Source organism: Ciconia boyciana, chromosome 8 (genome assembly GCF_034638445.1).
Source record: "Ciconia boyciana chromosome 8, ASM3463844v1, whole genome shotgun sequence".
NCBI classification, from domain to species: domain Eukaryota; kingdom Metazoa; phylum Chordata; class Aves; order Ciconiiformes; family Ciconiidae; genus Ciconia; species Ciconia boyciana.
Genome location: NC_132941.1, coordinates 20,241,727 through 20,355,081, shown reverse-complemented (window position 1 = coordinate 20,355,081; position 113,355 = coordinate 20,241,727). Strand labels below are relative to the sequence as shown.

Sequence of the window (113,355 nt, the reverse complement as noted above, 5' to 3'; positions counted from 1 at the left end):
AGATAACAAGCCTGCCTCCCTCCATACCTGGTAAGTTAGAGTTAGGGACTGTGAAGAGTAAAAAATGTTTCAGTAATGTTAAGAGAACTTTGACGGAACTCAAATGGCTTGGAACTGAAGAAAACTGTTAACATGCTTCCATCCTTACATAATACCCTAAGTAAAATGTAATCATTATATAGTCAATTTTCAAATTGGATTGCTAAGTAAGAAAATTTATTATTGATGCTGAAAAAAATTTATCAACACAACTGTGTTCAAATATTACCATGTCATGAACAAATACCCCATTCAAGGAGAGGAAGAGAAAATTGCGTTTGTACACAAATAGGCAAAGAAACCAAGTAGGAGAGTGTTCCAAGGCCCTTTTTCTCCGTAAAGTAAAAAAAACCACAAAAAACACAACACCACTGCCCCCCCTCCAAAAAAACCCAAACCCCAACCCCCACACACCCAGAAAGAGTCCTGATAGAAAACTGGCAAAAAGGCATAATTAATACATAGACAGATGCAAACCCGCTTTCGTATTTTGTAGCTACTTGAGAATCTGTTAGGTGTTACATCTATAGAGATGTGTCTTTCATCACAGAGTGCTTAGAGAGCTGGCATCAAGAAAAAGTCTTTGGTTACTAATGTGACTATATAGAATTCCTACCTTGTTTTGGCTTGTCAGCAGTATGTGAAACTGGTGTGTTTTTACCAGTTGTGTATCCAAGGTAAGAATTGCGTCAACATCCCAATTTCCAATTCACAATAAGCTTGTTCAGCCCAGCAATCTCCTTTCCAAGTTGTAAATGCTGTTTTAGGATTGCTGTTTGTCCTTCCTGTCTGTGCTTCCAGTTTTGTTCCTTACTTTGTAGTGTGTAAAGGTCCTACTTAAATTTTAGGAATGAGTTAATGAAATACCAGAATATTACAGTGTCATGCCATTAAATATCTCTTAAGTTGTGAAGATGCAATAATGAAATTGTTTTCTTTATTTGTCTTCTGGGTGAGTGTTTCTTAAGGATACTCATACTGATCAAGTATTTCTCTAGAATTTCAGCTCTGTTTGACTAAGTGTCTGTACTGCTGTGAGTTATTTCTTAGCTCAGCCAAATTAGTACCTACCAAAGGATATCTGTGGATCAATTAACCAGGATGGAAAGTAGGAGTAAGTATATTCACTTATGTTGAGAGCTGTAAAGTCCTCTTTCCATTTTTCACGCACCACATAAAGAATGTTTTCAGGAGCTCATAGCTATCTCATCAGTTCTTGCAGAGGAAAGAATAAGCCTGAGGAATGTAGTCTATTAAAATATTTCTGCTGAGATTGTTTGAAACTTACCTTCCTAGAGAAACTGATTGGAAATAAAATTTTACAGTACTACTCTTGTAGTAAAAATTGGCTTCAAGTGGAATTTTGATAGCATGTTTCCTTTCTTTCTGTTCAGACATGAACGAAAGACAATGTATCAGTTGAAATAAATCTTTCTTTCAAGACTACCTGAGGCACCAGAGACAAGTTCTCCGTTATGACACCCTAAGCATTTTCTCCACATAGCTTTAATAAAAGGAGCAACAGTATTGTAAAAAGAATACAGCAAGAAATTGGAAAATCAAACCAGTTATTCTTAAGTCATTGAGGCCTAACTTCAGAACTTTCTTCTACAGTTTACGTGCCAATGAGAGGGGGAAAAGGTCTGCTTTACTTCAATAGTAGGTTTTCACACATTCTTTTTGTTTTAGAGAGGTACTACAGTCATGCTGTTCTCTAAAGAAAAACATGTATCATGTTAGATATTTGTGACAGCCTTTAATAATTTGTTAAATAGCAATTTAAGAAGTCACGAATTCTGTTCCTTAGAGGAAAAGCTAGCTCTTGTAGTCTTCCAGTTACATAAAAGATTAAAATGCAGACAAGTAAAGTCCACAAAGCTATACCTGTAGATACAACTCTTAAAATGCAACAAAGCCATCAGATTACTTTAAACCATGATAGTCTTGATATACTTGAATTCCAGCGATGCAAGTTCCAGTTCATGTGTTTTTAACTAGCAGATTTCATCAGTGTTCTGTTACCAGTGCAGTGAGATTAATTATCAAAAATTACAGAGCCCCTCATGTAAATGAGAAGCAGGCTTGCTATGGTATATGCGCATAGATTGCTGTAGTGACGAAGTCTTGAATAATTGTTACGTAATGGAACAGAAATGTTGACTCTCTTTATGGGACAGAACAGTATTTCCAAACGCTAGTATTTCTAAATTAGCTTTAATTTTAAGGACACACACACTCAGGTATTCCTACTCTGTGTAAGGTTTTAATTCAAAGTGAAATCTTAACTGCTGTAGACTTCATTGTGATTTAAGTTGGAACTGATCAGGACCCATAGAGTTTGTGAAACTGGTCTGTATGCAGCCTTCTGTTTGACGTCTAAGCTGAACTGACATTTAACCATCTGTCATTCTTCATAAGTGTGAAGTTCTTCAGTGGATTGTATTGAATGGGAGAGAGATTTATACAAGTTCAGCTGCAGAGTCAGCAAGAATGGGAAGGATTATATACTATGGTGTGCTCTCTAGGAGTCAGAATTCTGAATTCATGTCAGAATTGCTTAACAAAATGGAAAATAACAGCAGAATTTGAGGACATGCTCCCACATAGAGTAAAGCACAGGGTTTGAGACAGGGTGCTTTTTTAAAAAAGCATGCTGTAGTCCAAACAAAAACCTGAATAATTCCAAGTAGATGATCACAAAGATTTTTCTGTATTGTTATACTGAGGCAGACTCAACAAGTAAAACTTTTGACAGGTAACTGCAGTACAGTTGACACAGTAAGGTGGCACTCAGAAATGTTTACTGTTCCTTAGACGTGATGTTACCAGTCCCGAGTACTCAATACCATGACCAAATCCCAGTGTGTTGTATCAAGGCAAATTTTATACAGCAGAATAAAACTCTGCCAACCTTTGGTGTCAAATTTTGTAGACAATGCCATAGCAACCCTTCATAAAAAAAAAAGTTTCACTTCCATGTAGCAGAGCAGCATGCAGTTAAGTGACAGCCTTGTGGTTTGGGATGAAAATAGCTATTTGTTTTTTACTTTGCAGTGAGAAACAGGTGTTTATCAGGAAACAGGAACACTGTAGTATGTTCCTAATGTAGCATTTAAAGCTACAGGTTGTAAGTCACAGTCTTTTCCTGTAGGTTAGTTATATAAACTAGCATTTGTTGATACTGCGCTTCCTTTAAGGTCAACTCTAAAAAATAACTTGGTGTATTTTGTCGAAGTACATTATGCAAAGGGTCAAACAGTGTTAAGCACGCATTGCCTTGCATCCCTCATTTAATAAATAAGCCAGACAAATCAGATACAAATGTTAATGACTGAGGAAGTGATGGTTGTCAGGTACTCTGCTCTTGCTAGAAAGATCTTACTTACATGGCGTCACCCTTAGCGGATGGAATGACCGTATGGATATATCCTTTAAGAGAAATTTGTTAATCACTCTTTCCCTGAAATTTGTGTAAATCATACAATTACCCAAGCTCTATCTGCTGCAGCTTTATGCCCCTTCCCATTACACAGGGAGTTTAGAAAGCAAGGGGGTCCACTCTGAACCTCATGACTCAACGGGAGGGTCCTACTTACTCTTTGTGTCTCTTCCTTTAGACATAAACTGTTAACCAAGTCTTGAGACAAAGATTGGATCCAGCTGCACCTAGGCTCCATAAGGAGTTTAGAAAGCAAGGGGGTCCACTCTGAACCTCGTGACTCAACGGGAGGGTCTTCCTTACTCTTTGCATCTCCGGTTTCTGTGCGAATCAGTCTAATTCGATTCTAAACTCAATTTTCCTTTGTATGTTTCTTCCATGCACTGATTAATAAGGTGAACCTTGCCATCAAACTTCCTGAACCTTGTCAAACCACTGTTACACTTTGTTAAATTCCATCAAATTTATTGGAACTCTGGCAAATTATTATTGTACCTCAATAAAACATGTTGCTGCTCCTCTCTTCTGAGTGAGGTGCGTTCTGCTCATCTGTGACAAGAGGGTATCAAAATTGCAGTTTTCAGCCTTAATCAGGTCTAACATTTTGTGACAGCAGTGCAGGGTTTTCCCGTTTCAAGGAACAACAGAAAGCAAACAGGTTTTTTTTTACTTAAGACTGTCCTCGTGGAGAAGCATGCCTTTTCCCAGTGCAGCCTTTACAAAACATATCAACCATTTGTTTGGACTTAAACCAGAATGCAGGAAGGTAGCCACCGTTCATCGAAGCAATGCTACCCAAGAGGAGAGTGGAAGTAAAGTAAAATACCCACATTGATGTGAGTTTATACAATTTGTTGCACTTAAAGCTGAACCAGTTTTCTTGACGCTTTTTCAAGCATCAACTTTTTTTCTGGCTTATTGTCTGGAATCATGTTAGCACTTCTCTCTGCTCTCAGCATTACGGAAGGACATTTTTCCCTGACTCTCTCTAGACCAGTTTGTGTTATGTTCCGGCAGAAGTCCATGTGGAGCGTTTGCAGTGACCCCCCATAGAGGGTCACTGCTTCTAGTGTCTGGTCAGTGATCCGCACACAGTTTTCCAGTTTGAGTGTCTTGAGGTTTGGGCAGTTCTTGAGAAGAAGCAAGATGCAATCATCTGTAACGTGGCCGCATCCAGAGAGGGTCAGAGATAACAGGTTTGGACATCTGAAAACATGATTGTTAAGGTGAGATGAGGGGAAAAATAAATAATAGAGCTTGGCGAAGCTAGTATCATCAAGAATAAACAGGAAAGTTAGAAATATACCTCTTCCATCAGGAGGGGTAAGAAAGCACGAGTAAGTGGGGACATATGTAGATCTTAATGCTCAGCTTTACTAATTGCAAAACTTACCTTCTTTGCTTTTTTGTTGGTAGCAACATCTATAGCTCAGCTGGCATAGTGGAGAAGGGCACATGGATGCCTATTTAAGCTACAGCTGCATTGCTTTTTCTTAAGGAGTTGCATGGTGCTGTGCTTCTCAAAGTGCAGCAAATGAAGACCCAGTAGAGATGAGATTCAAGTCAGGATAAATTTGAGGTCAGTTGAGTGAAGAGGCTGCTGTGTAGACATGCTGAGCATGGGCAAGTAAGACACTCCCACTCTTGATTTTATGGGGATTAATGGGTGTATTTCAGCTCCTTGGATTTACTGAATAGGTGCCAGCTACTACCAAAGTGTTGATATTTGAGCCCCTCACAACTGTTAAACCTTCCTTTAAATCACTGAAACTGGTAAGACTTCTACCATTAAACAATGATGCAGCAAATGAAAAAGGTTTCTTTTTTGTTGCTTGAGTAGACGTGGGAAAGTACAGGAAAGGCCTGTACCAAGTCAGTGTGCTGATGACTTACACTACCTGTCCTTGTGCAGAAAACCAGACCAGACCAGTTACTACTAGCTGTTGTGCTGACCAGGTATGTTTGCAAGGACCTGTGTGCACCACCCTGCAAAGCCTTTGTACAGAGTGTTTGGTTTCTGGCTTACACCTCCCTCCAGGGAGCAGCAGTTCAGCTGTCCCTCTATTTAGCTAAATGCAGCTTCATGTTTCTCTGTTAGCACAGGACTTCTTTAGGCTCTGTTGCAGGGAAAAATTATTACAGCAATGCTAATGTCAACCTTGTGAGACCTTTGGACAGAACTATTAGCCTGCCTCCATCCTGTAAGAACTGTAAAGTGTCTTTAAGCACTTCCATATAAAAATTTGTGCTTGCCGCCTGTATCAGGGTTTTGGGCGTACAACAGCAGTGGGGGCAAACAAGGGGCTCTGCCATCACTGCAGCATTGTATTTTGCCCTTAAAAACTGGTGCATAGTCGATTCCTCTTTCTCTATGCCCCACCCCATCCCTCTGCTGCTGCTTGACCTCACCTTTTGAGCAGAGGTAATAAAGTGAGATCATGTCAGCTGCATGATCTTTTTTTTTACTCTTTTCCTTTACACTTACAAACAGTTAGAAAACCAAATATTTTAAAGAAGGCAAGGTCAGGAAAGGCTCCGACCTGCTACCTCTTGTGGCTTCGTCAACAGAATCAAAGTACTCCAAACTCAGGGAGAAAAGCTGCATATTTGTTTAATTTGCATTTTTCTTTGTACAGAATGCTAGGAATTTTGTTCGGATGGAAATGCTTTCAATGGGTTGCTGCAAAGAAAGGCAGGAACTTGTCTTAGGAAGGCCAAAATGGATGAGGTGGGAGTTGACGTGAGTGTCAATATAAACTGTCATTTTTAAGAGTTCAGTTTAACTTGTGGAAACAAATCCATGTACAGCTGTAAGGCATTTGCTGAATTTTATGGACTTTGAGATTGCTTACTACCTAGGCTTTGCTTTGAATTTTGTCCAGCAACCAGTTTGGGGTTACGGGTTCTGCAGCGGAGAAAGGCACTTAAATGTTAAACCATTTCTGCAGAGCTGTGGTCTTGTGTCCTCCTTCTGAATCCTAATTTGTGATGGCAGAAAAATTGCAATAGTGAAGCGTGGCCTCATATGGTAGACATTCCAGTGCCAAAAAGAGAAATGCTTCCTCCTATGCCCTCCTTTGTAGGCACAGATGTGCTTCCTAATGATACTTTGCTAATTAATCCAAATTTTTTATCAGTTGTTCTAGAACAATTACTTCTGAAATTTTGTACTTGCAATTTAATGTTCTGTTTTGAATCTATAGTTCAGTCCTTGTTTTGAGGCTGCACTGTTGCTGGTTCTTACCAAGACAGTGTGTCCTGGCAGTATCCTGTAATTTGTTGGGGTTTTTAAATTGTTACTTCCAAACAGAACTTTTTGCCTTCCATGTTGTGGCACAAAGCTGTGCCATTTCAGGATAGGCACTGACATGCCCCTTTCAGCTCTAATCTAGGATCACAGCCATCCTCGGTGTTACTAAAATGCTAGGACTGGCTCTACCCTGTTTGCTCCTCCTAATGTAATTCAACTTTTTTTTTCTTAGAGCTGCTTTGTGGCGGTAAAGCTGTTATAAGAAATGCTGTGCACCCAGAGCTGCTTTTCCATAGTGGTATTTCTTTATCTAAGCTTTTTATAAACTACAGTAAAGGAAGAGTTAAAATTCAGTATAAAAGCAATACTTATTTCTAAGAATGAAACCAATTTGGTGTTTAGTTACACATTTAATGCACTTGGTTTTGTTATGACACAGTCACTATTTGAAATCAAGGCATTCCTCTAGCCCCTCACCCCAGGACAATGCTTTGCACTGCCAGAATGGTACATTTCAGTTAAGCAGCAATTTAGTAGGCAGTAGTGCACTTTCCTATATTAATTATTCATTATTAAAAAAAAAAAAGGGAAAAATAGGCTTAAGGAAAGTCAACATGAAGTATACGCTATTGCCACTATAAACCCAACTTAACACTGTATTAAAACTGTAAAGTCAAAGCACTCACATACTTAATGCTCCATTTCAGGTAGGATGTATGGAGTAAATAGCTCGCAATTGTCTCATTTCAAGGCAGTTAGTTAACCTTTACAGTAGAGGTAGAGTTTCACACCCAAAGAACGTACCTGTTGCAAACTTCTAGTAAAAAATCATTGACAGTGTTTTCATGCCTGTTACAGAAGTCTTTCTGGAAATTGTTTTTCATCCAGTCCTCAATGTTACACACCTTGACTCTCTCTGAATACCAGCAGATGGATAAGTATTTTAAAGCAGGTCCCAGGAGAAAATTATCCTTCTTCAGTTCCGCTGGAGAATGAAAGTTCAACAAAGGCCACAGTAAAGGATCCTGAAACACTTCTAGCAACTTGTGACATGTTTTTGCTAAACTTTTCCTACTATTTTTGTCCAGAAAAGAAAATAGATGTAAAAGGCATTCCCGATTCAGCTGGGTTATATGCATAGCCTGGCAGAATGTGTTAGAAAGAGAGTCTCCTGGCCTTGTGGAATAACGGCAGTGCTGGAGGGGGCGCAGAATCACCAGAAGGCTGTTGCACATATATGGGGTTGTAGAATGGTGTTTATTTTTGGCGAACAACTGGTGCAGAAGCTAAGAACAGGGAAAGGAAAAGAAACGTGCACGCATGAAACTCTTGTTTCTACAGGGAATGGAATGGGCATGTAGACTAGCAGCACTTGACCTTCATGAAATACTTCCTTAAAAGGGATTTCTTTCCTTTTAAGCACTTCTGAAATTCAGCAAAGTTCTTGTGCTGAGTTGCTGAACTGGGGGGCGGGGCATGTAGCTACAGCTGCAAGGAGTAGCTTTGCCAGCCTCTCCGGTTTGGAGGATTTGGCTTTCTAAGAGGAAGTCTGTTTTTGCAGTGTTCAACAATTTTAGCCTTGATTTGTTCACTCATTTTTTCTAAGGTCGTGCTTTTGCTTTGTGTTCAAGGACTGGTTATACTGGGTAATGAACTTCCACAAAGAGCTTGTAAAATGAGCGGAAAAATTCCCTGGGTGCTTTAAAGTGCACACAGGCAAAGTCTGCAGCTTCAATTTACAAGCCTCAGTGTTATGGGCAGTTTCCTGCACACAGTTATTTAAATAAACAAAGCTAGCTGTTTCCCCACTTTTTGCATGAGGAAAGGAATGATATGCAGGAAGACATGCATGGGAACAGCAAGTCTATGCTCAGCTGCTTGTAGGCTTGTGCTTTTAATAGATGTCTTCTATTAGCTTGAGTTTTACAAGCTTTCTTGTGTTATGTTTTTGCAGTTTTAGCTCTGTTACCATAGACTTGGCTGTTTTGGTGGGAAAAGGATATATGGAACTGGGTTTAGGAATAAAAGTGTTTGTTTTCCAGTAATGAGAGAAGATGTAGCAGAAAGTCTCTCCTAGAAGAAAAATAAAGCTACAGCAAATGGCAGGTTGGAATTAAAAGCAACAATAGACAGCCCTATAACTCATGTTTGTGAAATAAAAATGCTTGAGATTAAAGGTAGCATGTCCATCCTCTGTCTGGTGTTAATACAGGAAAATAATACATTCAACTAATTAGTAGATATTAACAGCAAAACACCCCTGCAGGAATTTCTGAAGTGGCCTGCAGGCACATTTTTAGTAGCTGGGAGGTTTTATGTACCTATGCATTTTAATTGGGTTTGTTTCAATATATGACAGGGTTGGCTGGGACCAAAGTTCATCTTTTCTTTCTTACCCTGAGAATGCAGTTTGAAATTCAGCTCTGAAAAACAAGATTGGAACTTCATTTGCAGTCTGCAACGATTATTTTAGCTGCTTTTCTCTGCCTGAGTAATGTGTATGCCTACAGGGTGACTCAAAAAATGGCAAAAGTTAGTAATTTTCTATTATAAACAGTAAGCTGTGCTTAAACAGTTGCCAGGCTTTTTTGGTTTCATGTCCTTTGTTATTTAATATTTTCCTTGAAATGAGGAGGAGGTTCCTGCTCCACACCCACCCTCAGAAACAGGCTACGAACAGTGGCATGAGTACTTCATGAAGCTATGAAAGGGACCAGAAGAGTACATGATTTCACATACCAGGTAAGCCACTCACTGGAAAACAGCAGCTTAAATGGTGTGCCAGCAGTTGTTGTTCCTCGTTCTCATACTAGCATTTTCAATTCACTCTGTCCCCTCATCCTTTTCAGAATTTACCTTCATTTTTGAGCAGGTTTAAACAGTCGAGACTGCTCAGAGGTGTAATAAACACAGGAATATTATTTATAAAAAAACCCAACAAACAAGGAAACTTGAACAACAAGGTTACCGTTGTGAGGATAGACTTTTTAACCACACAGAGGACACACACCACAGGCTGACATAAAAATTAACAGCTGTTGGGTGACGAGGCCCTTTAAAATTGAACACCAGGTCCTCTTTGGGTTTAGATGCTAAGTTTTGGTAGAGGTCTTAAATGGTGGGAACACTTCAGCAGTTTGCTTGATTTTGTTTTCCCCAGAACAAGTTAAAATACTCTGCTATCCAAGGTCAAAGGATTTACACTAAGGATATTCTGCCAGCCTGTAGAAGGACAAGAGGAGTTTCATTTTCTAAGGAAAGGAGACACTTTAATGGCACATTTTCCATAAACACACTGTGTGAATGAGAGAGAATTCACATTCAACCTGGAAATGCTCTAGAAACACAAGATGAGCACAGTCAGCAATCCTCGCTGAAAATTACACACTAGATTTTAATGGTAAACAATTACAACTATGGCACTACAGTACTTGAGGATATCCTAAAGCACAGTGGAATCAGTTTTCAAGGTGCTGATTACCTCATCAGTAAGACATAGACACATCAGTAATGAAATGCTGGGGAAACTTTTGAATACCACGTGTTATGCTTTCCATTGATTTACCAAGATCCTTAGAACTGGCCTCCTGCTTTTGATACAAGTCCACTGTCCCTGCCTGTCTGAAAGTTTTGAACTCTCCTCTCAGGCTGATACCTGTTACCACCTGGCAAGCACCTTCTGAGAAGGAGCTCCTCTTTTGTCAGTGCCTTAGAGTTTCACATAATGCTGCACTTAACAGCTCACTATACAACACACTAAAGCAGAAGTATTCTGAGAGCTGGATGTTTTTGCAGTTTTGTTTTACACACATCTCATCTCCAGTTGTATACGTGGCTAAACAATTACGAACAAAAGGACAACCTTTGATCAGACAAATTTTGGTGAAAAATAATGCAAGTCTTTGAACTGTAGAGAGCAGTTGTTGCTTGCAGAGGAGTCACAAGCAAGAAAAAAATTCTTGCCAGTTAGTGTGTACTATGATCAGCAGGAAGAAGAAAAGAAACATTTGGCTTAAATGAAATGAGATATCTCCCCCCCCACCCCCCAAGCTAGTAGATAAATATAGGATATACAAGTAAGGTTAAAAATGTAATACTAGGCCAGGTGCAGTATATGTTACTGGTTCAGTGCTCAGTTACTTTTTTTTTTTTTTTGACACCACACTGACTAGAATACAGTGGATAAGCAAAGTTCTCCACCAGGAAGAGAAATACTTGTGTTGCCACAACAAACTGTTCATACTGTCCATCTGGGTTTGCAGCGGGAGAAAGTTAAATTAGGAAAGGATTTACAATGTACTTGTTCCAGCAGAGCATATGGCTGAGTCCTTATCACCACCTGCTGCAAGAACAAGACTGACATGATTGCATTGTGTTCCCATGGCTGTGTCTCAAACGGACTATGCTGGATACCATTGCCCAAGACCTTAATGTTACAGAAAGGAAATACTGAAGTGAGAACATAACTCTGACCCAAAAAATGAACTGGAGAAGTAGAAGCTGCTTAAAGTAAGTGAATGTTGCTGAAGGTTACAAATTTAACTTTCTAAAAATACAAAAAAGGCACATTTACATCACTAGTTTGTGAGAACATGCATACACCTAAGTTAAAACTGCTGCTGGCCCATAGCTAGTTGTGCATTTTAAGCTTTGTATTCTCAAAACGAAAATTCTAAAGCAATCCAATCCAAGTAGCATGCAGACAAAACGCAGCTATAGATGGAATCTACTTAATTCCCCAACTAACTGCGAGCAGTAAGGCTGCCCTTCGGGTAATAATGTGGTAAGATACTTCACTTGCCCCACACACCAATGAAGTCTGTCAAATACCTTTTTCTACCTGTATAAATGATAACAGCTACCTGGTCTGATTAGAAGAAAGGCTCTGGCTGCAAGAAACAGAGAAATGGTAGGTGACAAACTATCTACAATTTAAAGCAAAGAATAGTTCTATTTATTGTTCAATGTAAGTAAAAGACATCCTTATATATGTCACTTAATGTATCAAATAATAATCACAATAGGTTTTAACAACTAGTGTACAGTTTACATATTCATACACCATTAGCAATGCTGAATGCTTTCTGCAGTTTTATATTAAGCCAACTTCTCTCTTTCCTGGTTTAAGATGCTGTGAAAAAGCTAAGAATGACATTTTAAAAAACATCAGATTGTGATGTTTCTTTATAGTTGTCAGTGTACAGCTAGCAGGTAACCCACAGCAAGGAAATCGATGCGTACTCCATGTGCAGCAGGTTGAGCTACGGTACAAGCTGTGGGGAAACTTTTACTGTGTACTACGATGTCTTTCAGAAGCATTAACTAAAAAGGGGATCGCATTTTACTGGAGTTCTTGTGTGTTTTCAGATGTCTATATTTTACTGTTACCACAACTAAAAGGCGGTGTTTGATTGTATGACTCTACATTAAGTAAATTCTGCTCTATGAGATTTTAGGAGTGTCCAGTTCCTTGCTAGGCACGTGGGAGGGCCAGCTAGAAAGGATGGGCGACGTGAAGAGAACTGAAATGTAGCATTTGTCAAGTTTCAGATTTTTGGGGGGGACTCCTGGCTTTTGCAATATTGGTTTTCCTGTCCACCTTTTTTAAACCTTATTAATTATTAGCTGACTTCCATTCAACTTTTTAACAGAAGTCTTTTTCTCCATTACATAGCCAAGTTTTAGAACTGTGTCATGCCTGCAGTGTTCTTCTAGAGACCATAAATAAAGATCCCACACTGGGCCAATGCATAAATACTACAGCAGTCAGCAAGCAGTCTTGGCTCATCCGCTCCTATCAGGCAGGCTATGCTGTGAAACGGAGCTTGCATTTGAACGGGTAAAACAATTGTCACGCAAAGCATCTGGAACACTATCCGCTTTCTTTCCGTTTTAAGTAAGTGAACTGCAGGCATTTAGTGGACGGGAACTGTATTTAGACCTAAGACTGTTCTCACAAACCCCAAAGTTTGGGGCTGTACTCCCAGTTCCCACCAGGAAGGAGGGCTGGGCTCCCACTGCAAGGAAGCCTCCATGTTTTCCAGCAAGTAAGTGTTCATGATCAAATTTAAGGCAATTCAGGTTCGGTTAAAAAACCATAAATCTCAACACAATTTAGACATGTATATATTTTAAGATAATTTTTTTAAATTTGAAGGGAGGGAGGGGGGAGGGCAGAACATATGTGAGGAATACTTGAGTTAAACTGCAGTATAGATACAATTGAACCAACTGTTTATTTACAATGATTCCTGAAAGTCAGCAGCCTGAATACACACCAATATAGCAGCAATTACCTGGTCTATTTAATGATGCCACACCTCCTCTCTTCTGCAGACAAAGAATGATTGTTCAGAGGTCACTGTTTAGTTTCTTGCACGAGGGAAAATAGTTCATGCAAACAATTCCTTGATTTAAAGAGATTAAATTGTATCTACATAACAGCTGTGAGATCAGCATGAAGTTGTATTGCTCATCATAATAAGAAGCACATTTTTCTTGCTTGTAAGGAGGATAGAAAGCTTCTCTGATGTAAATGTGCCTTTAGAAAGTGAAAACTGAAAACATTAATATAAAAAAGTCAAATAACTAAGTATTTCATGAAACTATATATAAAAAAATTGAGTTATCACAACTAAAGCAGCAAATCAAAATCTGCTGAGGTTTTCTGGTATAACTAAAAAAAAAAAAGTTAGTTTGTGTCCAAGTTCAGTAAGTCAAATGCTACCATTGACACAACAAAACTAAAACCCACAAGAGGAAATTGAAAAGTGCACAATGAAATTAATAGTCTTGGATCAAGTATTTATGGAAAAATGGAAATGTTTTGTCCGGTGAACTTGATAAGTGAGAATTAAAAGGAGGTATTAAAGTTTATCTGATCCAGATTTGGCTTGCCGTTCCACATAGAAGAGGATGTAGGCCTTGGCCTTTACCACAGTCTCCTCGTCGGTCAAAGTTACAGTACTGTCGTTGAAATGGAACCAACGGCCTTCGTGAGCTGCATATGCGGTGTAATGTCCAGAGCCAACGCTGTCAGCAGGGGGGAGGCAGGGAAAGAAAGGACAATCAGAAGGAGACAGACCACCTCATTCTCTGATGCATTTTCTATTAGGGCTAAGAGACTTCCAGGAACCAGAGGAAGAAAGGAACTGACAGTCTTCCACAACAGTTGGTAAGATGCTTCCCTTCTTAATCTGTTGGGCTCAAAGTTTTATGTTAAGTAAAATAATCACTTACAGGGATGAGCTGAAAGGCTTTTTTTATATGAACTTATTAGCATCCCATAGTTTTTGTGCAAGCAAGGCTTCTTGCAACACTGAACTTCCATGTTTGCCTACATAAAAATCAAGTCTATTATCTGTTATTATTCAAGCATTAGCTATAAAAATTTCAGTATGCTCTATTTTCAGAAATCTTCCCCATTTAGGTCTAGAGAGACTCACGTAATGTAAATATAATCAAAAGCACTCACAGCAAAACTAATCCCAGAATACCAAGAAGAAAATTTTTCAAGTTCATCTTAAACAGATCCATGTCTTGGAGCCATTATTTCTTGAATCTAACATACCAGAACTATAAACCCATCAACTTTCATTACCCTGCCACCCCAAGATAAGGCCTGCTTTCGCTTGCTTACGTGTCATAACACACACTCAATGTTCCCAACTATCTAATTCCATTCTAATCATGACCAGCTTTCCTTTGCTGTCAATAGAGTTCTCCTATGCCTTTGAAGCACCAGTCAGATGCAGTGCGGTGCTACAAAGGCTGCCTTTAGTAGTCAAATCTTTCTAAGAGTCCAGACCATTCCTCTAGAAAAACCAAAAGGAGGGGCTTTCTGGACAGAACTTTTTGTTTTGTATCTTTGAATTAAACTCGAGTATCAGCAAGGTTTTGATTAATGGGATTTACTTTCGTTAAGAAAACTCCTTTCACTGCTCACAGCCACAGAGTGATTGCCTAAACGACAAGAACACATTTCTCTCAGGATTAACAGTTGTCTTGTCCCTACTACTGTTACTCTCAACAGATCTGTCCAGGGCTAGGAAAAGGGAAAAACAAAATACATCCAGCAACTTTACTTCAAAAATAGGAACACTAGCCAGCCTTGGGGCATGCCTGTTTGTTAGCATTCACTTTGAAGTTCACTCCTGTAGGAGAAAAGGTAAATAAAGGATAATTGCTGTCACTGTGCCAATCAAGTCTACATTTGTTCCAAACATGCGCACACCCTCTTTTGGCATAAATGCACATGCGCCTTTCAAAGTGAATAAAGGAAGAAAGAATTTCAAAATGAAGCATTAACTTCTGGAAGGCCCCTCGATTCACGCAGTTTGTTTAGGGCTTTCCATTCCTAGATGAACTAGACTATTTCATTCTGTCTCACACTTTTAGTCATTACCTGCCCCCCCCCCCCCCCCGCCCCAAGACTGCCAGTGGGCATTCACAGGAATAACTGTATCTATCTGAAGTTAATGCAGCTTAGTTCCATGTAAGTTTATAAATTACTGCTTATTTCCACCAGTAAAAATACAGACATTCACTAGGGACAGAAAAACCTTCATTAACTCTGCACATACTTCAGTGGGGAGAAGGTCTCTGCCAACAAGCAGGCTTACTCCCCTGTACTCACCCTGAACCATGATGCACAACAACAGCCGCAAGGTCATACAGGCAGCTTTCTGGGCCACTGTTTTCAGGCTGTGCATAAAAAGACAGAAAACTCTTCAGATCTCAATAGCACCTGCTGTAATTTGTAATGAAGACATGTCATGGAACAAATTTCTACAGAAAGTATCGGTGAGTCTTCATACCTCTAACAAGTAGCATTTCATGTCTAGGCCTCGTAAGGGAAACTCAACATATGTATCAACCTTGTTTCTCAGATATGCTGTCCAGTGAAATCGTTTCAAGTGTAAGCATAGCACCTACAGGATTAAAAATAAATAAATAAATAATGGATGCATTAGAGGAAGAGGTCAAACTTTGTGCTAGACATCTGCAGTAGCCTATGGGGGGGTTAGGTGTTGGTCTACTAACAGTGGAGTCGTCATTCCCTTTGACATATTGTCACACTGTTACTTTTCATGCTTATACAAACCTTTGGTAGTTTCTGAATCCAGAATTTTTTGGTGGACTTCTGTTTCTTTTTGCATTTGTGACACATATACAGCTCTGTCTCATCAAGTTCTTCCAGGTCTGTAAAACTGCGAAGACAATCTAAAAAAGAACAAGATAGATACAAAAAAATAAAAACACCCACACAAAGAAATCTGATTCAAGATGACATTGAGTGATTTTTGTAACATGAAATACAACAGATACAGCAATAGAGGGAAGGCATGCCTATCTGCTGCAGTCATTCTAGTTAGTTATTATATACATTTGTGCAGCAAAAAGCTGTGTAATCACATGTTTTAATACAGTAACATGTGGTAACATGCAGCGTTCCCTGTTCCTGAAAACACAGCTATAAGCACTTCAAGGGCGGGGGGGGGAGGCATTCACAGAATCTCCATTTTTCAAACAGGATTCTATCCAGCATTCAGCACAACTGTTTTCAAAAGAAACTAAATTACTTTCTAACTAAGAATATTCAACTTGTAAAGGTGATTTGGTTTTAGGTACGAAGTCACCAGAGAAACTAATGGGGTTTTGATTAAAATTTCACAATCTGCAGCAAGCAGATGCACAAAAATTAAAACAAAGTCAATAACAGCACTACTGCCCAACTTTGCAGGATTGTATTTATCTTGTTTAAAAAGTCGAACACCCAAGAGCCATCCTTACTATGCGCAAGGGGCACATATTTCTAAGCACAGAGCCTTAGCAAATGCCAGTGGGCAACGATGCAGATGTGTGTTGGTTGGAAAGACTGTAATACATTAGAAAAACCTCTGCTGGAATCCTCATTGATATTTAGCTGACCTCCTGAAGCACTTCTCAGCCCCAGTTTATCATAGTAGCATGTCTATACACAGTGGTGATTGGGGTAAAACCTGCATGGACAATTATTTTGGCACCTTCTTCTACCACAGAATCTCGTAAAATTAGATGGCATGTGGCACCAAGTCACACCCGAGGTGAAAGCCTGGCTCCTATGAAATACATACTCTGGAGAGTATATATACTCTCATAGTCCTAGTAATGATTTCACTGTCCAAGCACTCTTACCTCGTAGTGTGCACATTGGTCCATTTTCTTGATTTTTAGTACGTTTATTTCTGAACTGACTTGGAATATCTAGCGAAAGGTCTAGAAAAACAAAGATTTTTTTAAAAGTTAGGGCTGAATAAAACAATGACTAATCTTTTCAGGCTAAAACTCTCGCTCAGTCCTGTGACATCTAAATATATCAAGCTTCAGATTTCTTTTTATGCTTTAAGTCACCTGGTATTTTAAAAGCAAGAGGCACCTTACCTAGGAATGGGTCAAACTTTCTAGATTCAGTCCCACATATTAGACAGTTGACTTCATTTTGAAGAATGCCTCCAAAAATCGCTGTGACAACAGTAGACGCTCCGTTTCTAGACAAACCACATCAGAGGTAAAATGAGAATGTCTGAGCTTAATTTTCAATACCTGTTACACATTTACCACTACTAGTTAGAGCAGTTTTGTCCATGTGTAACAAAACAGTGATCGAGTTCATCCACCGAGCATTTCATTCACCCCAGAATTGTACACTGCAAGTATTTAGCTGCTCTAATACTTCCGCTTTATCTGGTACCTGAAGAAAGTGTGAACACATATGCTCTAAGCAGATGCTTAAAATTTCAGTGTTGAAAGTATTCCGGTTGCTTGCATTTCTATAGTGGAGAGCTGATGCTCATGGGGTACAGTACTTTAACCCTGTAATTAAGGCTGTTTCTTAAACAAAAATTCTTCCCGTTTAGGGTAGGTTGAGCATATTTCTGCACTTCACTTCCAAAGACAGCTTAAGTTGCATTAAGATATGATAATATGCATCCTCATCGTTCTCTATGCTTTCATTATTCTCTTAATCTTCTCAGCAGATTATGTAACAGACTCACTTCTCATAGTCCAATAAAAAACCCCACACACATTTTAAAGTTACATTATTATAGAACTTCTAAACTTGCTAGTTTGTGCTTGCAGATCTGACACCACAAGCCTGCAGAAACCTGTGTTCCTTATCTGCACTCCACCTACATATCTTCACAGTTAAATGCTTCTTGTTGAGCAGAAGGAAATGGCTACCCAAATAAACCAGCACTCAAGAAGAGAGCATTCACAGCATATTCATTACTTTACTGTAGTCATTTAAGTGAATGTGACCTTAATTTGCCCTTGACAGAAGGCAGCTTACTCCACCTCACCAGGCTTTTGAACAGCCATTCTCAAGACAAATTTACAGCAGATATGTGAACGAAGTTTAAACTCTCCTTGGGTTTTGACTTTCAAAATGTTGACAAAACAAAATTGGTTTAGTTTTCAAATACACTTCAATTCTAAGAACATTTTAGGATTCTTCTGTGGGATTTTTAAGCATCAGCAAAGTAACATAAATGTGGTAAAGAGCACAGTCTGAACTCTAAGACTTTCCTGAATGAAGCATCTATAAAATCCTGCATCTCTCAGACCTGCTTTCTATGTCGTAATCAATCTAGGAATGGAAAACTCACTGAACTCTTACATAGGGAATCCAAGGACTTACTTAGGGACCAAATGTGCAGGCTGAACTGACTTGACTTAACATTCCTTCCTGAAGCAAATTAAAGCGAATAAATCTGTTTTCTCTCAGACTGAAACTGTCACAGAGAGAACACACACCTGGGGCAGAATTCAGCAACAATAGTATTTTGAGAGGTACAGAAAGAGGAGTGAGATACCTAGATTACCTCTGTTTCAAGACACACAGTAACATGAAAATCAAAATTACCAGGAAAAAAAGCAACAGCTTTAACTGTGTCAAGTGATACACAAATATAGCAAGATCATCTGCAGGAAAATTGACTTCAAACTGTAACTGCATTGCTCACTCATTAATCCAGGAGGTCCACTGACAATTTAGACCTACAAGTACTTGGCCATCTTTTTTGCTCCTGTATCATTCAGGCCACCTGTCACCCTAAGACAATGAGATTGTCTGAATGAAGAAGTCTATGAGTATAGAACAGAAAATACAAAGTTCTTTCTTTTTATTTCTGAAAGACTAATGAATTAAAATGTGTTTATAACTTAGCCTGTATGCTCACTCACACCTATGAAAAAAATGCTGATCCTTTTGAAAGGAAGCAGATCCTAGAGGATGCTAATCATCTTTTATAACCTGCAGCTGCTTTGTAATTCGTAACATTACAGAGGCACTACAGAGAAAATAAGGAACCATGAATTTGAAATTTCAGATCCACCACACACAGACCCATACAAAGGCATTATTAAGGTTTTGAAGAAATTAAAAAACACTTCTTACATGCAACATTTGTTGCTTGCAGACAGACTAGAATTTTCTTGCAAAATTACTGAACGTGAAACACCATTGAAGCCACCCTGGAGTTCCAGGTGTAGATGGTCCAAAAGGTAACGCATGAACTCATGGGCATCCTGTTGCTGGTATCCCCTTAAGAGAAAAGGAAACAACAGCAACAAAAATCACCAAATATACAGGTTGCTTTAGTGCCGACACACAGAGAGCACTAGGGGCACATGAAAGAACCTTTGCTTGTTTAATAATACTGAGCAGACTTTACAGAGACAGACATATTTTTGTACCAAAAAAGTTTTCCAAGTAGCCTTTGGAAACATACAGCTATGTCTAGACAAACTAAGCGATTTTGGTCCTTCACAGCTCGTCCACTCTCTCTGCACATCTCTTTTTGAGGCTGGAGAAACATTTAAGAATATACATTTTAGATAGGAAGAGACCTTTTAGAAAACAACAGGGAGCAGCAGAGACATAACACTTGCTCGTGTATTTGGTTAACACTAATTGGCCTCACCAAACTCAGTCTGTGCTAGTAACATCCTAGGACTCATATACATGTTAATTAAAAATACACAATGGTGGCAGTGACTTCCCCTCACTCATGCAAAGCATTTCTCCTTTTCCATTGTTATTGACTATATTTCCTTAGTACCTCCGCAGAATTGTTATGAATCAGGTTCAGGCAGCACACTATTCATCCCTACTTTGAAACTACTACAAATTATGGTCAATACATTGACATCTCAAACCTGCTAAGATTCAAAAGAAAGACACCACAAAATGTATTGTTCATGTGGGATTCAGAGTCGGTATTTCTGAGTGGTTTTAATTCAGCCACTGATCCCGCTCACTTTGGCAGTTCCACGTGTTTGCTTGCCTGTTTGTTCCCCTCCCCACCAAAGCCAGGAATTTAATCTTTGGGTTTGTTTTCTACACGCCTCTTTCGGCAACAACATGAAGTCTGAAATAATTAGGATGAACGAGAGATTTCTCTCCTCTTCTAGGCCTAGATCTATAGCCGTGCTCAGAATTGCACACGTTCCCTGCATAACCCACACACCATTTCTTGGGAGAGGGAGGTAATGGTGGGGTATCCAGAGCATCTCTTGAGCATTTGGATTTGGTAGGATAAGGCTCCAGTCTCAGATCTGTCATGCCGTCAGCAGCAATGCTGCTCAAAGAGTCACCATTATTATTTCACCACTAACAAACCTAATCGAAGGGAAGAGAGAAGCCATCAGAGTAAAATATGCCTTTAAAGTTGTTTCAGCCAAATCATGCATCAAATTTAACAAACAACTGCTATTCATTTGCCATAAGATGTATACTGAGATGAAGTCTGAAAGTATACATAGTGAAACAGTGAAAGCTTTGTGAACACTGACATAATTTTGTGTAAGTCTTTGTAGGCCTAGTTACAAAAAATCCCTACATAGTAGAGTTGGCTTTCCGTCTTCCTCTTGTCCATTCTTTTCAGCTGCTTTATCATGCCTCCCCTGCCCCTTTTCCTCCTCACTATTCCACGTAAGTTTTGGCGCTGTCACATAGGAATGTCTGGGAAAGAACAACAGAGATGTTTTTTATGCTCTGCTCAGGGGAGGGAAAAAGTCTGTAAGACTCATGGCACAGTACCCAGAGTTGGCAAAAAGGTGAACAGACTTGGTGCAACGGAAGTATGCAAGGTGAGGCTGATGTGCTCAGTGGAGAACATAGGTATGTCCTACAAAAGTATTGCTAGGACATAACAAAATAAAAAGGTAAATAAGGCCATTTTATCTTTTAGAATTAATGTTTTCTTCCAAACTAGCAGCTTTAAAATAAATCACCAAGTTTGTATGTAGATCTTGCAGCACCCTGAGAAACATCAGCAGTGCTACCTAGCTTTTACAACAGAAAAATTGGCACACAGAAGCATTGCTTCGACAGGCCAGTCATGTACAGCCAAAAATAGGACTTATTCTCCTAAAGTTGCAAAATAATTATAAGTTACTATGAAACAAGGTAGTAAAACATAACTCAGCTTCAAAGTTGCATGTTAACTGTGCACACTGTAGGATAACTTGGAAGTTGCTGAGATAACACAGGAATCTTCAATTTAATAAACATATAGGCAATCATAATAACAGCTGAAGATGAAATTTATGGAAAGTCTTTGCTTCAGACACCTTTTCAACATTACATTCCTCATAAAAGAGCTCTGAAGTATATGGCGCCCTTGCTCTGCAACAAATTTGATGAAATAAACTTTGGAGTCATTCCACCTTGTTGGTTGTGTTCCTGGTACGTGTGTTTATACTTGCATACAAATATGTTAATTATAGATGAAAGATTCTTTCATTTGTTAAAAAGCATAAGTACAGATACAGATCCTTAAAAGAACATGATGATATGGACGATGCACTGTTTAAAATAAACTATGATCTAAAAGCCCACCAGCAAAAAACATAGTTTCTCTGATAGTCAGCTTGTGTAATAAAACTGATCTCCATCCATCTGAAGCAATTCAATTCAAGCCCACCTCTGACATTCCTTTTCCTACCGGCAACAAGATAGGATATAAACAGGAACAGTTACTAGGAAAACCAAGCATGCTATTTATACAGCAGTAAATCAGCAAAATATGCATCTTGCAACTCGGCATGAGGCTACAGTACGATCTCAGCATGCAGCAGAATGACAGCAGCAGACTTTGTCCAACAGTCAAGGAGCAGGACTTCCACAGCAGCATTAGAGCTCAGAGGCACTCCAGCTGTGCTTATAGTTACTATAAACTATATTCTCTACTCCCTATATGCAATATGAGACAGAGGGCCATGGAGTGCATCAGCATCAGTTTTTTTCTATAACCTTCTGTAAGAACAGCACTTGCAGTCCTTGGAAGCAGGCACGACACACCTTGAACAACTGAAATCTCTTTGGGCTAAAATAATCAAACTATGTTTCCTGCCCCTGCCCCATCACTTTGGGCTTCGTAAGCACAGGCCAAAGTGGCTGGTTTGCTGTTAACATGCTACTGGCTCCAGCTTTCTTCCATGTGTATGTCCATCCACCTTCTCCTCCCAATCTCACAAGAAGTGCACAAGGTAGAACTAGAATTGTAGCATCATTAGCTTTGACAAGGTACAATTAAGCACTGAACAAAATCAAATTTTCTCCCTGGATCATGTGGGAGCAGGGATCTACTGAGCAGCTGACTCTATTCTCCATGTGATTTAATGAGTTCTCTTATCAATTAATCACGGACATGTTCCCAGCTAACTGGGAATAAAAAAGAGAGGGGGAGAACCCCAAACAGCACTTTTTCTTTTAAAAGATGTGATAGAACCCACAGTGCTGAAAATTTGCTTGAGGAACTTTAATGAACTGGTTTCTCACTTAGTCTAGCAAGAATTATAGTGAAGACTGTAATAGGAAAACTGGTCAAGGACATTATGGATGATGTTCATTTGCCTATAATGTTTTTGGTCGCTGCTTGCAACTACTGGTATTAAACTTCCTTGATTCTCATAAGCCAAGTGAAACATATTTGGCAGTGTGAAGAATAGAATAAATAGATTTGTGTTATTTGGGTTACTCGTCGAGCAGATGTGTTCACAGCATCTTTTCAGCACTGCTGGAGATGTAACAGATAACAGAACATCTTTACTACCTGAGAACATGGAGCAACTTACCTTCATCACAATATATCCTAACAGGTTTCAGTGCTCCTTTGAAAGAGGTTCAGGGGCCAGGACAGGGAGACCTTGGAGAGGAATGATACTTTGATTTACTTGGGTAACCTTCTTTTTCCCTTTCTTTTTATCATCTTCATCAGTATAGGCACAAAATGCCTATTATGCACAAGATTTTTTCTTATAGTCCTTATTTCATGTCCAGCTGGTGATACGGTATTTTGAGAGAATCAAGGAAGTTTCAGCCAGTACGCTTGCATTTAGGCCTGTAGGTGCTGTAACTTTTTTAATCTGACTACATCACTTTCTTATTGCAGCCAAGCTTGGGTTTTGTCAACACCATGCACTTGGCACTTACCTATCAGTCATTATCTTGATTCTTCTGCCCTTTGGAGCACTGGCTCAAAGGTATGACTACTACTACTTTAGTATTTGAGATGTTTGTCCTCTCCAACACTGCTACATGTAGCATGTGGTAGAAGGGCGGGGAAAAAAAAAGCACTACCAATGAACACAAAAATGTCGATCAAAGTGAAGATCCTTTTCAAAGCATATTTGTGGGCATATGGGAAAGACGCATAGAGTGCATCCTGCAGATTCAGCAAATTTTAGAGTAGGACACCAGCAATACAAGGTTGCAATCAGGAATATTGTTCTTGTTCTACAAAACTTACCTAAAATTTGGCATGATCTTCCAAACAACGTAAAATAAAGACTCTGGACTAAATGCAGTTTGGCTTCCTTGCCATAAAGCACAGAGTGTCTTTCTGAATTCTTCCACCAACGAACTGGAAAGAAAGTAAAGGCTGGTGATTAACATGGGTTTGTGTTATAACCCTTATAGGTTTACTAGCTCAATGGTACAAATATCAGACATTACTTTGGTTAAGATTGTAATGATTGGGTAAACAGCCTTTCCAGTACTTCAAAGATTGTGTGTCCAAAATCCTACCCATAACACTGGAGACACACACAGGTTAGGAAAATTACATTTCAGATGTCAAAGACTCACGTAGAAATCTATCCACCTTTCGCTATTTTAGTGTAGACTCTGCTAACATCATCCCTTTAACACTTGCTCAAACAAGCTACAGATTGTGAATTGCTTACTCTGATTTTTTTTTTTTTAAATACATTCACTTGCAGACACATCCCCACGACTATATTTTAGCTGTAATTAAGTAACGTTATATGTCTGGAGCACATATAACTAGCACTTCTTAACCTTACTTTAAATCCAGTTAAACTCCAGTGCTTTCTGATGTATCTGACTGCTTCCCCCTGCAGCACCAGACCAATATAAGCAAACTGCAAGTGATACAAGTTTCTTTTTTTGTATAGCCATCTATTTTTCTGTCCCCCCATTAATCATTTTTCTATAATTCTGCAACACTGAAAGCGTATAGCAGCTCTACTACCCAAGCATTTGGTGTTTTCCATAAAGTTCAGTGCCAAAAAGGAACACTCAGCTTACACATTGTTATCCCCCTGGCTCCTGGTATGGTAAGTTCGCCTGCCTGCCGTCTTCCCATTCCTCAGCTCCACAGCAGGCAACTCTTTGAAGTAACAGCAAAACTGTTGAATGTTACTACAGAAAAAGTAAAAATGAATTAAATTCTTAAACGGCAGAGAACAAAGACAATATTATGTATTCTGGAGCCTGTTTGTTGAAATGCGTAAACACAAGTTCATGCAGTGATAGAGGACAGCAATCACAACCAGTTCAAGATACAAGAAATACTGTAGCAAATGTTCATCTTCTGTAAATGACTGGGCAGATCTGTAAATATCATCCATCATCCCAACTACCTGAAATAATTACATTTTGGCTCTGCTTTGACTAAGAGATACCGTGACAGACGGAGGTATCAGAAGGCATTCCCTAACAAACCAGACTGCATCTGCTGAAGAGGTTAACTCCATATCTACTGCCACCTATCAATCCCAACCTCTGCTACCACAGTGCCAGTAATGGAACATAAGAAGCATGCGGCTCAACTCCTGCCAGTGAACCCTTAACAACGGAGAAGAAAATGGTTTAGTCCTGCTATAGCCCGACTCAGTAGTCTCCCAGTGAAGGAAGCAAATTCAGAAATGCAAAAGGACAATTACAGAGCAGCAGTGGCCTTGGCAGCCATAAAATGAGGTCTAACATCTCAGCACTGCAGAAACTGTTTTTCTACCCACTTCCATGAGACCCCATCCCTCAAAGCACTGTCTCTGCTTTCACAGTGACCATAAGCATCAACATGTTTCAATATCCTTGGCAATGAAAGGGCAGTCACCTTTTCCGCTGAGGATACAGCAGGCTTCCACTAGAATGCTGCATTACAGAAGGTCCCTCACAGTCTGAAACACAACTTTATGGTACCCGCACACACCCGTTCCTGCAAATCCAGGTATACTTTTGTACAGTGGTAACTTGCCAAATTCCCTTGTCTAATGCTACAGCACACAACCACTCTCACAGAGGCATGGGGAAAGCTTCAGAGGTACCTGAGCGACTGAAGGATTGCATTCATGAAACACGTATTCCCCAGGTTCCGAAGGCCTGTGGCACAAAGGGCAGTGGTGCTTCCCTGGAAATGAGAACGCTTAAGTTAAAGAAAGACTTATCATTGCTCCCCCACTTTTTCCCCACAGAGCTGTTACTGTTATATCAGCATAGATTTAAACAATAATAAACTACACTGAAAAGTGCAGTTTCAAAGCCAAAGCAACCACCTCACCACCTCAAACTGCCTTGAAGCTCCATCTTGACATGAAACCCATTTCTTACTCATTCCTGTCAACAGAGAACTATACTACATCTTTTCCTGTGCAAATAAATCTAGAATAGGACAACACAGAATTAATCACAGGCTTTTACTGCAAAGTATTTGTGTGCATATATAAAGTATTCACACTCTGATAATGTTCAGTGAGAAATGGACACAAATTTCCCTAAAGTGCCTTTGAAAAATGAAAATACCAATCCTTATCCATCTAGTCCCACATCTAATATGCACAGTGTGGCAGCCTGCAGGTTGTTTTTAAGTCATCAGCAGTAGCCTCCTGTCTTGGTGGGTTTTGTGGTGGCCAGGAGGGTTTTTGAAAGACAGACAACGGTATTTATTTGGGAAAGAAACAGTCAAGTTAGACTGTGCAAAGAAAAAGCAATGTGTTGAATGAAGAGAAGCAAAATATACACCATTTACAGTCTAGGAGTTTCAACAGTTTAGAGCAATGTTACCCACAGATGAGCTTGCTTTTTGCCAAATAATCTTCAGCGTGGGCTGGGAGGAGAGGAAAGAGAAATGTGGACAGTGTTGCATTTATGATTTCTAGAATCCACAACACTTGGACGCATTCCATTGTCTACAAAATATCACATTGAAAGTTCATCAAATTTTGGGGCATTCTTCATTGTTCTAACAGAATTTAAAAGCTAGACTATCTTTTAGTAGTAGTATCTCAGAATGAACGTATTACTTGACGCTAAAGACTGCATGCAAATCCAGGTTACGAAATATGTATTCCAAGTGTTCCAATAAAACTTTTTTTCCTCCCTACATCTACCACAAACACCACCACCTCTGGTGAATAACTAATGACAGAAGAATATCTGTGTATATGTTGTTTAAAAAAAACAAAAGTATTATTTACATAAACAATTTACCAATTCAGTAAGAATTGTTTAAGGAGAGACCTGTTTTCCAATAAAGGAAGAAAACTTTTAAGTACAAACACCACAGTGTCCTTAGTATATTCTGTCCTCATTCTTGCCCAGGGTGAGACAGCAAGGTATTAATGCAAACAGCAGTGCCCTGTCTTTTCTAGATAACGCTCCAATGTGCCAACAATAAAAAGATAATCTGTTGCCATGGGCAATATTCAAGTATTAATAAAACTGAGAAAACAGCACAGACTAAGAAGTATAGAAGCAGCATTAAGATCATGCTTTCTAGTTCTGTCTTCTCTGTATCTAAATGTTGCCCAGAATTTTCCTTCTAGTTTTTACTGGCTTGCAGTTTTCCAGACAATGATGCTGTGTGTTGCCATAGCAAAAACACCCACACTATTTCTCCCAGGCTTCCTCAGTCACCCCAAGACTGGGACAGTACAGGAAGCATACACAGCACATGCAGAGGACCCTAAATTGACTGTAGGTAGTGCATTGTTAAAGTAACTAAACCCCTACAGACTTTGCAAAACAGCAACTGAGTGCCTTGCTCCCACCCCACCCTCTTACTTCCATTCATACTCCTCTCAAGACCTTCTTCTCTTTGTAATCAGGTAGTTGTTCCTCATAGCTGAAGACAGCTATTCCTTCAGCTGCCTTTCTGCATTGCTGTCCTGCAGCCCCAAGGGCCAAGGAGGAATAGCTCTGCTCTACCACTCCTCCTGCCCAAGGGTGAAAATGAAGCAGTTGCATACAGCTGGGTCAGTATCTCCCCTCTCCCTCCCTACAATTTGGGAGAAATTATGAAGATTAGAAACTCCCTCAATGCAAACTGTGGAAAACAAAGACATTTGGTTTGGGGCATTCTTTGTATGGAAGAAACTATGTAGCCCTTCAGCTATCTAGCAAAGGCTGGATCATCCTCTCCTGGGTGCTATTCTGCAGATGTGAAGTTAAAATAGCAGGAAGATAGAGAGAGAGAAAAGCCTTCAGAACAGTCCACAGTTCCTTTTGAAAGCACGTTTTACTAAGCTCTTCTAAAACTTTGTTAAACTTTTTTACTTTTTCCTAACAATTACTCTCTTATCCCCTTAGAAAAACACAGTGCACCTGCTTCTCTGCCTTTTGCACTGTAAAAAAAAAAAAACAAAACAAAACCAAACCACCACAAAAAAAGACAAAAACCCCCTTGTCTGCTCAGAAAAGTCAAGTCTTATGTTTAGTCCTGTTTTAATCCCAATAGACAGTCGCTGATCCCACCAAGCTCAAACGGCCTTGAAGCTCCATCTTGACATGAAACCCTTCTTTAAGCACAGGGAAGCTCAAAGTCTAGGTCAACAGAAACACAGCAGAATAGCAAACATTCTTTTGTGAGAAGGGGCTCTTCTAGGTGTCTGGTCAGGAGATGGGAAAGACAAAGTGCACCAAGCAGAATCTGGGTAATTGATTACAAGTATTTCAAGTCTAGGCCAACTATAAGCCTCAACAGGTTTAGAAAAACCCCTTAAACTCACTGTACCGGATCTGTTGTACTTACATTTACTTTTAATAACTTGCTGTTCAGAGATGAGTTTTCCAATAGTTTTCTTTTCCTATGTCTGTCTGATGTAAAGGCTGAACTGTTGGAAAGTAATTAAAAGAGGCTACTTACTATAAAAACAAAATACTGTGTGCAATGGACAACAGATAATTATCCTAATCTTTAACACAGTGATTACATCTGCCATCAGTTGTCATTAAGACAGCAAAGAGCTTCCTGATTGCAACATATGCTTTGCATAGTCTTAAAACAGACTGCATCTCCCCCAGAGTACAGACGCACATCCTATTTTCAACACTAATGTCCGAGTTAATTTTATTAAGTTATGCATGCTACAGTATGTGACCTGAAGAGTCGCCTTATTAGCATGCTACTTTTCACCTAAAATATTGGTCTTTTTCTTTAATCAAAGGAATACTTAATACAGAGTTTTCCATAAAATACTTATGTCAGAAGAATTGCCTAAGCCTTTAGAAAGACAACTTCAAAAAAAAAAAAATTCACAACAAAGTAAAGTTACCAAAAATCAAAAATATCTTCAGTGCTAGCACTTACGTATTATAGCTTACTTCTCTTAAATAAAAATACATGAGATTATAACATTTGTGTAATGCTAACACAAAGTTACAAGAACAATTATTTTCTACATCACTGGAAATTACTGGCCCCTCAATTCTACCAGTTCACAACTTCTCTCTAACAGCAAAGTCGTAACTTGTTCCAGATTTCGGGGCGTGGGGGGTGGGTGTCATTTTTTTTTTATTAAAAAGCCCTCCAAACATTCAAAAACTGTCATTACACACAATGGAAGACTCCATGGTATCATTTACCTCCCAAAGTGCTACATCTCCTGGACATTTCCGAAATACTAATGTGCACTTCTCATTATGCTTAAACATCTTTACACCTCATTACATACTCGAGAAGCCCATCAAAAAGAGAAAGGAAAATAATGAAAATGTTAACATTACCGACAGAGTAAGTGACACACTTAACTTGGGGAGGATCCAGAGACTTCCCAAAATCACAGCAATTTCTTAGCAGGAGTCCTGTTTGAACTCTGGGGCATTCAAATGTATTTGGAAGCACTGTACGTACACGTACTTCTACTTAGTATTATGTAAGATTTCCAAGCAAACTGTGAAAAGACTATTTGCTATCTAGCACTGGCCACAGCATCTGCATCACAAAGATTGTAATATCTACTTTTCAGTGGAACAGCTCCAGATAAAGGCAGAGGAAAAACATGTCTCTTCTGTATAATTCCAAGTCATAAGCCTTCTTAATCTTTTTGTTTGGAAACCAAATTATGCAATTAATATGAAGACTACTTCCACCTGCATTTTCACTTCAATTTCTCTCCTCCAGAAACTTGTTCTGGTTTTGACAAAACTATGATTCTGTTCTGGAAATTCTCCCATTTATATGGATAAACACGGTAATTATTGGCTAGGTAGCAAGAAAGTTAATTGCTATCTAAATTCCTGTATCACCATACACTGCTTCTACAAGATACACCATATAAGAAACAAAACATATGAGATCAGCCAAATCCATTCGTTCTCCACCTCTGCTTCTCACTGATGAAAAGGGTACTTAAACATACACAGTATCACACACATAGAAGGACCAAAATATGTACATTAAATACGTATATACATATAAAACAGAAATACCACTTAAATGATGCAATATTACAAATCCACCCAAAGCAGTCTGGATGTAAAGAAACTACTTACTTTTCCAAGTTCTGTAGGTGCTCTCTGACCTTCTGTACCAGGCCCAGCTTGGTATCATTGACTACAAAATCATCACAACGATAACTGCAAGAAAAACATTTATCAGAACGTGCAAAGGATTTCAATGAAATACTCCAGAACAGTCATGCAAGCCTATGTGCAGGAAGCACTGAAGTGCTTCAGTGGAAGATTACGAGGGGAACAGGGGAGCACAACACCTACATACTGAGCTTGGTTCCCTCTGAAAACTACTATAGCAAGGGAAGGTACAGGCACTATCTTACTGCATGTTTTTTTCTTCTAGCTCTGCTCTTTATTAGAAATCAGAAGCACGATGTACAGCTTGTCCCAATGCAGAATTCCAGTTCAACAAAAATTCAAACATACGGCGTAACCAAAAGCAGCATTAGTAGACAATCCATAGATTTATCAGAAAAGATCAACTGACATCAGGTAAACAGACTACAAAGTTCTTATTAATCTATAGCATAAATCAATTTATTTTAATACTGTAAAGCTATCATTAAAACCTGAGGTGCTGAACAGATACACACACAATTTAAAAGCTTCTGCTACAGAAAAAAGACCAGGGAAGATGAACTAAGAGATTACATGATTTGTCCAAAGTCACACCAGAAGTCTGTGCCAACTTGCCCCTCATGCTTTAACCACAAATATCACTCAATCTCTTATATATTTATTACATATACAGAAACTCTTATAAAACTTAAGCTAGTATTTTGAGCTTTTTCAGGGTAAGTGTGCAAAAGTAAGTAACTGAGCTGAAAAAGAGAGATAAGCTGATCCCCCCCACTGCCTCAAAGCAAATGTAAAGTGAAGCCAAATCAAAATGGCCTCTCAGCAGAAGCAAGGGTTACAAACATCTACAATCCTATAATGTTCTACAAAGATCTCACATTTCCCAAGAAGCAAACATGTTCGTTATAATTTAATATTCAAACTGTGGGCTTGTAATGCCTCATATAGTGCACAAAGGCAAAGGTTACAGACCATTTCTGAAGAGGGGGAGGAGGGTCTTTTAGGGAATGCTGAAAAAAATCCCACACCTTATTTCACTCTTTTCCCAAGTACATGTAAATCCACAGTGCATATATCGATTTGAAGAAATGAAAGGAGAGTAGCTAAGAAAACTGTCACAAGGAGAACACTGTTGCAAGATGCCATTACTTCTGCTGCTTGGCTGTATTTTAAACCACTAGCATTTCTTGCCCTCACAAAAAGGGGGAATAGAGGTCCCAGAGTGGTGTGGACCCTCTTATCCATGCTCCTTCTTCCATTTGTGAAGGAAAGACGACGCCTGTATACAGGGGTGGAGTAGTGGAAAGGGGAGGGGAAGGAAGGACAAAAATCCCTTAAAACCAAGAAACAAATGCTGCAGTCAGTAAGGAAGCCCAGCTCTGCAGAATCCACACCTGCACATCGGTAACTAAGAATTCTGTGCAGCCTCCTCGAGCCTCTCTCAAAGGAGGCAGTCAGCGGAGCGGCAGCCTTAACTGCTGTGCACTGGAGCTGGAGTTGACGTTCCACAGTACTCTTGCAGGGTTAGCCAAGAGCTAGCTCGAGAATTAGATAACCCGTATTCTGGCATGAGAAACAGGAAGGTAAGAAAAGACTTAACACCACTTACACCAGTTCTTTCAAGAGCGCTGTGACAAAAACGGAGCAGAGATTTGTCACAACTTCCCTTCCCCCATATCCCACAAAGGTAATTCAGCTCTGAGCAGTGTTTGTCAGCCCTGTGCTTACTGTGAAGCATCAAATTGCAGCTTCAAATTCTGGCAGGCAACTGAACGTTTCCTGTGAAGAAAACTAACTTACTTTGGATATGCTTAATATCAGAACTGTAGCTATTTCTCTCCTTTCCCTTTGGCACAGGACTGACTCAAATACGAAATACATCCTCATCGTCTCAGGTTACTCCTCTGCTGGAGCAGATCCATGCTCCGTAAGTTAATGAAGCTATCGACATCAGGCACAACTGGAATTTACAACATTCTTTGTTACATAAATCTGTGATGTAGTTCAAAGGCAACAGTATTGCTAGCGTTAATTCAAACACTGAATTCTTGAAGAGACTACAGAGTTGAGAAAGTAAAGGCCCTTGCCACCGAAAGGAGCCTGTAAGACCAGTCTGTCCAGGATCTCCGTTGATTTTTGCCTCTGAGAAGAGAAATTAATATGACTCTCAAGATTTCCAAACACTGAATGCAGCAGTTATGGATACTTAAGCAAGATCTAGAAATTTTAAGACAGCTATTTCCAGTAATAGAATTTATTTTTTTTAATTGCCACAGACCTAGTTAGTTTGGGAGGGCGAAGAAGTCTGTAAACGTGCTTATTTTTCAGCCATGTTTTAAGTAGTCCTATTCAGCTTTATCAGCAATCACCTCATGAACTGTTCCTGCATTTGCCACTCTCACAGGATGCCACACCTCAAGGACAACCATCAGAGCAAACTACCCAGGCCAGCTTTGGTGAGAAGTAAAAATGGTGCAGGTAGATACAGTACAGTGCAACTCCTCCCTAATACCAAGTGTGTCCACACCCCCAGGTATACTAGCACAATTACATTGCTACCCTAGTTGGGTGGCTACTAACACTTATAAACAGGGAATGAAAGCAGATGCAAGCTCACTGAAAGCCTCTAAGCAAACTGATTGCTGAAAGATGATTTAATACTTGCTCCTATGCCCTAAAGATCATGTTAACCTTATTTTTAGTCTGATCTCACATACCAGTTACATCTTTACATAAAATGGCAAGCTAGCAACTTCCCCAAGATGGAGGAATAAAACCAAATACATCATTAAATGTCAGGGTCCTTGCAACAGTGGAAAAATAATTTTAAGATTCACTTAAAAACAAGACAAGCTTCTTCTCTTTTTAATGGGCAGATTTTTTAAACCACCTCCCTTGCAACACTGAGGATTCAGCACTGCCACCAGTCTATTTTGGATAAACGAAGTAAACAGCATAGGAAGTAGTTTATGCTTTACTAGTTTAAAATTTGCTAAGCCCACACACCTTTAAGGTATACTGCTGAGAGATTACTTCCTATATGTGAAGCTGACATTCAAAACAGATGTTTAACTTGTCATCCTCAGAATTATCACAAATTAACAATACACTTCTTGCATACAGCAGTTCCACAATATGCTTCACAGCAATTGTACAGAACAAATTCTGTACTTCGGGGAGGGTCCCTTATATGGATTAGCACAATATTTTCCTCTCTATACACTTTCTATTTTTAGCACCTCTGCTACCTCCAAGGCCTGGTCTTTTCTGGCCTCCTTTGCTGCTAAAATGGCAGCAAGCCAGTGAATGTATGCACTGCTCTGGGGAACACTTATGCTTAGTGCTGGCTGTTTCAGTAGGTTATAGAACTTCATGCTATGTTTAAAAGCCCTGATTGGATTTGAAGAATTACAGGACAAGCAAAATTAAGAAAACCCAAGTTTCCTTAGTTGTACTAACACCATATACGAGTAAACTAAGAACTCAAGTTTTACTGTCTTGATAAACGGCTTTTTACCTTCTTTAATTTCCACTGACCGTAGAATGCAAAACAATGGTCCTCAGCAATCTCATTCTCAGATGCTCATGCACTAGCACAGTAAGCCTGTTTTTTAAATGGAACCACCATCACAAAAAGAAGACTAAAAAGGAAATTTTTTTAAAGTCCTTAGCACTTAGTTATTTTTACATCGGGGACACACACACACACGTCACTGACGTGAGCACAACCATGTCCCTTTAAGAGATAACAAGGAGGCTAATGGGTCAGAAATCTGACTTGCAAGTTGCATCTGGGATTAAAGGAACACAGGAAACATATGCAAATACATAAACAGGGCAACCTTCTTCTGTGCTAACCAACTGTCTGTGCACTAGCACAGAGAAAGCAAACTTACAAGAGTCCTCTTTCAGGAAATGTATTTCTGAAAGCAGGCTTCTTACACATATCATTTTACTTCTGGTGCCCAGAAAAACAACCACTAACACAGCAGGAGAATGCATTGTACAACAGCTTGAAGAGAAAAAGAGATCTGTAGTTCTTGTAAACCCTTTTTGCTTAGTACTTTAGAACTAACTGAAAGGCTGATTACCTCCAAAAAGGGGAATTCAGGAGTCTGTTTTTCTCAGTGCTTAGGGTCTCAAACATAATTCAGTTTGACGATTTAGTATTGCATCTACTGTCTCAAAAGTGACCACAGAATCAAGAAGAGAGTCATACTCTCATAATAAATAAAAGATTAACATTCTCCCAACTTTTCCACTGTGAAGACTGAACAGATGAATAGGAGGACATAGAAGAAAGATCAAAACTCTCTGGAAAGCAAATCACTAATTGCCCAATACTTAATAATACCTCAAGCATACCTATATTTTTCAAAACATTACCAAATTCATAAATACAATAAAAACGTCATCTCAGATTAAAAAAAAAATAATTAACTACCATCCCACCAGAACTGAAACATTTTCCTTTCAAAGCTATGTTGAAAGCTTGTGATCACGTAAAAGAAAACATACACACCTAGACTTCCACTCTGAAACGCAATTACAGGACACTGCTTGATCTGGTTTTGGTTTACAGCAAGATTGCATGTGAACTAGAAACAAAATTCAATAAACCATGGTAGGCTTCAACAGTCACATAGTATTTCTTCCCCTTGGACTGACAAGAATAGCTAAGGCAAACCCTGGACTGTGCTCTCATGACTGCATGAAAGTTTATGACATGGCCAAAGAAAAGCAAAGGATTAAATGCCTTCTGGTTAGAAAAGAGCCCATACAGGCCTGTTCACTGCTACTATCATGCAAGCTAAGGAACACAGTAAATTGAGATACATAGGATAAAAATGGAACAAGAGTAATTCCACTCAACTATGCAGTAAACAAAATGGCAAATAAAAATATAAAAGCCAGTACTGCATCAAAGTATCTGCATTATTTTTACAGTAGGAGTAGAATTCAGTTAAGTCTTAAGATGGTATTTTCTTGAATTTCAAATTATTGAGGTTGCCCACATAGCTACCATAAAATATTAATATTTAAGCAGAAGTTTACTTGAAAGAAACATCATTGCATCAACATAGCACTGTCTACTGGATTCATGTCTACACTGAAGAAGCCAACAAATAACATTTCAAAATTCAATCTCCACAGTAGCTAGTTATGACTCAAATTCACCCAACTATTTGCTTTAACTGGCAAGCACTATTTGATAGCAGCCCCTACAGTCCTGTCTGAAATAAAGGGGCAGAAGTTGGTCTGAATGCTTTCTGCTTCATCTTTACACATCTAAGCTCATTTACACTGAAAAAAATGGGTGCAATAACAAATCCAGGTATCTTTTCCTGATTATCAGGTGGGAAAAAACTGATATCCTAAATGAAAGCAAAGATACACTGCTTCTGAAACTTGTTCAGCTTCACATTAGCACAGGAGAGTTATAATTTGCTACTGAATTATACGCAACAGGAACTCCCCAAGGGAAAGCTCTCTACAATTAGTTCCAGTTCATCCATAGATGACTCAGCTTTCTACTTCAATTACAGCAGAAAAGACATCACATGCTAAACTGCTTCTCATCTGTCCTACCACAAATATGCTGTGAAAGAGCAGTGAGCTTCCTAAGTGCGTGCCTACCTGCTGCTCACAAGCATAGCTTGTTTCAGTAATAGATCCCACAGTCCTCAGTCTGGCTGTTGTCATTTTGCAATGCCCATATTGGATTCAGGATAAGGTCAGCAGGGTGCTCTGACTTGCTAGTATAACTCATTGAGCCTCAGCCAGTTGAGTATACTATTTGTCATAGTAAATGGAGATATAATCAAGACTTCCAATACCCTGCTAAAATTCCTCCACACATTATTACCTTCAGAGTGACTAGAAGACAGGTCCTACTTCAAACAAAACAAAACAAAAAGCCACAACGTAGAACTCAGTTGTTAACAGCATTAATCGTGAAAGTGGAATTAGCTTCCCACAGCTGTTCCAATGCTGGTAACCTGTGCATATGTATCACTTAGAAAAATTCTATGTTTTCTAATGTTTTCACATAGGAGCAGATAAAAATGCCGCTCATTTAAATAAAACGTAAATAGAAGTGAAATCCCCATACATCACAAAGCTACTCAAACCTTTCTTCTATGCTTAACATCCGTACAGCTTTTGTCATTGCTGTACACAGCATCCGAATAATTTTTTAGTTGCTCCAAACAAACAAAATTTCTTCAGGTGAGACCACTTAACTGTGATTTTATTTGCAGGGAATAAAAATATTTGTTACAGAAGTATTCCTCATAAAACTGCATACCCAAGCTTCAGCAAACAGATTTTTCCCTGATGAAGTACACAAAAGATACCCAATTATTTGAACAAAATACCCATCAGTGGAGCTATATACTCAGTAATTTTACAAGACCATAACTCAGATTTCCACTGTTCAAATCTTGCACTGCCACACTGCACAAGTAACGACATACATGGGAAACCATGAAGCTAACACGAAATGGGAAGCAGCTGTCAACAGTTTTGCTTAGGGCTGAAGAGGATGGAAGATGGTGAATGCACAAAAGCATTGCTTTCAATAGACTTCCAGTCTTTGCTCTTTGATGAACCACATCAGGAACCCAACATTACCAGCTTAACTATTAAATCTCCCTAAACAATGCTCATCTCTCACTCTAAGAAACTGACAGAATAAATCAGCCCAGGCCATTCTTCCCTTAAAAGAATCACTTCTGTGATTCTGCTACTTAATCTTGCCAGAGAGTTGACGCTGCTTCCCACCAGGATCTGTCCATCACTTTCCCAAACTGATACAGGTTGCACCAAATCTCCAAAAGAAAGATTACTTTCTTTCAGAGTGAAGAAAAAAATTAATATTGGAAAAAAACCCAAAACACAACACACACATACACACCTCAAGTTCACATCTCTTGGGCACGAATTATTGTGTATTACTTTACTTTCTGATATTCTGTCAAATAAAGGGTATGTGAAAGGCTCACCAATTTGATTGAAGGAGTAACTGCAACTGAACAGCAGCTTTTGCAATTAAAAGGTTAGGTTCTCAACATAACCCAAAGCAAACAGAGAAGCAACTGTGAACCACATAAATAGCATTTATTTGAAAAAGTTTCCAAGTCATTTGAAATGCGGGAGTTTAGCCGCAACCAGTGCTACAATACACATGCAAAAGGAGAGGGTTATTTCATTACTGTTTTTGAACAGCCAAGTCTGGAAATCAAGAGATTAAAGTGCTCAAAAATGTGTGTAATATAATGCTTCACAAGAGTCTAAAGTTTTCACCTTCTAGTATGTAAAAAGTTGTCAAATTGCGGCATTCAAACCCTTACCAGTATGTACTGTAACTACTGCAATCCATACACACAGTATGCTGAACTTTCTCTTGTTTCTCTGTTTTCTTATGATTGGTCATAGGAATCTGTGCATCTTCATAATGCTTTTTTGCGTGGCCATTCACATATCTAAAATAAATGAAAAACAAAAAAAAGTCTTATACTTTTAAACAGTTACTTAACCAACATTCATTGAAAATAAGAAGCAAAAAGGCAGCCTAATAAGCATCCAACATTTATACAGGCATTAAAATAGGCAATTCACCTGTGTGAAAACACCGGTTAAATTTTCTAACTTTTTACCCCTTTACTCTCCCATGTTGTCCAAATTAATCTCTCCATCTCCTTCACAGCAACCACAAACTGGCATCCTTGTACCAAACCCAAGGATCTGGGCCCTGAACAGACTGATCCACCTTCACAACTGAGAAAATCATTAGCTCCCTTTTTCTATATCTGTAATGTGGTTAGTTCTCCATATTGTTTTCCCATATACTTTTCTTACAGCTCTACTTTTTTCTCCACCCAACACTCATCATGTTTGTGATTACTTTAACAGTGTGCTGACCCCCACATGAAAGCACATCCATTTTAAGCTTTCCCATTCTGCAGCACGATTTAATATTAGAGCATTCTACGTTTTATTAATTTCATTAATTTGAAAGGCTCTAGGGCTTGGGGTCACATAACTGAAAAAGAAATCTAAAATCCTACAGCTCTTTTGCTGACACAATGAGCATTTTCACACTCAAAATTTGAGATCTAGAAATTTAAGTATCTTTAATTTTAAAAAGTGTCATTACAAATGCAAGATCCCTAAGTTACCAGCTGAAAATCATTAACACTTAGAAGTGCATGGCCAGACCTCAGGTGAATTCCCTCCTTCCCCATTTCTTGCTTGTTGAACTCAGTAATGCTAACAGATAGGAACTCTGTACGTGCTCCACGGTCTTTGTATTCTACACTTGTTCTCACATGCAGGTGTAAACAATTCTGCTAACGCAGCTGTGCTAGTTACGGCACTGAAGCCACAGGGTTACCAACATTGCTGTGCTGGCAGAATCCTACAGCAATTATGTCATAACCCGAACAAGACAGCTGTGCTTGCAGGAGTTGGTTTTCTGCCTAACAGTGCAAGTGACAGGTTTATAAAGCTATGCTCCCACCAGAAACGCTCTGCTGCTGTAACACAGTCACTAGTGTTCCCAATGACTCTAACCTGGAGGATATACTTCAAGTGAAAATCTGAAAAACTATTTCTCTTGCTTTGATTTCAAACATTATCTGAACAGAAGAATATGCTGTGTGCTTTCATGATCAGAAGTGCTCCCATTACAAGGTACATTACATTCTTCTCATTCAATTCTTTCCCATTCTAAGGATGGAAACAGTTTGAAAAGTCAAAACAAACTGCATAAATAACTGACTCAATGTCTCCTAGCTGCACACAAGAAAGGTCAATATGTGGACAGTAGTAATATTTTTTTTAAATTGGTAACAAGTAAAATATTCCAAATTATTTCCTTCACACCATCACATAACATGAAGTAGCTCCCCCTCTCTTAGCTCCCACCAAGTATAAATTTATAAAAGAAATTAATAAACAAAAAGAAAACAAAGGAGATTGTGCTGAAAACTCTGAATAAGAGACATTATTAAAATTGTGGCACTTACTGCTATCCAGATCAAAGAAACAAAACCTGGAGTTTATTGAATCCACTTTAAAAGACAAAGTCACCAAGTTTAATGATGCTTTTCCAGAATAAAAGCACACCAGCACAAATGCTACCCTACAGATAAAAACATGTTCACATCTCAGATACTGTCTAAATGTCAACACTAACTGCATTCTCATTAATATGTGCAACTCAAACATTTATGTAGCAGCAAATTTTCTACAATTATCCTGACATATAAATAACAGCATTGACTATATAATTCATCTACAAATTCTTTTGGTGTACTTCAACTAATACAGACAAAAAACAGGTATACTCTGAAGGAAGTCTGATGGTAGCTAGTCCTTATAAGTTATGGCAGTAACTTTGTTCCAAAACTACACTACAGTACATTTAAGGCATTTTCTGTCTAAGCTGGACAGTTGCTGTTTTTCTCAAAATAAGCTGTGCCATCTTTGGATTTGTGGGTTTCCAAAAATTCTTATTGGTTTAATCTTATTACAATAGAAACATCTTTTACAGAATGGAACTTTATAATAATCCACTGAATTAGCAGTTCTCCAGGTACTTTTTGAGCTGAGCAATCACATTCACCATCCACTTTTCTTTTGGAAAAAAAATTATGTTGAGTAGAATCTCTGGACTCGCACAAGGTAGCAAAGAAGTGTGTTCAGTATAAATATACAATGTTAAATGAAATCATTAAAGGTTTATTTCGGGGAATTATAAGGCATTCAGGAAAATTTTGAATTAACTGCCTCAGAGTCGAGCCACAAAGGGAAAAGATAAAGGTCTGATGAAAAGATCTGCACACCAACACTTTGTACCCACCTTCCACAATGGACACTTGAGCACGTCAGACAGACCCATGGACTTTTATTTGACCGACACACTATAAAAGATTTAAAAAAAAAAGAGCGTCAAATTAATTTTTAAATTAGTAAATTAATTAGTAAACGAACAGACTGAAGAGCTATTGACACTAAAGCACATTAGCCTTCTTCTGGCTTGGGTTTTAGTCACAGGTTACACACTTACCTGTTACTTTCCACGAAAAATTTAAATATTTTGTTTGTATTACATCCACATGAGGTCTACTTGATTTTGCAATACAATACAGAAATAACAGAAGCACAAGTAGCAAAAACACTGGTAAAGTTTAAAAACCTTTCTTTTGGCTTTTGATAAGGCAGTCCACCAAACACATGAAAAAAAGCCACACCACTTCACTTCTGTTTCATAAAACTAGTTATACAAGAAGCCATTTTAAAGAAGATATTGCAAGAAAGCCTGGTAATCTGATAAGAAACACACAGAATAAATTACTGTGCAGTGCATGACAATACGCACCATTTATACCATACGTATTCGTATGCTGCAGTGCTGGTAAAGGCTTTATCCATAAAGATTTTTACCCTTTCAGTCACGCACAAGAAGCTGAAAGGTTAAAATGTAACACAGTGCTGTGCTTTGCAATCCATTCAAGACACCAGAAGATGTTATCTAATTTTTTTAGCTGTCTTCTAAGTCTAGAAAACTTAAATTAAACAAACATGGATGTTTCTAAACTGAAGGGCTTAAAGGGGAAAAAACAGCAGATACTAGAAAATGATGAAACCCCATCCCAGGGTAGTCATAGAAACGGGATATTCCAACTCCTACCCCAACCCAGTAGCAAAGTCTGCAAATTCAGATTAGAAACAAAAATCTCAATAAATAACCCATGTAGCCAGAACATAGTAAAACAGGCAAGCAGAGAAAATTTTCTATTAGTCAAGTCAAGAAAAAGTATATATAAACAATAGCAATTTTGGAACTGTAACTAAATCGATATTGAACACTCAAATTTTGAGAGGAATTCCAATTTGGATCATGTCATTGAAGGAGGAATGCTATGATATACAATGCTTAGATTTGAACGAAGTAAAATGTTAACAACTATCCATTACCACAGAATTTCCAGAAATAGCATTACACTTTCAAATACCCAACTAATATGATGAGAAAAGAAAAATGAAATGCTAAGTGCACTTCTGCAAGGGCAGAAAACAACAATAAAAAGATTACTTCAATTATCCCAAAAATACAAAAGGGTATGATGCCACCTAATTTTGCACATGCTATAAATAACTGCTTCTTGGAGCAGCCAGTCAAAAAAGTCACAGAGGAAAAATAAGACACCAGAAACACGAGGGTCTGCGAGGCCGGGGGAAGAAGGGACAAAGAGAAGATGATTAAATCCTAGCGTACATGTAAATTATTTATATTGTTATTTATTGTCAAAAAGCTTGAGAACAGCCTTCCCTGTCTGGAGTCACACATTACAGAAAGGAACTGGGGAAACTGACACACGCACAAAAGCTGCTCCAGGGCAGGATCACCAGAGCAGGCTAATTCAGGACTTCTAGCAAATCTCAAAAATACGTTCACCAAGCTACAAACCATGGTACGTATCAAACTGTTAATATCAAAGACTATCAGAGAAAACTAAGCTAACAAAAGTGAAAGAAGTTTCTTTAACAAATTAAATGCTATTAAAAAGAAAGAGGAAGGAGGGGGTCAATTTTTAGTTGGGAGAGAAGTGACTAGGCTTAGCTGTTTAGAAGAGCTAATACACTTTTCCACCGTTAGATTTCGCCTTTTTTATTTAAATCAGATGGAAAAATAAACTACCTAATACTGCTTCTTAAAGAATTGTTTCCTGGATTTGAATTCATTATTACAAATAGTTATATTTCAATTCACAGGCCCAATCCAAGGAATGTTTAAAACTAAGAATTTTACTATGTTCACTGGAAAAAAGCGCATACCACAGAACTATTATTTGAAGTAACTACTTTAAACTCTTTACTAAAGACTCCAAAATTGTTTTCTTCAACTGCTGCAATTATTACTTTGAGAAACGCATTTTCTCACATCTCAGTTTTCTGGTTGTGGTTTTCCAAAACCCTATTTTCCTATTTCTAAAGTTGATGAGTCCCCACAACTGTGATGGTAACCTTGCAATAGATAGAGGACAGCCAAGTAGAGCTGTTTTGGCTTGCATTTCAAGTCAGAAAAGTAGAAGAAGTTTGTCTAATTTGACCAAAATGTTATCGAGAAAACCATTTGGCACTGGCAAACAGAAGAGAAAGGTAAGACCTTAAATAGTTATCAGTTAAAAATGGGCTAAAAATGGACCACCAGTCTAACCTGATACAATTTTATTTTCCTGAATTACACAAACTGAAAGGTAAAAAATTAACCGGAAGGAAACAGAAGCCAAAACCATTCATGCACTTAAACACAGATTAAGTGCTGCATGAACAAACCACTACCCTACATTTTCCTTGCCAGGAACACAAACATAGTGTTAAAATCCCAGCAGAAATCTCCCACTTTGAAGTAACATTTTTGCTTTCACTATGTTATCATCTGTGGACAGAACTGGTTCTCAACCAGTAGGTCAAAGCATTACAATGCAAACTATTATTCTTACTTTCCACCATGTACCACACAATTACAATTTCACATTCAGGTATTTTAAAAACCAACACTGCTTGCTTGTCAAGTGTTAAATTATACTGAAGCAGTATAAACAGAGCCAGCAAATGAGTCCACCAACTCTGCACAATGCCAAAAAAATAGTGATCACTAAAATGTTCCATCTTTCATATTGGGGAATAGGAAAAGATGGCTCATTTATTTGCTTTAACTTTTAGGAAGAACTTTGCTCCAATTGCATCACATTAGAAATGTGTAGTTTATCTTCTGCACAAACATCTCCTCCCGCAAAGAACTCAAATAACACGGCAGTGACTCCCACTAAGATTAAACACAGAAGCCAGTATTAAATTTGTGACCTACAGTTGCTCTGTTCTGAGAGGATTACACAATTGATTTTTTTTAAAGGTTGCTGAAGATTGTATTCTGTATTCCTCTGAGGTTGGCTCCGTAGATAACTGCATTAAAGCTTGGCTCTCTAGGTATTCCTCAATTCAGATCTTGAAGCAGTTACTGTCTGTTACTTACTATTAATAAATTAGATTAGGCCGGTAGCTTCAGGCATTAGTCAGGACTCGAACAAGACAGGCACCATGGAATGCACAGCAAAAGTGCAGTCACTGCCCTGAACTGCTTATAATTAAAGGTAGACAGTTTGGCTTCATCTGTAGAGAAAGTGCATGTTATTCCTTTCAGATGTGGTACTGACATGAAGGCACTAGGCTTAAAAGTAGACCAGAAACAAGAGACACAGATCCATAGCAAATCCCTTCTCAATTCAAAGCACATTACACAGCCCTGGAACTTGGCCCTTAAAACAGACTTGGGTGTTCAGGACTTTCAGGTCAGACAGTTGCACAGAACTGTGAGGAAAGACTCTCAAATCCATTTGTACAGGTACGTATGTCTTCCCTCAATAATCAGTATTCCAATTGGGATTTGGGTTTTTATTTTTTTTTAGTGCTGTTTAAAAAAAGAGGAGGAGGGGTGCACTACGTAACTTTATTCCAAAGTAGGGGGTGCTATGTTCAACAAACATCTTAACCACATTAAAAAAACCTTAATTATCTGTGTTTGTAACACTTTATTTAGTGGTATACAGGCTAAGGAACATTGGCTGCTTTCTCAGCTTGAACTAAAGTGGCTACTGCCAACGGTTACCAACTGCCTCATTTTGCTCTATTTTTAGAATAACTTCAAGTGGTTAGGCAAAGATGATACTAACATGTCAAAAGAAAAGGGAAAGCAAATCTGCAATGCCACAATGTTGTCTGAAGCAGTAAGTCATTTGCCATTTTACAACAGCATCAGCTTATTCAGAAGCTTAGAAACGTAATTTTTCATAATGTAATAGGAAGGGGAAATACAATCTTTTACAGAACAATTTCTCTAAGTGAAATTGAATACTCATTTGTTATACAGCCTACAAAGCCCTCTGTAAATGAAGAGGAGTATCAATCCATCCTCAAGAGAGCAAACACCCCTACATACAGACTCATACGTAACTATGGGAACACACTGAGATGTCCCTCCCCCTCCAGCTTCCACTTTCTGTAAATCATCCTGATAAATAATGTTCATCTAGTTATGCCAAGTAGAACGAGTAAGATATGGCTAATCAGTTTGGCACTCTCATCACAGGGCCCCCACCCCATCTTACCCTCATGATCACTCAAGTACGTACTTCTGAATCTTGACTTTTTTTTCCCCAAAAACTCACTCCAAGTGCAGTCTTGTGGAGCATGAACACTCCTGGCAAACACTGTATTCCTTACAGAAAAAAACTGCAGATTTCCACTGTAGGAAAGTTACAACTATGTAGAAGTATACAAACAACCCCTGAAACTAATAGTTTTGTTTAAATAGCACACTGCATAATTTAGAAACTGGCAAAAGAAAAAAGAAGCAGGAAGAGGAGGAGACAAACAGGAAGCAGTTTCTGTAAGGCAGCCAAGTTAAGAAACCTGCAAGATACAGCGTCCACCAGAGATCTGGCAGTAGTGCAGCCATGTGATCAATGCAAACCGGTGACTTCGCCAGTCACGGGAGCACAAGTGACCTGAGGCCATAGCTACTACAGAACTGTGCTTACATCCAAGTTCTAAAATAGTCCTTTATTACAACACTAAAGAAAAGGCCACAAAATATCAGCACAATAAGAGCAATACTTTGGTCCTTCTGTTAAGACCACGTTGAATGGAAACAAGATTAGGGTCATTAAACTACCAATAGTCTCCACAGCCTTTACAAAACAGCCTGGACTTTGTTCTCAAAAGGAGCTGTACCAACACTACTATCTCATAGTATAATTATATGGTTAAACTACAATCACATAATGACCTGCACGGAAACATCTTTGGACTAAGTGACTTTTTCAGTTCAGTTTATGATGGTATAGTAGATCAGCTATACTGATATAAGCTGAACTGAAAAAGGCCACTGTTACTCCACTCTGCATCTGCACAAGGAACAGTATTTACATAGTTGTGGCTGCACTGGTATACTGATCCTGTGCTGAGCAAACTGTCCCACATACATAAGCATTTGGTGACACACACATATATATGCTACATCTGTAGAGCATGCTGTATGTGTGGCATGTATACACATGCTATACGTATGCATGTGCGCATACACACATATACTTGCGTATCTCCAAAAAAAAAAAAAAAGGCAAGAATACTGTTGAAGTATTCTAGAGAAATAGACTTACTTTTCCTTTCCCATATCTTTAACTTCATTTTGCCTAACAATCCTTCAGTGCCCTGCTTAATTCAGATTTGGTAGCAAGACAATGTTACGTTTTGTTCTACGTTTTGCTCCTAAAAGAGCCTGACAAATGCAGCAAAAAAGAGCTGGGCAGTCTCCCTTAACAACATGTGAAGAAGAAAGAAGCAACAATCTGCATACCAAAATGTGAAACCCCTGCTTTGTGAAACACGATCCTTCTGTCTGTGACACATCAGGCCTAAGGAATCAGACTAGAAGCTGCCTCCTCCAAAGATCTGGAAGTAAAGGTGAGAGAAACTCGCAAGCAAAAAATCCTGGGAAACAATCACAAGTGGTGGGAATACAAAACTCTGCACAAACATTTAACCAAAATTAGGCAAACCTCTTTAGTAGTAAGATCTCAAATGCAAAGTTTTTCAATCACAGGATTCAGAGCATTTCTCAGAGAGCCCACTTCCATTTTACAGACTGAAAAATGGAGAATGAGAGATCAAGTAATTTACCAAAATAAGTTTATCAGCATACATGAGAACTGAGCCTACTAGCCTTAACACCTTAGTCCTTTTATGTCATTTTACTTGCAGGCAAGGGTAAGACATCCCAAAACTCAGCACTCCACACAAAACTTTTAAGGTGACTTGCCAAAACAGCTCTGAATTAAACACCTAAAACTTCCCATATGCAATACACAAGCAATATCAGGCATCTGAGAGCATCATCTATGAAAGCCAGTATTCTAAGTAGGGAATTGCTCAAGTTATTAGCCTATGAGAAATATCAAGGAGACAAACGTGTTGGATGTTGTCCCTGCTCTGGGCTTACGTGCTGGGGCTGCAAAAAAGCTCTGCCCACCACTGGAATTTACAGCTCTGGAACTCCCTCTGGATGCAGGCACAACTATTCAAAGACTGAATAAAACAGCTGAGGAGTTTTCTCCACACAATACCCATTCATTCAAGATGTCAATGCCCCAGGTTTAATGCACACACCTCCTACCCTTGGAAGACCTTCCTTCCAGACTACTACTAAGTGCTGAGGGAGGACTGACAACTCCTTTTGTTAAAAGATGGCACTTCCCATGATATTCAGGGGAACAGTGAGGCAAAGCAAGAGAGTGTGACTTTCACCAAGCCTAGCACTTACAACTTTTACCTAGGCTGCAGTCTCTGCAGCAATGAATATCCATGCATTCCATAGTCAAAATCCACCAGATGAAACATTCAGTCGTTAGAATTGAGACTGGAACCCAGGATTTTCCACTTACAATGAACTGTCCAAATCACAACATTACAGAGCCATGTGCACTCTTTCCTTCTGGCCCATGAACTCGGTTATAAACCAGCATATACAATAAAACAGCTTCTCAGAGCAAAAATTAGAAGTCTTACTCATCACAGAACATCAGTCAAGATTGTAGGACATCTGGATATGTGCAGAATCAGACACTCGGGCACTGAAAAAACACTTTACTAGAAGAATCAAAGCAGCCTAAAAAATACAGATGTCCTCCAAGGTAAGTCTGCATGTAAAAATTCAAAACAGGCAATATAAGTTACTTAGTACTAAGTACACATGTATTAACACAACTGATCATGTTCCCAGTTTTTGACTTCGCATTCTTTTGTGTATTTAAAAAGGCAGTTACTACGAGCATACATGCAAGCTTTATTATCTGAACCTATTGTCTGTTGACATTCAGGAGGAATCAAAAATACTGAAATGAGTATCTCAACTAAACATGTTGTCAAAATCTTAAGACAGGACAGGCATTAACATACACAGAAACGTGCTAAGCCCAAGTAGAATGCTAACATTATTTCACAATCTAGGAGTAGATTCCAGAACTTAAATACTGAGTTAAACGTCTATGGTTGGTGATTGGGATTTTTGGGGGGTTGGGGTTGTTTTGGTTTTTTTGGGAGGGGGTGGGGGGTGTTGGTGTGTTTAAACTGTATACACATTTGGTAAAAGTACCTGCTCTACATTTTGAGAACTTAAGGCTAGTCAATTCCAGATGAGTAACTGTAATGAAAGCCAGGTGACTGAAAAAGGAAGTAAATGTTACAAGAGTATTTTTTAAACCTTTGAGTAGGCTAAAATCCCATTCTAGGCAGAGAATGCAGAAAAAAGGAACGTTATAGGCTTTGAAAACTAGACACGTTCTACACCTTACATACAAGCCAACTGTTTTACCTTTTAGGTTTTAAAGAATATTCCTATTGGTTTTCAAACTTCATTTCACATAAAGTTCTTCTTTCTACCCTACCCTCAGCCCCATTACAAGAAGTTCATAAATGGACTGAACTTGTTCTAAACTGTTTGATATTAGAAAAAGAAATATTCTATTTAACGGCATTTTACATAAGTTTCATTTGTTAGACATCTTTATTGCTATTTTAGAAAAACAGCATTCTAGTCAAAATGAAACCAGACAGAAGGGGAAATGGTTTTGAATTATGCTATTTAAAATGTTTTGTTTTAAAATCAGCTAACACCTACATACTAGAGGAAAGGATAAGAAAAGATGAAATTTAAATTACATTTACATCAAAGCAAGAGAATTTACAAGGAAGCAAGTTTCCTGGTAAGCATTACTAACAATACAAAAATGTTAACCATTCTTTCAGTGTTTCACACCCTCATAACAACGAGATGCACAATGAATAGAAGTCTCAACAATACCAAGTCTGAGCCTGACTCAAATCACATTCAAATGTAAGAGATTTCAAATAGACTCTAAAGAACATTTAAAGAAAGAAAGAAACAAACAAAAAAAACTACCCTCATTTCAGCTATGGAAAAAAAAAGTTATTTCTTCTGATATTATCTTTCAGCCAAAACCAGAAAGATTAAGTTTTTAGTGAGAAAACAAATAGTAAGTCATTTTGTATAGTGAGTGAATTTATGAAATCAGCTAATAATTGTGCTTATGTATAATGGTATGTGTGGTTTCCTCCTCTTTGTCACTAAATAAAAGCATTGCTCAGTCTCATATAAGAAATTTCACAGATGGTTACAGTGAACCAATCTATTACAATGGAAAGCCATATATAATTCAGACATACTAAACAACAACTGAGTAAGAACATAAAACACGGGTAGGTGAACAATTTTTCATAGAATAAATAGGTCACTGAAGTCCCCAACACATTCCTAACACTGAAGAATGTTTGTCAGAGAACAACGTCATTAGCTTCATCTGCATGTAATTCACCTCCCCAGTTAGGCTCAACCACATTGGCTTACAGTTCGGTATTTTGATTACGCAACCAGAATTCCACACTGAAAAACTTGGAAGTTAAAAAATGCATGCTTTTTTATCTGCCTATATTCTTAATCCAGTAGTGGAAAAGCAGACAGGTAGGTAAGGAAAATGTATTTCAATCGGTGTAAACAGACATGTCAGTTCCTGAGGAAGTGGTTAAACGAACGGAAAAAAAAAAACCACACAAACACAAAAAGGTGCAAATCCAAAGTCATATCACCTATAGCAGCAATATACAAAGACACAGAGCGTGCTGTGCTGCTTCTTTTGTTATGGTAAAGAAATAAGATCACTTAGCACTACCAATCACACAAACAGGTAGTTAGCTCTCAGGCTACAGTAGTGCCATATTTTTTTGGTAATTTAGTCTTTCTACATGTCAAGTCAAACTTCAGGTCAAGAAATCTCAGCGTTTGATCTTCCTGCATATACCACATAAATCACATCCTACCTGAAAGCAACAGGGAGAAAACATGCATTATTTAAAAAAAAAAAAAAAAAGTAACACACCAGTAGCAGGCTTATTTTACTGCACAATCATAGCCAAAAGCATTTTTTAAAAAATTATGGCCTCTATTTCTCCTTTACATTCTAAAAAAAATTTCTAGTGGTTTGGCTACGTTGATAACTAATTAGTATCCAAATTTAAATACATAGATGCACACACATATCTACTTATCTATTTTTAAATTAAATGCTTTCTAGCCCTCACCGATATTGCTCCTCATTATAGTAGTAACATGCCAAGAAAAAACAAAGTTGTTCAATCTTTATGTTAGAGCGAGACACACAAATATTCATTTTCAGACAGCAGCCAGAAAAAGCACAGCAAAGCCAACAGTGTAACGTAATTTTTAAACCCTTAAGGAAAAGAATCTTCTTGAGTCAGTTAGCAATCAATCTCAGGTCAAAACATTCAAGCTGGAAATAGGAGAGAAAAGAGGGGAAAGACAGCAAAAAGGCTTCTTGCTTTCTTTATATAAACTAGTAATTAATTTACTTATTTGTAGTCCACACTATTTCATCCCTACTTCCCCAATTCTAGCGAGACACATTACTAACTATCCCTGTGAACAAAAAAGAAAGAAATCAAATGCGCAGTGGACAAAAACATTACCAAATGAAAAACTTATGAACCAAAGGTTAAAAAAAAATAAGTTTAAAAAGGGTCATGGCTATCTTGAGAAAATGCCCCTGTATTTTGACACGGACAAGCAGATGTTCACATTCACACAGAATCCTAAATGATGTACCTATGAATTACCTTGAAAAATCAGTATCTGCCTGCTTGCTAAGGACACGTTTGCTAAGGTCCTGCTTTGATAAGGACCTGCAATCCCCACCCTCAAGCCTGATAGTACCATGTCGCTGTAAAGTTAAAAAGCTGTCTGCTTGCAATATTGCGGGGGGGGGCGGCGGGGGCGGCAGCGGCTAACTTCCAGAAGAATCACCTTATTTTGTCAGGTTGCCTGTGGGTATTGTGATTAGATTCAAATGGGTAATAAAATCTGTCAAAGAAATTTCATAACTATGTTTACAAGATCCAAAATTACACAAGACGTTCCAAAGGGGGAAAAAAACCCCAACCACTAGAGGATTGCTTTGACATACCAGTTAAGATTGCTGAATGATAAGTGTATTCATTGTGTCACGTACAGTTTAAAACACCCTCTTATAATCAAGGAAATGAATCATTAAGGACACAAAATCTTACACTGCTCCTGTAACAAGGACACCATAAAGTTATCAGATATTATTCTAATTCACTCTACAATAAAAACTGTTTCCTCCAATAATCTCAAAATAAAAGTCAGAAAGGCCTTAACTAGTTTTCAGATCTAAACTTCTGATTAAGTTGCACTTTTTAACCTCCATGGATTATTTTAATTAATGGCCTTTAACTACTTTTTACCTAGGGAAAGAGTGTTTATTAAAACAGAAAGCAAAGCATGAATGGGTAACTAAATGAGGTGAGTGGCACATAAATGGCCCAAAGCTTAATTTCATTCCAAACACTGGGTCTGAAGCTTTCACTCTATGAACCTCAGACACAGATGCAACAAAAAAAATTAACTAGTCTAACTCTGTCAGCCTTGGGCACCTTGCAACAATCAGAAAAACAGAGTAAGAATACATTGATCTTGTTTAACACCTGCACATCTTGAAGGGCTTGGGAAAGGCAGGTGAAAATTATTATCCTGCTTACATTTAAGCCAGCCATAATGAGATTTGCACTAATCTGTGGATAAATCAAGAGTCTGCCATGCACACGAGTCTGTCTCCTACACATTTGTGCGTGTCATATATCCCACTTCCACAATGCCTCAGACTATCCTGTCTCCTTACCATATGGTACACTTTGAAGAGTCATTTCAGAACACTGATTTTTAGTTAGATCATTAAATACTTTGGAACAGTCATTAGTAAAATTTGTCCTTCAAAATTTATCTTCAAAATCATCATGAAGACTAGATCAAGTTTCTAAACACAGGCAATACATTGAATGTCTGCCTACTTCTTGCCTCTGAAGCAGTTTCTTTCCCAACTAGTGTTCAAGTTTAGTGACAGGTTGTGATTTGTTGAATATAAACAAATATTTGAAGAGAAAAATCTAGAAAATATTAATCACCATCAATTTAAGTTTATTGACTTTTAAAAGATACCAAGCATTTGAAAACAAAGACTCCCCTCTTTTGTAATTAAAAGGAAAAATAGGTCTAGCTTATGAGACCAAAGTTGAGACCCTTACCCTACCTCAATACACAACAATGTACATCTTCTAATAGAATCAGTTCCAAAGCACTATGCTTTATCACACAGATGAAGATAACTACTGCCCCCATGGTTAGCTCATACATCAGTAACCAATACAAATGGAAAAAAAATTAACAGTTTTAAAGGAAAACAAGACTGAGTCTAAAAAAAACCAAATCTAACAAGCTTTACTTAAAAAGACAGCCAGGGAATGAATTTAAGGAGACATAACAACCTATAAAGTCTGTAGAGTTACTAATGCATTCCTGCATTGCAGTGACCCAGAGAAACAGATGAAAAACTACCCAACTTTGAAGTTAAATGTGACTGAATGAAAAAAGGTAAATTTTTTAACATACTTATTTTGTGACTTAAATTTCAGAATAAATCTGGCAATTTCCAGCCCAAATTCATTTTTCCAGATGTAGGGTGACAAATAACCTTCACACTTACAGACCATTAGGTCCGCACACTGTCCATGAGCTTAGCCTGAGTCTACATGCAGCTTACTGAACAGAATTTTTCACAGGAAGAAGGTCCTACCTACCCCTCTCCAGTCTCAGTAAGTTTTCTCTCCTTCTCCTGTATTCTAGTGAGAATGGAAGGAAAGAGGAAATTAGGACCTCTGGTAATAAAAGGAAAAGGCAAAAGGAGAGACAAATACTCACGGAGATGGAGAAGAAATACTAACAAGGAACTGAGATGAAAAAAGGAAAGCCTAGACAGTTACAGACTGTGTACCTGAGCTTTTACAGTATATTTGTTTTGGCATAGACTGCAACAGTCCAACGCCAAAAAACACAGTGTGGCAGAATGCTGTTACCCACCCCAATGAAAAGAGAACAGTGTAAATGAAAAGAGAACAGTGTAACTGATTTAACTGAGAAACAAAACCAAAAACTGACTGGGGGATTGGGGGGAGGGGGGTAGGGCAAACAAAAAAACATCAAAAGCAGTCTGACCCAGTATAGTCATGTTCTTGGAAGTTCTCCTATTCAGCCCCAAACATTTGCTCTCACATATAAATAAAGCATTCAGTGATATTCAGGGTTATTCTGAACTAACTGAATTTACTAAGTAATTTAGTAAATTACTTCAAACACAAAAAAAAATGTCATTAATTCAAGTCAGCATGTGGATTTCCACCATAATCATCATTCACTAGGCCTCAAACAACTTCCTCGTGCTAGCTCTCCTCTGTACTTTTTATGGTCCCAGCATCATTTGCAAATGCCACAATGTATGTTTCTGACCAACTGTGAAATCACAGCTCTTATTCAACAGAAGTTAGAATGCAAGAAACAGATGAGGCAAATATATTTAGCTTTTGCAGGAAATAACAGTCTACAGCCAGAATTGCTCTTCAGTATCTAACAAAATTATGTTATTTAAGAAAAAAAATGTATTCAACTGACAGTGATCTGAAAAGCAACAGTTTTAAGCATACTTCAGAAGTACAATTCCCCTTAAAAAAAACCCCCAAATCAACAACAAAAACACCCCACACCCAAAAAAACCCCAAATCTCAGTTTTGGCAGACACAGTCCTATCTGTCTGCAGTTATTCTTCTAAAGAAAGAAATTCAAATTCTACATTGAACAATCAATGAGTCCAGTGAGAACTAATGAATCCTCAACCATGCAGAAGAAAAAGTTGGAAAGACTCTTCAGACTTCCACAGGTGTGCTTAGAAGATTGCAATCTCACTTAGGTGAGGCATGGCTCCCTGTGGTTTCATGAGTCTATGAAAAGTTGTTGAGAAATACCACATCTGAGCTGTTCCAGAGTACTTTTCATAATTACATGATTTGCACAACAGCGCTGAAGGTGTGGCACATCATACATATTCAACTGATTCAGCCTGTGACACTTTGCAGTCTTGCCAATGCCTCTAAGCTACTCTGCTTCCAACTTCAGCAGAAGTTTCAGAAATTAAAGTGCATGGAAAGACTGCACTCTAATTGGAATTAGCAGACATCTGCATGCAGTATTTCACGTGACAGCACCGATTAAAAGCCATTTTCAGTTTCTGTACAATGTCTACTTTATATATATTAATCTCCTCTCCTCTTAAATGCCCAATTACAACAACAACAACCTGCTTCTAGATCTGCAAAAAGACATTCTGTGCTCTCTTTTGATAGTCTTACAGCTCCTCAAAGCAAATGCGTGCTGCTTTCTGCATCACTTACTGTACAGAGCACGCTTGACCGGATTAAATACTCAGGGGAAAGCATGCCATTTTCTAAACAGGAGCAGTTAAACTTCAAGGACTTCCAAACTGCACAACAGTAACATGACAGACGTTCTAGAGACACTTAAAAATTAACATACACCATTACTCTTTTAATTTGGAGCAAAAACATTCATACTTAGATCAACATACTTGTCAATGCTTCCTCTTCCTGCTTTTTTAAGAGTCCTCCTTCCTCACAAGATCTCCGTAACAACTCTGTCAGGTAGCTTCAAGGGGAACTGATTTAGGCCAAAAGAGCAATTCAGACTGGTGTACATGCTGCTCTAATCAATTCCTTAACTTCAGTAAAGCTAGCTTCCAAATATCAGCATCAAATGCAACACGCTTCCATTACATAATGACACAATATTCAATACCAAACAACAATATTCAAAGTGCCTCCATATTACCTTCTGAAGTTATCGTTGCAATCAGGAGAGTTTTTGTGGCAAGCCGAGGGGTTCTTAACCAATATGCATCACTCGCTCAGTTTGACAATTCCAGCCCCCCAAATCACAGAAACCCAAGATAATGATAAAAATAGCTACTGGCAGTCTGAACTAAGAACTCGCTCTCCAACCTATTCTGCAATGTTTTGCTATCACTGGCAGGTCACATGGCTGCCAGAAAGCTTCCTGTATCAGTATCTTCGCTTACTCTCCTTTTCTGGAAAGGTCAGCAGCAACTCGGAGCAGGACTGACAACAAGTTCTGAATCATTTTAAGACAATGTGCTTGATGAGAGATGCCTTATTATTACAGACTGCAGAAAATTACCTTCTAAATATTTTTCTCCAACTGAGGCAACACCACCAACAAAAGAACTAAGCCCACAGAACCTTAGAAAACAGCAATAGCAATGCATTAAATTTTGACAAGGTATTAATTTATACATGGCATTTTCTCTGTTTAATTTTATATTACCCAGTTGCTGCAAAACCAGCAAGTAACAAATGGTATTTATTGTGAACTCACAGAAATCAATATCACATATCTTTAAAAAATTTATTCTCACTAAAATGAGCACAAACAAGAAAGAGACAGTACTCTATATACCATTAGGGAGTTAATGTAACAATAATCACATATTACTAGCTGGAACTGAAAAGGGAGGCACTACATTTTACTATACTGGTAGGAATGCAAAATTCATTTTTAAAAAGAACAATTTTCATTTGCTTTAAATTAACAAGAGCCTACTGTTTGTTCACTGGAATGTTTTAAATTCAATGTACTTACCTTCTTCTCTAGCCACTTGTTAAGAATTCAGTAATTGTCTATGCAAGTACTGTGTGACTTATTATCTTAATTTTCTTAAAAAGCATAGCAAACATAGACACTCCCCTAGACATGGTATCGTCATCAATCTATTCAGTTCCCCAAAGTGTCCGGCACCTTCTTCCTGACTCCCAGCTGTAATAAATCAGTTGATTGCCAGCAACTGGCTCTCCCTGTAAGTGCTGGTTTGGGAGAAACACCTCTGAACAACAAAGAAAAATTTGTTCTAATCGCTGAACTTCTTTGTTGAAAGCAGCATACCTAACAGTCCTGTAGCTGTAAACTGGCTAATTTTTGAAGTTGGAAACTTATATTAATACCCGAGCATATGTTTTTAGTTTTGGTAATTTTATCTTTTTAAAGTTCTCTGAAGGGTGGTTCCCTACTGCCATATGCTTCTGGTTGACAATTTTGCTTACCCTTGATACTCTGAAGATAACAGATGGACCTACAAGAGATGGACTTCTTACCATTAATTTTTTTTCAGCAAAGAAACATTAAGGACAACAGATTCTCCTGTACTCCTCCTTCCCTTCTAATAATTCTCCACATTATTCCACTGTGAAGTCTACTCCCTCTAAAATCAAAAACATTACAGAGTAAAATAACTGGTTTTGCCAAAGGAAGCAGCAGCACTACCACACCTTGGCTCCAGGAAACTGCAATCAGGGAAGAACTCAAGTAAGCAGCAGCCTTCCCACACGAAAGCACCGAAACTGCGAGGTAAAGGACAACCACCTTTCCTTTAAAAAAAGGAACACCTTAAAATATATCTAGCATCTCAGTACTCCCTGATCGGTCACTCCCAAACGAGGCTTTTTCTCCGGTGCCCACGGACACAAGTCATGCTGCTGCTCTAAGTGGGGCCTACTTCCTACGTTAAACATACTTGGTTTGCATGTACCTTCATACCAAGTATAACTAACCACGTTACAGTGGTACCAAAAATGGTGGTACCAAACAAAAACATGTACCAAAAATGACAGCAATCATCGGAGGTTATCTGTGTAGAAGCCTGCGATGATCCATTAGAAAGCTACAAGTAAAACACCTTGGGGGTGTAGCACATGTAGCACCCTTAAAGGGAAAGCCCCTGAACAAAAAAGAACATGCAAGGGACAGTACTGAAGACAGGATACATTTCAAAAATAGTAATTTGCATTATTAAATCAACGAGCAACGTACTAAGAAAAGATGACCTCTACACTCCTACCGACCCACACAGCAGAGTAGGTGAGCGTGACTCCCAGACCCCCCCACAGACCACCTTCACTTAGCTGCTCCTCGGATTAAAGGGGGGGGAGGCAAGCGTCGCCTTCAGCCTCAGCAGTCCAATTAAAACTAGACTCTCTAAAGTCCTTTCAAAACTGTCTATTTAAAAAAAAAAAAAAAAAAGTACTCTCAGACTGATTTAAAGAACACACTGACCCTGCAGCAGCCACCGGCTCCTCTCCTCTCCGCCCCGGTCCCCGCGGCCAGGCTTCCTCTGGGCAGGGCTAAGCACACAGCTCCTCCGGCAGACAAAAGGAGTGAGGAGCCGCGATCTCGCATTCCTTCGCGCCCGGCGGGGCTGGGGGCGCCGGCCCCCGGCGGAGACAAAGTCTGCCGCCCGCCCTGGGCTGGCCGCGCTCCCGCGCCGCACAAGGCTGCTCAGGCAAGGCCGGTGGAGGAGCGGGGGCTACACCCCCCCCCCCCCAAGACGTGTGGCGGCCGCTCCGCAGCAGAAGGGGTGGAAGGAGCAGCGCCGCGGCATCCCCCGCCCCCCCAAACCCCCCGCAGAGGGGTCCCGCGGGGCGGCCCCCGGCGGCGTGGGGGGCCGGGGCAGCCTCCCTCCCTCCCCTATGCCCCCAGGCCCTCCCCCGGCCGCGGGGCGCCCTCCCGCCGAGGGGCTGCGACGCCCCGCGGGGCCCGCGCCAGCCGCGGGGAACAAAGGAGCGGCCGGCAGCGAGAGGCGCCCGCCCGCCGCGCGAGGGTGCGGGGCGGCCGGGCCACCTCAGGCCGGGAGGGCCGGCGCAGCCTAGGCCGCGCCGGGCGCACTCACCGCTGCAGCACCAGGAGGAGGGCGAGCCCTGCGGGAACTTGGCCGAGTCGGGTGCGATGCAGACGCTGGAGCCGAGGTGCGGGCACTCCATGGCGGGCAAGGCGGCGGGGCGCGGCGGGCGGCTCCTCGTGGCGCTACAGCAACGGCGCCCCGCGCACAACAGCCATCTTAGGGCCAACCTCGCGATCCGCCTGCCGGGCTTTGCGGGCAGCCGCCCTCCCGTCCGCGCCCAACGGCTTCCTCACCCCGCCTCCCGCCGGGCTTTCCGATGAGCCGGCCTCCCGTTCGCCGCTCCGCCCGCCGCGCTTTCCGCGCTACCGCCGCCGCCTCCCGTCCGGGCGAGGGGGAGCCGCACCGCACCGCGCCTTGCGGGCGGCCGCCGGTCAGCCTCGCGCGTGGCGGAGTGGCCCGCGTGCCGCGCCGCGCCTCTCCTCTCCCGGGCGCGGGCTGCGGTGCCGCGCGGGGCTCCCTCCCGGCGGGCGCTCGGTTCCCCGCGGCAGCACCTCTCTAAGAGAGAGAGGCCCTGCTCTTGCAAGGCCCGCCTGCAGCCACTGAGGTCGCTGAGGGGTCGTGCAGGCAGGAAACGGCTGCCCGGCGGAGGCCTGCGGCGGGCAGGCTGTTGTGCTGTATCTCGTCCTGGCGAAGGCCAGCGGTGTCGCGGAGCTCTGTCCCTCCCATCTCCTCCTCCTCCGAAATGTTTCACAGCTCTCTGCCGCAGGTTTCCGCACCGAAGCGCAGTAGCGGGATCAAACTCTCCCGTAGTTACTTGAGGCATGAATCACAGATCCAAGCGCAGGCTGGAGCAGCCGGGGGGGGGGGCACTGCCGGATCTGCCTGGAAGAGGCATGTCCCCCCCACCGCGGGCAGCACCTACGGCCGCAAGAGTTCACGTGCGCTCCGCTCACAAAAACACTACACCTTTGTGCATGTGAAGGGAGACCACATGAAACTTGTATGTGGTGAGACAGATGCTGTATTCAAGCAATGGATGCTGTTCCTTAAGATGCACAGCCTATGGCGTATGCCTACTTCCTGAGCTCTGTCTTGAAAAGCTGAGTGGTTTGACTGCTCCCTAGAGACAACAGGAAGTTGTAGTAATCTTCTGTCTCTGCTGATTATTTGCAAATATCTTCACCTCACACGTTTTTTAAAGAGTTACCTGGTCTCAAATTTAGCTTGTTACTGAATTTCCCACTCTATGACTGTAACCTTTAAGTTAAGTGGTAATAAAAGTACAGATGTTCTATTACAGCTTTTCCAGACAACACAGAGTAACAATTTTATGGCTCAGCAATTTGCATGCTTACGCTGGATCAGTACAGATGTTCTACGGAAAATACTCAGTTCCTTTTCAAATGTAGCAAATAAAGTCCACCACTGTAATACCTGAAAAAGTGGGGATTTTTTTAATCTAAGGAACTGTGGCTCCTCCTGCACATAAGAGTTTTAGACCTTTTCTCTTACCATAACTAATGTGAGAAACAAAATTTTGCCACTGGTTTTGCCTGTTGTGTGACCTGCATGTAGACACAAAAGCATCTATCACAATGTATTTTACATGGCACAGCACTATTTCATAAAGATTATTTTAGAAACTGACAGTTCTGTATGGATCTTCAGGTGAGATACTTTAAATATTCATATCAAGGATGTCTTGGTGGTCACAAATCTCCTTGGAAAAACACTGTTCTTGACCCCACTGTTCTTTTTCAGCCTGTTCACGCAAGAGGGAAAAATTCAGACCATGAAAGATCCAGTTTTCCACAGCATCAGAAACTGCTTTGACTACACTCAGGGGAGTTAGTTTGTATTTCTAGCTGTGTAGTTAGAAGCAGAATTAGTTCACAGATACCACACTGTGAATTAAATGGCTGCAAATGTTATCTTGACACAAAACCATGGAGCTTCCTCGCGTATCCCCAGTCCTTCGAAACTGTCACATTTGATCAAGCGGGTAAGTAACATTGCCAACATATATTTACAGGTTCTACAGAAAGCATGTATTTGTATAGTTTTCTAACAAATATTGTATAAATAGAGCAAAAATGAATTGGGGGGATAGAATTTTAAAAATTGTTTAATGCAACACAACTTTGATATACATCTAAGAATTACTTGTACAAGTTTAAGGAGCAAAAAGGTGGTTGTGTTAGCATGTTTACATATTAGCCAAGGCGTCCTTTTGTTTCTTCTCCACCCTCTGTCCTCCACCTTCTGCCACAATGTACAATGAAGATATACATTAAATTAAAGCAGCAGTTGCTTTCTGTCTTTTCTAACCAATGCATATGTTTAATTCTCGTCATGCTCCACCCATCCTTACACACAAACAATGAGAAAGAAACCTCAATTGCATCTGCCCTTCTCGTTTTCCCCTCCGTAGCAGTGTCACTTGGCGTTCTCTCAGTAGTATTTTGCAACCAGAGTTTAACCAAAACAGTCAGTTCTTATCTCACTGTGTGGATTACATTAGCAGTATATTTAGTCTTTCAGAAGTAAAGAACTGGTTAACAAGGATTAAATATGGTAAAATAAACATGTTTAAATACTTTTAATTATCTACTTTCATTTTAGCACTCCCATTCATGACTTTACAGTTGATATCATATAGCTGGAAAAGAGAACCAATCCCTTTCCTAAGTAAACAAAACCAGGGCCTGTCTCAGAAGAACAGTATGGACTTGCACAGTCACTGGAGTTGAACCCCTGCCAATACGAACTATTACATCTCTACTAAAGGCAATCAGTAGAGCTACGGTACCTTATATTAGAACAGTTTTTATAAGCATAGCCATGTTGGAAGAGTATCTTCTGGCAAGATACTAATAGATCCAAGTATGAGGTAAGAGCCAATAGGAGACGGCCATCCAGTTTCCCCAAGTCCCTCATGGACTTAACAGAATAACAGTCTGAATGGGGTAGCACATAGGAATGAGTGTTACTATTTCAGGTGAGGGGGTGTGTGGAGAGCTAGTAGTATCTTTTAAGATAAGACAAAGATGAAAAGGCATCGTCCATTGCAGCAAAACTGTAATGAACATAGCAGACTATGGAAGAAAGACATCCTCAAAAATGTTTAGAGATACAAGGCCTATGTACTGCTTTCTCTTGGAGTTCCTCTTTTTAGTCCAAAAGGCAGCAAACTTGCAGACTTCTCAAAGAAAAAAACCCCATTACTTTGGTTTAATTTAAGAGGCCTTTGACGATCATCGCCTTTATTTTAAGATGCGACTATTCAACTTGCAATATTACGGACAAAGAAAAATGTCCTTTCTCCCCTGCTGTGGAGTTGTTAAGATCCCCATAATTAAAGAACAAAAGTGCTTGGAATTGCAAGGAGGTTGGGAGGGACTGCGTAACTCTGCTAAGCACAGCACTTCCTAGAATGACAGACACCGGTTATAATTTCTCCGGGGAGCATTTAGCTATGAAAAACTACTAAATAAAAGGATGTCATCTTACCAAGACAGGGCCTTCGTCTTCCATCCCTGATGTTTCATGTTTAGGAGCCAAAAGCATCCATACTGTGGCACCTTGTTCCTTTGCAAGATAATTATGGAGTTTTACTCCCCTTTTCATTTGTGGGTTGACAGCCATTCAGTGAAACTCTTTAAACAGTGTAATTTTGCCCAAATATTTGCATGTTTCTTCCTTTCAGTTGCCATTTCCACAGCAAATGTAGTAGCCTTTAAATTTTTTATCATCTCTGGTTGCCAAGATAAATACTTAAGTAAGGATGATTCAATCTGTTAGGGACTCACGATGCATTATCATTAACTGCATTATATGTAGTTATCACATATGTGAGGATGCATAAGGACAATTTAGAACAGCAATAAGTTTATTTGTAATGCAGCCTCTGCCTACTGAAAAATAATTGAACAATAATGCAACTCTACGAGCAGTTGGATCTCAAAAGCACTACTACAAGGGTAGTTTTAAGTGGCTTGCAGGGAGGCATACATGTTGAATGCAGAGAAAAACTGGAGTAGAAGCTCTGGGTATAATTTTCCTTTTCAGTTTGCCTTTTCAATAAGATTTCTTGAGTACAAATCACTTGATTTGGAACTGGAGTCCCATCTCTTGCTCCCATCCTTCCTCAGATCAGAGTAATTTAGATGATAGCTGAGATAAATCCTGCAGGCATGCTCATAATGGGTGCAATCAGTGCCAAACAGGAGCCTGTGAATTAGCACTATAAATTAGAAATTTCTATTTAATACAGCACATCATCGTCTCTACTACAACAGAGATATTCCACACAACATCCTCTTGTGGGATATATGTAGTCATCCATCTATGCTATAGGCTCCACCTGAGAGCATCTGAGCTTAGAATTTGGCCCTGAATTGGTGTCTTGCATATATACTAACAATTTACAGTGGGGAAGTTTGCCTGGAGGGTTCTTCAGTTCTGCTGTATTTCTCAGAAATAAAATCTGTCATCTTAAATATTGGAAAACATTAACTTGCCTCCCTTGTGTATGTATTATGGTATGGTCTAATGATGCAATAGCAAAATTTTCCATGTGATTTTGGCTTCCTTCAAAATCACTAGGTGAACATCACTCAGTGGATCAAGTGAAGCAGATTGTTGCCTTAGATGACTTCCTCATTTGCTGTAGGAATTGGAGAGCGTGGAATGAAGAAGGGATGGTTCTGGAGGAGTGGAATGAATGCTAACCTGAAGAACTAGAATCTAATTCAGTCTTTGCCAGATAATTCTTGCATGCCACCTGGCAAGTTATTTAAACCAATTTTTTTACTAAGTAGACCTGTTTGCTTAAGTTAGAAGTCTAACCTCCTTCTCAACTACAGCTGAGGAAAAGAGGCCAGCTCTGTTCAGAGCACACATGCTGGAGTCTTCTTCTCTCTATGGCTAAACATCCATCCTCAATTTCTAGATTAAATACATAAAGATAGAAAGAATATTGTCTCCTGTGCCACGTTTCTTCTTTTCTAAGTGGTAAACTCAGAATGTGTGGAATAAGATTGGCAGATACCCTGAACACTCAACTGAAAAGGATATTAGCAAGCCTTTTGCTCTGAACACATAAAGCAGTAAACACTCTGAATACACTACATGCCAATCCAGACCTAGTAAAAACTTGATAGATTGGGCTTTCACCTCTTATTTCTCAAAGGTGTAAAAGTGAAACATTCAGATATGATGGCGATAGCAATGGAGACTACACAGAAACCCACCACAAGGAAAATAATTCTTTACTCAGTGCGGATGCAACTCTGAGGCAGACAACTGGCATGGAAAATATCAACAGAAAGCATCAGAATATAGGTAAATTCTAATACAGGGTCTCAGCTTAATAAAACCTTTACTAGAGGCTGGCCTAGCAGCTCTGTGAGTTATATGCCATCTCTGCAGCAGACAGAAGCTTAGCTGCACGCATCTGTGTATGAAAGTACACCACAGCACATTAAATACCACAAGCACATTTCCGGCAGCATGTTGTCTCATTAACAAATCTATTTCCATTTCCTGCACATCCCCTGAAAATAAAGGTCATGCACTTTTTCAGTGTTTGATCATAACACCACAAGCAACTCCCTTTACAAGGTTCAAGATTCTTCTCTAAAAGGCAAGATGGCCAAGATGAAGGACAAAAATTTAAAACTAGGCAAATGCCCAGAGCAAGCATCTGTGACAGTATTTAGAATGTAAGATTAAAGCGTGTAAATAGGCATGACTCCCTTCAAAGCATGTCCACGACACTTCTGTATACATACCTTGAGGGGGCGGTGTGACACAAAGCATTGTGCAAAGGTACCAGGTAGTGCCCAAGGACAGATGTGTTCTTCATTCTCCCCTGCTTACACCGTCACTGTAAGAAACTACCTGAACTTCTACTTCCATAGGATTAACGGTTCTCTCCAGTGCTAAGGAGGGATCCCTCATTTCTAAATGAGTTGCTTCTTGTGAGGAATAACGTTGACTATAGCAGTACAATTGTATCAGGCTGATACAGATTCCACCAGAACAGACGATTACTTTTTTTTCTTTTTAAAGTCTAATTCAAGTATGTATCTGAGGTCTACAGAGCAGCTGTGTTCCCTAAAACACACAGAAAAAGAAGGCAACTGGCCAGAGAAATTGCATGCTATGGATAGGATCCATGTGGGCTGGATTGTGTACAAACATGCACACACAAATATATATATATATATGGTTTTCTCCTTCCTTGTATATTTCCCTCTGTGTGTGTGTGCGTGTATATATGTTTCTCTAGAAGGATGTTCCTTCACACAATCAGAACTATGGGTCAGATTCCCCAGGTCATATACACTGGAGTTGTTCTATTAACTGGAGTTCAGACCAGCTGAGAAGCTGCCTTTGTGTGTTTCTTTCAAATGAAATCAACAGGTTGTTTCACTCTCCTTTAAGCCTTTAAGTCAGGGTGGGCCAAAGGCAATTTGTTGATATGCTACTGTAAGAAAAAAACATGTCCTTTTCCACAGTTTATGTTTGCCCTAAGAGATGGAGCATTTTCTAGGCCTTGACAACAACTTGGTATTCTGTGAAGTCTGTTGTAACAGATTTGATTTTCCTGTTGCTGAGCATGCCTGCAAAATCCAGTTCCTAGAAGTAGACATTTTGGAAAGGGTACTTTGAGGTGATGCAGTCCTCTACACTGGATATTCCGCTGCAGGAACCAAACAGTACCTTAGTATTAAAAGCTCTCCAAAATAATATTGTCGTTTGCAACACAGTGTTAAGCGTGCTAAGTGGGAATGCAGAAAGCGGGAAATCTGCTGCAGCCTGATCTCCCAGATGAGTGGGTTGAAATCCTGAGGACATGGCTCTAGTCACTGTATTCTGAAAGCTGTAGCTGGGGAAAAGAGCAGTGGTAGAAGGAAGAGAGTAGTGCAACAGACAAGCAAAGAGCTGTAGTCTTTTTACCAGAATTCCTATTTTCAACAAAAATGACAGATACTCATATGATCTTCTAGTGCTTTGATTTCTGAGAGCCTATGCTAATTTCACATCACTTTTCCAAGGATTCCAGAAGCATCTTATTGAACAAAGGCAATGCTTTAACTCTGATCCAAACTTTGCCTTGTCTGCATTATCACAGCTTGGTCACAATGCATGGTATAAATAAAGGTCAATGTGACTATTCTGTGTGGTGGGTTTTTTGAACAAACCAAGGGAGGTGTGAAAAATAAGTGATACAAATAAACTGAATGGCTTTTAAATCCTCCACATTGTTTTCTTAAGGTGTTATTTGTACAGATGAAGGGCTATTTTTAATTCATGCTTTAAACAAATGCCTGAAAGTTCTCATACGTCTGGCAGCTTTCAACACCAGCTTCATAAATTGTTACACTGTCCTCCAGAGTCTGTTCAATAACACGAGTACATCAGGGTGACATCCAGCAGTATTATTTCATGTCACTGGCATTTAGCTTTTACTGTAATCAGTTATGTAAATTTTATATTATTTCCAAATGCAGTCTTGAAAATATAATAATGATTCTGTACTTGTGCTTAAGCTACTTTTAAGATCAGCAGGCTTTATTTCATCCTATCTTAATCAAAATAGAACATTTTATAGCCAAATAACTAATTTCTCTTCATCACAACTGAACAAGGCTTACTCACTAATTTTTGACAAACAAGGGAAATACAGGTATATTTAAAAAAAATAATAATAGGCAATTCCGTTTACATACTGTGACAGAGCACAGAGAAGAACTCCCAAGCATCCTGTTGAAAGAAAACCTAGTACTACCTACTTGCCTGGAAAATGTGATAGCTGGGACCAGCCTATCCGCCTATCCATTTGATCAAGGAAGGGGAAACTGTTCAAAAGCACTTGAGTAATTCCAGAACCTAAAACTCACTAGCACTATTTCTTATGTCACATGGGGCAAAACCATAGACATTTCTAAGCCACAAACATTGCGTGTTTAAATGACACGCAGGTTTTCAATTTCACTGCTATGATTAGCTTGCTAACAAGTCTAAGGAAAACAGACAATAATCCAGTCACAAAAATTAAAAGAAGAATTACTCTGATGATAATCTGGGAGGACTGGGAAGAGAATGAGATGGTACAGAATGACACTATTTCAGATAAAACTCAGGAATCAGAACATGAAATCTATGTGCCTGTGAAAAGACTGTGTAAAGAAAATACTGTAAAAGAAGTATTTAAATTAATTTCTGAAGTCCCATTCCAAACGCTTAAAAATGGTATGATGGGAAAGTCTCAGGATGAACTGGGTGAACTAATATGACTTTTTTCACCTCTAACATCTGTTACTTCCATGTGAAATATTACTACAGTAAAAGTATCATATGTATCTGTGAACTGTAACTGTACACAAACGACATCACTTTTCCCTCTACTTTAAACAAGACTGTTGATAGCCAAAATACTCTACAAGCTATTTTTGCTTCTTTGTTTGCTGTAAGCTACAAAGGCATCCCATCTGTCTCTCTGCTGCACGTACTTGCTTCTAGTTTTGTACAAAGAATTTTGTACTGTACTGCACACATATTAGATCTTGGTTCTACTTTACTGACCACAAAAAACTGTAAATATTAACACAAAAGGTGCCAATGTCTCAGAGCATTTTGATTCTCAAGTGTTTTGACTCCAAAGCAAAGTATCCCTGGAAAAACTTGCCATTGTACACGAAGACAGTATATACACTTCACTGATAACTGAGTTGAATGACACTTGTGTTAGCTCACAAATGGCAGCATATTATCCTGTTTGGAGATCAGCTCATTACCAGGGAAATAGGAATTTTCTTACCATGTCACTAGGATTATATTATTTGTCATTATGTTATTCTTCAGGCTCAGTTATTCACAATGTTGAGTAGCAATCTGAATTGTGAAAAAGGAGACCATTGATTCAGATTTCCTTTCCTTGCTCCCTTTGCTTAACCTCTTGCCAAATCAAGGACTGAACAAGGCCTTCTCAAATTTTTCTGCTCAAGCTGGAACTTGAAACTGAGATGGTAAAATACAGTGAGAGGGAGATACTCAGTTTGTTCTGAAAAAAGAAGCCACCAGGACACCCTATGAGCAGTACTAGATCTCTCAAAGCAGTCTTGCTAAGCTCCAAACACCAAACTGATTTACTCATTATAGCAAAAGGTGAATGTGCCAACGTCTATTCAGTGCCATAATCAAAGAGCTTCTATGAACTGCTGACACAGATAGCCCTGAATTTTGAAGAACAGAGATGTAGCTGAGTTTTCTGGGATTTTGACTTGCTTCACACTAAAGGTGAACAGTCAAATATATTTGTAATCATTTAAATGCATGGCATTTTGTAGATGGGGAGCATCAGGAAGTTAGCATGCAGCGTGATACAATTCACATTCAAGAAAACTATCTGAAGACCTTTTATAGAATTTTAAATCTGCAATGCCTATTATTTCTTCCACCCAGAGCCTTGTACAATTAGACTCAATATAACTAAGGCAACTATTTAAAAATATCTACAGGTCTACATTACTACTTCTCTACCTGCTAGACTCTAGAATTTACCCAGGCTGATTTCTGTAATGCCTGTGTGGCCAGGAATTTATGGTACACCATGAAAAATGATTCATTGGCACTCCCTCAGGAAGTGCTTAGTAACTCATCCATGCTCACATAATGCAACCATCCCGAATTCACTGTGACACTGTACCACGTTAATATGCATTTCTGTATGTTCCAAGATCTGTGTGTCTAAAAGAACCTAAGGTGACACAGAACTGCAGTAAAACCTTTAATTACTATGATGCCCTTTTGTTAAAAGTGTGCTTTAATAGCAGGGACCAGAATAGATGTTCCAGTCAGTAAATGAGCAAGCTTGGTAAGACCTGCTGCATTTTGTGGTCCCTCCTTGCTCCATCACTAGTCACTTAAAGATAGTTAAGCAGCAGCTGCATAACTACATTCTGATGTCTTCACTGATTTACATATCGCTATCAACATCATTCCATATTTCATATGAACCACTTCCCATGGTTCAAACATACAAGCAATGTAAAATAGGCTAAAAACAGATGACTAATCACCATCTATCCCTACTGCATGTTATCACAGTTTTGTAAAGTAGGAAAGAGCTGGAAAAATGATGCAGGGATCTCATCATAGTGATCCTTTCATTAAATTATTATTGTTTCAGTAGAAGATCACTTTGAATGTTCCATCATGTCCTAGAAATTACTGAAGCCTAAGAATGTGAGACTTCATTGCTGTACTGTCTCTATCCTAAGCACGGTATTTATAAAGTAGGTAGAGACTGCCAGGCCTGCATTTAGAGCATAATGAGATTTTACTCTTGTAAACATGACTGAGTATCCAAGCCCAAGAAATTATTAAACTTGTGTGGTGTGTAGTGTAGTTTAAAAAAAGGGCTTTTAATTCAGGACACCCAGTTCTCCTTTGTCTCACTTAACGCCACTTCATGCAAGTCCATGGGAACATGGCAGGCTCAACATCTTTCAGGTACATAAGGGTCAAAACTTTGAAGTACAGGTTAACCAAGACATGCTAGCTGAACATAGGATAATTTTCTTTTGATGGGTAAATGTAACAGCTGTAGTAGATCAAAAGGCTAATCTAAATAGCCAGAGCATTTAGGTACCCATAAGCATGGCATGTAATCATGAATCTTGCTCCCAGATTCAGGGCTTAAGCTTTACACCATTGCTATCAGTATTTCTGCATGAAGGTAAAGCTTCTCATTACAGTCTTTCTCTAAGGAAACAGAGGTTAACAAGCCTGACTTCTCATTACAGCTTCTCATCTGCATAGACAACCCTGCATTTTGCCATTGCTACAATAAAAGACTGGGACGGAGCCACTCCAGCCATGAAGACAGGAAGGAAAGAAAAAAAACAGAAAACAGCAACTTCAGTTGCTGGGCTGCTGATCAACCTGACTCCAAACTTTGCCATATCCATCCTGTCTCCTTCTGCCTGAACACCAACCATAGCCACAACCAGACTGGCTGTCTAGGGTTGTGGCACAGGCATTTCTGCTGCCACCAGGCTGCTATTCCAGGCAGCTATTTTGCTAATGTCTAGAATCAACCCTGGCTGTTAACTACAGAAAGAGAATTGGTACATCACCTTGCCATGTGGGAAAATGAGCAGATATTGTTGATGGTGCTGTAAAACCATTAGCAACATGAAACCACAATGTATCTATGTACAAGGAAACTAAGACTTAGGACTACTTGCAGACTTTACTTCTTCCTGCAAGTATGTGCATTGTGTACTTTTTGTATGTGTTGTTGGCACATGCTGCTTATATTGTTTGCAAATTATTCCGTTCTCAGAGACACCTACAAACATTTCAGAGTTTTAGCAGTTTGAGGTTATATTTACTTAGCTGGCTGCAAGTCATCAGGGATTGTGAAGATGCATCACTAAGGGCTGAAATTAAGGGATGAAATTAAAGGTGAAATGAAAAATCCATCTGACTTACCATCATCTGGACAGATTTATGCAGCTAATGTGGAAAAACTCTTCATGCATTGCCTGTCAGTGAAGAAGTCATTCCCATTCCCAGCAGTACCTCTGTAAGCAAATGGTTTGCAGCAGTTCACAGTTCTCTAGTAAGAGAGGTTATTCAGGAATGCTTACAATCTACAGTGCTGAGCTATGCTGGTCCCCTTTTACCCTATTTGCTATGATAATGTGGTTATCGCTGGGTATGAAATATCACATTGCAGCTCTGGACACAAGACTGCTGCAGTAAACAAGCTAGTGGGACAACTCCAACAGCCCCATGTTCCAGGGGCTGCATGAAAAATCCCCTTCTGAGGAGGTTTCAAACCAGCAGCTGCACCACAGGTGCATTGCCTTCCCAAAGGGAGTACGGGCCAGAAGATGTGGATTCCCTCCATTCCTGGATGACAGTTAATATTTTTAAAGATTTTTTGGAATATATTATTAAAATATAAGCAGAATACATTTCATTTAAAACACACCCATTTTTCATGCCTTCAAGCAAAGAACTGGCCCCCATTTCCCTCTCCCTCTTCCCCCACCCCCAACTCCCTGGCTTTTGCAGTCACTATTAAGAGATTTACATTTCTGGAACACTACAACACTGACTTCTTTCACATTGGCTTTTAAAGCCAACATATGGCTGGCAAAGTGTTTACCAGCAAGACAAACCAAGCAAGCTTTTTACGTCTCCAAAGCTAATAAAGTACTGCTTGGAGGACAGCTTACGTTGAGTTTCTGCATGAGCAGAGCTCATTCTGCAAGCCCAACAAGAGGAGACGGCTATTTTAATCATCCTGAAGTTGCTTAAGCATAGGTTCTCCTGTTGATTTAGAACAGTCTCAACCCAGAACACTAAGCCATAAATACATCTGGAGCTGAGGCTGAAGAAGAGTTAATATTCATCTCTCTAGTTTTATTTTAAAATATACTTTTAGCTCTCTTGATGTGTAGCAGACATCAGTGAGTCACCCCAGACAGCTTAAAGATATTTTGGAAAAAGCTGTAAAGTGAGTTTTTGGGTTTGTTTTTCTTTTTTTTTTTTTTTTTCCCCCCAGTCACAAGCAGACTTGGCTTAGTTATTTGGTTTTGTTTTGTAATAGAAGGAGAACTAGAGTTGCACAGAAGTTAACGAGCACATAACACCCCTCAGCCACACTAGACACTCCAAGAGAAACAAAAGGACTTCTGGTCTGACTCTAGCCAGCCATCCTGTGTTGATGAAGCTAATGGAGTGGTGACAAGGGGCCTTTGCATTCATCCTCTGAGCAGCAGCATCAACTGGAGTGAACCTCTATGCTCAGACCAAAGAGCACGGTTGCACCAGTGGAAGGACGAAACAGAGCAGTGAAGCCATTTTTCCAAACTTCCCCAGTTCATACTGCTTTATGGGTCTGGCTGGCTACAACGGGGAAAGTATGCAGCATCTACAGATATTTACAAAGGTGTAGAAACAGAAATTAAGCAGAAGGAAGTCAGTCACACAGTCAGAAACTGTCCAGATCATTCCCTTCTACCCTGCCAGCTTAGAACCTAGACAAGGCCAGAACTGATGATGGAAGTATCTGAATGCTTCTGTCTTCCCTATAGCAAGACTTGTGTCTGCCTACTCCTTCAGTGTCTCACATTTAAACTCCTGAGCCAACACCATGACCATGTGTGGTGAATGAAGCAGACAGAGCAGAGGCCAGCAACAAAAATGATCCTGTTATTCTGAGGAGTATTTCTGGCAGGATCCAGGGCACGAAGCAATGAGGAGAAAGCTGTGTTCCATCTTTAGCAGAATGCCTCACTTTGCTGTACTCTGCTTCTTGACTTGTTTGCTTGAGCCTTTTTTTAACCACACTTTTGGGCTTTCCAGTGTGTGCAGACAGGACAAATATAGTGACTCACAAGTGTATACCTATTATTTAGTTGTTATATAAAGCCCACCTGAGAGCACCATGAATTCACATTTTAGGTTTGCTGGAAACTTTTGCTGGAAATTTGTTCTGGTCTGTTGCCACCTTGCAGGGCTCCTTTCTCATCCCTCCACACACAAGCAAATCCTCAACATGTTTTTAAATAAGTACAGAGAAACCCTGTTAGTCACAGCAGTGACCACAGAAAAGGTTTTGCCTTTGAGATTCTTTTATTATTTCATACAGCTTTACTAGGTAACCTTTCATAACATAGGATACCATTTGTGGTTTTCATGCGGTGGCAGGGGTCACCATCCTGGCAGGTGACAAGGAAATTTGTTGGAGCCTATTTTAGATGCCAATTCTTGTTGCACATCATTCATATAGTCATCACTTCTCCTCCATTCCCCCATTCAATGACTTAGGTCCTCAGCTCCACTCTAATGACAGGGAAAGATCTGAATCCCTGATAAAGTGGAACCTAGGACAGGCTGATAAATCAAAGACTGTAATGAAAAAAAGTGAGGGATCTTTCTCTAGAGGGGTAATGTAATTATTCAGATAAATGCAACAGATGAAGACAGCTAACATTTAATGCTTCTCCTCTATTTGCCTTACAAACCCCATTTTAATACGCTTCAGAACACAGTCACAGAGAAATATTCTCAACTTTACCCCATCATTATTGCTCAGTCAGTACCAATACAGCATCTCAGAAGAAACAGTGGTCTGAGCCAAAGACCAAAACAAGATGACTCTACAGAGGGCTCTGCAAATTCATGCATCTTCACACATCAGGCTGGAAAAGCAGAGAGGTACTGTTGAGTGAGCTCCCCTCCCTTCTGCCCCAGCCATGAGGTAAAGATGAGTTGCATAACGTAAAAAGAATATCTTTGCTTTTTTTCCAAAAAAGAACTAAATTGTCATACCCAGCACTCCTCCCAAAATTTTCATATTATTTTCTGGAAATTCTGCAAAGAATCTGGTATCCTACTGAGGTCTGCTGGAGAGGGGGAAAGGGCAGCCTGGAGAATGCACTGATGCAGGAAATGGGAAGCAGGAAGGTGGGCACACGGCACCCCAGCCCTTTAGTTACCAAACAGTTGGCATTGTAATGACTGGCTCAAGCTCATTAAAGGAGCTTCTTGTTGAATTACTGGCAGAGAAGCAGGGAAGAACTCTGCTGTGCAGAGTGCCGATTCCCTGGCCATGTCTTCAAAGCCCAGGATCCTCACCAGGCTGGCTGCCTTATTAGGGATGGACTACATTTGGTTTAAGCTGACCAGTTCTGTCCTCAGTGTTCCCCATCTACATCTAGGCCTTCAGCAAATCTCGCATCTTCCTGTTTTCTTTGCCAAACCCTAAAAAGGCAAACACTACAACACTGCAGGGATGTAGCACAACATTAAAACAGATTTCAATAGTAATAACTCAGGCTTAATGGCCTGTCTGCAGAGCTCATTTTCCTCCTGCCAGCTCCCTCTACCCCTGCAGTTCACAGTTCCTAGAAGGCTGAATGGGTTTAGGAACCAACAGTGTATTAAAAAATGAATACTTTGACTACAAAAGGCTAGAGAGGCTATTATAATTATTTCTTATTTTGAGGCAAAAAACAATCCCAAATATTGTTTACTGAAGACAGACAGACAGCAGTTTTCCACAATCTTTGGGAAACTTTCCACAGCCCCACTGTAGAATGCTACTGTCCTTGGGAACGACACACCTAGGACCAGCATCAGTCACTCCCCTGAATGGGCTCTGGGAACCCACTCACATAAGAGGTGATCCTCAGGTCCTAAAAGTTACATAGAATAAGCCATGCCCTTGCAGAGCACGCAGCAACCATGGCCAGTCACTACACCTACAGTTCATTATAAAGCAGCGTATCTACCTCATCCCTGTGACTGAGAACCTCTGTTAAGTCATATTATCTATTAGCACCAAAAAGGTTAATGTTTAGCTTTGTATATACTCATTTTGTAATTCATTGCATATATTCCCCACATGCAACTAAGTAGATACTTGACAGGTCTTTTTCTCAGAAACCGAATGTGATGCCTTGAAATTAACTGGCAATATATTTGGACTTTTGACTCGCATGCCAGGATTAGAAATATTTCTAACTGGATATAGTTACAGCCACTGTAAATACAGCATTCAGTCTGCTTCTTTTATGGGTGCTGCTTAACCTATTCTAAGCATCACAGTTTAGTCTACTGTTTAAACACAAGTTGAGTTTTCCCCACAGCTGGGACCTGAAGCCAAGCTGCTTTGCAGTCATGTTTTACTGTAATAGGTTAAATTCAACCCAGCAATTCAAGAGAAATGAATCCTTCTGAAAACATACTCTGAACAAACCAATATATGCACTCAGAAGGAGTTTTAATTCTGTGCCTGATGTGATCTTACATGCTCCTGTAAATCTGTTTGAGAGCTGACTTCAGGGAAGACAGGCTCTAAATCTGAATACTGGTTTGAACAGAAAAAAAGGTTGGGGAAATTTATTTGAATTTGTGCGAGTGGCCACACACAGTAGTGCCTGGCCTTCTCATACAGGAAATCCGGGAGTGCTGCTCTGCTCAGTCTGCCAGTTCCCAGCCCATTTAGCATATACTTCAGAACATGCAAGAACCCTTGAATTTGACTTCACTGGGATATTCTGCCATAGCAGAAATTTATTCCATAAGGGCAGATGGAAAATCACTAACATACAGGGAATTTCAGAGAGGTAGAATATAATTTAGAGGGCAGGGCATTGGATTTATGAATTCCTGCTCTAACTCTGTGGCTTGTAATGACCAGTAATCAGTATCTTGGTTTTGTGCATCTTGGTTTTGTGCATCATCCCCAATATGAAGGGTTTTTTAAAAAGTAGTTCTTACCTTCCAAACTTGCTAATGTAATGAAAATGAGGCAAGAACAAAATGAAAATACAGCAGAAAAAAATCTACCATTATGCATTGTACCTCAGGATGCACATTCAGTGCCTCTGCCAACAAAGAGAAGGTTATCTACTGTCCCCACAGTTTATCTGATAATGCAAGGTTCACTTCAAAGCCTGACCTCTGCCAATGAGGAGTTAATATGCATTTATCTTTGATAGCTAGCTACCTAGTAATGATTTTATATCCTGATGCATCCCTTCAAAAAAATTAAATGGATATGTCCATCTCTTCCTAGTTGTTTTATTACATATTTATTATATATTCTTATTCCGAGACACCCAAAATATTATTAACAAATTGGCTTTTTAAGGGCTCCCTCTCATATACACGTTTTCTGGGATCTCTTTGTCCTCATCTAGTGATTCCTAAGGTGTGAGTCCTAATTCTACGGCCAAGAAGACTAAATACTAATTTCCAGGGATGAAATTACAGTTACCTCTAGTTCCCACTTTCCAAATGCCTTTTGAAGAGTCATCTGATGCCAGTAAGACCTAAGTTTTGGAACAGAGCAAAACACCTGCTGTTTCTGCAGGCTGTCACTGGAAAACAAATGCAAGACTCAAAATGAATTTCTGGGACTTCCTTTTTTTCCCCACTGGAGCGCTTCTGGGTCTCATTTTTAAGTAAGAGTCACACTGAATTGCATACAGACATACACATGCCTGTGCAACACTGAGCCATAGGATTCAAGCCACAAAAGTGCAACAGTAGAAGCTATGGCACTTAAGCTTAGAAGGCAGAAAACAGACCTATGATCTAATCAGAGTAAGCTGTGGATTTCCAAGAGAGCTATCCCATGGTTGCTCTTGTGTCTCCAGCTCCTTCTTGCCTGGCTGGTTGTGCCACACCAACCAAGACCAGAATTCAGCTCCTGAAGTCGAGACATGTAGATCCAGGGGTTTGGGTTAGTCTCTCCTGAATGTAATGGACCACAAGCCCCTCCAGCTCTCTTAGATACGCTCCTATGGCCAAATATAAGTGAGGTTCAGGCCTTCACACTAGGAAGGAAGGCAGAACTGGGATGGCCATACGTGACGATTGACAGTATGCAATCCAGCATTTCCATCTATTATTGCATCTACCAATTCTGCTGCTCTCCCTCCTTCCCTCACTCTTTGGTAACCCTCAGCATATTATTTTGTACATCTAAACTGCTCATTAAAGAGTAGCAAGTGGTTCAGCAGCTGTCTATGTTTTCATAAAAAAGAACTTGGCCATCACGAACTGCTTCTGCCAGTCTTGGATCACCTGTAGGAAGCACTTGTAACCAGCCCTGCGACTGGAGCCAGCTGGCGCAGGATAGTCCTATGGTTTTCACCTTGCCTGTGCACAACATTGCAAGAAGGCATTCCTAGCACTAAGGTTTGGCTGTAAAAGGCAGACAGGCAATACCTAGTAAGGTTAACTACTCTCAGCTTCATCTGCTTGTCAAACAACTAACTGAAAGTATGTGATCTTTCAGTAGGGTAGATATGATAGAAGCAAAGATACTGAACAATTTCCTGCATTCCATAGTAATTTAGAAATACAGTTTCGAGAGACTGAAAGGCCTGAAGGAAGATCATGTCAAGGAAACAAGAAACTTCCCTGAGATAAAAATACCACTCATAAAATCCCATAACCTGGAAATGGCCAGTTTAACAATAGAGTGACCTTTCTAGGGGAGCCAGTGTCAAACAGAAGACAACAAATATTGAAGCTCTGAACAACCTGTTTTATCTACACAACTAGAGACTCTGAGAGGATGGACTTAATGGCAGTGTGCACTAACATTTCAAACATAGACATCAAGGTGTACATTCCAGCATAGCTCAAACATGAAAATAGGACTCAGTTTAAAGACTTCTGTCTTGGGTCACTGATGCAAACTGCCTGACACCCAAGACTCCTCAAGCATTGTTAGGGTTTCTGAGACAACTAGACTACATCTGTCTGTCAGTGCTGTGCCCTTGGTCTCCAAAATTCCTCAGAGAGTCCTGGGGTTAGACCTTTTACTTACACACAGCACGTTACCAGTAAAGCAGCATGGGTTTGTATCATTTGTGCTACAGCAGGCTGCAACAGAGCCTTGCACCCACCCACTGTCACTGGGCCTCATTGCCAGCAGTCACACCAACATGCACCAGCCTCACAAACCTGGGGGGCGGACGGATGAGACCTCACTAGATGGCACTATGACCCAGACTGATCTTAGTTATTGCAGACATTGAGTTAATTTCTTATTTTGGATCCAACTGACCTTGTTTGCTTTCTGTTTACAGTATACACGGTGCTCCATAAAGAGTCTGTTTGTTATGGACACTTATCCATATGTTTGCTAAAATGTTTTTTAAAGAAAAGTACCCATGCAGTATCAGCATCACCTTTGACAGTGCTCACATCAAAGCCTTCTTTTCCATTTTATTTCAGCTTCATCTTTGAAGCTAAACACACCAGGAGGAGGGAGTGAGGGTGGTCAGTCAAATCATCACAAAATTTGCAAGTGAAAACTCCAAATGTACTCTCTTTGAGAAGGCCTCATCTCATCCATTTAATGGGCAGGGAGTATCAAATATTTAATAGTGTCACTTGTGCATACAGACTGATCAGCATCCAGGCTAACCAGCTTGCAATAAGTTAAACAAAAACCATTCCCATTAACTTTGCAGAGAGCTCAAATAGGCACTGAAAGTTAACTCTCATATACCTGCTCGTCAGCTCATGTGTTGACACTCCTTGAAGAACATCTGAAAGCCCACATTCCCAATCTAATTTCCTGCTAGAATAGATGACTCTTCATCTGATTCCTGCATAACTGGGCTGATATGACCCTTTCCCACGCCCTAGCATGGGAAGCACTTTAGGAATTAATTCGCAGAAAAATCCACAAGATATAACAAGGTATATACAGTAATGGCTGAACAACATTTATTCCATGGGAAAAACACAATAGGGCAAAGCACAGTGAAGACAGGAAAAAAACTAAATAAATTTTTTCCAAGCATATGTTGGATGATGCTGTCAAAACTGTGCAAGCAAGGCTAAAGCAATCATAAAGACAGAGGGAGTATTTCTAATTCCTTGCAATCTGGAATTGCTGGAAGTGTATCAGCCTCATTTCTTTCTTCCAAAATTCTTGAGTCCACCATTGTGAAATGTGTCTGTCTGACAATGGCAGAGTTTGATTTAGTAAATAAATTTGGCAATTTGCATGTCAGAAATACAGCTACTCCTGGCAGGCTTGAATCTCAACTGCAGAGCTAATTTAACTTTTTCCATATAGTTTGGAAAAATGGCTATTCTGGCTCATTTATAATATGAACAGCTTTCATAAAAAGACCTACACAACCTATTTTGTATATTATGTAGTCATTAAAGGTCTATTGACTTATTGCAAATAGTGACAGCATCGCTTGTTATCTACATTTTTCATTTCTTTTTCCTGTGTCTCATTCTCATACCTACTGTGATCACAGTAAAGGGCATTGCCATGCTGGAGTAATTCTTGGAATAACAAATACAAACAGAGTATTTATTAATCCAAAAATGAAAGACAAATTAGAAAACAAGAGCTAATAGGAAGTAGTTTCCCAATACGGGAGCCAAGTGTCATTGTTGTGCCTCTCAATCTGTACTTGGAGTTTGTTCTGTGTGTGGTGTGTTACGGGCTGGACAAAATGAATAAATGGGGATGGGCTGATTTTGAGGAGAGAAGCAGTGGGGACCCCAGAGGTCTTTGCTTTTTTAATCAGATTAGCAGAACTCAAAGGTAAGCGAGACAGAGCAGAATTTCCTTTGCTGATGAACTGCAGAACATGTGCTGGCCAATTAAATGTGCATAACCATTTTCAAAACAAGGATATTTACACATGAAGATGTTTACCCATGTCCATCTACTTGCAATACTCGACCTGTGTGTCCACTGCAACTGCTACCATACCGAAAACACAAACACAAGCAAGGAGCTCTCTTTTTAGCATACTTAAGCCTGAGCACTGCAGAAAGCAACAGTAATAATCTTGGCTGGTGGTCATAGCAGTCTCAGTGTACTATATTCAGTAGAGCTCACATACATATCTCCTGAAGGACAGCACATGTTCAGATGTATCATGGAAAACAACAAAAGAGTAAATTTTCAAACTAAATTAGTATTTTGCTAATCTAAGTTACTCAGGAAGATGGTCTGCAGTGAGATCACTTCATATGCCCTGAGGCATAGGAGAAACATATAGCTCTTAAACAGATGTAACAGAGGGCTGATTTGGTTATGGACTTGGCTATGGCACTGTCCAGGTCTAATCACAAATGTCTCCACAAGACGTGTGTTCTTCTCTAATTTTCCTTACCTAATGGCCATTTACCCTATCACTGTCTAATTTTGATGGCACTATGCCCTGGGAAGCAATGTCCCGCCTTTTTTTCTGTTCCCAATTCTACACACAGAGATTGGGAGCAAAAATTGTTACAGAAGAATACGACTGAAAATAACTGTGCTGATAACAGTGCTTCTTCTGCACTTTGAAATATACCTCAACAGAGGGAATTATCTGTTTTTAAAGCAGTTCTGTTTGTACACTGTGAGACTGAGGTAGTGTTTAATACTTCATTGTGTTTGTCATGTTGAGGTGCCATAGAAGCCAAAGTTTCAGTATAATTTGGAGAAAATCAGCCTGTACTGCAAACTCCTGGTTAGCTAGATCACAGTTGGATGGTGATAATATTTTGGTACCGTTGCTACAGGGAACTCTTGTAGCATAAGCCGCCCAAGCTTCACTACCCTCTCAGCTGAGAACAGCAGAACTGAAAGTTTTACAATTAACTGCTCTAGAGAAAAACAAGGTAGAAAAACTGAGGAACAGAAATAATGGATCTGCTAAGCAAATCTATATTCAGGCCAGATAGCATCCTGCACTTGATCCTGCTTTTAAAAAGGATTCACAGTCCTTAATTGCATCAGGTGGGGAGTGCTGCCTGCTAACTGGGGCAGGGCCTCAGACTCTGGGGACTGTAAGTTCAATTTTTCTCCAACATTGGGACATTAGGCAACCTATCATTCATCCCTTGCATTCCTTTGCCCCATGTTTAAAATGGGAAATCACAACTAGGAAGAAACAGGATATGGAATCATCTTATATTACAGTATACTTGCACTTCTGCAGATCCATTCAACAGGGAATCTCATAGCAATACTGAGTCTTCTCTGAAGCCCATGGTCCTGCTGGGTGGTTGTGTTTTGTTTTTTTTTCTCCATTATTCACAGCATCTTTCATCCTCCCTGTTCTTAGCTCTCCTTATTGCACATTACATTGTAAACATATATTTTAATATGGCAAACACCCACACTCATGGAAGACGTTTTTCAGCATAATGAGTTGCCTTAAACTTGTCCTATGCACTTTCCAGGATGACTATCACATTAGTCTGTATGTTACTACTGCCTTGACAAACACCACTAAAGTTAGGAGACAGTGCAAGTTAAAGATTGGTAAACCCACACCACAAAATTTCAACCTGACCTTTCACACTGGGGATCCAAATCTACTACTTCTCATGAGCCTCACCACTCTATGAAAACCCTACTCTTTCTGCGCCTTGGACTGAGGCTGAGATGAAAACCAACTGCTAGCAACCTAACATTTCTTAAAGATTGAATAAAATGGCAAGCCCTGTGTGGTTTGTGCAGAATACAGGCAGGTAACTGTGTCAGGGAGGTTTTTTTTTTCTTTTTCTGTGGCTTGTATTTTGCAAGCAAAGAGCTTTCTATCCAGCTAGCCTTGAAAGCACAAGCACTGCCTGGAATTCCTCCCAAGGATGTGAAGCCAAACTATAGCAGAAAATGGGGAAGGAGAGGTGTAGATTGTGAAAATGCAAAGAAGAGCTGAGGGAGATTCTAAGAATCAGAGCATACTTCAGCATGGTGAAATTTTCAAGAACACTGGCAGAAAAGAGGAAGGAAGGAGATATGAAAACACAGTTTGGCAGATAGCTCAGTCCACACCCTCCTACACAACAGGGTCTTATTGTAGAGGAGGTAATTTTCAACTGTAATTGATACCAGCCTTAGCAGCTTGTCAGACAGGTTGCCAGTTATGTGAAGGCTGATGACAAAGTTTCTTCTACAGAAACCTACAAAATTTTATTTCCAAACTTCTGACAGGTTAGGGAAGGTCCTGCATGCAGCCGCAACTGTGTGCTGATAGCCCACATGCTTCAACACACTCAGCATGCCCCTCTGTACGAACACGGTAGACAGCGTCCCTCTTTTTTGGACAATGGCACTTAAAAAGCCATGTTAAAAACATTTTCAGTATAGCTCACGCCCTCTCCCTCTAAATTACATCTGGGTGAACCAAACAAGTAGAATTACAATCTAGGTTTACAAAATACTAAGGAGAAGTATGAGAGAGGAACTGTACTCAACAACAGCTGCTTTCTAAAAGGCTACAAGACATTAATTACTTGCTGCTGCTCTCTGCAGCCTGCCTCTGCCTAGCTTGGGCACATAGGGCTACAGATGAACAGTAGCAATAGACCAGAATCATGCTCTACAGCAGGTCCCTACCTGGGATCAAGACAGAAGTGAGCCATGCTCCAGTCAGCTTTCCTTTCCCTTTATCAGCCTCATAAATGATGGTAGGAAAAAATAAGCAAGTCTAATAACATTGAGCAATTAAGCAGCAGTTGATAAATAAAGATGCTGAAAATAAAGTTTGACCAATCAAAATTAATACATGCTACAAAGCTGCTACTGAGACATAGTAAGCGGTTAATAACAATTATAAATAATTATGTACTCAATTAAAACAAATAGGCTCTCCAATCCCACCTTCCGCTCCTCAGCTATCCATGGTGCACTCAGTTTAAGAGGTTATTCCTCAGTCACCTTCAGGAGAGGACATTAATTTATAACCTGTGCTCCTCTTTACCCCTCTCCATACATGTCCTGAACATAACATTGGACTCTGGGGCTGTTTCTTCATGAATTTTCACTCCTCCCTGTTTCATGTGTTCTCCTGGTTCCAAGAGCTTTCAGCTTAAAAAAAAAAAAATCTCTTCCTGACAAGTTGGACAGTTTTCGTGGCAAGTGTCCATGGCCCTGTTGAGTTATTAAGAGTCCCGCACACAGCCTCACTTCTCTTCCCCTCCCTCCAGTCCTCATAGTGGCCCATTATGCTAAATCACACTGATCCAAAAATGGGAGTTGAGGGAAACACTCTGAAATAGGCTAGAAAAACTCTACTGTGGTATGGCCTATAAGAGTACAGTATTTTTAAGCATTTGTGTCTCTGCTAAATAATTTCTGAAGTTCCACATTTAAATTCCCTTTCTAAGTGCTGGAGTCTGCCCTGTGAGGAGCTCACTAAAACTGAGGTAATGAAGGATATGATCAGTTTTCTTAGGGTGCTGTGACCTAGAGGCAGGTCTGATTACATCATTTGTTTTGGGTTGAGTCTCAGGAGCTTTATAAAAAGCAGTCCTAAAAGCAAGGAGAAAGACAAGGGGAGAGAAGGGCAATAACTGATTAGCAGAAGCTCTGTATGTGCAGTCTGCTATTTGCCACATATCTACAAGGGAGTTTCTTCAGAGTGCAGAGAAACCCGTAAACTGTCGGAATATTATAAGTCTTTCCTTGAGATGTCAGCCAAGAGCTTCAGTATAGTCACAGTCACTGCTGTGCTTATTTTCTTCCTAAAGATACAACTCTCAATGCAAGCGCCGTTGAATGGTAAAGTCTTTCAGCTTTCTATTTTATTGTCACTTGTAACTTAGGGCAGTTAATGTATGCAGAAAACTAGCATCTTTGAAGTATTACTATTTCAATACCATGCTCAAAGTTGTATATTGTTGCAGTCTGCAGTTGTTTGGTGTTAGTATCCTTATTTAGATTTCTCAGAATAGGTATTCTGATATATACAGGGAAAAGAAATTTGTCCTCTGATTTAGTTTGCATTACAGACTTCTTGCATGCTCAGTATGCCTTGCTTTGTGATCTTTTTGTTTCTCATAGAATGAAGCAGAGACTGGCCCTCCTCAGAGTTAGTGGAAGCATCATACCTTTCCCACCTTTCCCTCTGCCCTGTTTATTTTTAAACCAGAGGAAAAGAATGCAATCCCTGTGAAGCACCCTATATACTAGACCTCATTCTCTTATATTTAAACAGGACCAGTTTCAGGAGGTCAGTGCTCCTCACTCTCTTTTTAGGCATTAATGTTCATCTATTCAAGCTGATTATAATAAATTTTCATCCATTCAAGCTAATTATAATCTACCTAGTGTTGAGGATATGAGGGTTATGAGGATATGAGGGATATAGGATATGAGGGAGAATCATCGCAAAGGGTTGTGTGAGAGGATTTACTCAGCATGCATATTCATGGGATGAAAATCCTGAAGGCTCAAGCGTAATCCAGAGTAGTCAGCTTCATACAGAGCTCTGCCAAGACAAGCATTTTACCAGGTTTGTCATGTGAGCTACATAAGGGGTAGAATTCAAACTTTTAAGGTTACCTTCTTATTTTGGGCATATATCCTCTGAAAAATGGCTATATTCTCTAGCAGAATCTCCCACCAGAAGGACAGAGGTTCCTAGAGCTTGGTGCTTTCCAGAATAACAGAATAAAGCTTGGTGCTTTTGAGGTGCTTTCTCTGACAAGACAGAAGGTTTGGAAGTGAAAGGTTGTGTCGAAAAGATATGTCTTATGATACATCCTGAAGGGAATGCTGGAGAATTCCTATCTTAGAATTAGACACCCTTCACCAAGAAACGGCAAGAGCTACAGCACCTGCCTGTCTCTGACATCTTCCCAAGTCAGAGACACAACTAACATAGATTATCACAACTAAAACCATTCCCACTTTCCCAGCTCCCAAGTGACATTGGAAACGTATTCGTTCCCTGGATATTGATGAGCAAAACACATATACACTGGCTCTAGGAACCTCCTCTGCCATGCATGGGCATGTAACTGTGTTAGTCATCAGCACTCGCCCCAACATGAATAAAGAGGCAGGAGAGTGCTCATAGGTACGGAGGTGTTGGTAGTTCCCTTCTAGATGTGAATCAGACACTCTACTGACTCTCCTCCAATTTTGGGAGACTGTGTGACAGTCTGCCTCATCCTCACTTCATTACCAAGCAGAGCAAGGGTAATAGCAACCTTGCTCACAGTCTGAGGATGGCAGCAAAGCACTTTTGCCACTCTGCATGTTCATTCAGACAAAATCAAGAAGATTCTGCCATCTGGTCATCTATTCATCTCCTGATCTAAGTTAGATGAAATAAGCCTTAAATGTGCCTCAGCCCTATCTACCCTAGTTGTTACTATTGTGCTCATCAGTGAAGTGTAATGGTACTGAATTGCAGATCATCAAAATACTCACAGGCTAAGGAAAATTTCATTTGGCAAAAGACTTTAAGCTTTCATTTATTTTTGTTTCAATTGGCATAAACGCCCAAAACATTTAAAATCTTTGAAATTGACTCTTTTAAGGTTCTAGATTATAAAAATCATAGTTTTGACACTTCTTACACATTTTAATGGGCAGTAAGAGCACAAGCAGAGAGTAGCTATGGTAGTTAAGCCAATATTCTTCAAACCCTGCTCAGATGAGGATGTGGCAATTTCTAAAACCCGTTGACAGTCAGTTGCTATCTTCATACAAGTTTTACCTACAGAATGTGCTGAACAGAGGACACAAGCACCCCCAAAAAAACTCAGTAAGAGATAATCCCTTGTAGAGAGAAGGGGAGAGGAGAATGAGGTTTCTCATCTTGTAATTGAACACAGTGCATGAATTCTTCTACACGAGGAACCTGGGGACTTCAGCCAGCATGATTACACAGACCTCATTTTGAAAATTCCAGTGTAAAAGAACAAGGCACACTGGTCCTAATGAACTGGAAGCAGAGCGCTTAGTGTTCCCAGCACATATCAATGCAAAAGAGCTAAGTGCAGCTGTTTTGCACATCCCTACAAATCAACCCCAAACATTTCACAAGACATTCTTTGGAGAAGAGCTGTATCTGTGACCATGCTTCAGAGTACAAGAAATGCAGCCAAGAATCATGTGCTGAGCAGACATGTGCATGTAAGGATAAGTATTTGCCTGCATGCATGCACACGCACACAGGCACACTGAGTGTTTGCAAGACTCGTAATTCAGGACTGTTTTCTAAGCAGCAATAAAATTAAATTTGCGGAGAGTAAAGATCTGCATTAGCCTGATAACCAAAACTGTTCAGGTCTGTCAGGACAAGCACCTGTAATTACACAGCAAGCTGAATGACTCTAAGTAGGTTTCAGGACCAAAAAAAAAAAATTTAAAAGAGCATTTAATAAGTCAAGACATTTCCAAAGACATGCAGAGACACTATCCCAGGTTCAGTTCCTTAAGCAATGGATGAATATTGATCATTTTAACACTCAACCCCCCAGGATTGTCTGAGTTAGATGGGTTCATGTATCATACTCCCTTTTTTCAAAGTCCATCTATTCCTATCTGTTTCAGTTGGCAAATCCCAGAGCCGCTGTACAGAAATTACTGTCCATCATTTCTCAATGTAGCAACTGGCAATCCAGTGATGTTTTTCAAACTCCTCAATTAGGCATGAGGGGGTTCATTATAGCTACACCCCATTTATATTCCTTAGTTTCCTAACCAGAAAAAAATCAGGGATGTACCCATATACAGAGTCTGTGGCTATTCCACAAAAAAAAAAAAAAAAAAAAAAGACAACTGACAAAAGTTTCGCTCCAGGATTTAAGTGACCATGAGAAAATCAAGCCCTATGGGCAGGATCACAGGGATAATTATAGTTATAATTTTGGTGAGAAGGGTTCATAATCTTTGAAAGCATCTGTATCTTGCTCAACATCTAGGGCTAGTAAGACAGATAAGAGTATTGCAAAATTCAGTACATGGGTTTAAGTGGCAATTTGTTTCTTTACAATTTCAAATATTCACAGTAATATTTCCTTTGTCTTTAAACAGGGTCAAAATGGTCTTACATTGGTAAGTATCGATTCATTTTTACATACTAAGTTGTGGCTTTGTTCTGTATTTTAAGGACAACATGCCAAATATATTCTGGTGAGAACCTACTGGGTTCACTATCTTTACCCAGGTTTGGATCTGGCCCATCGTCTTGAAATCTGTTATTCATCCATCAGGTTTTGTGTCTGGGTGATTGAGAGTCAGCTATTGGGTTCTAAATTGCCTTGCAGAATGACAGGAACTTCAGCAGACTAAGATTGGCCCTACAGCTGCAGAGGTTCCCCAAAGCCCTCTGTTTCCCCACCAGTCACAGACCAGCAGCACATTTCAGCTGACTTCTGCAAAGAGCGTACCTCTCCCTACCCACATGGGTCTTAATTTTTAAGTAGAGTCAGAGTTCAGCTAGTCACCTGTATCATGTTACGGGAGACTCAGCTCCCTGAAAATCCCAGCACTGACAAGGTAGAATAAATATTCAGGAAAGTAATGTTATTTTGTACACTAGTCCTTTAAGTCAGCTACTAACCCAGAAAGATCTGATGGCTGCTCAGGAAGAAGAATTATCTAGAGATTTTCTTTTAATTGATCAAATCCTCTGGCCAGTTACTTCTTCATTCAGAGTAGTGTTTTATATGCCACATGCTCACAGAGAAGTAGGCAATACTGAGAATCTCAGCAAAAAATGTTTTTTCTTAAGCCTTTGGTGCTGCTCCAAGACAACACAAAGAAACTCTGAGATTGAGCTTGCCGCTAATAACTACTCCCTTTGGCTGTGTTCCAGCTTACCTGACTCACTTCACATAAGCAAAAGGAAAACTGTCAGCTGCATGTCTATAGATATTAATCTAACTGCCAGTATGAGTATATATACTTCACATTCTCACTAGGAAAAAAATGTTTGACACAGTTTGAATAACAAAAGCCTGGCTTTTCCACCTTGACAGCAGCCATCAGATGAACCTAACCCTGCTGAGTAGTAAGGAAAGCAAGACTTCTTTTACTATCATCAAAGTAGAAGTTTTGCCCTCCTTCCCAGGGTAATGCTTGTTTAAATTAGTTATTTCTCCCTTTCTGGGAATTCGGGTACCAGTTTTTATTTCAGACTATGTTATTCTCAGTGCCCAACTTCATCAATTCCTCTTAAGCGTTTCCATACTGCAGCCTGATTTCTAACATGTACTGGAGGATAGAGGGACAGTTCACAAAACAGATTCTTATTTTTTTCCTTCAACTACTGATTTTCAAATATATCTAGAAAAACATACAAAAGCAAGTTCAAAAAAATTAAAGTGGCAACTGAACTTATACAGAATAGTTCTTTTCATATACCTGAAAAAAAGCAGAGGTAGAACATTGGTCTGCACAGAGAAAAACAGCAATTGGAGAGACTGCAGTCAGCCAGAAAAGAGCCTCTCCGTACTCCCCTACTGATCCTGGTTCCCTATGGCAGCCTACAGCTTCCACCATTTACCTTTATCCCTGCAACACTTTGCAATGCCTCCCACTAAAATTAAGTCAACAGGAAGGAAGTCAAGCCATTATAATCACAGTGCAGCCTGATGTCAAGATGAGGGTCAAGGTACAAGATTAGGGATGGAGGAGAAATATGGGTGCTGATTGTCAATGAGAGTTCTATTTGTTCAGTATGACAATATGTAAAACTGAATGTTGATATAGCACTAGCAGCTCTGGGCATGGTGGCAAAGCAAGATGACACTGTATGTAAGCAGGCCTTATCTTTTCAGCACAAGCTTTCCAAAGAAATTAGCATTTGGCTTGACTACAATGGAAACTACTGCATTAGATACAATAAATATAAAGACTAAACCTCTCCTCTATTTGCCTCTTCCTTAGCCAAACTGCAGCGATGCTATTTGTTCTTGCTGATTTCACTACTCTTGTATACAGCCCAAGAAAAAGTGCCTGGAAGAAACAGCACAGGCCAGTGAGCTGGGGCATGAGCCCTCAGTCCCCTCTGACACAGGTTTGCTTTGTGTCGTCTGATGGGCTGCTTCACCTTCTGTAAAATGGACAAAGTAGATGAAGTGTATAATGAAAAAGTGTTTTCAGTTAAAGAACTGAAAGAATTGTTCCGATGCCCCATAGCTCAGGACAGCACATACATGCAGCTTTCAGCAATGTTGCTGTGTGGCTGGAAGGTGCAGGCCTGAAGTCCTCTGCCCCAGAAAAGAACTGGTAGAATTGGAGAGCTGGGCTTCAATTCTTTGGATTCTGGCTTTCTGCTTCTGTAATGTAAGAGGGCTGGAATGAAATCAAAGAACCACAATCACTCCTTGAGAGTGGACAAGCAGCTACAATGGAGAAAACTAGCTTTACAGCCAAGTTTAATAGTGCCAATGGAATTATTAACATGCTTTAGCATGTGAGGTGCGCATTAACGTGCTTTAGCCTGTAACTTCACACTACAACGTAGATACAAGAACTTTTGTTAACAGACATCAGGCTAATTGAACTTGCAAACTCTTCAGTTTTACTGTTGCCAAATACTCTACTTCAATTCAGTGAGGTGCTGAGAACCTGTGCTAAGACCACTCTGCTTCCCCTTAGGAAATGCCAGCTTTAGTGAACACACTAGAACACGCCCAAAATTTCTCATACAGCACTTGAATGGAGTAGCAGGGACAGCTACAACCCTTAGCAGTTCCTCTCTCTCACAAGCTTCCCTCTGGATACGTATGTGGAAGATATACACGTATTGGGTATGTGTACACAGAATGGTGTGACTGAGCTCTGTCTGTGCTCTGAGCGAAATGGAAACCATGCAGTCATGTTACTGTGGCAGGGAGCCTGGACTCTCAGCCTTCACCACTAACTCAGCCCTGGGCTAACAGCAGTAATACAGCTTCCAGCTGGCTGAAAAAGGGTAGAGTGCTCTGCCTGGCTGCAAAAATACCACAGACATTCCCTGTGTTACTGACCCAATGCATTTTACTACATTATTTTACTTCAGCTCAAGAGAACTTGGGATACCCCGTGAGAAGCTTGAGCAACATGAATATTAATTGGTCATCAGACCAAAAGTCTGTTAGTAACACTGGTGTCTCATAGGCCTGTTTTCTTTTTTTTTTTTAAGTCAGCCAATGTACACATCCTGGGAGGAGACACCACTGTTGTTCCTAAAGGAACATCTGTCCTGCATCACCCAGCAGCGCTAGGGCTGCAGGGCTGTCTAAAGGCTTAGGCATGGAAAGCTAAAAGCTGTCAAAGGAGATGTAACGATGGACGCATGCAGTCATGATGCTGAGGGTATTTTGCTTAGCTCGCTGGGCAGCTGGGCAGCAAGATTATCCAAAGAATTATTACTACTTTATTTACAGACATCTTTTATAAAATACCCATGAGGACACAGCCAGGCTCGGGGCTATTTACAGCGTGGTAGGGGAACATGGTCCTGGAAACTCATGTAAAAGAAAGCAGCCCGCAAGCTGGATTTGAGCAACTAGAGTTTGCACTCCCTACAGCAGGGAGGGTTCATGGCTGCGTTGGGAGCAATGGTAGCAGGAGGGGTCCTGCTTCCACCCACACCAACAGCTCCGTACCTCAATTTGCTCACTCCAACAGCTGAATAGTAGTGTTTGGTGGGTAGGACAGGCCCACGGCACAATTACTGCTCTACTGACACAGTCCTGACAGGATCCTCATAGCAGCAACCATCATCTGAGATACCTGGGTCTTTCCCTTTGTCACAAATGTTGTCACAAAAGGAGGAAATTAACTACTAAGATATTTTTGCAATACTTCTTACGTTAACACCTTTTGGGATTTGTAGTACAGGCCAGTCTTAATACATCCACATGCTATTCTTCATTCAGTAGTGATCAGACAGAGTCTTTGTAAACACAATGCGATTTCCAGTGAATTTATCTGAATGTGCTGGCACAGGAAAAGGAAAATCTGGTTCACAATCAATCATTCATTTTCAACAGAGCTAGCTGAGAAATGCCTTCCAGCTGTGTGGTTTATCTACCATGGAAATCTCAATTTCACATATGCAAACCCAAGATGTAGTGCGCTCAGCTCTTTGAGACAGGAGTTTTGAGGCACTGAAATTAGGAAGACTATATGGCAGAATTTCTAGAAAAACTGGTTTTGTACCAAAAAAAGGGTGTTTGTTTGGTTTGTTTGGGTTTTTTTAATTGAGCAGGAGTGAGAAATAAGCAAAAACTGCTGTAGCTTAGAGGCCTGTGAGTGGAGTTGCAGATTTATATCAAGGAAAGGATAACTGTTAGTAAAGATCAAGGTATGTAAAGGCTGGAATAACTACAGCATTTTATAGAAAAGACAAAAGTTCCCCATCCGAACTGCTGATGTTGGTGTAGAAGTTCCCATACTCTGTTGCCAGCTCTTAAGGGCATTCAATTCATCCAAACATAGTACTGAAAAAGTGAGTGGTACTTCATGACATGGTTTCCACTGGCTGGGACTAAACTTCTATTTTATACATCAATTAAAAAGTACCTATTTAATTATTAGGTCTCCAAACCTATGATATGTTATATATTAAAGTCTTCTTCCAAACTCACTATCTTATCACAGAAACCCCAAACCTTTTAAGATTACTGAAGTGTTTTTACAATAAAGTCTTCTCACAAATTTTTCTGACACTGCTGTAGTCTTAGCTCCCTGGAAAGTGATAAATTTCAGTGTCATTGTCTTGGACATCAAGTTTCAACCTCAAGAAACTCTCATTTCCTGGTATATCCTGATATATATTTTCCTGGGAAATATTCTTGAGTATGTATATCCCATGGTATGGAATTTATGCTCTTCTGGATGGATCTGTTATTTGCCAAAAAATATGTAGAAGATAGTATACAGTATTCTATAATGTCAGCATAACATTTATTAGCTTTTTAAAACAACTTCAATAACTTTAAGATAGTACCATGAAGATCTAAGAGGAGAGAAATTAACGTGATTGGCAGCGAACTGGAGTCAAAGATGTAAGTTACAGCAACATCAAGGCCTATTTATACTGAAAAACACTGACTAGAGTCTGAGTATCCACACTGCAAACAATGTCATGTGCTAACCTATGTCTTGAATAATCTTAAAGAGCTTTAACAGGGAAGTAAGTCTGTCTTTGAGCACCAGAAGTGAAATTGCCAATTCTGTCACATGCACTATGTTTAAGTGAGATTCACCTCCACTATCCATATCCTTGGAAACTGTCTTTCACATGAAAAAGTGAGCCTCTAATAATATCCTCCTGACTGTTAAATTTCCTTCAGAAAAGATCTGAACTTGCTTTGCCACTGATGACCCGATCTAACATTAGATTCTGGCATTCACAATTCATGGAAGATGTTAACATACCGGAGAGACTTCAAAGAAGCCACAAGGAATATTACAGGTTTGGAAAAGAAGCCTTCTAACAAAGGCTCAAGGAACTCAATCTATATAGTTTAAGAGAAGTGAGAAACTACGTCGTCTATGTTTTAAGTACTTCAATGAGGAACAAAAGTACGCTAACAGGAGGCTCTTCACATTCTAAGCAAAGGATTAAAAGCAATCACTGTCTAAATGAAGTCAAAGCTAGACAAACTCACAGTGAAAAGCAAGCTGCCAAGGAGAGTAATTATCTATTGGGCACTAATGAAGTATCTTTTACATGCAGTGCTTAAAGGAAGAGTGGATGTTTTTTCCCTTCTGAAGGATATGGACTCACTGAAATGGAAATTAATCCAGGGAGGTCCAATGGCCTGTGTTATACAGATCAGGCTGGGTGATCCCAAAAGACCTTCCTGCGTTAGAAAGAATCACGATGAATCTTCAGAGTCAAGGAGAAACACAAGTTGCAAGTACCTCTTTTGGTATTTAAATCCAAATGGTCTCAGCTTACAGCTTGTGAACAGCTGCTAGCTATTAATGTGTAATTACATCAAAGGCACAATTAAAAATCTCTTGATATTATCTATTCTTTGTAGAGCCTACCTAGGGCAAAAGACTGGGATGAAGAAAAATTTCACCAGTTTGAGCAAGTTATTGCAGGTCAAATTATCATAACACCTTCCATTCTTGCAAGTTAGCTTTTCACTGTGGGTTATGCAATATTGCTAGATAGAGCCAGACAGCTTGTACGATAAGGAAAAGTTTATAAGGGTCTGGCTTTCTGTGTACTGAAAAGTATGGAAACTTTCCTCTGCCAACATGAAGTCACTTCTTTCAGCAATTCTCTTCAGAAGGCTGGAATAGCTGCATTACTGTGCATATGCTTGTTACTTCCATAGCGAAAAGTAATTCATGTCAGTAAATAATCCAAATATTGACACAGATCCAAACTCTACTTGTCACACTTGTGGGCTCTGGAGAGAGACAATACCATCACGAGAGGGTCAGAGGCACTGTGGCTGGCTGCGGTGCTGCTGCCTGCAGGCCCAACCTGGTGAGCTACCAGGCCTGCAGTTCCCCAAGAGTGTAACATCAACAGCAGTTGAGATTGTCAAAAAATCGAGGGGCTAAAGTGTCTCTATGTGAGATTTTTGTTGGCATTTGGCCCTTTTCTATCTAATGGTACACTGGAAAGATGGAATTAAGTTAAAAAACAAAAAAAGTCTTAAAAATTCAGAAAAGGCTCCTTTTCCCAATTTTGGGTGAAGGCTGAAACAGGGGAATTTTTATATTAATTGCATAGTTAAGGCTTGATAAATGTGTCGCTTTGTTAATTTACACAGGTCCTGACGGAGAGAAGGCCTGGCCAAAGAAATACCCATTTTGTGGAGGAGTATTCCAATCGCCAATAGATTTCCACAAAGATATTCTCCAGTATGATTCTAATCTCTTGCCTTTAGAATTCATAGGCTATAATGTGCCCTCCACTGACCAGTTTACATTGACCAATAATGGTCATTCAGGTAAGGAAGTCTCAATGACAGCAAGGGATTGTGAAGGAAAGAGTTGCTGGAGCTCGTGATTTTTTATTTCATGGGTGAACTACTTTGATTATCAGATGACATTAAGCTGTGATGATGAAGCCTTCACATCAGCATACCTACATCTAGAGAACAGGCTAGGGAAACTTTGGAATGTACTAAGTAAAAATGGATTCACATCCATTGACTGATTCATCCATTGACACATCCATTCACATCCATAAGCCGAATTGACTGTAGTTTTTAAATAAACTCTAGGCATGTCAGAATTCATTCCTGAGCTTTTCTTATTACTTTGGTTGGAGTGCTCCGAAACAGAAACAGACTTTGTGATTCTGTTAAAAAGAGATAAACTGATAAAATATGGGTGCAATGGGTCTCTGACATTCCAGTCTAATCAAAGCAGCTGAGCTGAATTGGGGGGGGGGGGAAGCTAGGAGCACCATTCTGTTCCTTTGACTTGTGATACAAACCTCTTTAATGTAAAACAAGTCAGAAAGATTAAAAGACAGAAAAATAATTAGAAATAGCATACAAACATGCCCTCAACTGTAGTACTAAACCAAAGTGTCAGTACAGTAGGTAAAAGCAGAGAAGATGCAGTCTCATAAAGGTCTACTATATTGACACAATATACAAAACCAGTAAGCTAGTCCCACCATTTTTGTTCCTTCTTGAAACATTTGAAGACATAGAAATAAGAACAGTTATAAGGCCCTCCTTCTTTGTATCTTCCTCTATTGCATAAGCATCAAAAGAACCTGTGTTATAAAATGGCCTCTGCCTCTGCTCTTCTCTGGCATGCTTGGTTAAAAGATGCCCGACAGGCAAACATCTCTTTTTTTTCTCACTCTTTCAGTGGGGTAAACCTGCTCTGTAGAACATCGTAAGCCCATTCTTCAGTAAGGGCCAACCAACCTCTTAGGGCATGGTTCCTGGTTTTCCTCTTCATCAATTTCTCCATCAAAACCAGGCTGCTTTAGACTAGGAATGGCTGGAACACCCTTTCCTTGTGAACCTTCTTTTCCTAAGAGCCTTTCTTGGTCCTGAGTGAAAGATTGTACTGTCACAGTTGAATGTATTAGGCTGATGTAAGTGACAGGCAATAGGCAGAGAAGGAAACATTGTCATTGTGGACTTTAACTGTGCCAGAGAGCAGGTGTAGACAAAAGAACAACAGAGAGCCTGTCCCTCACATAACAGTCACACAGGTAAAAGCAAATTCCTTGAAGAGCCTACATCACTAACATTGTCAGATCTTGCCCCTAAAACAAGAAGTTCAACTACTTCCTAATGAAAGCCAAGACAAAAGTACATCCCCCCCTCAGTAAAAATGGGAATTCACTTCTAAGGTCAGTGCCCTCCTAGAAAGCAGGGGACATGCAAACCACTCTAACAACCTTACTGAGATACAAACCTTAATTGCTCTGAGTAATGACAAATTAGCCTATGTTAGAGTAATCATCTAACCACCTAAGAGATGGTGTTAGATAGCACCATCTGCTGCTATCTTCTCTTATGGCTAGAGAGGAAATCAGTAGGATGCTTAGTATTGTGGTATCAGTCGTTCCTACATATAATTAATGTGCTTTGACCGGCCAGCTAATCCAGATACAATTACCTACTTCAGCTAGACTGAAAACAGTAGAGCTCAAAAAAAGCTTTTTAGCACTAGCATAAAAATACATAGGTTGGCGGCTGTTCCATCATTAAAGTTTTGAGCCTTGTTTCCCCTGCAAAACATGTCTGGAACACTCCAGAAACAAACTGTATTCACACTGGAAAACAATAAAGATAAATTGCAAAGAAAAATCTGTTCTTTACATAAACCATTGCTTTATGAAGTACCAAACTTCTCAAGTGAACAACTCAGTTTCTGCTGAGTTGAGAATTACAACTGTAATTTCTACACAAAAAAAATAACCAGCCTGTCTTCCACACTGGAGAGAATTAGTGAGCAGAAGGGAGGGTAATGCATACAAAGGTCTCCCTGCAGCATGTCAAGAGAGGAAATGCTAGTTGTTAAGGCCTGTGATTATCTTGCTGCTTGACATCAACGCTTTGGGTTTTGGGGGGAGCGGGGAGAGGGGAAAGTTTATTTGGTGTTGCCATATGCTCCTAAAGAACATTAAGAGGCAGAGGAGTTAAATATAACAAGAGTTTAAAAATACCACAAGAAATATTAATTAAGCCATTTTCAACCATTATAAGGGGACTGAAAGAAGGCACATGAGCCTAAGTTTTGCTTCGACACGTCAATAACTGTCTCTTCGATAAGACAGAGATAATTTTGCTTTCTTCAGGGAGAACAAAGATTGCCATTAGCAACAATTCTCACATTTCATTCCTTTAGTTTAAGAAAAAGGGTATATTCTAAATTCTCCTGAATTGCCTAGAAAGGCTTAAAGACAACTAAAGTGTTTATCTCCTACCACAGACTGAGATAGATTTGAGTTAAGAATCTGCTTTGTTCATGCTCCATATTTAATATACTTAGACACAGTATTTTTATTTGCCCTGTGCTTGAAAGCTGTGGTATCATTTGCTCCCATCTGGTTTTGGTCCGCTTACAGTGAAAATGTATCTGTCGCCTACTATGTACATCAGAAACCTCCCGTTTGAATACACTGCATCTCAACTTCACCTACACTGGGGAAACAGAAACAAGTCAGAAGGCTCAGAGCACACAGTCAGTGGGAAGCATTTTGCAGCAGAGGTAAGACAAGCTCAGATCAGGGAAAGAAACAAAGAAGGCTGGGCAGGTCCCATTGTTTCAAAGTGGGATCTTTATCTTGGGTATATGACTGTAAAAGGCTGCAAGGTTCTAATCCAAGTATTTACGATCTGGGTATATACTAAAAAAATGCATCGTGCACCGCAAAAAAGATGGACTCCAATGTACTTTCATGAATATACCACAAGTCACAGAGTTAGATTTAGGTTCTAAACTCAGGGCTGGCACTAGGTCACTTGAGTAATTTCAAGCAAATTGCTAGGTATTTGACACCTTGGTTCTTCTCTGTAAACCAGGTATATCTTTCAGCTGCATGACGTTGCTTCTCTGTCTACCTTTACTCACCTTCTTCTATCCAGTGAAGAACTATTTGTTATCTTTTCTAATCCTAAATTACGGATTTGGGAATAGATTTTGAAAAGCAGTACCAATCTGATATTTACCCCAAAACAATTAAAAGAGAAATCAGTCAGAATAATTTGCTTGCATAACAGCACTTTAGGAATTTGTTTCTTCTCTAGTTACATTTAACACCTGGTTTTGCATTCTAAACATTGGAAAGCCCCAAGAGTGCTAAGGTGTTACTTTTTCAGAAAAATTTACTAGTACTACAGTCAAGATACCTTGAAGCTGATTGATCCTCTCCCCCACCCGCATTAGGGGAGATGGGGGGGGCAGTAACTCACTACAGCGGGGCTGGGAGTGGGAGTTCCAGGACCTTTTGCTTTTCTCTAAAAAGATCTTACCACTACACCCAGAAATCACTGAAGGATCCCATTGTATTGTCTTAGCCTGAGGTGGTTGCACTGGTCCTTTTTAGCTGTGAAATAGAAACGTGAGCATGCCCCAGATGTTACCATAACATAGTATCTCCTTCTTTGTAGCTGCATATTGTACATTATAACTCTGAGAAATATCCAGATATAACAGCAGCAATGGACAAAGCGGATGGACTGGCGGTTTTGGCTATTCTTCTTGAGGTAGGATGCAGGACCTTTTTTTTTTTGGTTTAGAATATGCTTTCAATCATTAAGTCATCAGAGACCTTTAACGTACAAAATTACCTAGATTATTTAATGATACTGTGGCTAAATAAAGGTTCTTCCTTTTCTCTTTCACAAAAACGGGCTAGATTCCAGCAGCACATACATAAACAGAACAAATTTTAAGAAAAGAGGAATTCTGAATATTTCCTCATGTTTTTCAGTAAATTAACTTCAGCTATGTTAAATCCATTTTTGCATTCATTTACAAACTAAGGATTGGTAGAGTTTATCAAACAACAGACAACAGTGAATTTCAAGCTCACTTACTAAAAACTGCCTATTGTAGCATGAAGCAGCTTTAACACAGCAGAGAGGCACAGGCAGACACAACTCTGGCTTTGGCCACTATATGTAATTAGGATTTGACCACAGTCTTCAGGTCGCAAACTTCCCAGACTCTTTGAATTACAGATTACAGTAAACAAGTAAATTCAGTGCCCTTTCTAAGATGACAGAAGGACAGCTTTCCAGTTTTTCCCTCTAAAGACCCACATAGAAGCAATTAAAGATAATAATGATCTGAAAGAAAAATTTTTAGAAGCTTGTACATATATAATTCTCCTTTTTCTTGAGGATTAAAACTCCTCAATAAGATAACTATAAAGATTATTTTTAAATGCGAGGATTTTCTGCAGCATAAAAAAACCTGAAAACACACAGGCTTTCACATTTCCATCAAAAAAGTAAAAATGTTCTAGTTAGCAGACAAAGCTCTAATTCTCATTAATATTATCCAAGCTCACTTCCCAGCAGCTCTAAGACTTTGACAATAATTTTGTGTTAAATTTCAGTTCATTTGGAAGTTGCAGCTGTGAAAAGTGTCAGAATATTGTATATTATGCTAGGGAATAATACTGAGATTCTGGTTATTTCTAAGCAATGGTGTTTAAAAATCAAATAAAGGAACAATGGAGATTAGGTCTTTGAAAAACTTTCAGACAGCTGGTAGCTATTACAGTTGATCTAAGGACACCAGTTTACTATGTCTGGTTGTCAGAGGAGTTGCTAAGCACCAACTCTAAAGAATTCATTAAAAAGGCATTGATTATTAGACTGAAAAGCTGCTGGTAGCAGTTGAAAAACACGATCTTGTTTGACAGTTGAGTTATGGCCCTTGCCAGATAGTTAGCTTACAGCCCTTGCCAGTGGCCCTGCGGTACCCAATAGTGTCATTCTTTATCTTCCTGGACTGTGAGGAGCAGTAAACTAAAAAATGTTTGTGGGTGGAAAAATGTGGCTTTGACTAGAAACCAGTAGATGATCTGAGAAGCCTGTCAATTGAGAACTTATGCCTGCAATGTTCTCAGAGGAAACGGTTTCTCTTCGTTTGCACAGCATGCTGAACAGGCAAGGGCAATAGGGTCTTTCAAGTGCACACAAGAGGTCTACACTGCAGTTGTTAAGATAGCATTATGACAAAGTAGCTCTAATAGCTCTGGAGTGAGTAAGAGCATTATTGGGGTTCTGAGGATATTGTTAATGTTTTGAGTAAAAAGAGTACTTATGCCATTCTAGTGTATGAATATCTGGGCAGTGGAGATACTTGCCTTATGACAGAGGCCATCAAATACTGCTGTCTGCTGTGTGCAGAAGCTAAGACTCATATTCAGACTGCGGTGATTTGCATAGCTGTTAATAGTCTGCTCATTACAGATTGGACCCTTCAACCCATCCTATGAAAAGATCTTCAGGCACTTCCGGAATGTGAAATACAAGGGTGAGTGGCTATAAGACTGCATTGGATTGAGAATGGCTAAGGGTATCAGATGTCACCCTGAGAGGGATTGAACCAGCTGAAGAAACAGTCCAGAAATCCCAGGCAAACCTGTTACAAACTGTGAAAGACTTACAAATGCAGTGCATTTCTGTGAAGAGTGTATGGCTAGCATGCACCACGTGTTTCTGACTGGGCCTTATTTCTTCCACATTGTGTTTTTTGGTTAGTATGGCCACAGTTTATCTTACAGAATTCTGATTTGGTATCTAAGACAAGATTTGTACATAGGAAACCTAAAAAGCTGTGTTCCTTATTAAACTGGGATAATCTCTGTTAAAATGTATTTTTCTTTTCCTAGTGATATGACTGAAAGCATCCTACTTACTGAAAAGCAAATTCACTTCACTGGTATACTACCTGTGTAGTAATGATGCAGCATTTAACACAAATATCCTATTTTAGATCAGATGGTCCAAGTCCCTGGTTTCAATATTCGAGAACTGCTTCCTGACAGGCTGGATGAGTATTATCGCTATGAAGGATCCTTGACAACTCCTCCTTGCTACCCTAGCGTTCTCTGGACAGTTTTCCGACACCCTGTTAAAATTTCACAAGAGCAGGCAAGTTTACATATAGCATGTGTTTTCCTGATTGGTGTCTGATAACAGTAAATGCATATTCTCATGTCCTGGATTTCTCTTACATTCCTGCAGAACTGAAAGATGACCATTGCTAAAATCCTTTAAGTGGGAAGAACAGCATAGAACTGACATAAATCAATATCCTGTTCTGTTTGTAGTTAGCACATTTTCAGTTGACCAGAATAAATAAAGGACAGACAACTGCATAGCAATTGGCATAGTATCAGCTTAAAAAATCACAGTCAAGTTAGATTAATTTCTGTTTTCACTATGTACTTACTCCCTTGCTTTGAGTCTTTCCATGAGTCACTTCCAGATCATTTTTGTTCAGGCTTCATGTCTGAACCCTGTTCACTAAGTATTTTAGTGCTACTTTGATTCTGACTGACTTAGGTATGGGGTTGGATAGATATTAAGTTTCTAACAAGCATGTGATGTGTTATTTGTCAATCTTGAATCCCCTGGCTTTTCTCCAACTTACATTTTTTGTGCTTACTTAATTAACTTTTTTTGTTCTTAGGTGGCCACTTACATGGACTCCCAATCACTATCTTCTGATTCACCTAATTATAAACACAGGGGAAAAATGTTATTATCAAAATCTCTGATCAAATTACTGCATGTTCCTTGTTATGAAAGTCCATTCTTTACTTTGTCCATTCTGCCAGATCATGTCTTTACCAAAATAGAGAGTTCTTTCATAAAGTAGCTTTTAGTACTGCTTAGGAGTTAGACTGTGCTAGGGACAACGTGCTGCAAAGGGCCACCATGTTTCCTCCCACCCATTTTTTCTGGCAGATAATTACTAAGCAGGATTAATTTTATCAGGATGTAAACAAAATACAGGTGTGGGTTTGGAGATGTCACACTGTTTACACATTATTCTGTATTCAGGCTCACAGGCCATGCAAGACTTAAATAATAATGCATCCTCTTCCCTTTGACTACCCCTTTGATTTCAAACACACACTCTCAAGTGATCATACACTGGCATTGCTTTTTCTGTGTTATGGGAACTGAACAGGGTGCTTCCCTTTATAGTTACTGACACTGGAAACAGCCATGTACTGCACAGAGAGTGATGACCCAGAACCCCTGGAAATGGTCAATAACTTCCGAAACATTCAGGAATTTCACGAAAGATTGGTTTTTATCTCCTTCCGTGAAGGTAAGTTGTATGAATGCTTCTATGCAAAGAAACAGTGCACAGTGATTTGTGTAAACATGAAATACTGAAGTGGCAGTCCTGTTGCACAGTACCACTACAAAAATATAGCAATCTCATTTTCCTCACAGTTCACTTTGTTCCCTTTTCTTCTCTTACTGCATAGTTGCATGGGCAACTGTACGAGAATAAGGTATTCAGAGACTATATAAGAAGTTTTTTTTCCACAGTGGGTATCCGGCAAGCCCCGCAACCCTTCTGATCAAAGGCAAGGAGATAAAAGAAGGAAGGCATGTTAGGCCTTGTCATGCTTAGCAGAAATATTCACTCCAAACACTAAACAGTTCTCTACAGCTGAGCTGTTTCAGTCAGCATAAGTCCTTGAGCCTTGTCTCACCAGTGACATTTGCTGGTTCTCAGCAATATCAGGATTGTTTTTATGCAGACCACACATTAAAGAGAATCACAACTTTGCCTTTCAGGGAGACTGGTTTTGGGAAATTACACAGAATCAGAAGGGGTCCTTGAAGAATTCAAACTTGACAAATAAAAATAATTCATACTGGAAAATGAAAAAAAATTTCCATTTTACGAGGAAGAACTGATTTAAAAGCTTAATTATGCAGTGTTACACAATGACAATGCATAGGGTGGGGGTGGGGGTTCTACAAAAACCTGCATCTGTGGTGAGAAGCTTAGCTGTGCCCTACAGTAAGGCATTTGAGTATATTGTTTGTGCAAAACTTATTATTCCAATTTCTGTGTTGTCTTGCAAACAAATACTCTTAAGCAGTTGTAAAGCTGGCACATACACTGAAGGCAGATGAATCTAGGCAAGCCACTATACTATTTGAAATTGAGAGTAAAAGATGTTTAAAAGAAAAAGCAGACTTCACAAAAAAAGACTGGCCAAACAGTAAATTTTCAAATTAATAAAAAGTATTAGCACATCATTTCAACTTTGCCTGCTAGTTTCTTCACTGTTTAGATGAAAGAACGGATAACACAGGAGTTGTCTATATTGGGAAATTTCACACAATAGCCACTGCAGGGAACAGTTCTCCCTGCAGGCATACTGCAGTAGCTGTTCTTGCCATTCCCCTCGGCAGACAGTCCCTTTCATAATATATCTTTTCTAATATAAAGCTATAAAGGAGAAAAGTGAAAATCAGAGATCAGCCAAAACAAATCCCAGACAAAACATCTCTCTGAAATCAGAGATTATTTAGATTTCTTACCAAAAGTTGGCTGGTCTCTTTGTCAGATTAGCTGCATCAAAACTCCCAACCAGAGCAGTGTGGAGCATCAGCAGCATTTGGCCCTTATTTGAAGCAAATCTGCATCTTTGAGATAAAACCCAGAGACAATTTCAGAAGTCATTCTGTGGCTGGGGACCATTTCAGTTCTCATGGAAACATTTTAAAATCTTTCTAAAGCTTCCCATAAGAGGAACATAATTCTACCACAAAGTTTCTTCTGAGTGCCTTCTCTGGAATTATTGCACATAACTTAGTAATTATTTAAATAAGTATGTTGATGCTACTGTCCTTGCTACTTAAGCACATTCTCTCATTGAGTTCTAATGATTTAGATCTTAATTTATCTGTATTTTTACTGGAGTAAAAAATATTTAACAGTCCAAGCTGACTGACTACATGGCTTGAACCACAAGTCATCACTTCCTATTCTCCAGCTCTGCATTAAATCTCTACATTTCATAATCTCCAGAGCTCCACCAACAAAGGCTACATCTCCTTAACTGCTGTGTCTCCTGACTTTTATTTTATTAACCATTCTATCTGCAGTTAACATAGTGGATCCTCAGGAGAAGCCTTATGGACCAGGTGTATAAAGAAGGGCAGGCTACAGTGCTAAAGGCAATACACAGTTTTCAGTGCAGTTCAGGGATCCAAACTACCTCAGGTTCTCATTTCTGTACACTCAGCAGAAAGCTACTGACTAGAAAAACAACTATTTTAACTTGCAGCACAGAAGCAGGGGCAGTGATTTAAGAAGAGATGGGATACTTCCCAATTTTGAGGTGCAGAGGAACAGCATAACATACCCTTTTGTTTAACATATGATTAAAGAGCTGAAGATGTTACACCTGATGAGTAAAGTCATCACTATATGACTTAGTACTTTTTACCAAGCATCTTGAAAGGTGCTCAGGTTCTCAAGGACCCTCTTGTCTGTACACAGCTTCCAGTTTGTAAATAAAGGCCTAGAAAAGTGACTTGCTCCAAAAATAGCCGAGTAGTTTTCATCTCCCATCCTCATTCTGGAAGCTAGGAATGCATTCCTTCCAGATACCTCAAAAAAGGGTCCCAGGCCTGTTGAGACTACAGTGCAAAGCACTGTAAGCATTCGCACTAGTTCTTTCCAGTCAAGCAGCTGAACCATTTTTCTGCTTTCATTATCATTTCTCCATTTGTCTCCTTGCTTATTTGCTGCCAAAGGTATCTTATCATCTTTCCCATTACTAGCAGCAGATAGCTAAATATTTAAGTCTAAACTAGTTTAGTTTAGTTATAACTTTATTCTGTTTAAAGCTACCATTTCTGCTCTTGAGTTACTGCTCAGAGAAGTTACTCTGATAATAGTCTCTTTTCTCATTTCAATTGGTTTATAGTTTGGAGCCCAGTTTCAAGGTCTAACTAAAACAAAATACTGAGTACCATTGGCTACTAAAATTTTGTGTCTGTCTGCATCAGCTCACATGTTAACAAAAAATAAGTTTTATCACTTTCTGAAAGATCATGAATACCTTTCTGCTATGCATGATGGAAAGGCTCTGCAATCTCTGCTCATGTGCAGTTCTCTACAGTAAGCAATAACCTTAATCTTACTGCTTCAGAGTCAAGAATAAGTAACAGAACAACTTCCCTATCAATTTATCAGCTAAGAAAACTGATTTGTTTCTATTATGTTGGTAACAAGCGGAAACCTTGTTTCTTGACTGTAATATGACTGCATTAGACAAAAGTTATTTCTGGGACTATATACAACTCACATGCAGGGCGTACACAAGTCACACTTGGGATTTTGCTGGTTCTGTTCCTTGATTTCTCACTGTATACTACATAAAGCCATAGTCATAATATTCTATTCTATCTTCATGCCTCTTATCAAGTCCCTATGCTGCCACTTGCAGAGTATAATGGTTATAGAACAATGCCTCAATCTAACCTCATTTTAAAATGAGAATTACACTAGTAGTTCTCTTGTTGCTAGATTCTAACCAAAATCTATAAGAAAATTACAAGTTTACCAAATCATCAACAATCCTTAGTAGCCCCATGATTAATATACAAACTGGTATTAGTTGCACAAATAATATTTTGAGCAAACTAAAAGATGGCTAAATAGTGAAAAAGGGAAAGAACTAGATTATGTCAGTCCTTTTTCTGCTTTTATGGATTGGCCAACTGGAAATATCCCTCTCCCCCATGGCATTCTTATATGACCAGGAAGAGGGTTAAAGCTTTCTTCCCAAACCTCCAATCTCAAACACCTGCTGCCAGCTAGAGAACTAACTGGGGCCAGAATAGCTATTTTAGTAATCCCCTTCAAGTCTCTGCTCAAGTCAGATTATGTAGAATGATTTAAACAGCAGAATCAAGATTTGCAATACAGCTGCCAAGTTTCTGAGACTGTAAGGCTTCCTCTGCAGGGTCTTTCTTAAATCCATGCACAAACAATCTACTACAGCAATGCCACTGCAGAAACACTTACTGAGGTAACAGAAGTTCTGGAGTGAGCAGCTACCTTATGTTTAAGACCGGTTCACTGTGGAATCCTAGAGATACAACTTTTACTTTTTCTACCCTCTCAATTTATCAAGATTCAATACCTGGTGGACTTGGCAAGGGTACGTTGCTGATTGCTAACCGCATCTATGAGCCAGTGATTTTCTGAGTCAGACTGGTCAGTCAGAAATGAGCAATGCAGTTTTCTGTCTGTTTCTTAAGCTGACCTTTCAGCACCTGACTACCTTCTCTCTGTAAATCACACTCAATACTTAAAAGGTAGAGAGTTACAATCCATGATCCCAGTAACTCAAAATCAGATACTATGCTTTTCATCCAGGAATCTCTAAACACTTCACAGAAATAGAGTAAACATTATTTCCATCTATGGGGGAAAATTTGACCCAGATGTGACTTTCTCAAAATTGTTGCTGTGAACCAGTGCCAAATGCAAGAGTAACATTTGGTTCTCCCTCTGCTAAGCCACACTATTTGGCTCCCATGCAGATGTGACACCAGCTATAAAAGCATTTTCAATGTATCTTTAAAGTTGGCATGACTTACCAGAGTTGAACTGTATGGGTTATTGCCCATCCTGCTGTTCTCACCCAAGAACTGGTCTCTATGGCTACAAAAGGCATTGCTCAGTGCTACTTTAATAGAAACCCCATTCAGTCTAAGTACATTTAATTACAAAAGCTCATTGACTCCATCAGTGAACCATAGAAAAATGTTCTACCCGTTTCAAAAAAGGTATTATCACCCCTGTAATCTCACATTCCACCTACTACGGTCGCAAAGGTACAGTCACAGAGGTACGGTCACAGAGTACAGTTATTAAGAAGAGAAGAAGAGGCCACACACAGAATCATGGCTTGGGCCAGGAAACCACAGAAATTTGTGAAAGAAATCCTGTTGTGCACACCCTAGACCCCTACTAAAGCAGGTTTTCAGAGCAACTTTTCTGCCTTTTTCAGTGTCAAGACTGAGGGCTGCAATCTTCACCTGAGCACAGGCGCCACAAGATGGGGCCATTGAGCTGTGTGTTGTATCAAAAATGCAAATGACTGAAGCGTTTGGTCATCCACATTTTGATGCCAATAATTAAAATCTAAATTCATGCTCACTATTAACAAGTACTACATTTTAAAATGTCTCTAATCTTAAAGGATTATTCAGCAAAACTCAAACATGTTTATAATGTATTTTGCCTGTCAGCCATCTGCTCCAATAAAATCAGTCACATACATGCAGCTGAAATTTATTATGATGTTCTAACCTTCCACTGCCCACAAGTTAAATGGGAACTGGTGTTTAGTTTTGATTATAGCACCATGCTGAAATATTATCTAACTAAATTTTGCAAGAAGGTCTTCTCATCAAACAGCAATGCCCCCTATCCTTCCTTTTCAAACTACAAGCTCTTTTACTACAATTATCTATTTGGTATTACATTTTGTTGTCCATTTGATGCACCTTTACTATAAAAAAACTCCCCTTTCTTAAAATACAGTTTTTCTTCAACTCCATGAATTGCAAGCTTCTTGTATACAGTTGGACTTAAAATTAATAAAGCATCTAATGGGTTACATGGGATAAGGTTAAACTCCAGGTTTTACATTTCTGTTTTCTCAACAGCTGATTTAATAAAAGAAAATATTTAGATGGAATACATGAAACCTGTCAGCTTCACTCTGAAAGGGCACTGATGTTGCTTAGAGAGAAACAGTCATTTGATAAAATATAAAAAACAATGTGTAAATGAATTATGAAAATGCAGTTAAGAAAAGAGTGCTCACCTTCAGGATCTTTGGGAAGGCCAAAATAGATAAAAATACTTTCATTGCCAAAAATATATATGAAGGTCATTATCAAAGACAGAATTATAATGATTCATGCAATTATAATGATCTCAGGCAAACATGAGATCACTCAGTTCTTCATACTAATATCCTGAATTCATTCTTACCTTCTTAGATGCCTTTAAGCAATGTTCTCAACAGCAAAGCATATCACTCTTCAGCTGTCCACATTCAATGGTGGTGTTCTGCCTTGAAAAAACAAAAGGCATCAAATTTAACATCCTTAGTTGCCTGGGTTTAGTTCTTCAGTTTTGCTTATGCTCTCTTATCCATTATAGCATTGAAATCCAAAGAGTTTCTGACCTGCTATGCCTGTGCCTGCATGTCAGCTTTGCAATTTCAGCAGATGTCTAAATTCACAGCATTGTGAACTGTGGATCCAGTTGTGGGATTAGGACCTTCCAGTATACATCTATGCAAAGTTATCCATTCCATAATTGCAAAGTGGTATGAGCAGGCTGTAGGGAAGTTGCAGATGCAGAATGCAAATGTTATGACAGATTGGAGACTAACCTTCTCCTCTCAAGTAAATGAAATTAACTGTTTTGTATGCTTTTCCTCTTTTCCTAGGTTTTGTTGTTTCTCTTGTGATAGGCTGCATTCTAGGAGTTCTCATCATTCTTGTGGTAGCCTTCTGGCTACTGAAGAGGAAAAGGTAAGAAGTCAGTCTGTCACATCACAGGAAAAGAAGTCAAACCAAATTTTTCTTCTGACACAAAGAAGTGCTTGTGTGTCTGAAATCTTGCACATTTTTAATAGTGGTGATGTTTGATCTTTTGTAAGATATGATCTCTTCCTACAAGCTTTGATTTATCACTGTAGACATTATTTCTTCTGTATCATATACCCCAAAGTAATTCTATTTTATTGCCAGCAAAATACGTTTATATGGCTAAAAGGTCTCTACTTGCTGTGACCTTTGTGCCACAGTGGCCACCATTCTGCCATTGTAGGAATGGTTGGTTTTTGTGAAAAGCAACCATATAAGGTTGTTGTTCCACAAAATAATAATTACTGGAACAGTGCTCATGTAAACCCTTAAAAGATACAAGGACAGGAAATAGGGAATTGTGTTTGAGTACCGGGGAGAACACAAAATCACTTTCTACTCTAGGTACTGACTGCTCCCACAAGCAGTTAGGAAATTAGACTCCCTTTCCAGACTAAGCAGGACAAGTAGGCTGGGTCGATAACAGACTTATGCAGTTTTTCTGTTTCTCAACTGCCATTTGTTCTTTTTCTTGTTCTTTTTGCTAGCATTGCTGCTCCTAATTGCTTTTCGAATCCTTTCATTTTTTCCTAGAACAGTAAGTGAAACGAGGGGAATGGAGTTTTAGAAAAAACCTCTCCCAAAGGTCACATCATTTAAGGGGAAGAAATCTGTACTGACAAGAGATCATTTAGCCAGACAGGTTGCCACCAAAGCCAAATTCTGGAAAAAAGACTAAGATTATAAACTTTCCTACAGCCTGATCCCTTTGTGATCAGCATTGACTCTGCCACACAGAATGTGTTCTCCTGAAATATTTGTATCAATAAGCTACTGTGACATTTGCTCTGGTACAGAGAAAAATAATCTCATGCATGCATCATGGACCATTTTAAGTAACCAATGGTGCTTTTCCTTCATTGGAATTACAATTATTTAATACATTTGTTTTATTTTAGCTGCAAAAAGGGAGGTGAAGACAACAGAGGAGTAATCTACAAACCAGCCACATACAAGGAGGAAGAAGACATCTCCAAACTTTGATGCCCTCCTTTGTCACAAAAGCCCCTTTTCATTCCTAGCACTGATTTATTTTGCCTTGGTGGAACACATCTCTTGTCCTTGGCTAATGATAAGCCTCAAGAGTGTTCTAAAAACATACCAGCAAAAAGTCTTCTGTAGCCCTTGTTCTCTTGTTTTCCAGGGAGATATGACCAATGAATACTCCCCTGAGCTAAATTCCTCACCACATTCTTTTCATGTTCACTGCTTACTGAGTCTGGGTCTTTTAATTGATTTTACAGTTAATCCTAAACTCCAATTTTATGGTTTGTTTAGCACAGATTTTCCACAGGTATTCAAATCTGAAGACACTCATCAAGCTACAAGCACTCTTCCCTGCTAAATCAAGGTATTGGTTTTAGCATCATGAATATAAACAAGATAAAAGGCAATCTATATTTGAGATCAGAATTTGAACTAGGTTGTTCAGCAGATACAGTTTTTAAAATTACAGCAAATGATGCTAGTACATTCACCAGTGGCTTTGTAACAGAAATATTAGAGGAAAAGACAAGTGTAAGTGCAATGAGAGTCATGTGGATTGTTAATGTGTTTCAAACCCAAGAACTGAAAAAACACTACTGCTAGAGGAAGAGCTCACTTTCCAGTTATTACACAGCCTCACAAATCTGTTATGGAGGTCGGCCTCTGTCTGTCACTAGAATTAGAGAAGCATCTTGTCTTATTATCCTGCTCTTATTTACAGTGTGTGTATGAATGATGTGGAGGTAATGCAGTTCCTGCTGCTTTTAAGCAGACTTGCCATTTAATCATTAAATCTTGATTGATTTTACAGTATATATTACAACTGCAATTATACAGTAGATGGTTTCACTGATTTAGTTCTCTGAATTTAGTAATTTAATTATTAGAAAGTAATCAAAATTATCTTTTCAAATCTCATAAGCTAGATACTCACAAGCTAGAGTCTCATTATGCATTTTTGAAAGTGAGAAGCATAAACCTAACTCTGTTTCCACTGAAGACAATGTGAAATGTCATTGACTTCAGGAATAATAGGCTTCAGCCAGCCTAGCCCCAGAAGTATACAGAATTCCTCTTGAATTTGACATCTAAAGTGAGGGTCTGAAATGCTTGTACTTCAGTATACAGGCAGAAAGTGATGGAGCACAGGCTTATGCCTAAAATAACTTCAGGTCTGAATGCTGCCAAACACTACCGGGGAAATTCCAATCTGAACTTTACACTTAGATTCATTTTACATTCAGTAGCACCACCACCACATTGGTGATTTTAAATAATTTGTTATTGTATGTGATTTCTCCTTTAAAGATGACAGATGCATACTCGTGTTTTAGATTCTTCCCCTTCCACCCTCAAGAAAATTGTTTGATGTCAAAAGCAAGCTTTTAAGTGAAAGGAGAAATAACTTATTAATACTTACTGTACATTAAATTTAGGAGCATAATCTTACAACTAAGTACATTGTATTTGCCAGCATTTTTATCTTGCATAAACAAGCACATAAAGACCATCTTGTTGAAATGTTTGAAATTACTTAAAAAGCAGCATTTGTGCGCTATGGGGAACATTACTTACTCTTTGAATACAGGTGTTTAAAGACAAGAATAGATAATAAATTTTTATTATGTTTCTTCGGTTTCTCTCATTTCTTCTAGAAGAGTAACATTTGAATCGGTATTTTAGTCTTCAGCTCAGCTGATTAGAAACATTGATCAATCACTCTCTTTTGCATGCAACATCCTTGGCATCTGTAAAAAGAAGCGTAAAAACCTCAGCCAAGTACTATATGCTTACTGTGAGGAAAAGTCTCACATTACCAGCAAAGAAAACATATTACACATTAGGCAAAAAATGTCTCCTTCAGAACTATTTCTTAAGCAAAAGAACAAACTGAAGAAGGATTCACACAAATCATGTTCCTGCTAGTCCCACTTGTAACACTCTCTAATTGCATGGAGTCCTCCTGTGAAATCCATGCTGCCTTTGAAAACGCAAGCACATGGGAATTTTTGTTTTTCCTTAATACTATATTACCAGTTTGCACTGCCAGTGGTCCCTGAGCTGAAAGAATCTAAACCCGTATGTTTTCTGGGCTCTTTAGCCACTATAATTTAATAAACCTATTGAAGTATCACATTTTTTTAATACTTTCCAGGACATTTCTTTTGTCATTCTTACATGCACGACATTTCAGATGTCCGGAAAAATCAAGCATGATCAGAAAGACAGATTAGTTAACACACTACCATAATAAATTAAATCAACTTACAAAAATCACAATTCACTCCTTTTTAAATAGAATGGCCTATTTTTGAGGCTCCAATAGCAGAAATGAAGCCTAAATAACTTCAGCTAGAAAAGAATTGAAAGAGTTAAATGCCACAAGGGGTGTAGAGCTCTCCTTCCACTTCCTTGTGATATAAAGAAACCATTCCTTTGTGTTACAATGCACCTATAGCATGACTATATAATCTGAAATCCAAACTCAAGAGTATTCACTTCCTGTAAGCAAATATGAATATCCTCACAGAGGAGCTTTACTGACTGCCTTACTTCCTGGGTTAGTCAAGAATTTCTCCTCTCAGGAAGAGGTTATCAAAATAGCAGCTACCAGGTTTTCTTTTTTTCTTTAGAAAGGAGAACTTACTTCAGGACATCCTATTATAGTTTATATAACAAAGTTTGAAGTCAACTTGGTACAACTTTGTCCGAACTGGTTGACCAGTCACAAGACTATTCTGCTAAAAGGTGTGTACAGTGGGATCATGATAAATATCTTATTTTTACATTTTCTCCACTGTGAACAGTGTAGGGGTACAACACATCTTGCACTACTAAGTGTATTTCAAAATTTGCTCAGGAAGCATTGAGCCACAAAAAGTTCTGCATGTATCATACCTAATGTACGAAAAGAAACCCCAAAGGATTACTTGTAATATATACACCTAAAAGTTAATGCCCAACAAAAGCAAATTTTAACTTCTGAAAAAGTGTATTAAATATAGAAGCTTAAAAAAAAAAAAAGGCTTCTTGACCAGCTAAAATGGTGGAAGAAAATAGAGTTGTTTTGCTATTGCAAAGCTTACTGTGTTGAAGTAAAATTTTATTTTCATTAATTCTGTAGCAAGATCAATACATTAATTCTCATCTAAGTTTAAGACCTAGTCCTCAACTTTAAATCAGTTACCCATATTTAAACATATAAATTTAATATTTAATCATTTGTCTTATTATCACAGAAAGCTACAACTGAACTATTAAGTTCTCAGGCGTGTGGTATCCATGAGGAGGTCTCAACTGTGCATTTCAAACAGTTGCCTGACAAAAGCCAAGTTATGAAGTAAACAAATACAGATTTTTTCCTCCCCCTAAATTCAAGAAGGCATCAGTTGTTCTAAATGTGTAGAGAGATTATAGAGGATATTAGACACTACCTGGGATGCTGATGAGCTAAAAGGAAGTCACTGTCCCTGCATAACAAGCAGAATTTCAGATTTTGAAAAGAACCACCTGCACTGAAGAAAGTCTAAGTCCCCATGAGGATCAGGATAATAAAGGATGGCACTACGCTACCTTCATAGTGAGGATGCAGGAAAGTCTGCAAAAATAAAAATAAAGATAGTTCAACCAAGTAGCAGGAATGTAAGTAACATCCAGTGTTCTTCACATGAGAAGACACGGTTGGTGTCAAACAGCTGGGGAGCTGAAATGGTGTCATTTTAAAGGAAGTAGAGCTTTTCAAAAACCCAGAGTCCTGTAGTATGCAGTGTGTTCGCTGCAGCTGTCTGTCCCTGAGTTTCATCCATTTCAGTGCTCAGGATCAGTAGACCCAGTAACCCCAAACTGAGGGAACAAAGCAAACTACAAAGATACATGGGAAAATTAATTATATCTCATGGCTGGGTAGCTGGATGCACAGAAATGGACAACTGCTGGGTGGAATATTTCCCTCTGCTGTCACACTACAAATAAATCATCAGTTTGTACCTCTGCTCATTTTATAGTGGCCTGATAATCTGCCCCACTTTCCACTTCTCCTACTGTCAAGACCTTAAGGAAATGAAACTGATTGGTGAACTCATGAGACTCGATGCCATCAAGTGGCTCAGAACAACCAGCACCATTGCCAACCATTGCTTTTCTACTATTTCCAAGTTATCATTTCCAAGTAATCAAATTTTCTGAAATTCTAAAGGGAAACTGTAAATAGTTATTCTTACGCATTGAGTATATTTTGAAAAATCAGTTTATGACTTAATTGTGGTATGGGTTTTCTTTAACTACAAATACAGCTTGGGACATAAAAATTCAAAAAGACACTGTGTGGTTTCTATTATTACCTTGCAAGGAATATTTAAATCTTATTAACACTTTCACTTTATTTTATTTTCCTTGGTTCTCCTTCTACTTAAAAAGAGACAAACATTTTCCTTCATTACTAGAAAATGTAAACTGGAGCTTAACCTACCCCACAGACCTCTTTAAAAGAAGGCAATATTTATATGTTCTATATTTCAAAAATGCCAGATAATTGGGAACATTACAGAAAAGTAAAATCTGACACCTTGGTTCAGTTTTGGCTGCCTACTCAACAAGGAAATGTTTACAGACAGATTTCAAGTTCCCTGTACTTTAATTAAGCCCAACAAAAGCAAACAGAAGACTTTGTAACACACACACACGCAATCTCCCACCATGTTGATCTTTCAGAGTCGATGAAAAACACCAGTGACTGCTGGATGGCCTTACATGGCTGTACAACACTTGCAGTGGATGTATCCAACCGCCAAGAACAGTGCAGGCTGACACGACTAAGTATCCAGCACCAGGATAGGCTGAAGGCTCCATTTCTTTAACATTAACATTTAGTACATGCTTGGCTCTTCACAAAATAACTAAGAAGTAACAAAGAGATGGTGGCTTGGAGGCCTTGGGGAACCAAGCAGCTCACACAACCAGTTAAATGTTTTGGTGGTACCGGTTTTAGATCATTTGATTACATTAAAAGCCTTTCTTGACCATCCCAGAGGCTTTGCCAACGTTCTAACCTAGAACCATAACCCACGTAACTGCACAGCTGTAGACAACTTATGTATTCACTACTTTTTCTGAAACTTACAAAGTTGTTCTATAACAAACTAGCTCATTGCACTTTGTCCACTCATAAAAAGACTTTCTACCACAATATGGCAGCTACAGTTTTAGAACATTGTTCCTCACCAAGAAAAGACTGCTGGCCAGCAAATCAACACCTGATATTAGGATCATTCAAAATAAGTGATTTTGTTAATAAAAGGCATTCCTGTGAATGTTAAGTTCTACTTTGCCGTTCTCTCAATTTAAGCTATTACAAAAAAGTGTCAAAGCCATTTTGCAAAAATGGTTTTGCAAGCCTTCCTATTTCTGACCAGCTAACCAGAAAAGTAAGTGGTTAAACTTGGAAATAATACCCATCACTTGCACCTAACTCTTAATCAGTAGACAAGTTGCAACAATACACTAAATTACCATGTAGCTTTTCAATGTGAAATTATGAAACAAAAGTTCCCCAGACAACTTTTAGCCTGTTAAATGAAACTGCACAAAGTTGTTTCTGTGGTATCCCTACGACTACAGTAAGATACATAAATGAGCCACTGTTAACTCTCTTCTTTTCAATTCTTAGTACTGTCATAGAGAAATATAGAGCAATTGTCCATGGATGAAAACTGCTATACCTCCGCTGAAGTAATCCATATCATAATTCGCATTAGCTTCAGATACTTACCTAGATCTCAGGAAGAAAACAAAAAAAGACTCTCAAACAATTCTACATTTAAAAAGTGCACTTTTATCAAATCAGGTCACATTATCAAAGTCAGTAAAGTATATGTAAACAAATGTAAAACTAAAAGTTTATGACAATTTAAAAGAACAGAACTTGGAAATTTTGCACATTTTCATTAATACATTAGTTTTATTTGAGCAAAATATATATATTGCATAGTCTCAGAAAAAAAGCGATAGTGCCAAAAAAGAACTCAAAAGTCCAATTATTTTGTTTTCTTTTAAAAACATAATTAACAACTGTTACTAAAAATAATATGTAAGACAGTTTCTGATTCCAGAGAAGTGAAATGGCACCATCTAGTGACTTACAGATGAGAAAATCAAGTCAGGAAAGTTGTCACTTCTTTTACTTCCTCACAACACCATACATTCAAGTTTGGGAACAACAGCAAAAGGAAATGTAAAAATAAACATGAATGCTGGAACACTTACTATGGAAGAAGGAGTTGAAAGTCAAATGTTATTACTCAAGGATTATTTTTCTACCAAACGAGGTACCTATTGTCTTTAGTACATTAAAATGTTTTTGGGGGCAAATACAATATAAATTCAATAGTCACATACTACTGACCCAAATATCTTCCCAGGAAAGCCAAATGCTTTTTAAGCAATGGCAACAACAGCTTATTAAGGAGTTTTCTATCAATTAATGATAACACACATAGCCATCAAAATTTATGAATAAAAATTGAGTAACCTTGCATGCATCTAACTTTGTCCTGGTTTCAGCTGGGATAAAGTTAATTTTCTTCCTAGTAGCTGGTATAGTGCTGTGTTTTGGATTTAGCATGAGAATAATGTGATAACACACTGATGTTTTAGTTGTTGCTAAGCAGTGCTTACACTGGTCAAGGACTTTTCAGCTTCCCATGCTCTGCCAGGTGCACAAGAAGCTGGGAGGGGGCACAGCCAGGACAGCTGACCCAAAGGGCTATTCCATATTATATGACGTCATGCTCAGTATATAAACTGGGGGGAGTTGGCTGGGGGGCAGCAATCGCTGCTCGGGGATGGGCTGGGCATCAGTCAGTGGGTGGTAAGCAATTGCATTGTGCATCATTTGTTTTGTACATTCTTTTATCATTATTATTATTTTCTTTTCCTCTGCTGTCCTATTACACTGTCTTTATCTCAACCTACAGGTTTTACTTTTTTTTTCCCAATTCTCTCCCTCATCCCACTGGGTGGGGGGGTGTGAGCGAGTGGCCGTGTGGTGCTTAGTTGCCGACTGGGGTTAAACCACGATACTCTTCACTGATAAAAATAAAGTAAGGCAGCAGCCCCTTCTCTTCATTTAATAACAACACATCATATTTGCACAGGCACTATGGTCCTACATGTATATGGTCACTGATTCACATTTCCAGCAGATTGCCTAAAAGCTGCCAGCATAGAACACTGCTAAGCTATTTTTACAGAACTAAACTTTAACTGCTTCTGTACAGATTGCATACATTTTATGAAATCTTCTAGGAATTCATCCACTAGAAAAATATAGATAAAAGCAGAATGTTTGCTACTTTTTATGTTTTTTCCTCTGTGCTTTTCTTAAAGGAATATATTGAAAAAAAAATTAGTCACATTTTTCTCAACAAGAAGTCATATGCCCTCTGGAGGTCTATGAAGGAGGGCTTTTCCTTTAGGAATTGCTATGCAAAAAGTGAAAGAGTGAAGGAGGTTGCACAGTGGAGATTCTATACTCTTCAGACATTTTTCACCAATGTTTCCTCTTTTGTTCTTTGTTTTCTGTGTGTATTTAATAAATACAAAGAACAGTTTCTTGCTTTGCTAGAAAAGTTAAGTCTCTAGCAACTCAAAAAAACCCCACCAAAACCCACCACTCTAAACTTTTAGGGTGTCCCACCCTAAGAAGTGGGACAGGTTGAAATTACAGCATGAGAGAATTATCTTTTTTTACACACTTGAGAGACTGAAAATACTTTGTGAAGAACATTACAGTGATCTGTAGGTCTGCTGGCTTCTCGCTTATCCATAGCTCTATGGCAGGGCAAAG

The 113,355-nt window shown here is 39.3% G+C and overlaps 3 protein-coding genes across 5 annotated transcripts; 1 reads left to right on the top strand and 2 right to left on the bottom strand.

The window, feature by feature from the left end:
* Positions 1-458: 458 nt before the first annotated feature.
* FBXL22 (F-box and leucine rich repeat protein 22) lies at positions 459-9,157 on the bottom strand. The gene is made up of 2 exons (XM_072869761.1): positions 7,533-9,157; positions 459-4,684 (listed from the first exon to the last, which is right to left on the bottom strand). The coding sequence occupies exons 1-2, from the start codon at positions 7,961-7,963 to the stop codon at positions 4,339-4,341; spliced, it is 777 nt and encodes a 258-aa protein (XP_072725862.1). The 5' UTR covers positions 7,964-9,157; the 3' UTR covers positions 459-4,338.
* Positions 9,158-10,813: 1,656 nt separating this feature from the next.
* On the bottom strand, positions 10,814-103,929 carry USP3 (ubiquitin specific peptidase 3). Of its 3 annotated transcripts, none has more exons than XM_072869757.1 (15): positions 56,649-57,620; positions 39,695-39,755; positions 37,182-37,313; positions 29,791-29,874; positions 28,049-28,130; positions 25,347-25,429; positions 24,325-24,438; positions 23,525-23,638; positions 19,168-19,314; positions 17,151-17,257; positions 16,905-16,985; positions 15,832-15,950; positions 15,545-15,658; positions 15,364-15,455; positions 10,814-13,760 (listed from the first exon to the last, which is right to left on the bottom strand). In XM_072869757.1, the coding sequence occupies exons 1-15, from the start codon at positions 56,737-56,739 to the stop codon at positions 13,595-13,597; spliced, it is 1,587 nt and encodes a 528-aa protein (XP_072725858.1). In that variant the 5' UTR covers positions 56,740-57,620; the 3' UTR covers positions 10,814-13,594. The 3 variants fall into 3 exon arrangements, with proteins under 3 accessions (XP_072725858.1, XP_072725860.1, XP_072725859.1); XM_072869759.1 differs by lacking the exon at positions 56,649-57,620 and adding an exon at positions 103,864-103,929 and having other exon boundaries at positions 10,816-13,760; XM_072869758.1 differs by having other exon boundaries at positions 10,819-13,760; positions 15,364-15,431; positions 56,649-57,614.
* On the top strand, positions 80,589-105,509 carry CA12 (carbonic anhydrase 12). The gene is made up of 10 exons (XM_072869760.1): positions 80,589-80,679; positions 83,947-83,967; positions 90,645-90,824; positions 93,416-93,558; positions 94,461-94,556; positions 96,276-96,339; positions 96,802-96,959; positions 98,022-98,148; positions 104,327-104,411; positions 105,425-105,509. The coding sequence occupies exons 1-10, from the start codon at positions 80,589-80,591 to the stop codon at positions 105,507-105,509; spliced, it is 1,050 nt and encodes a 349-aa protein (XP_072725861.1).
* Positions 105,510-113,355: the final 7,846 nt, after the last annotated feature.

Excerpts from the sequence above, each read along its gene's own strand:
- FBXL22 (XM_072869761.1), bottom strand. The coding sequence starts at position 7,963 with ATGTGCAACAGCCTTCTGGTGATTCTGCGCCCCCTCCAGCACTGCCGT. Across the intron at positions 4,685-7,532 it reads TTACTAGAAGTTTGCAACAG|ATGTCCAAACCTGTTATCTC; the intron begins GTACGTTCTTTG and ends TCATGTTTTCAG.
- USP3 (XM_072869757.1), bottom strand. The coding sequence starts at position 56,739 with ATGGAGTGCCCGCACCTCGGCTCCAGCGTCTGCATCGCACCCGACTCG. Across the intron at positions 25,430-28,048 it reads GCAAGTTATTAAAAGTAAAT|GGAAGCACCACTGCCCTTTG; the intron begins GTAAGTACAACA and ends TCTCATTTCCAG. Across the intron at positions 13,761-15,363 it reads GTTGTGCATCATGGTTCAGG|CGTTGGCTCTGGACATTACA; the intron begins GTGAGTACAGGG and ends CCCTGCTGACAG.
- CA12 (XM_072869760.1), top strand. The coding sequence starts at position 80,589 with ATGTCAGCCAAGAGCTTCAGTATAGTCACAGTCACTGCTGTGCTTATT. Across the intron at positions 80,680-83,946 it reads AATGCAAGCGCCGTTGAATG|GGTCAAAATGGTCTTACATT; the intron begins GTAAAGTCTTTC and ends GTCTTTAAACAG. Across the intron at positions 90,825-93,415 it reads GACCAATAATGGTCATTCAG|TGAAAATGTATCTGTCGCCT; the intron begins GTAAGGAAGTCT and ends GTCCGCTTACAG.